The sequence below is a fragment of the Mchenga conophoros genome, linkage group LG18 (assembly GCF_057382185.1).
Source record: "Mchenga conophoros isolate Kocher_MC1m ecotype Shallow Benthic linkage group LG18, M_conophoros_male_GT1.1, whole genome shotgun sequence".
Taxonomy (NCBI): domain Eukaryota; kingdom Metazoa; phylum Chordata; class Actinopteri; order Cichliformes; family Cichlidae; genus Mchenga; species Mchenga conophoros.
In genome coordinates this window covers 21,598,363-21,709,587 of record NC_140543.1, presented here as the reverse complement: position 1 = coordinate 21,709,587, position 111,225 = coordinate 21,598,363, and the positions used below count along the sequence as shown (strand labels likewise).

Genomic DNA, 111,225 nt, shown 5'->3' with positions numbered 1-111,225 from the left:
ATGTGGCAGCGGAGTGTCATGATTTATAGATTAACCCCCATCAGATCATCAATTTACATATTCTAAGTACATTAATTAACAGTACAAAACACACCTTTCAGCTTTTAATGTATTTTGAAATTGGGGTTTTTTGGAGACCTGGAATTTTTTTTATTAGTCCTTTATTGATCCAGGTAAAAATCTCATTGAGATTAAAAATCTCATTTCCAAGAGAGACCTTGAGATGTGCACATGTGAATGTGTAAATGTGCCTCTAGTTGCAGTATTTTCCAGTCAACATTCAATTAATATGGGTGTCACTTTAGCTCAGTGGGTGAGCAGGTGGGCTGTGAGCGGTTCCAGCTTCATTGTTGTATCCCTTCATCCCTTCGTATGGTCTCACTTTCAGGTAGGTCTGTGTTGCTCACGTTGGTACATGGAGTTAAACCAAGCATTTTACTCAAACCAGATCAGACCTGCAACTATACCACAGAGTTGGCATCCTCAGTAATTTATGTTAGCTGCCACTCAGCTGGATAACTGACGTGACAACATGCTGCCAGAGCCAAAAATCTTATAATCACAGCTGATTAATGAACTGTATAGTATTATCCCGTCTGAGAATGCATGTCCCTGATGAGCTCTTTGCATATATCAGAACACAGATGTATGGGTAAGGCATGTCTTCAATTTTTCCCATAATGTTTGGGGTAAATGTAGCGAGACGGTAACAATCTCTGAGAGGATTCTTTGTGGTTTTCATTAAACCAAAGCATAATATGGAGAATATAAATCACATGAGACTTAAATAAAAAGGGCCTGATAATGAAGCATGGGTTGCTCAATCCTACTTTAAAAAGTGCGGCTGCTTTTAAACACTGTCCCCTTGTTCACCACAATGACTCATTAAAACTTCACCAGCATGATTGACTCATCCCTTGGTGAATACAGTGTCCACAGCTCTGTGGAGCAGATTTCAACAAAACCCACATGGCGCATCTCTTCTTTTGTGACATCTTCATGGATATTTGTGGGACAATAGTTGTGGTTCCGATGAAATACATAAATCACTTTGTTTCCATTCTTTTTATGGCCAGTCTGTTGTGAAAACGGATGTGCTCACGATCGCTTGATTGAGAAAATACACAACTTCTCGGGGCACATTGACTGCATGCTGCACTGACCACAAGAATCGCTTTTCATTTCAGCCTTCTGATTTCAGTGAAAACTTTACATTTTGTTTGAGAAGGGAACATAAATATCAGGACATCTTCTCTTGGAGGAGTTTTACCTCCATTGCTGGCATGAAAATGATCCACAATGAACATGTGTGAGAATTTACTTAGTGGCCACTTTCTCGGGTACGCCTGTTCAGCTGCTCATTACGTAACACAAATATCTAATCAGCCTAACATGGCAGCAAGTCACTGTGTTTTGCCATGAATGATCCGCTGAAGTTCAAGAAAGGAATAAGTAGTTCAGAAACTGCTGATCTACTGAGATTCTCCCACACAGCCATCTCTGGTGCTTACAGAGAAAGCTCCAAAAAACAAAAATATCCAGTGAGCGGCATCTCTCTGAGCAAAAAGGCCTTGTTGATGTCAGAGGGCAATGGCCATAAAGCTTGAAGATGCTGGGAAGGTAACAGTAAGTCAAAACAACACCTGTGCAGAAGAGCATCTCTGAATGAACACGCCCAACCTGGAAGTAGATGGGCTACAGCAGCAGAAGACCACACCAGATGCCACTCCTGTCAGCTAAGAGCAGGACACTGAGGCTATCACAGTGGGAATTTGCATTAATGAGCATCTGAACAGGTGCATCGTTGTTTTCTTGTAGACTTTCACTTGTTAACAATGAGTGAGAGCAAAGCGTTGATACATTAAGAAAAACTTTATTGATGTTTCTCATAAACAACTCAACCATTACATTTCAACATACTGCAGTTTACAAAAATTGAAAGATTTTTTTTAAAACGAAGAGCACAAGAAAAGTGTTGTTAAAGTATCACACATCATGCACACAATAATAGCAGTGTATATCACAATTATCTGATGTAATTGCTCACTCATTAATCTTTCGCTAAGGCACCTAGGGCAGCACTTAAGAGGTTACATCTCTTGATATCAAGGCAAGGCACAGGTGGTGCTTTTCCAACAAGACTGACTTCAGGATCTCAAATGTGGCTCTTATCTGTGTTAACATTTAACTCTGGTGAGCAAGTTGTAACCCTCAGTTTTTTGGGGTGTAATCTGCTGCACGTCCTTTTTATGTTCTCAGCATCACGCAATCCCACAACTCACCACAACAAGCAAAAGATTAAAAAAAAACCCAAAACAGTACACACACAAAAAAAACAAAATGATGGATATTCTTATCAAAAGTCAATAATACATGAAAGACATTAATGAAAATCAATAAATCAGCACAACATGACAGTTTGTGCCCTACTTAAGAGTAAATACTCAGTGAAATCACAGACGCACACACACTCAGATTCTCACTTTATCACTCCCATGCTTCAGCCTTTCCGCTTTCCTGCCCCTCAACTGAACCCGTCACTCCTCCTGACTTCTGCAAGCAGGTGAATCAGGAGGTGCTTCATTTTTCCACCTGTATTGCTCCTTAACCTGACCTCCATTTGGAGGAATGTGAAGAATGTTTATGTAAAAAAACCAACAACTTCCCCCTACATATTTTTGTTATCATACCTGACAGGTGAAGCATGACCAGAGCTGTTCTTAAAGGATATTAGGTAATGGTGCTGAGTGCCAAATTCACAAATCTCTAAAATTTGACAACTGAAATTGTCATGACGACGCTGCTTCCTTTGCAGCAATATTTGCTGTTTTTTTCAGCGTAGGAGGCAGTGGTCAACAGGAGGAGCTGACAGGCCCTTTTCAATCTCTTTTCTATACGTCACATGAAAGCAAAGAACATTTACTGATACAGTAAAAAAAGAAATCATTGTCATAAAGTTCTACATTTAACAGGATTCTGTCAAAGTGCACAATCGGGGCTCTCAAGAGAACATATTATGCAAACAAGAATACAAAGATACATTTAAATATAGGTTAAACAAAGAAAACAAAGTTAACTGTATATTCACAGCAATCTATCAACACCAATTGTATTAAAAGGTGACTTTTACTGACCAAGAGCCACACCATCCAAAATCCTCATCATTCAAGACTCTTAAACCCGCCAACTGTGTGAGGGCCAGCACTGCTGCACCCGCCACCTTAGCTGACCATTCAACACACATACGCGCATACACACCTGGAGGTATCTATGGTTACCCCGAGTTACATCTTTACATGTAAGTGTACAGGTGAGATGTGGCAGCATTGCACGACAACTCTGTGATAAACCTGCGTGGCTCCCAAAGCATCCAGACCAAGCAGTAAAAGTCACACAATAACCTTACACACACAGACACGTGCACGCACATACACACACACGCACACACACATACACACCAGACATGCACACCATTTATTCAGAGCAGTCTATGAGTTTGATCCACAAAAGGCTTCTCACATCTACAAAACCACCCCACAAGCCCAGTACACCGATGGACTAACGTCGACATAACTACTTATCATACAATAAACATCCAATTATAAAAAAATAGGCACGGGCAAATATAACTTACCAAAAAAAGGCAATAATGAGTGAAATAATAATAATTAAAAAGGAGCAAAAAATACAGCTTAGAAGGCAATAGCATGGCTGACTGTAAAAAGTGAGGTGATGACACAGCTGGAGCGCAGGAAGAGAAACACACATATGGGAAGTGGAACTTAATGGTGAGTGGTGATGAGATGGGAAAAAAAGGAAACACAAGGGAAGAGCCAACAGTGGCTAGAGTCCAATGTTTTCACAGCTTCTGCTCTTTACCTCTTCTCTTAACTCGGCTCTGGGTTGAGGAGTGAAAGAGCTTCGTATTTATGACAGATGATACTGTGGGAGAGCAGCTGGCTGACTGCTTACCACATTTCTATCAGGTCATTTTCAGTATTGGAGAAGAGGTAAAAAAAAAAAACAACAGAACACAGTTCGTTATTATGTTCTTTGCCAGAGCTTGGCATAACTTTACTGTATGAGACAAACTGCATGAGTGCAGGGGGGCGAGGTGAGTAATCTGACCTGATCACTCAGATCAGTATTTTTGGATATATTTTTGTTTCTCCAGAGACAACTGTTGGCTCTCGGCGGATATTTTCAGTGTTGTTTTTTTGCTCATCAGAACTCTCATTAATCATCAGCGACCTAAATCTTGAGGTTATACTTTGCACAGGAATGAAAGCAGAGTGCTGGGAAGTTACATTTTTTATATTGATGGTCTGTAGGTATGATAAATGAGTGCTAGCAAAAACTCAATAATGTAATTGGGAGCACCACCCTTTGTTTTCACTTAATGACTTTTTTGAGCACACCTCAAAATCAAATATTTTAACACGTGTCAATCTATTCATAGAACGCTATGTGAAAAGGTGAGTAAGTGAGCTTGTAGTTTAATCTCATCTCAAGGTCAAGAATGAATCTCGAAGCTCATATTTCAATTGAAACTCTTCGGTAAATGAAAAAGCAACCACGCTTTTGTTTCGCTTTGTTTTCAGAGATCTACAGTGTAATTTAAGACTGATTTTCACCAAAGCACATCTCTCATGCTGATCTGGTTCCACTTTATCTCTGGTTGCAGAGAAGCCATTAGTGTTATCAGCTTCTAAGGATTTCCACAGAAAGGCTATTAAGACAACAAAAGATTCACAGCACCGCAACGAGTCTTGCTACATGATGCTGTGAGGAAATAAATTAGCTCACTGATGCTGTGGTTAGAACTATTAAATGTGCCTCTTATTAAAAAAACAAAAAAAACGGGGTGTGGTTAGTTTTTGTCTTTGTACGTGTATGAGTACTTGGAGAGTTCTTTAATGTTTGCTCTCATGTTGAGAGAGTGTCTGTGTGTGCGATCCTGTTCCTGGTCATGACTTGAAGTATTTGTCATTGTAACGATGGATGGTTACGCAGCCGTGGTAGGAGATGGCTCGAGGCATAGAGGATGCTCCCGTCATGATGCCTGTTGCTGGGTCGTAACACAGGACGGTGTCTGTGGCTTCGCCATTTTCCCCCCTGCCGCCGAGGATGTAGATCTTTCCGTTACACACTGACATGCCACAGCTCTCCTACAGTTAAAGAAAGACAGAAATTAAAGGGTACATCGTCAAAGTATAGAACTCTTCATATTCTTATGGCTAAAGTCAGTTTGTGGATTCGGGCACTCAGCGTCTGTGTTTGATAGTAACCTGTTTGTTGAAGGTCTGAGCCACATGCATCCAGTAGTCCTCTCCAGGGTCGTAGCAGTAAATGGACTTCGTGAGACCGCCGCACACATAGATCAGATTGTTGAGAGATACTGCTGAGATACACCGCTTGGCAATGGGGATGCTGGCACGTAGCAACCAGGAGTCTGTCTCTGGATCATAGCACTGAACCTGTAACATACGTTTGAACATAGTGGTGTTTTACAAAGATGAAAGAAACTTTATCTTTCTTTATCTTAGAAAAATCTATACCATGCAGTGGAAAAACAGCTGTCAAAAGCAGTAACAACTAAAATATGTAAAGCCCATTCGGTGGTTACTGACTCTTCTGTGGGCTGACATTAAGTGCATCTCTGTGTGGTTTTGCATACAATCCAAACATTCTCTCACCCACTTATCTTTAAAATAGCCTCCCCCCAAAAGTTTGGTCTCTAAGGACTTCCATTGAGCACAGAGTCTCGCTGAGACAGATTAGGACCTTTGGGACCAATCTAAATGACCCTGTTAGCAGACCCAAGAGATGAGCAGATCAAAAATCTGGAGTCAGCATGGGCTCTTAGTCTTATCAGGCTGCCCCTCTGCACATGAATGTGTTTTTTCTACTCTGCATAGACATAAACAAATATGCCAGCTATTTCACGGACGTAAAAAAACTGCTTCGTTGGAACTTTGGATTCCTAAGAAAGCCAGTGTCTTCCTGTTTACTACCAACAATGTGGCCTGTCATTCAAAACATACTGAAACTATTCCAAGGTACTTGTTAAGTCCAAATTCTGAGGCGATCTGTTTTACATGGTAGCGTGACAGATGACAAATGACCTAATCCTTAAGTAAGTTATCGCTATTGTTACCTAGCATTCATTTCACAGAAAGTTTATCATGGTAAAATGGTCCGTCATCACGTGCCACTGTATTTTTCTCCTACTGTAACATTTCTGAATATGTCAGCATGTTAAGCTGTTATAGCTTTACTCCTATGAGTAAATGCTATGAAATAAAACCTGAAATACAGTACAATTAATGCATTCCATGGAGAACAAAGCCTGGATACAATTAACAAAGTGAAACAAGGTAAATCAGGACCAACCTGAATAAACAGGGTGTACCTGTTACTACTATGCAAAACCATCAGTGAGTGTTTGTACTCCAGCTTTACGAAAGCTAAAATACTTGGTAAGAAATTATTGTTATTTAAGCCTTCCCTTTAACTCAATTCAGGAAAAAGGGGAAATCTGATCTTTATACAAATCATGCAGCGACCGAGAACTATGAGGCCTTTACATATTATGTTTTATGTTGTGTGACGTAAAGGAGCTTGAAAAAAAGCAAAACAAAGCAGAATTTTAAACTTCCATTGCACACCTGTAATTATGAAAACAAGTTATCTGAGAGCAGCTTAGTCTGTTTGTTTTGTTGGTTTTTGCCCTTTATCACCGTCCCTCTTACCCGCTCTTTTTCTTTCCCTCTGTCTTTCTCCCTTTTCTTTTCCCCAGTCAAGTCTGTCCCATGTTCAGCAAATGAAAATAAAATAAACAATAAAAGCAAAGGTGAATCAAATAGACCAATACAGCAAGGCTGGGATGGTCCATTTGGTAAAGTAAATCCGTTGGGCATCTTTCTTTGCGTTTAGACAACAATTCTGATGGCAAAAGAACCAAACGGGACAGGCAAAAAAAGAAAAAGAAAAAAAAAGAGCACTATGTGCTTGAGTGTGTGGGTGCTGAAAAACCATTTATCACCTTGTCTGAACAGGTTTCATCGTCAGGCCCTCCTCCGATAACAAAGAGCTTTCCAGCACAGCTGGCCACAGCTGGAGAGCTGACCGCTTCTTTCATGGGAGCCACTTCTGTCCAGCGGTTAGAGAAGGAGTCATAACACTCCACACTGCTCAGGCGGCTCTGTCCATCATAACCACCCACAACATAAACCTGCGGACAGACACACAAATGTATGAGGGTCAGATGAGGGGCCAAAATTAAAAGTAAGAGAAATTTCAAGCATAGAGAAACAAAATTATTCACAGCAAAAAGATGTTTGCATTCAAATTCACTACTTTATGAACATGAACAACAGCCTCTATGTCAGCTTTAGAAAACCAGTTCATCAGGAGCAGATTGTTGCTGACGTACTTCTTCTGAATAGGCACAATGATCAGTTCCTTACTGCAAAGCCCAGTTCATCTGTTAACCTTTAAACATAAATCTTCATAACTACGAACGTCTGAACTTGACAGCATACTTGTTACAGCCTGAATTTCCACACTCTCATTCTGCCTGATGAAGCAAATCTGGCAATCACTATGCATAAACTATATTCCAAACTACAGCAACAGAATTGGGGATACTGTGTTGACATGAGACAGACCCTACAAATGCTACAGCAACTTTGTGAAAGACACAGATGTATTTTTCAGTTATGCTAATAACATCCTCTGTAAAGGGCTCACGTGTCAAGAAAACAGTGAGGAGCATTGCTGGTTACAAGTGCGGTGTTATGCAAGAGAAAACCTTCAGGCTGTTCCTGCCTCTCTGCAAAATAGGAAACATAAATAAGTACAGACAAGAAAAAGAGGAAAACAGGAGAGACAGGAACAAAGAAAGATGGAGGAAAAGAAGAGGAACAAAAAGACGGAAGCTGATGGGACACATGGTTATTAGCATTAAACGCCTAGCTAATGCTGAATAGCACTATTGTTTTTCCAACTGAAAAACTGACAATCCCTATTCTTGTTTATAAGTCGTGCGGTTACAGAGTAGTATTGTCTCTGCATTCGTGTATTTTCAGTGACAGAATCACATAACTGAGCTGCCACATTGTAACTCACTGAATAAGACCGTGGGCATGCACGCCAACTGCAATTTGTTTATTTTTAATAATTAATGTTGATACAGCTGATAAACTGTAAATGTGGGTTGTTTTTTCCTAAAAGTGAGAGACGCGAGAGAAGCAAAGAGCGATAAAGAAGAAAACAGGCTACTGAGAGATAAATATAATCAAGTGCAAGGAGTTGTTTACAAAGGATTTTGTTAAACTACTGGTTTTGTTGAGCTGTTTTTTTCCTCCTTTCTATTTGTATTAACAACATTTTCAATCCAGTCACATGTAAAGCTAGATACACACCTTTAAGGCGCCCACAGTAATAGCAACAACAAATGTAAAGCATCTTGTTCTTCCTTATGTAATTCTGGTGGGCTGGCGCTTTAAAGAGCCATTGAAGATATCCAGACACAAGATTGTTTAAAGAAGGTGGTGGAAAGGAGTGGGGGTGGGGCACTGGATCACTGTATTTGCACTCTTTTAATAAGACATCAGCTTTTGATACACCATGAAAGTCTGTCAATACTAGGACATAATGGCAGCGCAGACAGCCAATGAATACTGACCTAAAGTATGCAGCTGTCATAAAAATATGCTGAGCTAAACAAAATCCATAAATCTGCAGACACAATTGTAATTCACTGAACATGCATGCTAGTTTTATGACCATATTTAAGTGCTGAGCCACTGGTTAAATGATTAACAGCTTCCTTAACATGTGCTAAGGTAAGATGTAGTTAAAGCAAGAGAAACACAGAACAACTGCAGCAGGGGGACAAAAACACGAGCGTATTAATAGAAAGAGCGAAAGAGTGTGAGTGTGTCTGAGAGAGAGACTGACAGAGAGAGAGTGAAACATATAATAGATGTGAACAGCCGTCACCATGTGCCACCATAACAGGGACAGGAAAACAAGTGGTGACCTATTTTAGATTATATCTATGGAAACTAGACCAGTCCAACAGGACGTATCAGACTGCAGGACACTGAGAAGTGTACACGTGTGTGTCTGTGTGATCTTATACCGCCATCCCCGTGATAATCAGCTATCCTCTAGATGTTTACACTTCAGCAAACCTTACATTCATTTATCAACTTTAAGTGTAGTAGGATTATACCTGGTCCTGCATTATAGACGCTTGTACTTTGTTATTCTAAACTTGCAACTGCCACATCAGTGCTTTTTCACCAAAAGGGGAAATTACAAGCTGAATGAGGAAATGAGAGGGTATAAACTCAGGGGGAGGGGAACTGAATTCTGAGGAAATCAACAAACAGAAAGATACATTGTCATGGGGCAAAATGTCTCAGAGATAAAAAGCCAGATAAGAACCTGGAATGAGACCAAAACAAAAAAGGCACAAACTGGAAAAACCTTCCAGATCTACATGCCAAACGATTCTGAGGTAAAATGATAATATAAATAGTACTATAAATATACATTCAGGTAATTTGAAAAATGATAAATAGAGGTCTTATCTCTGACAGACGTTTATTTACCTTCAGTTAGGAGGACGGCTACTAAAGCGATCAAAAGGATAAAAACTTTTAAAGCTTTAAGAAGCATTTTTCTATAATTACTTGACAGACCATCGACAAGCAGAGGATAAAAGAGAATACATCACAGAGTAATTCGTGTGTCTATGGTTTTAGATACGCTTACATTTTTTTGTCCAGTTTTGAGTTGCAAAACTTGTACTTTGGTATAAAAGTTGATCTTTTTTCATTCAACAGGTTTTGCATGGGAGTGCCCAGCCAGCTACAGACTCTTACCATTAACCGTGGTTTCCTTTAATGTACCAATATCAGTCATGTTTTCACCACACATGTGTGCATGGTTCACTTTGTAGTTAATTACTGACTCTTAAAGCCACACCATGACCACCAACTAAATACCACACTGTTGTAGAACAGCAGCACGTACACCAAATGCACATATGTGGTTTGCTGTGGCAAGGCAACAAAATATTTTGAGTGTCGTGTAAAATCCAGTGTAGATCAAAGAAACGTCCCAAAAATAAGAAAAGGATGTTTGCACTACAGACCTACCAACGATAAGAAGTCCCTGAGTCACATCCCCTGTGAAAGAGTAAATACAGCGCTATTTCAAAGCTTTCCAAGAATACTTGTAGTCGTGTCCATTAACTTGATGTTTGTAATAGTGAGTAATCATTTGTCACTAAAGTGCATATGAGTGATGTATTGGCCTGAACATGAACTTATGTGCATGCATGAACCAAAACAACTGTCCTTCTTTAGACGACATCAACAACAAATGTCTACAGTTCAGAAATTTCGTCCAACTAGAGGTTCAATTCTTTTTCGATTCTCTTAGTGATCAATTCTCTGTGTGGAAAACAGTCCGCCTACACAAGTCTGAATTTGAACACAATGCACAGACCTAAGGCATGCGTGCGACTCCTGGGTCCACTGCGGTAATTCCTATTTTGGAATGTGCAGCTGTCAGGAGAACATGCCAACGCTGATAAAAGACACTGAATAAATTTGGAGACATACAAGTTTAATGGACTGGTAACGGCTCTAAAGCAGAAGCACTTATCAAGTTCCGTCTGTAATGAAGACAGACTTGACTGTACAGTATATTTGTGTGATGAAGATTATAGTATGGACCCAATGCGTCTTTACAAACTCATTTGGAGCTCTTGAATCTATGTATAGCTGTACTAAAAAGAAAATATCTGTAAAAGATCATTCAAAATATTTTTTGACAGTTGAGTTACTTTCAGCGTGGAAGGTATTAACAGGATTGTATACGAAGATTTGTGAGATGACACCAAACCTTCAGTTAACACAGATATGTGACAGCAGAAAGCAGCCTATCGCCAAAAAAACCCCAAAAACAGATGACTTAGTGTGTGTGACTTCATCAGGTTTAAAGATAGATATCTAATGCCAAACACCCTTACGACTTCTTAACTATTTCATTCAAGCCTCGATGGAAAACCATAGCCGCAAAACTAAAATGAGACATATGACTGAACCACGTCATTTTAAAGTAGTCAAAAAGCTCCATGGAACAGATTCCAGAAATTCCTAAATATGTAGGTGTTTGCTCTTTTGTACTTTATCTCAAATATATTAAAAATCCTTTGGAACAAGGAAATAAGAAACGGTAAATACACTGAGCGAGTGACACATTGTTTTTTACAGCGCTCAAATCTTTGCAATCACACGTCATCACATGCACACAAACTTTACTGAACTTCAACTTTCAAAGTACACATGCTGGATTGACACCGATGTAATGGAGCGTTATGCTGTAGCACATTGTGCAGCACTGATTGCTTGACTGTAAGCTACACTTTTCTCTATAAATATTCCTATGTGGCCAGGCTGTGCTAGCTATGAAAAACCTCTCTGAGACAAAGAAATCTTACATTTCAAGACATTTTGATTATGAATGTCTATAACATCTTCAAAATAACATGTGTAAAGTATATGAAATGACTGAATCAGCTACAGACTTTCAGTAGCTGAAGCTACTGTTTAGTCAGCTCTAAACAGTAGCTTGTGGTTCTTTTAAAAACGAAAACAAACTTTTGTCTGTTGAATAGGCTCCTGCGTATCAGGGTTTGTGAGACAAGTTGGCAACAGCTGTTTACAAACCCTCAGGCAACACATGGATGTGTGACAGCAAAAATCAGGCTATAATCAAATGGAACTGCAATAACAATTATTGTAATTTTTTCTTAGAATTATTGACTGAATCAGGTTTAAGGCCAGATGCTTAATGTCAATCATCCCTAAGTATACAATGCCTTTAGGAATTTCTAAAACTATCACTTGACCCGGAATAGTGTGGAATGAGACCTACGTTGAATATGCAAATTCGACAGCAATTGAAAACTTCCGCGGAAAAGATTCCACAGATTCTTGTAGACATGTAAATGTCAGCCCCTATCTAAGACTTGATTTTAGAAACTATGTGAGGAAGTAAGGAAGATAATGATGATGCTACGCATTCTCTTTATTCTTCTCGGATGAACCCATTACTCAAGTTTCTGTAAACACACATCGCATTTTTCCTGTGAAGCATAGTTGCTGGTTAGTTCCTATGTAGCCAAGATTCAATAGCTATGAAATGTTGGAGACAGACAGATACGACATCCTGGAAAAAAACAACAACAACAGCTGTTCTGTCACCTGTTATAGAAAAAGTTACGAAAATGTCATTAAGAGAGCGTTCACAATTTCTACAAGACATTTAAAAAACAAAAGGAAATTGATATGAAAAATTGCAAGTAGCAGACACGTCACACTCTATCATGAACTAACTTGCGGTGTTGCTGTGGTGCTGTCACTGGGTAAAACCTGATGCTGAAACTTAAGTCGAGTCAGACATCAAGAGGCATTATGTCCCTCCTTACCTTGCCCAGTAGCACACCCATCTTGTGCCTCCAGCGACCTTTGTTAAGAGAAGCCACTCTGATCCACAGGTTGAGCTGGGAGTTATACATCCACACATCCCTGCTGTTTATACGACCACCTAAAAAAACAACAAAATGAAAACAGCTCTCATGAATACAGTTAAGACAGCTCTGAGTTCAGCTTTGAGTGCTCTACATTTTATAACTCTATTCACTATTAGTCTAACAATGTGGTTGATCCTATATAAAAACTTTAAAACGCTACTCTTGATGAGCAGCACACTTTGGGTGTTAAGTAATAACTTATCGCCTAACTAGGTCAGTGTTGTAAGTCTTATCTGACTCTGACACACACGCACACATACCCATGCAATTATGTTCCAGAGATTTTTTGTTTGTATTTACCTTCAAAGCAAACACGCATGAAAGGATCTTTGTCTGCTAACAATCTACTACTACTGCAGCGTATCCTCTATCTGTCATCTGTGACATTGTGGAGAAGAAGGCGTCATTTGACCATGTAATGACATGACCCAGCCACATTTCAAGCAAGCCCAAACTTGTGCCCCTTCTTGCCTCCCCGCTGCCAAACATAGACAGCAGGAAAAAAGAAAGAATCTCCCCTAAATATTTAATAAACTACCAAAATATATATATATATATATATATATATATATGTGTCAACAGTAAAGTTGGAAGAGAAAAAGGTAATGTTATCAATTCTGGAAAAAAAGCAGGTCTAGGAAACAGGTTGCTGGCTTTTATCCAACAATCTGTTATGTATCGCGTGTCAGCAGTGCTCAGAAGGTTGTTTACTTTGTACAGCACACAGATCAGTGGTTGTGTGGAGCAACGATAAAGTGGAACAAAGGTGGAAAGGGGTCCTCTGCAGGTCTGTCTGTAATTAATGTTCAATCATTTAAGAAGAAGCCAAAGAAGCTAGTTGCAGCATGTATCAGCTCAATCAGTCTGCAGGAAGAAAAAAATCCAGACAGTGTGCTGCTCCTGAAGACCTGCTGTTGAAAGATTTGCAATGATGGAGACTTTATCCCTTCAAAGACAGACATGTACATTTGAAAAGCTAGTCATAAAAGCAGTGTTTCTTTGGAATAGGGTCTTTCCTCTTTAAAAATGCCGGTAGGTAATGTCTTCCCGGTGCAGATGGGGAGGGCCACTGCTAATCACTGTTTTTAAAGCACAAGAATCCATGACTTTGGGAGGTCCCAGACATGATTTGTGTGACATTTGCATGTCTTTGAAATACCAATAAGCATTTCTTAGAGTATGTCTTAGAATACCAGTCATGAAAAAGCAACTTGTGACAATGAGATACAATCCATGTATGCCACATGTATGTGGCATGAACATGTGTTGCTGCTCACTAGCTGATAATACAGTAGGAGGCTTATTGGAGTGTTATTGACCTAAGTAGGTCAGTACTGGCCAGAGTTCAAGTCCAAGGACGGAGAAGCCAGGGACACTTTCTATACCCATATCCTATTTAAGACCAGAAATAACTGCAGCTGTGCTACATACTGGAGGCCCTGGAAGGTATTGCGACAGTGCATGAAAAAGGGCAGGCAGAATGGTGGTATGTGCAGGAATGTGACTGAGACAAATAAAAGTTGAGGAGGAGGGATTTAATGTATCAACACACACAAAAGACAGAAAGTATGTCAATAAAGATCGCAACAGGCTATAAAGCAGTGTTGTGCATGTACTTCTGTGGGACAGGCACGGGGGAGGGAGGGCTATGTTGATGTTTTCATGCTGTTTGGAGGCTGAGTGATAGCACACACGTGAGGACTTGGCGCGGGACAGCACTGCACTCTTTGCTAAAGGGGAGAGCTTTCTTTTTTTCTCTCTCTGTGTCTTTCTTTCTATATTTCCCCCTCTTCTCTAGCAATGTTTTTATCCATTACTGCAGTGCAGCTCATATAAAGCATGTTTGAGCATGAGAAGGCCTAGCAGGCACATCAGAGCTCTTGTTAATACTTTTTCTTAGGAAGAAAAAAAACACAAAAAAGAAAAAAAACATGTTAACCTCCAGGCTCTCAAGTAAACTATACAGATATAAGTCTAGCACACAGCATAAATGTAAAATAATGTTTTGACATTGGCAAATACCTTTACTCTGACCTCACCAGTTAAAATAAATGAGAAAAACATCTTATTTAATGTAGGATGTATTTTCACCAAAGGAGACTTGCAACACACTTGGCAGCAGTTTGAAAAATGCAGCAGTCTTGCCAAGCGCCCATGAAGGCTATACCTCAGATTAACATTTACTGTAAAGCTTCTTGCAGAAAAAACTATGGAAACAGACTTTTTCATCCTTATATGAAGAAGATTCAGAGAAACCTGGAGAGTTAGTGTCAATTTGGTGACCTTGGGAAGTGGTCAGTAGGAAGAGAAAGAAGGACAGAAACAGCCAGTGAGGGTGTCTCATAGCACTGAGCCTGCAGAGTGCCTCCAGATGTTGCGCTCATATTTTCCTTCAACTCGAATGGGCTGAGGCCTTAAAAATAACACAGGGCAAACAGTCACCGTGGCCTTTCCTGCCTCTCCGCTGAGAGATTAGATGGCAAGTCAAGCACAAACCGACTGTATCTGATGTGTACCCAGCACTAAAATATTACTTACCTGAATTCTAAATGTCCACTAGCAAAAATAATACATTGAAAAGTAATAAAAAAGAGAAAACAACACATTCAACAATTAGTTCCTGAGTAGTTTAAGGTCAAGAAAGCAGTAACTTAAACTTGGATAGATGGTATTTAAAATTTGTCTGTGTTCAGGCTTCGATAAAGCCATGCAAATAAAGTGTAGCATGTGGGCTGGATCTTACCTGACACCAGGATGTCGTTGCGAAGCGCGCAGACGGCGTACTCTGACTTGGTGAACTCGGGCAGTTTTGCCAGTGATTTCCATTCTCCTGTGACTGGATCGTAGCATTCGTTGTAGGGCAGGTTGAAGCCCCCTACCCGCTCACAGCCACCCACCACCACAATCACCTCTGAGTACCCAGTGGACCTTTAAAATAAAGAGCAGAGGGAGGGGGAGAGCCATAGAAATGACAGATTAAGTACAAATGAAAGTGCAGAAATGATAAAAACAAACAAAAAAAGAAGTTTAAATAAAAAGGCCAGCAAGGAGGAATGAACATTGCAGACATGGTGTCTAATTAAAAGGGTATGAATATATATATAAACACACATGTCAACACCTGGAGGGCAGGGACATAAAAGGTTTCAACAGGATTTACCTTCATTTATCTTCAAGGCAAAGTTCAGCTTACAATGAATGCATCAATCTCGGGCACAACAAAAACACACTCGAGGCTAAGCTTAAGCTGAATTTCCATGATCACAAAGCTTTCCTCTTTGGCTGTTCAACACATGCCCTGGACATGACTACATTTCCTATGGGAGAGCTAATTAACTACAGCCTCTTTTCTTGTTCTACCATTCTACCATTCATATGTCAGATATTGGGCTGTACCGTGTTGAGAAGTAGGCGTATTTGCAGTTTCTTTCATGGCTTGTTTACACGTTGTCAGAAAAATGCACAGTTCCAGGGCTGGTTCAAGTACTAAGAGAAAGTCTGGCCCCGGAGCACTTTAGCTTTGTGTCTAAGCTGTGTGGATGTGATCAGTTTCTTTCTGGAGGCTTCCCGGGGGAGGAGAAGTCCAGATGCATCTAACAACTAACAATACACTTGAAATACACAACGCCTTATAACCGACAACTACAATTGCTCCCTCTTTTTTTTTTAGGCAGGTCTAACAACAAAGGAGACAGTACAGTCTACCATATGGCCTGCTCTTTTAGTCAGCACCTGCTTTTGTCCTTTATCAGAGACTTTAACATGCAGGTGTACAAAAGTTAACACATACGGCATACGGGCTGCTTGGTAAATAGGTACAAAGTTAACAGGTGAGGACAAAGAGAACCCAAACACACTGGTGAGGTGAGTTAGACTGGTGATACGACAACAAGACTCAACATTTCATGATTACCATGTCTTGCATCACATAATTTTTTCTTTCCTTTACATCAAGTCTGTACAGGAACATGCTCGGCCTCCCTCATTATCATTTCCATTTTAAAATAGGACTACAAAACCCAGCTGACTCAGTGACACACTTGTCTTTTCAACACACTAGCACTCCCTGTGTTTTTCACACTGAAACACACACAACAACAACACGGGCAGGAGCACTGAGTTCACGCGCATATCGTAAAATCTAGTTATGCAATGTGGGATAAAAGATTGGCTAACTGCTTAAAAAGATGTGTTTTCTATCACGGTGACATCTTTCATCGTTGTTTGAAACATAATTCAAAAAGGCTGGCAGAAAAGACAGTTCATTTATCACTCATGCAACTGTCACACACACAAGTCACCTTCCTCATACCTGGGAATCAACATTTTAGTTACCTTCGTGGACGAGTTCTGGGTGACATCATTTCATTTCCGAGCACGTGGTAACGCCTGGCCTCGTGGAGAAGGTGGTAGCACTCTGGGGCAGTTTGGATGAGCTGGTCTCCCTCCACGGTCTGAACAAAGTAGCTGGGGTGCAGAAGGGGCAGGCGGACATGGTGGAGGAGAGCCTTCAGAATGGGCTTCCTGGCCTCCACGCTGTGGTACACCCAGCGCATCACTGCCTCAAACACAAACTCTTCCTTACAGACAGAAAGTTCATCACTGTTAATGTACTCTTCCAACTCTTCTTTACGCAGGTCGAGGAACTCCTCGTGCAGAGCCACCTCTGAGAAGTTGGCCAAGGCGTAACTGTGACAGCGGCTGGCCAGCTGCTTCAGAGAATGCGCCTCTGCAAAGCGCTGGATGCCCAGACAGTTGCACGGGTCCAGCTGATCCTCTAGGAACTTAGCGCAGGCATCACGGAGTGTGGTGATCTGGAAAAGGCTGGCGGTTTCAAAGAGAAACTGGACATTTTCAGTGGTGATTTTGGCACGGCCGGTGTAAACGTAGTTGAGAAATGAGTCCATCGCCTCGGCTAGGATGCCGTTAATTTCAACAAGCATCTCACGGCTCTCGCGGTGATCATTGCAGAACATGGCTCTGAAGTAGGAAGAGCAGGCAGATAGCACAGCGCGGTGGCAGGGAAACTCACGGCCCTGCACACTGATGACCACGTCGGTGAAAAGGCGGCAGTCGCGAAACTCATTGAACACCTGCAGAATGCCCTCTGAGTGTGAGGATCCGGAGCAGAAGTCCAGAACATCCTGGTTGGCTATATTTTTAGATTCAACCTCAAACACCTTGGGAGACAAAAAGACGTGTGGTTTGATAAGATGCCACAAAAGATTTGGGAACAAATGTTAGTTATTTGTGTATCTTTTCTTTGACTGCACCTTGCGTTTGACAGCTGGCGAGTCTCTGATCCCAGAGTCCTCCCTGTTCAACCTCCTGCCCAGCATCAATACCATGGCTGCCACCTTCAATATAGGTCTGTTTTATACTTTAAAAGATATCTGAGGATGGAGAGCAAGTAATGTAAAAATATTATTATTATCATGTTATTCTTTAGGAAATCGCAGCAGGGGATACTCGAAAAAGGGTGGTGAATATATAACAAGAAGCCCAATTAGATTACTACAGTATGAACTGAGATCAGTCACCAAACAAACAAAGCCCTCACAGAGTAAAACCACAAAGCATGTGTTTGGAAGTAGGGGAGATCACGCAAGTCCCTCACAAGCACAGTTCTTAAGCCAGTGGGGCAAAAACAAAGTCTTACGTCACACTTTAAGAAAAGAATTTCCAAGGAAGTCAATGTCAGCAGAACGCAAATCAGTATGGCACCTTGTCTGCGAAGCAGTTGTGCCCTGGAGCGCGGAGTGCATGACACGGAAGATGGGAAACAAAGAGACACAGGCGGGAAAGAGGCTGAGCAACGGTTGGAACGGTCTACACGTCAGTCAGGTTTGAAGGCGTGGGGGCAGGGATGCTTTTCTTTGAACAAGTGCAAAGTCAAGGATACTAGTTTAAAAAAAAAAAAAAAGGATACTAGTTTCTTTTTTAAAAGTATTTTTGGCAGTAACCTCTTTGAGAAGAAAAGACAAAGCAACCAAGTGAGTCCCAGTAATTATGTTTTGTTACACACTGAAAGGTAGACGGCATCTTTAGGTCAAGGTATAAATAAAGTTCATAAAGTTCTTGAGAATATCTGATCAAGAAAGGATTTATTTTTATTTTAAATCTATTGCCGTGCTGTATTTTTAAAAGCCGGGAGCATGCCTGGCTTTTGCTCCGGTGAGGTAATTTATCTCTGGCTATTTTTAACAACAACTCAACCCATTCACGTGCGTTAGCTTGTTCCCCACAGGCAGCTGCGGCAGCACCTCGTCATCCAGATTAAAGGACAGGTTTAGCCAGAGGTATCTGACGCAGATATCCTTTGTGATCAATACATAATAAGATGCATAATACGATGCAGATATTAAAAAACAACAACAACAACACCACAGTTTTTACAATATGCACTCATACATCGTTTGTTAGTACTGAAATTAAGCTAAATTTACATAGAAAAATGGCTGCAACAATACTCAGTTTGTTTTTTGATATTTAAAATAGTAACAGATGCTGAATTATGTGTTTATTTTATGTTAATTTAATATTAATAAGGTTCAACTCGGTAAGAAATATATCTACTTGTATATTTAGGTGTGTGGTTAAATAGCTAAACAGGTAGAAAATACTTTATGTGCTTCGATTAGTAAGACAAAAGAAACTTGCCTCGTGCCCACCGTTACCTACTTAATTTTGTTTTTTTTTATGTTGGGCTGTTATTTTACTCTATATAGCACAACAGACTCAAGCAAAAATAAATCAAGTAATAACAATAGAAATAAGTCTAAAGTTAACAACCACAAATGTTTACTTAGTAAAATGTAGAAATTAATACCTTATGCAGAAAGTTCCAGATGAAGCTTCCTCCTCTCTCTCCAGTGGGTAAACAAATTTGTAGAACAGTAAATCTGTATCCTAAAAAAAAGTTTGACTATGTATTTCCGAGTAGTTATGGTCGAATGGTTATAAAAAATAAAGCAGGCTGATATCCAGCCGGGACATGTTGAATCGCGACGATGACAAAAACAAAGACTTTCTAACTAGCTAACTGTAAACACAGACCCTTATATATTTGCCAGGGGAAAAAATAGCCATCCCTCTGCCGCGGAGCATTATGGGTTGTGTAGTTCGGATTATTGTTTGTTATTGGGCGTTGAAGAAGGAGAAAACTACAATTACCAAATGCTTCGAGTCCTCCACGTGGCCTCCCTTTGTTTGCAAACAAACTTTTACCGAGGAAAAAAAGTTGCTGTCAAGACGTGATGGCGATCGAAAAAAACACGGAAATAACAGCAGTTTTTAAGCGCTGTTTATACGGACATGTAGAGGGCGCGCGAGTGTGTAGGACGCTAACGTCATTAAATAAATGTTTGCTATGTAAAACACACCTATATGAAAGCGGATTTACACAGTTATATAATGCACAGTGATACCCATAAAGGACATGCAGAAAAACCGTATAAACAACATGAACACGTGAAAAAACACGAAAAGCAGCATAACAGACTTTTTTTTTTAGGTGAGGAAGGAGGAGCTTGGCCGGAATTAAGAATGTCACAACTTCCTTTTGCCTGCTGCAAAATATTTCCCAGAGCTTCCAGCCGGTTTCCTTGAAGAACCAAGTGTGCTATCATTGGTGCAAATCCATATGAACCATGTGCCTACTATTTACACAAAAAGCGAGCTACTGTTCCCCTGAAGCACACTTTATCCAAACATATGCAAATACTTTACACAGATTCAAATAAAAACATCAAAAAAGATAAGGTTGTAAAGGCATACAGTGATATCGGTATTCTACACTATAGTGTAGTAGTACTATCATCAGTACCTTTCACACTTACAAGTCTCCCTCCCATGGTCAAAAGACTAGAAATAGGTGTTATTCCCCACAAATAAACAGGAGCATCTACAGGATGAAGCACTTGTTGGATGGTGTCATGTGTTTTTTATGTATAGTAACCTTATTTATATTGATACACACAGTATCCTGCAAATATAATATATATATTATTTAGAGGCTGAAAGCTTTAAAGAGACACTGGATATATTTAGTGGTGATTTTGGCACAGCTGGTGTAAATGTAGTTGAGGAAGGACGAAGTTATTGTACCGTGTTCTACATTAAAATCAGTCCAGCTCTTTTCTCTAGTACAAATATTTTTAATTGAATTGCTGAATTTGTTGTAATTTCTAACACCCTATTGCTCAGCTTTCTCGTGAGAACGAGATTCTTAAATTCAGTGAGATATTTTATCTGGTTGAGTATAAATAAAAGTGACTTTGTCCAAATCTGATTGCCGTTTCTATGTTGTGTCATGCCAATTATGTTTGACAAATTATAAGTCAACCAGTTATTTTCAACACTTTAAATAAGGCAGCAATACAATAGCTTGGGTAACCCCCTCCCCCTCCCCTCAGGGACTTTTTGTGTGAGTTCATCAGGATGAAAAGCAATGTAGTCTTATCAGACCACGTTGAATGGCAATGATTTCTGTGGAAATCAGGTCATTAGAGATTTGTACTTAGCACTGTGTAATCAGTTCCATGTAAATGGGCAAATAAGATTGAGTAGAGTGTTCTTTGGGGTAGAGGTGGTCCAGAGGCTTATGTAGAAAGGCAGTGTGAGGTTGTTTAGAGTGCAGGGATCCAGGCCATGAGGAAAGAACACATCTACTATCCTGTTGTGCTTTACAAGACGAAGGGACGAATGTGTCCCTCTGCTGTTAAGTTGCTGAACTGGTTACGGCCGCCTGCTGCCAGGATGCTCGACTCACCACTATCCATCACCCTTCTCGCCATGTCGGATCATTGTAGATATCCAGCTTTAGACAAACAAGGCTTTAAAAAAACTAATACAGTTTAGTGCTTTATTACTTTAGTCATAAAACCGAGGCCCGGGATCGTGTGTTACATAAATATGAAAGCAGGGAAGTTCAGCATCTTCTGACCGAGATCCACAGAGCAGCAACACAGTTCTCAACCCCTGACACAAACAGAGAAAGTAGAAAGAAATCCAAGTGCTTTATACAAATAAAACATTGGCGATATTGCATTATTAATGTAGCTGGAACACAGAGTCTAAGTTCTGGATTCGGTGAAATCTAACTCCTACAGACTAAACTATAAAATAAAATGCAGCGTTTCTCTATGACAGTTTGATTCTTGGCATTTTTACAGATCATGTAGATAAAACTCTGACCCTTTAGAAGTTGTTCAAAAACACAGCAGGTCTTTACGCAGCTGTGGCCTGGCTGAGTCTCCTGTGCTGGTGCAGCAGCAGCAGCATTACTGTGTCTGAGATCTCTCTGTACCTGATCCCATACAGGTAAGGAGCAAATACCCTGGGCAGCAACATAAAAACACACATATTGACTGTGGAGACCCACACGCGAACATCCTGAGGTATGTCTTTCCTGTCTATTAGAACGAGCTCTATGGTAAAAAGGAAGCCGGGGGCAAAGTAGAGCAGGAGCAGAACCCCGTGGGCCAGCAGGGTGACCCTGGCCCTGGAGAAGCGGTTATGCCAGATTCCCTGTGTCCTCGTTATCATGTAGAGGCGAATGTAGCAGTAAGAAATGAGCAGTGAACACATGAGTGCAGCTACGAAGAAGTAGATATAGATCCCAGTCATGTTCCTGGCTTGAATGAATCCAAGGGAGATGAGGACCAGACACACGGGTAGCTTTTCATGGAAGTTCCCACTCGCTACCTGCGTCTTGATCATCACTGTGAAAGGGTATATGGCTGCTAACACCCACACCCCCACCAGTATGCAGTAGGTACGGGAAGGTGGAATAACGTCACGGTAACGGAGAGGCCAGCGAACAGCAGCATAGGTGTCGACCACCATGAGAGTGACCGTGTAAATGGCACAGCAGTAGCTGGTGACAGTGAGAGTTGTGACCAGCTCACAACCCAACCATTGCATCGGCGCTCTCAAGGCGTTACAAATCAACGTGGCCAAGTTGAGGAGGACCAAAAACAGGTCGGCCACCAGGATGTTGGCCAGTAGCAGGTAACGCGTCTCCTGGCGGAGGGCACGGGATAGGAAAATGCTTACCAGGAGAACAGGGCTGGCCAGCAAGGTGGCAAGAGTGATGACTATTGTGGGGATCAAAAACAAATCCAGGTGCCATTTCTCCAGGACCTCCACCCACTCCTGCGTGATGTTTGAAATTGGTATCGGTGATGTCATTGTACCTGTGAGTCACGGAGGAAGTGCAGATGGCGACACAGGGGTGTTTTATGATCACAGTCCCTACTTTCTCCAGCCAAGTCCTGTGAAAGAAAAACACCACAAATCAATGTCCACAGCGCACTACATTTAATACAGGTGGGATACACCTCCACTCTAATCCACCCAGCGAATTTGAACTGGATGAGCAGGTAAGAAACTGTATAAATCAACTGTAACTACATGCAAATATGGTTCGAGTCTATATTTATGCATTTGCGTCAAAGCTGCAACTTGCAAATTTTCACACAAGCAGCAAAGAGCAAATGTGATCTCTACATGAATAATATCTGTGTGTGTTTGATACAGTGATAACCTTCTTGGGCTGCAGGCTGGAAAAACAAAAACAAACAAAAAAAACAGTAATGTCTAACACTTTAATGCTCCAGCTTTTTAAACATGCCATTTTTATTTTACAGTCCAGTCTAATTGTTTTAGTCTACTTAACAATTAAAATGAGCGGCCAGAAGCTTGTTGGCAGAATTCGAATATGAACGAATATTCAACAATGGACCCTGAACATCAACTTCTCTTCATGTACAATCTCACAAATCAGGTGCAACATCATGATTTCACTCAGCAAAAAATAAATAACTAAGCTGAACACCACAACCGTGATAACCACGTTCCCAACCAAAATTTGTATACACTAAACAAAAAGAGCAAAACAAAACCCAGAAATGACTACATAAACATATTTATTGACAAATTATCGATTGAACAAAAGGTGAGTGATCTTACCTGAGGCTCAAAAATGGAAAAAACTGCCTGTGGCGTGCATCCGTTAATGCTCAAATAAATAAAACGGTGCTCTGCAGCACTCATCTCACTGGACGGCTCTTTCTGAATGTACCCTTTGTTGACTCAGAGAGATAGTATAGGGGCTGCAGAGAGCTACAAACACTCAGCTGTCACATAGTAACGAGGTGGAGCTCCCCACACCGTAGCTTTTATAGCGTTTTCTGCCCAGTAAATCGGATTGGTTTTCAAGAATTTATTTGACTTTATTCGAAAACTCACTTAAAGGGATTGGCAGTCATCTCCTGTTTTCAATAGGACTCACAAGTCAAGCTTCTGAAATTCATTTAATTTATGCCATCAGTGAAGGAAAGTCAAAAATATTAGTGACACATTTTTCGTCACCCAAAGTTAGACCTGACCCACAGTCTCACACCAACGTCCTCACGTCTTACATGATGAAACCACTAACATAAACCCCAGCAAAAGGCTCTCACTGTGTTCCCATGGGTGGTTTAGATAATAATCTAGGGAACTTCCCTAAAAAGCAAAAAACAAAGACTGGTTCAACAAGCAGTCACTTCTTTCTCCTTTTCCCATATCCACTTTTTGCTTCTCTATCGTCATCATCGTCATCGTCGTCATCCTCATCGTCACTATCAGGTTCGGTCCTGCCCTGCTGCAGCTCCCCTTCCTGCCACTCCCTGGCTACCAGTCTTTTAAACACGTCGTACTCCTCCGCTGATGTCTGGGCGACGTGCGCAAGGAAGGTGTCCTGATCAACATTAAGGACGCTGTCCAGATTGGGGTTGATGATCGTCGTCTGTCCTTTCTTGTCCGGGGTTTCATAGAGGCCCCGTCGCTCCAAGAAAGTGTGTCGACAGCGGATCTCATCCAGACTGTAACGAAACAGTCGGCACTTCACCATCTCCGCCTGTTTGACACCCATTCTGAAGTAGACGTACTGTGGAGAGAGGAGGTAAAATGTGCCGGTCAACACAGTTAGTACACAGTTTGACAACAGCTTTAAGTGGACAACATATAAAAGTGTGGACACAGGAGATACTCCTATTCCGAAACTCTGAGCTGATCTTAAGGACGGTATGCTTTCATGTGGGAAAGTGCAATGCGGATGCACACTGTCCCACTCTGCACTGTACAAAGAGACCTGCAGAAGTGCTCACAGGATTATAAAATGCAGATCTGAAAAAAAATATATATATATACAAATAACATTCAGTCTATTATTACTGGAATGGAGCTACTGAGCCCACTGTGCTCATCATCTTTGATAACTTATTCAAAACATCTAGGAATTAGGGCTGAACGATATATCGCATTTGCGATAATATCGCGACATGATCAAGTGCAATTTTCTAACCGCAAAGGCTGCGATTATACTGCGATTATAAGGCTGTCCAAATTACTACCATATCCCAGAATTCATAGCGCGGCCCAGCCAAACTCCAGTTTCCAGCAATGGCGGCCGCTACTAAGTTTTAAAATTACTCATACTAATCTTTCTGGGTCACAAAATAAACTTTTAACATATTTTCAGGCGAGAAAGTAGTTGTGTAAACATCAAATATCTGCTCGGTTTATCAAGATATCCCATATTTGCAAAAGTGCTTCGACGTTTTCGGAGGCGTCTGCTACCCACCAGCTCGACAGCTAGCCGGGAGCTCGAGGGTTACTGATGCGGCCGAGAACGGCACAAGTCCCGGCACATCATTTTCAGATCACCGCGGAGTTTCGCTGCTCGGGTTAAACGTAATATATAAGTCACTTAGACAACCTAAAAATGTTATTGTTGGGCTTTTTTCAGTGTTTTGTTTGTTCGTGAGTAAATCGGTTTGGCTGAGATTAAAGTTATTAGATTAGATAAAATAAAACTTTATTAATCCCCCGGGTGGGTTCCTCCTTGGTTTTCACACAGCTGACTAAACGTCAAACAGAAAACTTATTAAACAGAAGTATGAGACAGTCGAGAATTTACACCAGTGTCTGGTTATATTTTAGATAGCAAGAAGCAGACGGCCGAGTTTATTAAACTCCACCGAGACAGCGGTGACGCTAATCAGAACTAGCCTTCTGATTAGCTAATCAGAAGGCTAGACCGTCCAATTTCACGCCTTTAAACTTTAAAGGCGTGTTTGTGTGTGTGTTTATACAATTGCTATTATGTTTGCACTTTATGTGTAATGTTACTGACTGCAGAGATCAGTAAGATGTGTGTATTTTTTATTTATTAGTTTTATTTATTTAATATTATTTTTTAATTGAATGACTGTCTAGTAGTTCACAGATGTCGAAAAACTGAGTGTGGTAAAGCCACTGATTTTTTTTATGTATATTTCTGCAATCTGCACATTGTACTGACTTTCATTTTAATGTTTACACCAGGGTTCCTTGTCAGCACTTTATGCTCAGATGTTTGTAAGCTAAAAATAAACTATTGTGTATGTTCAAATATACTGTTGTGATTGAAGAAGTTAAATAAAAATGTCAGTCATCAATTCATGCATCACCTCATGTCATCATAACAGAGGTCTGTCTTCCAGGAAAGAACAGTTTAAAATTAATGTAATATAGTATTGGCCATACTATATGATGTATTGCTTGTCTTTGTTTAATAATACAGAAGACAAAGACCTTAAAAAAATAATCGCATATCGCATCGCAATCGCAATATTGGGGCAAAAAAATCGCAATTAGATTATTTTCCATAATCGTTCAGCCCTACTAGGAATTCACATTTGCATCTTTTATGTAATAATATGGTAACCGTTGTTTGTTACACATTTGAATACACAGAACCCAGGTCTGTTTGGACAGGTCTGTTTGGACAGGTCTGTTTGACAATCCAAACCAAAACCTAACAAAAAGCAGCAAACGCAATTCACTTGCTCACCTGAAACTTGTACTCCAGCTGATCCAAGTTCTCCAGCACCACTGCTGGACAATCTCTGATGATGTCTGTGACCTGCTGGGAAGTAAACAGGCACTTCTCTTTGAGAAACATCACCACATTTTTTACTCTTTTCGAAGGCACAGTCAGGATCCTGGGGTAATGGGCCACCACCCTCTGAAGACTGCCTACGGAGAAATAGAGTAAAATGCGGGTTTCATATATTTTCAGTAATTTTATGCCTGATCTAATGTAGAAATAAACTGCGCAAAGGCAACACCTTACCTTCAACTAAGCCTATTTTCCGCAGGTTGCTTATGCGCTGCTGCAGCTGTGCCTCTTTGATGGTGTAAAGTTCAGGACATTTCTCCAGGCACTTCTTCACACTCGACGGGTTGAGACCCAAGACAAACAGAGCTGTGAGGGTTGGTAGGATGTGTTTGGCAGAATCTCCTTTTCTGACATTGGCCAGAGACTCGTATATCTGCTCTGCCTGACTCTCTGTGAAGCCCATATCAATGAAAGAGCGCAGGGACAGCTCAGTGACCGGGATCCCACTCGGAGGATTCAAGTCTTGACTGTGCTGCGTTGCCTGGTTGGTGAAGGAACAATACCATCTGGACTGGGGGTAGTATCTCCCAAACTGACGCGGACACAGTGTAGATATGGTGGCATTTCTCACAGCCAACCGTAGTACCTGTGGAAAAATACACGCCTTTAAAACCCTCACAGACAGCAGCGGTAGAGGGGGCAGAAAATATGCTAACAAACTCCACCGTTATCATTAGCTCAAGTTAGCAGACGTGAAGGTTATAAATGTCAGTCTTTTCTTTTCTTTTCTTTTCTTTCCTTTTTTTTTTTTTTTTTACTGATGGGTCCATTCAGTTAAAAGTGTTGCACCTCTAATTATTTCTACTTCGAGGAAAAAGATACTAAATCGTAATAGTTTGTATTTATACTTCACCTGATTCACAGCAACACGGGTCCCCATGCTTCTCCGTTATCGAAATATTTCCGTCTTCCAACTTAAAGAGTACAAAGGTTCCGCTACGTGTGTATGTATATCAAAGACTGTAGAAAACAGTTTTTTCTACAGTCTTTGGTATATATTCGGCTAGTCAAATATGATGGTGTGATCATGATTTAGAAATCTTATAAGACAGACATTTTCTTAATTAAATTGCCTGTGTCGTGCCAAAAAGTGATTCTCGATGGAGTTTTTTAAGCGTCTAATATCTTTGTTTCTATCTGTTTATAGACCGCAGTCATTAGGGTTTATATATAAAATAAAGAAATTACTTGTTTTATCCTTATGGCTCTGCGTGACTGTACTAATAAATTCAGTGCTTTTTGGAAACATGTTTTTAAACTCAATGACACCTTCAAACGTCACTTTACCAGGATCTAATTGCAGCTTGTGCATTGTGCCTCAAAGTTGCTTGACACAATTCGTGATTGACATATTTGACAGATTGTATTTCAACAATCATAGAGTCAACAGTCTAAATAGAGACTTTCGGGCACTTTTTGGCAGTGCTTTCCTGCCCTGAGTAACGATATAGTGCTCAATTCATGTTATCAACGTCATGAGTTAATCATTTTTAATTCCAAAACATGTTTTCAGATGAGAATCAGCATGGTGAATGCAATCAGGATACATAAAAAAGTAAAGTCTGGGCTTTTTAAATGGTTCAGTGTTATTATAAGGACTTTTCAGGAAGTCCTATCTTCACTTCACAGTGAAAATAAATCTTCAACTTTATTGGGATAGCTGACAGTCTGTAGCTAGTGTAAGGTACTCATGATGAAATATTTGCAGTACCACCCTCCTCTCTACTTTGAAATAACGTGAAAGTCTGTGAAGGAAGTGGCAGCCTGTAAATAACAGCAGCTGTTAATCTGGCAGCTTTAACACCAGCTGGGAACCTAATAAATGTGTCCCCAACAAGTACTGCAGTCATTTAGTGTTTTGGATATAAATTTAAGTAGCAGTTACCTGACTGAAGAGAACATGCTTGTGGCAATACATTTATTGATGTATAAAAATAAATAGATAAATATCAGATATTCTTACACTTTTAATTAAAATATACAAGAATAAAACTATGAATATAAATTGCCCATTATTTAAAAAAAAAAAGAAAAAAAAAAAAAAAAAAGCCGGATCAAGAGTTTTTAACTTTAATGAGTTTGTGTGATTTCTCTGAGGTAACAGCTTATAGTTGTGTGTTTTTGTAGTAAAGCTGGGTGATACTTTAAACTGTCACAAATTTTTTTTTTTGCTGCTTTAATTTTTCCTCAAACTGCAAAAAGATAAATAAAACATTACATCCTGAACACAGAAACAAGCACAGTGTGACCGACCCATGATTAAGTCAGAAGTCTGTTTGTCTCATATTTAGTCCCGACAGCAGCGTCCCATCACTGAGGCACACTTCATTTTTCTTCAACATTTATATCTTTGTTCAGTGACTCCAGATAAAAAAAAAGTTGATTTGACAGTTCGCATGAAGGCTTCACTTTGTTTAAGCAGAGTCTTTAATCCTCAACGAGGTACTTATGCAGCTCCGATTTCAGGGCTGCGATCTCCAACCTCTCGTCCTCATCTTCCTCCTCGTCATCCTCAGGCAGAGTGTCATCCCCACCGCCTGAAAATGAGCTCTGCCCGATGTACGCCTTAGGACTGGATTCTTGGTGCTGCGGTAAACCTGATAAAAAGATCAGAGGCCCCAGTACATTAAAACATAGCTAATGATTGTCAACGAGGTTCTCAAACTGTGGTGCAGGTGGAAAAGGAAAAATATGAAGTTAAACTAAGTTGAATTTGTATTACATTTCAAGGGGAAAAAAAATATCAAAGTGGCCTGATGCTTATGCACTTATTTTATTGTTGCAGAGTGATGAGTATTAAGAGGTGTACGGGATAAACTGTTTCCACCTCCTGAGGTGTGGAATATCAGAAAAAGTCTGACATCTACTAGTCCAACAGTACCATTTAAGAGTACTCACAGCAGCTCAGATTTTCAGGAACCACCTCTGCCCAGGTGTACTCTGATAGAGAAATGGGCTGACTGATCCAGGACTGCAGCAGCAGCTGGTCTAAGTCCATTCTGTGAGTTGGGTTAGGGTCAAGCAGCCCGTGTAATACATCATCCAGCTCTGAGAGAATACACAGAAAAACTTCAGAATCTGACTGGACAAAATTGTCTCTATAAACTCAAAGGATCATATTTTGTGAAATCACAACCAGCTGCTGTGTACCTGGAGAGAGATGATACGGGGGATTTAGTTTGGCATCCAGGATCTCACCCACGTCACAGAAGGGATTCTCGCTGAAAAGCAACGTATAGAGCAAAACCCCCAGAGACCACATCTCCAGCTCTGGACCCTCATAGCTACAAAAAGAAGCCCACTTATGAGAGAAGCCTACAATTATTAGCAAGTTAATTCAGTGCTGATGGCATATTCTCAAAATTGTATACTCTAGAGCTCAATTCATGAGTTCAATGGGTCATAAATGTAATCTAGGACTGTAAAAATAACTCTTAACTAGACTCTGCATTCAGATTCAATAATTTAAGTGACTTCTTTAAACAGAAGGATGCTATTTAATAAAATACATTAAAAAAAAAAAAGAGGAAAAAGAATTAACAGATAGTGTATACTCACGGATTTCCCTGTAGCACCTCTGGGGAGCAGTACTCAAGGGTGCCACAGAAATGATAAAAGAGCTTCCCAGGAGTCATTATAGCAGCAGAGCCGAAGTCTATCAGTCGAATGTGAAAACATGTGTCAATTATGATGTTCTCATCTTTTATGTCCCTGTGAAGGATGTTCTTGGTCCTCAGATAGAAGACAGCTGCCACAATCTGCGAAGAGACAGACGCTGCATTTTAACAAAGAACAAATCAATACTTCATGTCACATTTATGAGCCCACTCGCCTGACACGGTTGTATTTTTCTGGCTGTGCGTGTACCTGTCTGAATATGTAGCTGGCAAGGGGCTCATCGAGCCTCGGCTGCATGTCTATAAACTCAAAAAGGTCCAAACCATCTCCGTGTTTCTCCATCACCATCTGAAAGTAACTCCCATTCTCAAACACCTCCAGCACCTAGTGACACCAACACAGGTGTATGATGTGAAGCAACACAGTTCACGATTAAAACACATTATTTTGGAAACTTTTGCGACAGGGTCATGTGATGCAAACCGCACGGCGACCTTAACGATGTTATGGTGCGTCACTCGGGTCAGTATGGCGATCTCCTGGCTCACTCGCCCTAACATTGGGTCGTCTACCCAGCAGTCGCTCACTATTCTGGCCTTGCTGATGAACTTCACAATCACCTGTAGGTTTTTAAAGTAGGTCATAAAGTCATCTTCTGCAAAAAACAAAACAAAAAAAACTACATATACAAACAACAACCCCCCCCCCCCACCAAATATTTTTCTTACTTCTTGCCCATCGCAGCGCCTTTCTGCCTTCCAGACAAATCCAAAGGCTCCTTTACCAACAGCTTTGATCGGCTTGTACTCTTCTTCAAACTGTCCATCACAGGCTTTAGACTGCTCGAGGTCCATGGTGGAGCGCAATGCTTCCCCCTGACTGGCCTCACCAATCCTCTTCATGAAGAAACGAGTAAATGATCACCAAGTTACAAACACAACCGCCTCTAATGAAGTTTACATTAAAATATAAATAAGATAAAATCCATGCTTTATTGACCTAGACTTAAGATCATTACAGCCACTGACCTCTCCTAGACTGCCTGCTGTTTGGTCGTGCAGTGATTGATCCATTTGTGACATCGCCCCCTGCTGGCTGAGTCTGCACATCCACATGCAGAAAATGGAGCTTCCGTCTGGGAGGTTTGTCCCGCACACATCACACAGCACATCTGCACACAAGCAGAGAAAAATACTTGTTGCTTTGCATTTGATTTTTAGGAGGAATCTAAAGTACAGTAAACAGTTTAACACCAACCTATTCTTGTGCCGTCTCTGTGGTATCCACTTCCTTCAAATTGCCCCTCCACTATACATGTGGTTTCTGAGGACTGGTTGTGTCCATACACCTTCTGTTTCTTGGGAGTAGATGTGGCAGGCATATCTGCTAGTGACTGAATCCCAGTATTCACTTGTTCACAGCCCTCTTGGCCCTTTCCTTGATGAATTGCAGAGACAGCTTCCCAGTGAACCTGCTCATCCTTATGCTTTTCAAGTTTTTCAGGTGATTTGTTTCTGGCCTCCACAGCAGCAACGTCCCCAGGCTCACTGGGCTCCGCTTCCTGGTCAGACAGCACCATGCATGGGGAGGGAGTCCGCAGGAGCTCAGCTGTATCGCATGATGCCACAGAGTGTGGGGCGTCATTGTTGCCTCCTCCACCACTGAGCAGCTCTACATTACCGCCCAGGTCTAGCTCCGCTAGGGCCCGGCTAACTAGATCACCATTGCTGTTTAGGTCCAGAAAGATACTGGCTGAGTCCACTGCTTGGGCTGGATCAGAACCACCGTGTTCACAGAAGCCAGAAGAAGACCTAGGAAATTAAATTAGAAAAACCAAAACATTGTTACATGAATACATGAAAAATATATTCATAAAGGAAGGAAACGTCTAAAGCTGAAATAAGGAAAGAAATGAATAAAAGTTTGACAGTGGAATCAAATACTGTATTAAAAACACAGAGAAACACATCCAGGTGTTAGTATAGCAAATGATATGTGAAATGAATGTTTCCAGTTTTCTTTGAAGTCTAACTAAACAAAAAGGAAGCATACTCAATTGAAAAGGCTTATACAATTGAAAAAGGTGCCGACCCACTAAAGACGCCAAAAATATGAATGAGACAGCATTTCTAAGCTACAGGCTGAAACTCGTCTGTTTCTTCCTGCCATTGTGCAATATTTTAAAGTATGATATACGTAACTGCGAGCGCTGACATTCTCATTAGCATCTTTAGATTCTTTGAAGTTTCAACCAGGCACGTCAGAGGCTTTCAGGGCCTCATCTTACCCACATAACTGAAAAATATCTCTCCTCACCGGCTCTCCATTGAGATTACTTCAAAGCTAGATTCCTCAAGCACAGAGGCAGATGAACGGTGATCTTTTCCTTCATCAGGAGGTTTGTCGTTAATCTTATCAACAGCATGTTCATTCCCAGCAGGACAGTCTACAGAACAAGAAAAACATTCATTGTACATTGTATTTATAGCGGAGCTCCATTTATGTAAAGAAAACATCAGCAGAGCTACGTCACACCTGGGATATTCTCAGGGGCGGGTTCATCTTTTTTCTGAACTTCACTGCCCGGCTGCTGTTCTCTCTTTTGGTGCGATGGTTCAGTGGGAACAGAGCGGCAGGCGTCGTCATCTGGAAGTTCCACCCAGGTAAATGTCTTGAGGAGTGCCTGAGTAGTATCCACACTGTCTATCTGACTACAGCATGGTGCTACCTGAGCTGCTTCTTCCATCAGCTCTGCAGTGTTATTGGCCCTGAGGAAAGACGGGCTGTTTCAATCCAATTCTTTTCTTTCCATGCCAACACAAGAAAGCTACAGGCAAACTCCAGTGGCAAAATATTTACTGAAAACGTATCTGAAGTCTCTCCTAGGAAATCAAAAATGTATACGCAAAACTGCAATCTATGCTGTGGATGTCTTGTTTTTTGGGGTTGGTGCAAGTGTAAAACACAAAGCACTTCACCTTACAAGCACTGGTAATAGCATATACAAGAACGAATGCCTTAACTCCCAGCTAATTTGTCTCTGCAGTTACATTTTTAGTGAGTGAATAAGTCTTTGCCTGTTTATTTCCCCCACAGGCTGAAGATTTAGGACTTATGCAAGTTTCTATCTGCATGCTGTAAATTGTAAATGCTTAGCTTAAATAAAAGCTCAGTACTGAAATACATATTTTGTATAAAAGGTTGGTAAACAATAATATTCATTTGGAACAACTTAACGATGCATTACTATTTCTTCAAATTCTAAATAAGAGGCACTATATTAGAAATCTCTACTTTTTTTAAATTTATTTTTTAAATACCAGGCATGCTGTGACATTATTTGTCCAACAGATGGCAAACGAGAGGCCTTTTAACACACTTAACCCACACTGAGATATTCCAGCATCACAATCATTCATGAATCAATCATGACTGTGAAATTTGGGGAAAACATTCCAGTCACAAAAGCTTTACGAGTCCAATTCAGATACAAGTTTTAGGGGGGAAAACAATAACAGCAGAAAGGACAGAAACGATGAGCAGTCACAGCTGATCTAACTGGGGAAAATGTAATTAGTGTTTCAGTGTCTATTGAGTAGTTGGAGACACAGTGAGACCATCAGGCTTGACCAGTGAGTTGGAGTGCTTCCAGATTTACTGCAAAGCACATTAAATATACATGCAGCCTGCGGCTTTAAGGCACCTGATTGTCGCAACAGCAGCTTTTGTCTGTCCAGCATTTCAGAGTACACAAACCCACTCTGTTTAAAGTCTACAGTGAATTTGAATATCTGCTGGCATAAAACCTCCTGTCAGAATTAATCACCATCATATCCAAGGCTACTAAAAGCCTCGGATATGACTTACCAGATAAAATCATTGATACACATTAAAATCACGGAGCCTGTGAGCTGGACGATTTTAATGTGCCCGCGTACTTACGTAACCACACGTGTTGAGGTGACTGCAGGAGGGGAGAGGGCAGACAGAGCGCTGCCCTGTTTATCCAGCATCATGCTGGTGCCAGTGAAGATCCTGCCTCTCCCTGCTGAAGTCCTTTCCAGAGCTGCTCGGTGCACCATGGCCATGTCTCCTGCCACTAGTGAGGATGGGTCTAAAATTGAAATAAGAAACTATTAAGTGATGCACAGTGCAAACAAATAATACTGCATGACAGGTAAAAATAAGTACCTTACATATTCCAACACTCACCATATTTTCCTGATATCCTGGATGCTGCAGGACTTTTAGAGGCCTTTGCATGAGAATCAGAGAAGGATCTGGTCTTTCTGTCCGAGTCCGACATCCACCCATAGAAACCGGGCATCAGGAAAGTGATGTTCTATAGATAACAAAACAGCAATATCTATGAGGATTGGATGGTCCTCAGTCCAAACAGCCACGTTCAGTGGTTACATTGGCTGACCTTCCCCAGCAGCTCGTCCTTGCTGTAGCCAAACAGACTGAGGGCCAGGTGGCTGTGGATGCTGATGATAGAACCATCAGTGTGGAGCAGAAGGAGACCGCTGACAGGAGCAAACACCCAAACTGTTCCAGAGTATTCTAGGGCTGGGCTGACAGTGCTGTCCACATTGACGTCTGTGAAAGTCCAAGCGTACGTTCAAAGTGCACAATTAGTTAAAGAAAGCATAAGTGATATATAAAAGCAGATGACATGGGGTGGGGGGGTATTAGTGAATTTATTGCCTTAAAACACAAACATCAGACTTGAGGATACTAAACAACAGGTGTTCACTATAGTGGACACAGACACGGCATGAAAAAGGCCACTAACATTAAAGCTGCCTGAAAGCTGTCAATGCAAGCACCACATCTGATCTGTAAGGGCCATATTAGTACATTTCCAACTTTAAATTGTCCAGGAAAAGCCCCAAAATGTAAAACCTACACCTCTATTGGACTGCAAGAAGTTTAAATGTTAATTGGAGTGTACAGCACAACACAGTGTGTGGGTGCATAACCCACACACCCTCTGGGTGCACAACAGTGAGTGTGTTTTTAATCTATTGGTCATAGCTTTGTCCTACAATTTAAGCCAACTACCTGATGAGGATGACATTTCAAGGCTGTCATTGAGGTATATGTAGCCAGTCCCATTAAGCTGGTGTTGGGGTTTCCCACACTGCACCGCCCCTTGAAGTTTAACACACAGCGGGACTGCTGCACCTTCTCTGCTTCTACCACACACTCGCTGAACCCTCAGCATCTGAAAGCAGATAGAAAAAAAATTGTACTACAGAAATATTTAAAAAGGGATATAATTTTCTTCTTATCCATTCTGCCAAAATGTCAGAGCAGCACATTGATAAAAAGGGTCTCAGAAGCAGAGGTTAAAATTCCGAGTTTTCCTTAGCTGAGCAGAACAGTTCAAAAGTGTGCTTACTTTGGGCAGTGCATGACTGCGGAGGGGGATTTGTAAAGAGGGGATTAGCTCCTTCACAAAAACTCCTTTTAACTCCTCGGGATGATGGTATCCATGGAGATGGGCAAATGCCAAATCACAGGTTAGGATTCTGCCCTGAAAGTGACAAATGTACACGTCTATGGCTAGGCATTACTTTACATTTGTAAAAGAATGCTAAATAAGGGTGTACTTACATCTCTTGAGAAGGACAAAAAGGAAGACATCCTTTCTACATTTTCCATCACGAGAAGGAGGTGCTCTTCATTCTGTGATTGTCTGTAGGTGTACACAGACACTGGCATTTCTCCAGATAAAGTCAGGGCATCCACCTGCCAAAACACAAACAAACAAAGGAAAAAAAAAAACCCAAAACAAATGAAATGAATAAATCTATGGTGTAGATTAAAGAAATCTGACTCAATGGCTCATGCTGTTTTAAGTAATTTCATACCACTTTTCCAGACGCTGCTACAACAGTCCCATCGACTAGTGGAAAATCCTCTTCCAGTGCTTCTTCCAGGACCTGACTGGTTTTCTTTAAGAGGGAGGGCAGCTTTTTTCCAATGAGCTCTTCAGTTGCGCACTCAAACAGCTTGCAGGCTTGTTCATTTGCTGACAAAACCTGAAATTAAAATAAATAAATAATTAATCAAGTAAGCAATTCATACAGTTGAAATGCTGGTTATCCTGTGCTGCAAAGCAACCTCCCTCCACATTAAGTCAACAACACAGTACCTTTTTAGTTTTATGGTTGACAGTTAGAATGACTTTGTTTGGGTTGAAGGCAGAGGGATACCCCGGCAGGCCAAAGTCACCAGACATTAGCTGACTGAAGAGCATCTCCTCTCTCTCTGACATAGTAGACAAGTGTGGCAAGGAACCAGCTTGAGAAGATGGAAGCAAACTACACATCTGGCGGTTTTTTGTGGCCACAGAAGATCCAATGTCAAAATGATCACCTGTAGGAAAAAGTGGTGTTATAAGCTGATTTAAATACAATTTATTCCCCTTAGTTTAAGAACACAAGCCAATCAAAACCGTCAGTGATGGGGGTGGGGGCGTCATATCAAAACTGACTTGAGATGAATTTATTAGCGCAGCATTTCTGTTGGTTGTAATCAACACTGCTGAAATTTACCTGTCAGGGAAGCCGGATCATAACGACGCTGAAAGGCTAAAAGCCTCTCCTTGTACAGAGGTCTGCGAGTACACGGGTAAGACCTGTTCAGGTCAAAGTCATCTTCCAGGTGACCAGACGAGAAGTCGGGAACCACACAAATAGTTTGTCCTTTAACAACGACGCTTCCCGAAGCCGCAAAACGATTCTCAGTTGACAGCGACATTGTTGCTGTTTTGTAGCTCGCGTTGAGAATAGCTGACTCAAGTATAAATGACAGAGAATTAGTGGTTGTAGCAATTACAGCTTAATATCATAGGCTAACTTTGCAGTTTATGCAACAGGACATGATTTATTGATAATATCTATGCTGCTCAGATACTGCAGCATTCAAGACTCACCTCAGCTCGTTTCCTAGTTGTTAGGCACGGCTGTTTGAGTTAATGCCAGTTGACAAGGTAACGTTACCTGCACTGCGCACTGTGGCTAACTAGCCATTTGCTAACTTGCTACTGCAAGTTAGCAATGAAATTGTTAGCGCTGCTAACAATTTCACTGCTGCACGGTCAGTTCTGATTTGTGTTAAATTACCGACGTTTTAGGCTATACCCGGAGTCGACGTCAGCATCTAAGCAAGTCAGCCTCGGTTAAAAGTACATTTTATTAACGTGATATTATTTCGCTCAATGCAACAATGTCTTTTGTAAACCGCGGGCTTCAAGCGTCAGTGGAGTAGATGATTTCAGGACGTCTTCTGGAGCCAATCAAACGTCCAGCTACGAACCAGGAAAAGTTCATTGGATAATTAACCCGGAACAGCCCGCCTTTGTTACCATGGCAAAAATAATTACTGCTGCATTCAAGTGGAGTGTGATTAACCGAAATAAAGGGCTTCACGTAAACGGTCTCTCTCTCTCTCACACACACATACATATACACATATAGATATCTCTCTCTCTCTCTATGTATATATATATAGAAAGAAGGACTCATCCAGGCTGGAAAAACTGATCAGGAAGGCTAGCTCTGTGGTCGGCATGAAGCTGGACACTCTGGTGACAGTGGTAGAGAAAAGCACACTAAAGAAACTGCTGGACATTATGGACAATGCTGGGCATCCTCTGCACACGGCCATAAACAACCAGAAGAGTCTGTTCAGTGACAGGTTGCTTCTCCCAAAGACAAGAACCAACAGACTTAAAAACTCCTTCGTCCCACACGCCATCAGACTGTTTAACTCCTCTCTGGAGGGGAGAGGGAGGGGAGACAGGAGGACAAAGGAGGGGGGAACAACTAAGCTGTAGTGCCTCTTCACTTCACTGTGCAATTACCTTTTGTGCAATACTTTTTGTTAATAATCAACGGTGCAATAGACTCCGTACTTGAAATGTGCAATTCACTTGTATTTTTATTTTTATTTTATTCCTATTTATTCTATTTATCCCCTTTGTATAATTTATCTATATATGTCTTTGTATTTATATATATATAATATTCTGTAACTCTGTCCGTGCTGTGCTTTTTTGGAAACCGAATTTCCCAGAGGAACCCACCCGAGGGATTAATAAATAAATTATATATATATATATACACATACACATATATACACATACACATATATATATACACATACACACATGTTGTTTCCGCGTAATCGCACACAAACACACACAGAATCGAAGAATGGCTTCCCTCCTCTGGAAACAGGAAAATCGCATTAGCATGACAAATAAAATAAAAGAAATAAAATACTGTAAATGAATGAGTAAATTAAAGCTCATGCAATTTCTAGAGGGAAAATATTATCATTATTTTAATATAAAGCGAGAAAATCTAAATTTACGCTAAGGGCAAATAAATACATAAATAACTAAAACAAAACAAAACAAACAAAACAGCAGAAGCATGAGAATATTTTGTTTAAATTGCAGTTTATATTCTAAGTAAGGGAACAATATTTGATGTATTCACATTTGTTCAAAAAAACCTAAGGCATCCATAACATCAATAGAAAAATAATTATATACATTTAAAACGTATCACATCAGAATGATTAACTTTTTTTATTTTCATGTATCTGATGAACAACACCAAAGTACATGTCTGAACAAACATAACAAAGATAATCCCATTACATAAAGCTGGCATCTGGGAGAAGTTGGGCAAAAATTCAGCAAGTTCCAGGTGCAGTTACTGCAGGGGTCCATATGGTGTCATTTTTTCATTTTATTTATTTTTTCTCTTCACTAGCTACATGGCTTTTCGTTTGTTCAATTCACAAGCACCCCCTTAGAATAGACAAATGTTTTAGTCACAACAAAAACAAAGTTGAACAAATCGGACATGATCACTACTGACAGGAAGTCCAGCAGAGAACAAACTGAAAGGGGTCAAAGGGACGCAGTAGGAAAGTACCCTCTGAGGTGCTTTTGCATAAGTGAAACTGACCAAAATAAAAAATAAAAAAAAATATAAAGAGGCAGAAATCTCATTCTGACATAGCTGCTTATTAAGGATATATATTTATATATAACAGTCTGTACAGATGTTTTGAAACATGTTTTTGTTAGAATTAGCTCTCATGGTATTAGCGAAAAATGCTGTGAGCAGAATTTCAGTTCATTCAGTACTGAAACAGTTTATCATGATGACGGACCAGCTCCAGCTGCAACCACGACTGTTCATCCAGTTTGCTGACACCAGGCCCAATTTTTTTTGCACTCCAAAACACATCTAGTACATTTGACTTCTGTAATGCACACATTTAGATACATATCCTCTTTTGCTTTGCAGTTGGTGTACTTACTGAGCTTTATGCGATGCTTATGGGGTAGCATATTCCTCTAAGTTTTTGTTTCACCTACACTGAGAGTAATTTCAACAAACAGTATGTTGAAATTAAATAATGTTTTGCTTCTTCTGAATTTGTGGTTCAGCACCTCCTGCAATGTTTGTAAGAGTGGAAGAAGTTTTCACACTAGCAATTATCTCACTGGATCCTTTGTCTTTGTTTTGTTTACTCCAGTGGCTGGCTACTTTAGCTGTAGCATGCATGCTTTGTCAAGTAGCTCACTTTACGCTAATGAGTACTGGTTGAAGGAGCAAAGCATAACACATTACATAGTCACACAAACACACACACACGCACACACATACATAGTCATACGCACACGCAAGCATCTTGGGCACACCCTGTGGTGCCATGGCTGTGAAAAGTGAGCTTTGATAAGCTTTGGGAGCATAGTTCACTAAAACATGTCCATCCTAATGGTGGTAGTCTCTTTTACTATGTGGACGGTTGCCTAGTATATGATCCACCTCTGAGGCGATGCCTGCTGTCATCTTTGGAATCACCTAAAATGAACATGACATAGGAAAAGTACTTCATGATAACGCAGTGCCTCAAGACCAGCTAATGAAGAGATTACACTGACATGATGTTGTACCTGAATGGCTCCCAGGTTCTCTGTGAGCTGGCTTGGACTGGAGGACCCCAGAAGCACTGAGCTCACTCCCTCGTTCCTCAGGCACCAGGCTGAAGATCAGAGAAAGGAGAAATCTCAGACTTGCAATGAGGTATCAAAGGAGAAAGAACTTCCAAAGACATATATTTGCTTTGACAAATAGACGCTATCTGTTACCTATGGCTAGCTGTGGCAAAGTGCATCCAAGCTTCTCCGCAATATGAGCCAGCTCTTTTAGTTTGGCTTGCTGTTTTCTCCCTTCCTCACTCACGATTTTCTCTCTCAACCACTGGTATGGCTACAGGAGCAGTGAAAGCAGATGTGTTAGATTTACATGCAAAGATAGGCAGATGATTATTCAGTTCTTGTATTGCTGGATTTTTCTGTTGCCTTTGACACAGCTGATCATAGTATCCTGATGTATAACTTCACTTAACATCTCTAGATCAGGTCTGGATTTGTTCCCTTTCTGTCTCTCTCAGTTGCTTCCGCTAATTTTGTGTCCTCAATTAATGAAACTTTATTAATCCTGCAGGAATTTCGTACATTATGTGGTTGACTGCTCCCACACACAAATAAACATTAAACAAATAAAACATTCACTCTATTAAAAAAAGTTCATTAATCATAAATACAAAATATATTAATTAATAATAATTAAAAAATAACATTAAAAAATTAAAAACATCCTGATTGCTATGGAGACCATAAGGTGCTTCTGCACTTTTCTTTTCTCAACCTAACGTGCACCCCTTCCCACCTCCCCTCTGGTATCCTCCTTTGAGTGCTGTGCAGTCTTTTGCTACTTTATCTTGCGGTCTACCCAAGGTTCACTCCTGGGGCCTATCTTTTTTGCCTTGTATATACTTCCACTTGGAAACATCCTGAGTGATTCTGAAGTCTGTTATGCAGATGATAGCTACCTGTACATGCCATTTAAACACCAGAGTGTAACCAAATTATTATCCTTAAGGACCGCATTAATGCTATAAAGAACTGGATGGCAGCAAATGATCTATCTTTAGACTAGAATTAGAATAGAATAATAGAATTCAACTTTATTGTCATTGCACATGCACAGGTACAGGGCAACGAAATGCAGTTTGCGTCCATTAAATAATCCACTTTAAATAGACAAAGTGAATTTCACTTCTCATCGATGCCACCTGACAACTTTGTTCTCAGAGTAATTGAGAATCTTGGGCTCATTTCATCTTTAATTCTCCCATCTGTGAGAATTCTGGCTGTTATTTAGTTTTGATAAGCTAAACATGGCCTGTCTCAAATACACTGTCTCACTGTGAAATGGAAATGATCATATCTACTTTTAGTTTGTTTAGTTTGAACTGACATTGTCCCCAATATCAGTTCAAATATGTAGCACCACAGAGGTCAAATTTAACCTGTACCTTCATCGAGGCCCTGGAGGATTCTGGGATACCATTCTCGTACTTTCCTGTGATGATCCCGCAGGCCAAAGGTGACCAAGAGACCACACCCACACCTGCAAGATCACAGTCACAATTAAGCAACAAGCAAATTAGGCAAATTTGATATTCAGAAAATTTTCCTTAAGACCTACCTATCTTATGGTAGAGCTCTGGAAGATGAGTTTCCACTTTTTCCCTCTGGAAGAAATGATACTCTGCCTGTTCACACACTGGTGGGATGAGATTGAACTGCCTGGCCACAGAATACGCTTCCTAAATGTGGAGCGGACAGAATGATGAGGATGGCAGAAAGTGATAAGGTAATGTGTAAGACTGACTCTTTGTATTTAATGACTTTTATCGCTCCGCGGTTCTTTGTATAGCACAAGGAAACTGCACATCTTTCACAGCGCTGACAGCTTCAGCAACAACAACAAAATTTAGACACTTTAGTCACTGAACTCTGTTCACATTTGTTTATACAATGCAAAACATCACATGTGAGGCTGATCATCAGAGTCAGTGGTCAGTCAGTTTCAACACTATATATTTTTTCTTTTTAGCCAAGCACATCCTAACCAGGGTTACTGCAGTAAAACTAAACAAAAAGCTACAACTAAAGTGTGAAGTTAGCAGAAATAAATTATAAACGATAATAGCTGAAACAATGTTATGTACTCACAAAACTATCTAAAAGATTTTCTTTTTTTAAATATAAAGGATATTTTCATTGTAAATGGTACATCTCTTTATTTAGACTTCAGCTAATTTAAAAACTACCTTCAATGAGTGATTCATTTAAATTGTAATATCTATTTTGAATGGGAAATTTTTGCCCCTGATAAAACACTCTTTACATTTTTTAATGATTAAGAAAACTGAGGTTACCACAAGATAACACTACGGATTTTTAACACAATACAAATCAAACCACTCTGGAAATGAACTGAAACAAGACTAAACTGGACATTGAAATTGAAACAAGTAAATAAATTAATTAATGAAATCAAATTTAAATAAAAAAATTATTCTAAAATATATAAAACATAAAAGTGATGCAAGTAAAGTTTATAGAGAGCACTGCATGTATTCATGGTAAAAAATCATAACAAGGATTAAAAAGAACCTGATGTACTCTCACTGGCCAATTCATTAGATACACCTGTTTAACTCCAAATATCTGATCGGCCAAATCACATGGCAGCAATGTAATATATTAAGCATGTAGATCTGTTTAGCTTACCAGCTGAAGTTCAAACTGAGCATCACAATAAGGAAGAGAGGTGATTTAACTTTCTTTGAGCATGGCATGGTGGAGTTTTTCAGAAACTTCTAATCTACTGGGATTTTTCCCACACAGCCATCTGTACGTTTTACAGAGTAGGTCAAAGCATCCAGTGAGCAGCAGATCTCTGTGTGAAAAATGCCTTATTGATGCCAGAGCTCAGAGGACTGGTCAGACTACTTCAAAGAAGTCAACAGTAACTCAAATAACCACTGGATTCCACCCATGAAGGCAGGTTTGAAGACAAAAGGGGTTTTAACCCAGCAAGGTGTAACTATCGAAGTGACCAGTGAGTGCATATCAACCTATTACGCCTATTCATTTTTAAAATAAATACTCTGTCCTGGAAAGGTAAATACCTTTTCCTGTCACTCACCATGATCTCCATGGCAGACCACCGTGATGTCCCCCAGTACATGGCCATCCCCTGGTTGATCACATGTGTCATTGCTCTGACTATCTCTGCAAACATTAAAGAGCAGATATGTGCATCATCAATAACTGAACAGTGAATGGAGTCATGCTAGAAATTTGAGAGGTTGTCTCAACAGCTTAACTTGCATTATTTTCACATTATAACATAGAAAGTATATTACAGCAATACTAAATTCAGTTTTTTTCTCTCATCAGGTAATAACACAATTATGAGAAGACTTGCAGGTTCAAAGAAGATTCCAAGAGCTTTAAAACTTTGGTAAAACTGCAGGACAATGAAAAAGATAAGTGGATCCTTGAAGTGTCCAGCCTCTTCTTTTAAACCCATGTGTGAGCAGATATTTTTTGCTGGGGTCACACTACTTAATGAGGCCAAAGGCTGCAGGGTTAAAAGACTCAGCTGCCTGTGCCGTGGAGGAAACCACAGCAAAAATACTGAAGGGGCTGAAGTCAGCAGCAGCGGCCTTCAGTGGTTTGTGTATTTGTGCCTCAGGATGTGGCAGGAAAGTAGCGTTTTTTGAAAAAGTGGAAGAGTTAAATAGTTTTTAATAAAAACCCCTGCGAAGTACTTTCTCAAAGGATATCTAACGCATGAAGAGAAACAGCTATTATTCTGAATGTGTGTGCGTTAAATGCTACCCGCAAACTTTCTAATTACTAAAGAAACCAAAGGCAGTGTGATCAAGTAATTCATGAGATTATTTTCAGTCTGTAAAGGAATTAATAAACCATCTGCCACCTTAGTACAATGCTGCATGCAAAATGTGAAGCAGAAAGGCTGGATATGAGGGTGAGGAGATGAGAGCGCAGAGTGTGATTAAAAAAAGAGCGATTCCTTTTCATCAGTAGTTTTCTCTCTCTAGACCGAAATGTAGCTTTGTGAGAGACAGAGAGCAAGTGTGCATGTGGGTGAAGCAGGTGGGAGGGTAGAGGAATAACAGTACATCTGCTCCAAAGGGGATGGAGGGAGGAAGGGAGGGAGGGATTTGGAGGGATGTAAAGATAGAAGGAAAAAAAATGCTGCGAACCATGTAGCAACCTCAGAGGCACACACAGTTAATAACAGTTTGCAAATACACGTATAATCCATCTCAATGCCGGGAGGGGAAAAAAAAAGATGACACCTTGATTCATTGAAACGTTCAAGTCTTAACATAAAGTTTCTTGCCACAAGGGCTCGATGAGTCATCAGCTCCAACAGCAGATGCCACACTGATCCTGTGCTCAGGTGAGATGTGCTGCAAACACCATTGACACCCCACTCACAAAAAAAAAAAAAAAACCACACCGCAGTGTTTTCCTGGAGGGTGATGTGGGTGAAGCTGTGGGCAAAAACACGCAATGAAGAGCGCACACGTGAAAAAATGAATGTATGACATCAGTGTACAATTTAGATGCCGAGATTGCATTTGCACAAATATGCAGAAGCCAATTAGCCTAGCACGCAAAGAACAGAGGAAAAGGGATATAGAAACAGGCTCTGCGCAAAGCTAACAAAATCCAAGTAACGCATCTCAAAGCATTCTCATTAGTACAGAAACATATCAAACTTAAAAACTGCTTGGCTGCTAGCCAGAGTTAGTCAGCAACACACCCCAAGGTCTGGAACATTGGCCAGCTTCAGCCGGCAGGTATCACAGTGCAGCACAGAGGGTGTAAGAAAGCCTCCAACTCCCACTGATATCCATATTTGTCTGGGCAGGTATCTCTGAGGATGTCATTTCAGAGAGTTTCTTTATAGTGAGGCGTCTAACAGCGGGGACGTAGAACACAACTAAAAATATTGCTCATTTATGGAAATATGTCACATCACAGGAGATTGTCAGTGACAGATGAGACCCGTTCTAAGTTATACGACTGTGGAAAAAAAGCGTGGGGAAAGAAATAATAAAGATACGTTTAGTAATGCTGAGTAGGTGAGATCATTTTCCATGCTCTTCTTCTGTAATGAACAGGTGAGGAGAGAGAGGTGATGTCCTGGCACTTTGCATTGCTAGCTAAGGGGTTCATGTTCAGTGTGCTGTGGCGGTTTCATTTCATTTGCTAGAGAATAAAACTCGGCTGGAAGGACTGATATAAAATCCTTTTACTGATGCCATGTCTTCTTCGCTCCTCTGTCTGTCTGCCTCTGCATTCTGTTCTTTATTCAATTGGTCTGGGGTATTTTCATATTCAGCTTATTGAATGGCTTCACTCCTCTCTCAAATCAAATGTGATTCTGAGTGACTGGGTACCAATGTTGCGGCTGGATTTGGGCGAGTTATTCTGCGAGCTACCCTTGTACCTATTCATTCAATGAATTGACTGTGGCACACACGCCCCTCCTTCGAGAACCTTCTTGTCATATTCAGCTGGAGAAAAACTCACATAGCGTCTCATCACTTTGACAGCTGCTCTAGTAAAGAGCAGTCAGAGAAAGGGGAGACAGAGTCTTCCGTGAAGGAAGAAGTTGTATATTTGCAGCACGCACTTGGTCTGTCCCTGCTGTTGGACTGGATACGAGCCAAAAAGAAAGAAAGAAAAAGACAAAAGAACAAGCAGGGAGATGACACGGGTGCAGAAAAGCATGACTCGATGGAAGAAGAAAAGCAATGATTATAACAAAGGCAGACTCTGCAGCCATGACATCACTTTTTTGGTCCCCACGGGGACGCAAGCTGTCTCACACAAAGTCGGAAGCAGTTAAAGTCACAAAAACAAATGCAAACGCAGATGGATGCAGATTCACCTGTTCAGTGGCATATTTGAAACTAGTGCTGTTTTGCTGTTTGGTGTTTTTGCTGTTAACGCAGTTAAGGCTTTAGCAGCATGATGTTGGAGTGTCAGTCACAGAGAGATCTGCTAAACAGTCCCTTCATGCACAAGGTTCATCCTCGCTCCCTCACTCTCAAGTTTTTAAGGATGACTGATACCCTAACAATGATTTAGAAGGGTAGCCATGCTCCTTTGTATTAAATTATGAAGCAAACAAGACCAATTTCTCACGCTGACTAATGGGCCAAATGTGCTGCAGAGGTGATAAAAGCCTGCCTGCTTTACATTTGTCAGGATATATTTTTCAGCTGACGTCTCTCTCTCTGTTCACTTCCTATCATCTTGTCAGACTCTCAATCAGATCACAGTTCTTGACATGAGCTGAAGAGACTTCATCTGCAGGGGGCAAAAGACTAAAAGGTTTGATAGAGAAGGCTGCGGGGTCTGCCTGCTAGTCACCAGCCACTGGTACCAGTGACAGCAAGGACCCTGGAACGATCGCTATGACAGACAGGCCTCCCACAGTCTGTTGGCTCCCACGGGTGGAAGCGAAGGGGGAAGGAGGAGGGGGGTAAAGAGGAAAGAATGGAAAATATTTCAGTGAGATCAGTGCGCCTCCATCCTTTCACTCAAATACTACCTGTGGTTTGAGAGTTTGTGTGGAAAGACAGAAAAGGGGCTCAAGTATCTGTGATGCCCACATGGCAAGGGAGAGATAATAGAGTAAGAAACTGGAAGTGTCTAAAAGAAATAAATGGTGGTAACATAAGGTAGATGTGTGGGAAAGGAAGCACAAGAGCGTTAAAGAAAAATAGCACTCAGTAGGGCTTGTATCTAGTGAGACCAACCCAAAAATACACCAGCTTCCCCCATAGGGGCCGGATAATCCTGCTTCTGAAGAGCAGGGAGGGCTGGGAGCGGGTGCAGTTTGGAGACCCTGTGGAAGCTAGCGATCCCGCTGAGACAGAAGAGAAATAGAGGGAGACTGGTGGACTAAAATAGAGGGAAGAGAGACGAGGAAAGATTGTCATATTACTTGTAATATGTTCGGGGATATGTCAGAGGAAAAACACATAAACCTGACCGCAAAAACAAACCCCCCTTTTGGTCAAAGCCAAAGGCCGCCGGTCCAGTACGGGCAGCGGCTTCATCAGAATTTCTCACCCTCTCATGTTACAGAACAACATGTATTGTCGCTGGCTCAACTCCCCCCCAACAGCCCCATGAAGTCTGGGTTGGCAATCACTTACCCTCCATGGGGGTATTGGTGTCTGTCCGGTTGGCAAAGACCACATCCACATACTCGAGTTGCATCCTCTGGAGGGAGCCCTTTAAACCTAGAGTGAGAAGACATAAGCCAGGTTTAGAGAGAGAGGTTTGGGTTCTAATAAAAGAAGACAGTTAATAGGAACCATGAGTCCTGGGTGTCCTTCTTATAATGGTGAAATAAATGGGCATGTGCAAGGATACATAGAGTGTGACCTACATCTGCAGAAAAGAGAGATCATTTTTTATTTTCACTTTTTAGCCAACACCGCGACAGCGACATGCTTAGCTGGTAGGGGTGCCAGTTTCAAAAGAACAAGGGATATTCAAATGCATTCAAAAGTCACAGTTATGTCAGGTAAAAGGCAAAAACAATAATAATAAGGTGAAGTGGCTCCTGGGGGGTTTGAGCTCAACATGTTCGTAAACATGACAAAGTGACAGTTGGCCACATGTGACTCAGAGCCTTCCAGCTGCATCTGGCCTGCTGCAGCTTTGATCCAGCTCGAGGAGGCTTTGTGGCCATTTAAAGACAAAGGACACGGCTCAGTTTTCGTTTTTAGTTTTGTTAATTTGCTTTCGTCATGGCCGTCATCCTGACTTGCTGCAGCAGAAGTCAGCTCCAGTTGCAGTAATATAATAATTAGCTATGGTAGTACTCTGTATGTTCCAGTAAATATTGACAGTGTGAGCATGAGTGCTAAACAGATGATTGGAATAAGCCATAATTTATATCAATAATCTTAGTGGCACATTGTAGTGTCAAGATTCACATAGTTAAACCTTTGGATGTTTTTGTTGCCCTTTTGTTTTAATAAAATAAGAAAAGATGATGTTTGAAAGAAAATTTTTATAAATGAAAATGCTGATTCGTTATACTTCAGGGCTTAACAGGCTGGTAATTAAGAGATGTGGGTCCAAATGCAGGACACAGGTAGTCAGAAATAAGTCTAAGCAGAATCCAGAACCCAAAGAATGACAAAGTCCAACCAGAACCCAAAACAAGAAAAGATTAAAGATCCAAACAAAAGACATGAACACACAAACATGGAACTAACGCAGACTAGCTGACAGGCATTAAAAGGGGGACCTAACTCAAAAGATGAATTAGTATGGTGTCTACATGTAACACATGAATTATTTTAAACTATATCTTCTGGCACTTTGGTTCTAGCAGCCTACTGCAAAAATACATATTATGAATACACATTCCAATTCCTTTAGTTTAATCTAGAAAAAAATGCCAAAGATAACAGTTTCACAGACATAAAACTGTATTATGTATTAAACTGTACAGCAGATGAACAGTATCTGAAAGTCATGTCCGGTCAGAAATAGACTCAGTGGAAGAGTGGCTGCCAAGATGGGAAATGGGGAGAAAAGGCTATGATATATCTGAAAATCAGTAGCAACAGGTCTTATGGAGTAAATCCAGAGTGTATCCAAACTTTCTGTTCAAACCATCATCACTTTGTACGGAGGACATCAGGATAGAGGTGTAACAGTGAGTGTTTACAGGCATCTGTAAAACACGCTGGAAGCTCAGTCATGGTTTGGGAATTCATTTCACTTCATTTTGTAAAACTTACCAAAACTGACAGCACTGTGATTTTTATCCACAGTGCAATATCATCTGGCATCTGATTGGCAGTGGCTATATTTTCAGCGTGACAGTGAATGAAGATGCCAATGCTGTTCACTCACAAAGTTTGATAGCTTTACTTAGCACTTTACTCTGATTTCTAAAAATCAAACATGCATATAAAAGATGTATAGAACACATTGCTCACTTCACAGGAATAGCTGTAATCAATACATATTTTCTAATTTAATTACTGTCACAACTACTCAGCTGTAAGTTTTATGCACCTGCCACCATTTTCACTGCACAAACAGGAATCAGTTTTGATTCAAAATTGTAATTTATAAGGTTCAGAACTATTTTCAGAGTTAATCACTGTCAAACCAAGCTCGCAGGCACCTTCTCTTAGATAAAAAAAAAAAAAACACCTGTGCAATCCTTTCTTATTGTTACATAAATAAATGCTGCTGGCAGCTGGTGGAGGAACCAAACAATTCAAAGCCTAGAGCCTGATCAGAAAGACGAGGGATCAGAGGAAAGGTCGCACTCAGTATTTGTTAGAGGAGTAACACTGTATGCTGAGGAGAGGATAAGTGACGGCAACAAAGTATTGCGAGCAGATCGGCCTCCACTCACGCACACACACAGAAGACCAGATGAAAGAAGAAAAGCGCACACAAGAGACTGTCGCACAAGACGACAGGAGAGTAACAGGGAGTCGAGGCAAAAGACACTCTCGCGCTTTTGAGTAAGCGCGTGTGTGCGTGGCAGATTAGTACCACAGGCTTCATCATCACCCACTAATCCCAGCTGAGAGTTATACTCTCCCTCCTACCATCACAGTCACTTATTCCTTCTTCTGTCGTTTGCACTCCCACAATCCCAGAAACACCCATTACACGGATCCTAATCTGAGCCTGCACCGTCATCACGAGAGGTTTCTGCTGTCTCGTGGATTAGCAGGAGTTCACTGGCTGTGAAAGGAGTCTATTTTTGGATCGGGAAAAAAGATGTGGAACAACAAAGCTACTGTATTGGCATCTGGGATAGAAGAATGCCTTCAATTGTGTTTTCTGTGAAAGAGCCTTATAAAATGCTGAAGCTGTCTTTTTCCTGTGAGGATGACTCTAAAGAGACCTTGATTTTTCTTGCATCGTCACATTGATGCAAGAAAATGTTCTGCGGCTCTCTCTTTCGCTGATCATTAGGTTTTTACACCCTATCATATACACCCCTGAACATCACTTCAGTCCAGTCAAATGGCAGGCCTGCTGTGGCAGCCTGTAGTGAGGAAGATGATGGCAGCAGATGTTTCGCTCAGTCAGTTTATTAGACTTTGATGAAATGTTCCTCTCCACTTATGGCAGGGATGCTGCACCTTTCTCTTACAATTACATGGACAGCCAAATGGATTCATCTTTGCTAATACCGCTTATGCTTCCCCTCTCTGATGTTGGCTTTCACCCCATTTTCTCTTTTGTACTCTCTGTCCTTCTCTTCCAACCCTTTCTTAGCGCATTCCCCGTTTCTCGTTTGGGGGAGAGTTTCTGCAGCTGCAGTGAATGTTAATAATGTGGCAGAGAGCTGAGTCACTGCAGGAGGTGCATTGCGCTGTGAATCGGATGGCAAATTGTTTGGGAAGCGGGGTGGATCGAGCCAAGGGTATGAGAGCTAAAGTTTATTGTTATGAGTCTCATCAAGGCCCTAGCTCTTTTTAAAGGGGCTGACAGGGGAGACAGTCTGGACAGCACTATTAAATGATGCAACAGTTTCCTAGACAGACACCTGTGGAGGTATTACAAGAAGACGATACATCTGCGAGTGCCTAATGCACCACTGGTTAGTACGGCTTTCAAATTCAGCTGTGTTCATATCAAAAAGGCGAGAAGCGACGGAGGCTGGAACAAAGAGGGATGAAGAAAAGAGATAAAAGAGGGAGATTAGAGGAGTGCAGCGGGGCTCCGACTGGTGGGGTGATGTGAAGGACAAAGCAGAGGGAAGGAAATTGACTTGTTACCTTCAATGATGTGTTTTCTGTTGAGGCCTCTCTCTGTCTCCGCTCTGCAACAGGAGGGAAAGAAGTACATGTCAGGGGTGTCAGCGCATACTCTTCATTACTTCACAGCTCTCGCGAATTGAAGCAGCTCCAGAACAAACTTTGCAGTTTGTTTGCAGTGTCTGTCCTGATCACCTCTGATTTTTCTCATGGCTTCTCACTGAGCACAGAAGCAAATGCCTGATTTTTCTGTGCCTATTTAGGACTTGTTTAGACCAATAAGGCCAGCAGGTAAATTGCAATCAGCGCACAAAGTAATTTAGAGATAGCATGCAGAGTTTTTCCCTCGTTTGTCTGATTTCAGTCTATGATTTTCTTTGACTGCAGCACTACTCAGTATTATATTTATATAGCAGTACTTGTAGTTTATGCAACACTTATTCCATTTTCAACTTTAGACTGCATCATAACACTGTGTGATACAGTGTTATGACACTGCAGCCACCTATTGCTCTGCAAGTTTTGCAGTGAGTCGGGATAACATAAAGCTCCTTTCACGTGGATGTATCAGTATTTTAGAATTAGTACAATTCTGAAAGGAGACAATCTGCACTTTTGATGCATATGTACATGTTCCCTTAAGACAACTGTAGCATTTTTACATTTGCTTAAACTCAACTTTATATTCTTACTGTGTATTTTTACTTATTGTTTGGAATTTTTAAGGATCCATCCATCTTCTTCCACATATCTTATTCAGAGTAGCCGTTGGGCTTTTGCCTATCCCAGCTGTCATAGTTTGGTCGGCGAATTACTCCTTGGACAGGTCGCTAAGCTATTGCAGGGCTAACCCATAGAGACTGCCAGTTTAGAGTCACCAATGAAGCTAACATGCTTGTCTTTGGACTGTGAGAGGAAGCCAGAGTGCCTGGAGAGATCCCACGCACACATGGAGAGAAGATGCACACACTATACACAGAAGACCGTCTTGCTGTGAGTGCAGTGGCACTAACTACCACACCACCGTGCTGCCCCAGTTTAGGAATATAGATATTAAATGGGTCACTATGTTCAGCTGGTTGATAAATTGTCAGACATGCATTGCTAAGTGTGTAGTGTAGCCCACACATCATTTCTGGGAGTTGTTTTGCTAAAAACAGCTGCTGGTTCATTTGGAAATGACACTGGTAACAGTGGCGCTAACTGCTTTCCAATGACTTGTCTGTAGGCTCACTTGTGTTTACTCAGGCACTTAAAGATTTTCCCCACCCCTGCATTTTCCTTTTCCACTTTGTTCCTCTCGTCTGTTTCTGCTCCAGCGTGTTTGTTTTTGTTCAGATGCCCGCGACTTGCCTTACTTCTCGCCTTGCTTCATTTCACACTTTCGTTTTCTTCCTCCCTGTTTCCTATGGTTTTTCCAGAGTGCTTATGGGATATAAACGCACTTCAAACACAATGCATGCCATCCTTCCTCCATGTTATTGTTACTTTTTGTGCAAAAGACTGAAGAAACGCCATAGAGAGGAAATATGAATCTTGCAAATATCCAGGCATCCTGGGGTGAACTGATGTTTGACAAGCGAGCTGTGAGACAGTCTCGTAGCTCACTCAGCTGGGGGTTAAGCAGTTGTTCTTTAAATCCATCTGTGTTGGAGAGATTTGAAATACCTTGACAGAATTCAGAGAGGATGAGTTTTAATTAAATTTACACAATTGAGGCTTGGCTCTAGTGTTCTTAGCCGTGTAAGAATAGTCAAACAGTACGTGGATGTACCCATGGCCAGAAGACTTTTAGATACAGATGGCTACTAATGCAGACTGAGAATATTTTAGCGTGACAGCAGAAGCAGCTATGACTTTGGGCAGTTTGGCAAGAAAGCTGAGGGTGGCTAGAAGAGTAAGGAAAAGGGGTTGAGACATGCTGTCATTTTGTCCTCCACATCTGTGTCCTTGCGCTCTGTGTCATCTGTGTCACGCTCGCTGCAGCTGGAGGCAACGTTTTAAAGAATAGGCTCGTGTATGTGAGATGGCCTGACTGTCTGAGAAAGAAAACCCACCTGCTGGACACATGGATAAATATGTATGAACACATACTTACTTTCCTCCCCAGTACAGCTTTGTGGTGATCACCAGACTGGATCTCCTGCAGGAAGACCGTCAGACGCATCAAAAGACCATTAAAAAAAGGTGTTCTCAAAAAGATGATATGTATATGACCATACCTGCATGTGAGCATGATGAAATCTGCCTATGTGTACAAATCAGTGCAATCAACTATATTTATGTCAGCTGCCTTCCATCCTACACTGCACTTCAAACATCGAGTAAGTCATAGAGTATAATGACCACAGGGTGACTCTTTTTTTCTTTGAATTCTAGCAAGACAGCTCCCTCACTATAACCCACCCGCCATGCTTGAATGATCAATAATTTAAACAGGTCCACAGCTGAGGTGAGGTCGGGCAGAGAGCTGGCGTGAGCAGTTAAAAGGGGTGACGCGCATAACTGGGTTTTCTCTCGGCAGTGCATGCAGCAGAGCGGAATATATGTTTTCTGTGGTGGAGCTACAGTTCACGCTCACCAGCATCTGTTTTGATTTGACATGAGCAAATTTGTCAAGTTTACACTTTCATTTAATGAATTGATTTATATAATATATCAAGTGAATTAATGTTGCTTGAAAATTTTCCACTTAACGTGGGAGGCATGGATGCATGTTCTCAACATTGAACTAACTAATGTCACCAATACACAAAGCTTGAAAACAGATAAACACAAACATTTTGTGCATTTTGTACACCAGAATTATTAGGCTGCTTCATGTGGTTCGCTAACCATGCCTACCTCCACTAAAAGCATGTTTGAAATCATTTACAACAAGGGTCCCAGGATAGAACTGAGGGGCTGCAATTCAACTGAAGGAATAAGGAAGAAAATAATAACAATTACTTTCTACCTAATCTTTTTGCACTATTTTGGTTTGCAACTATAGGTTCCTACAAAGTTAACAACACTTGCTCATCGGTATATTTTAGCAGATTTAGGTATTAAATGCTAAACCTCAAAACATGCTTATACTGGGATAATATCAGGACATTTACAGTAGCAGTAAGGATGCTTATGTTTTCATGTTTATCTATGAAAACATCTCGCTAATTACTAGCCAAGTGGTAGAACAAATCCTCCAGAAATGGAGAAGGTTTGCCTTCTTAGTAAAAATTGTTGCCCAGAGCTGCAGCCAACATGTGTCAAAAGATGAAACTTTTCCTGTTTGTGTCACTCTTTTATGCTGAGAGACTAGCTAGACAGTATTTGGCCGTCACTTCCATCCAAACTGTAGATGACTGCAGCTGTTAGTGACCAAGGCAATTACAGGGAGGTGGGACACAAGGGAAAAATTGGGGCCATTGACTGGTCCCTAGACCTGTGTGACTGGGGCTTTAGCAGTCATTTTCCCACCAGCTGCCATCAGCTTCCTTTTGCAACCAATTGGGGAATTCAAATTTTTCCCACATGACAGGTGGTTGCCAGATGGTTACTCACCAGTCTCAAGGCTTCTAGGCCTATGTGACTGGGGCCTTAGTCATTTAATCCTGCACTCTCAGCATAAAAGTCCAAAATGGCCAACAAGCTGTGTCTGCAAAACCTCAGTAGAAAGTCTACGGGAAAATGGAGCTCTGCCAGGACCTCTGTAACGCTGCCGCTGACTTTATGGTCTCGGTTGCATCAAGTTTATTCTCTAAATTTTGGCACTCATTAGCTACCAGCTTGTGACTGACAAATCGGTAGCCGATGAGCGTGGAATTTCGCAGTAAAATCTGGATTCAAAATGACAAGTGATGGTGAAATGACTCATCTTGAAGCTATAGTCCATGAGGATGCATGGGGACTGCTTTAGGTGCCAACAGTTTTGTTTAATTCTTTTATATTTCAAAAAGTAAGTGCTCCATATGCAAGGACAGTTTCCCACGTGGAGGGACCTTTGTGATAAACTGAAGTGCCAGCTGTGAATCAGGTGTTATCACCCATGTCAGTGCCTGTTAACTCTGATGCTCTTGAATGGTTGAAAATCCCTGGAACGAAGCTCCGAAATCTTGTGGAAAACCCTTTCACAAGAGCGAATGCTCATATAGCAGCAATTTAAAGCCTGTGAATTTTAAATGGCATGTGCTTAATATACACACACCTGTTTGTGAGATGTTTGCGTTTTGGCATGCTGTATGTTCAGCGATACAGTGCATATGCAATCAAAAACACATTCTTGGATTCTTTTCGCTTTGTTGAGACACAACACTTTACCTCCAGCACTTTTTCTTGATGATGTTTCCCAGGATTATCTCTGCTCTGTAAAGAAAAACACAAGAGATAATATAATTAGATCCCAGACTTCCAGTTCTCTTGCAGCATTGTAAGTGTGTTATCTGCCACAAATCTGCACCATGAATGCCTGATTAAAAATCAGAAGGAGCCCAAGATAATGGATAAATGCCTCCTGTACTGTGCGCCTGAATTTCACCAGCGACCTTTAAAATGAATATTCATCCCCGTAAAACTCCACTGTGCTCCGCATTATTCACACAGACGATGCCCAGGCGAGGTAAATTGAGCTGTGAACATAATGCGGAGCCTCCAGTGTTGAATAAGATTATGTAAATCACTTTAGAGTCACAGCTACCTTTCATTTTTGGCTTCCTCAGGTGCATTATTCCTGGTCAGGGCCTAAACCTTGTTAACATCTTTTGTCCTGTGGAAGAAAAAAGCTAACAGGACCAAAAGTAGTAGTGTGATTACAAATGGGAGACATCACTCACTTCCCCCCGGAGTAGACCTCGGCTGTGTCGAAGAGGTTGACCCCGCTCTCGTAGGCGATAGTCATCAGCTGCTCTGCCACCTGACACAGGCAAGAAAAGTTTCCTCATGAAGCTCAGTGTGGCATAAGGCACTTCTATAAATAATAACCAAATTACACTTTAAAAAGGCGGGAAATTCCCTGAAGAAAGGAGTGTCTGTCTGTTTACTGTTGAAATGCACATCCTCCAGGAAACTGTACAGTCTGCTTGTTGATTAAAGCTGTTTACTGCGCAGTGTATTTCCCACACTTTTTGACCTACTTCTTGCTCTTTATTCAGAGGACGACGTTTGAAAGGCCAGTTTAGTCGTGAGGACCTCCTCTGCCTGTACCAAGCTCTTATTTTGTTTTGTTTGTGCCTCTCTTAGCCCTTGTGTTTTATAAGCAATGATAAGATGTCCCCACTTCAGTATTTTCTCCCATCTAAGGCCAGAGCAGGACACTGGGAGAGGTCTTTTGCTTATCCTGTGAGAGAAATAGGATCTGATTACTTGGCTTTGGTAGAGCCACGAGGGACTTACTGTAGCAGCTTGCCGTGATATTGGGAAATTGATACCAGAATGATAACTGTGGTCTCACACCCACACCATTTTATATCCAGTTACACTAAATTACTCCCATTGGGGCCACAAATTGTTTTTTGGTCTTACTTGTTGTATTTGGGTCTAGCTGAGTCTAAAATAGAGCATGAATAATACTGCATATTTAAGGAGTAAATAAACAATGTAGCCGAAGCTACTCTGATGCTACTGATTTAACTACTCTAAATACCCCAAATATCTTTTTCTGTATTCTTTAAAAAGGAAAATGCTGCAGATTGGGAACGGATATAATGTTTAATAGAAAAATGATCAAGTTATATGTCTAATCTGAGAAAAGGAGGTGTGTCAGCTGATTGATGGATCTGACATGAAGTCTTACCTCGTCAGAGATCTGACCTCCAAATGTTACCCATGTTCCTGTGGGGGGAAAGTCATCGTAAAATATTTGTAACAAACAACAACATAGACGACCTTTTGCATGTAAAAGTCACTCATAGTGTCTTCTAATTAATAATTTGACATTTTTGGCATGGAGACATGACAAAATGCTTTCTGCCCTAAGGCCGTCACAGACAAATGTCACTACAGATTAAAAGAGAAATGACTCCATTATGCCATGTGTACAGATTTGCAGTTTAAAAACAGTTTAAAGGAGAGCAACAAGCATTGTCGTGTAATGCACTGTGTTTTTAGGTGGGATCCTTGAGGTGTTGTAGGGTTTGGGGGGAGTTCCTGTGTGTGTTTGCATTAAACGGCAGACCTATCTATCCATCCATCCACTGCAAACCTGCATATCTCCTGAAGCAAAGAGTAAAAACTTTCACAGGAAAAGTCAACTTGGACTCATGTGTGATTATTTGTCTGGATATTTCTTTTTCTGATTAGTTTCTGCAAAAGGTTGGTGCACACAGGGCATGTTAAAAGCACACCACGCAAGCACACAAAAACACGCACACTTTAATAGATGATTTACACTGTAAAAAAACAAAAGTATTTTGTACTGAACTACCTGTGTGCTCAGTATGATATTGCGCGCACATAGTTGCTTTCAAACTTGTAAATGAAATGAGTCATACCACAGCCTGATCTAAGCATGATTTTTTCCACTTAACATAAGCAAGGTAACCGATGTAATGCAACAAGTTAATAAGTAGAAGCCACGTATTCAAGTATTTGTATCTTTAGATTGACCAAAGCCTGCCCTTTCTGTCTTACAGTGCCATGAAAAAGTATTTGCACGTTTCTTGTTTTCACACTGTAATTTTCACACTGAAATGTTTCAGATCATTAAACAAATATAATGATAAATACAAAATGCAATTAATGTAATGTAATGTGTATGTGTTAGTCCCCATAGGGAAATAGTTCCTCTGCATTTAACCCATTCACCCAGTGAAGCAGTGGGCAGCCACCAATGCAACGCCCGGGGAGCAGTGTGTAGGGACAGTACCTTGCTCAGGGGTACCTCAGGGTAGCCGTTCAGTGGAGTTGAACCCCCGACCTTCCGATCATGGGGCCACCACTCTACCTACTGAGCTATTAAGTTATGATTTCATTTATTTAAGGGCAAAGTGTAAAAAATAAATGTCCCCACCTTTGTTAAAGCATGAAATAACTTTGATTAACCACATGTTTTTCAAAAGCTGAGTTCATTTTCACTTGCCGTATCACAGAGCTGATTACTGTGGCACCTGTTGGATCAAGAAATCGCTTAAATAGAACCTGACTGACAAAGTGAAGTCAGCAAAAAGTCTCAAAAAACAACACGTCAAAAAACAGTCGATAAACACTTCACTGACATCTATTGGTCTGGAAAGGGTTACTATGACATTTCCAAGGCTTTGGGACTCAGTGAACCACAGCGAGAGCCATTATCCTCAAATGTAGAAAATCTGGAACAGTGGTGAACCTTCCCAGCAGAGGCCAGACCGACTCATCCAGGAGGTCAAAAAGGAACAAAAAGAACTGCAGGCCTCACTTGTCTCAATCAAGAGAGGGACTGTGCAGAAATGTCCTCCTTTTTTGATCAGCAGTAAGAGAAAACTGCTGCTAATCAAAAAAGACACAAAGGCTCATCTCACATTTGTGAAAACAACTTGATGACACCTAAGACTTTTAGGAAAATAATCTGTGGACTGATGAGATAAAAACTGAATATTTTTGAAAGGTTAAATCCCCATTACATATGCATAAAATTTATACATCATTTCATACAAAACAAATCCTGCCAACAGTCAAATATGTTGGTCATAGTTTGACAGTCTGGGGCTTCTTTGCTTCTTCAGGAGCTGGACAACTTGCATTAAATGATGGAAACAGAAACAGAATAAATTCTGTCCTTCTCTACCAGAAAATCCTGAAGGAGAATGTCCGGCCATCACTTTGTGTCTGGAAGCTCAAGCTTGCTTGGGTTGAGCAGTAATCACACACGCAAGTCCACCTCTGAATGTCTAAGAAATAAGATTATGAAGGTTTTGAAGTGTCCCATTTCCAGACAGAGGACGTCAGAGGATGGAGTGAGATGCTTTGGCATGACCTTGAACAATCTGTTCATGCTTGAAAACCCTCCAGTGAGGCTGAATTAAAACAATTCTGCAAAGAGTTCCTCCACAGAAATGAGAAAGACTCATTGTCAGTAATCACAAATGCTTGACTGCAGTTCTTGCTGCCAAGAGTGGCACAACCAGTTATTAGGTTTGGGTGGTAATCAGTTTTTCCCACTGGGCCAGGTGGATTTGGATAGCTATTTTTCCCTTAATAAATGAAACCATCAATCTTTGGAATAAATGATGATTTTGATTATCTGAAACATTTAAGTGTGACAAATCAAAATGGGGGCAAATACTTTTTTTTACAGCATTTAACATAAACATTTATTAATATATAGCAGATGTTGTATTAAGGCTGATGAACTGAGAACAATTCCCCAAACTTTATTTAAGCATAAAATTCTTGGTTTTGCTGACCTGAAGCAGATTTCCTGAAGTGGGAACAAAGGCTTCTTTTATACCAATGAAAACTGAATAATCCACACCCTGCTTGTGAAATCCAGTATGCAATCTATTAAACATCTGTGGACTGCACTGATGTGCAGCAATCTTGTCTATACTGTAGACAGACACCCTTAGAGTCTCTGTCCTTCTTTAGTATAGGATGAAGACAGCTATTGTTAGAATTTATCTGTTGTCTCAGTTTTCTCTTGCCTGCTCCTGTCACATAAAGCTTGTCACTATCGCCCACTAATAAGAAATAATTGAAAAGCTGGTGTAAAATCTGTAGCCAAATGCGTCAGAAGTATAACACCAGGCTGGTGTTGGCTCAGCCTGATTTTTTTTAAAACTGGCACGGACCAAAAAGAAGAAAAAAATCAATTAAATTGTTACGTGCAGGTTAGTTTTAAAAACACAGCTGCAAAACTAAGTTATTCAGACACTCTGTATTGAGACAAATAATAAATTACCAGTGCTCCTTTCTATAGAGGAAAGGTGATAAAATAAATGAATGTAATGTAAGAAATAATGCAGCTGAATCTGTAACCAGTGGTCTTTACTCAAGAAAGTAATGTATTACGCATGATTTGTTGTTTCTTTTTCCTTTTTTAACGCATTACATACTTAATTACTACCAGAAAAAGTAATTTATTACAGTATTTCGTACTTCATGTAGCCTTACCAGGTAACAGTGTTAACTTTGGACTAGAATCCGACAAACTTTTTTATTTTATTTATATATCTTTCTTGTAGTATTTAACACAAAATATAAAATATAAAACATAGACATAGCTTCTGGTTGAATTAAGGCCGGTTTAGAAATACCTTAAACCTGCATTCTATCTGAAGGCCACCAGATGGCAATAGATCTTGTTGCAAAATTACTTCTGGTTCTTCAGACGCTGATGCGAAACAGCTTTCTGTCTTGACCTTTGTAAACATTTTCCGTACAGTTTTTGGACTCAGCAGTGACATCACGGTAGCTACGTCTATCTTTTATACTACGCATGGTTCTTCGCTAGCTTTGCATTAGCATGCTGTCTGTGTAGATTAGCGCGTTGCTCTGTCAGCTAGCCACAGAGAGGAGTGAAGTTCTAACATTGAAAGAGGTGAAGTGAAGTGATTTTTTTTTTAATCTTTAATGGTTTTTTTTTGCAGTTCTTCGATTCCTGGTGAGCTCTGCTATCATTCCCTTCCCTATTCCACCCCAGTTGTTAACCATTCATCCCTCTTTGTAGGCAAATACCTCTGCAAAAAGACACAACCGCAGTACCATTAGCATTAGCTGACTTCATTAAGCATTAGCAATAATAATGGAGTTGTTTCTATCCTGAATGCAGTTTGCATTTTAATCATCATCCTCTTGTCCTTTTCTGAAATAAAAAATAATAATGTTCATATCATCACTTCTCAGAAGTTCCCCTTTGTCCTCCTCCCTGTACACGAAAAAAGTCAGCTGATTGTAGTGCTGGAAGAAAAATTATTTTTCTTTCTATTCACCATTTGTGCAGATAATTGAAGAGCCATTGTAAACTAACAACATAATTATAACTGCAGTGTGACTACTATATTTAGCACGGTAATGCATTACATTGCTGCATAAAAATGTGATTAGCCCAGTCTGACCGTCTGTATCCAACACATTAAGGAAAAACATTTTGTTGCCAAGAGTTTGAGGAGAGGGTTATTATCACCCGTGTCTTTACAGTATAGTGAAGGTGTCACCAGCTATTGGTCAATGTAGCTTTGCACAAACACTGGAAAGAACATCTAAAAGGGGACTGTGCCCAGACCTGAAATGCTCTGTATACTTTAAATATTCTCCTTGTTTCCTGTTGTACTCACAGAGCCTATATAAAAGATGGATGTACTCTGGTACAGGACAGCGACGTCAATACTTAGACCTACAGTTAATCTAACAGCCAAACAGCAGCCAAAACCCCTAGTTGCTGAAAAAGTGTGTCCAATTGTATAGAAGTCTATGAGAAAATGGCATTACCTCCCAACTGATCTATGACATCAGCCATAACTTTCCTAGCGAGTTTAAAACAAACAAATAAGCAAAAAACCCCAAAACATCTCAGTTGTATGTCTTTGAATACAACACAAGCTGGCTAAGCTCAGCTCTTATATGAAGCCAGTGGTTGTGCTAAACTAAGATAACAGGCCCCTTAGATTCAGCGTCTAACCCTCCAGAGAGTGAATAACTATATTTCCAAAACTTCCACTGATCCTAATAAAAAAGCTAAAATGACGTGTTTTCATCCTCACAGTGAAATTATATTATTTTGGTTCCTTTCCTCTGCAGAAAACTGGTGCAGGGAGGAATCAATGTTTTGCTCAAGGGCACTGCTGTGTAGCTCAGGCTTGCCGATATAAAGAAGGGAAACGAATTCCCTTTAGCTGATGAATGTTCATTCTCTTCACTACTCCTCCCTCCTGCTCGCTGTGGTGTGGCTTAATCTACAAGTAAAAAATCACTATGATTAACGTAATCATTTACAGTTTGTCTGCTGGGCCTGGGCAGCACCGCTCCTTCGCTTTGTCCCCCTTTCAAGGAACTTTTCCCACACACAATAGGCATTAACGCACGAACACAGTCCTATCAAGATGAGTCATAATGAGAGTATTTACCCTGTGGTGTGTGTTGGATATATGTGATAATTGAGCAACTTGTTTGCTGAAACCAGTGCTATTGATTAAATATTAACAGGAAAAATGCTCTGCAAACAGCTTTCTGTTGTCTCTCGTGACTTTCCGTACATATAAAAGATGCATGAGGTTTAGAAATGGGTGAAACTATATGAATGAATTAAATAAAAAGAAAGAAAAAATACCTGTCCCCTTCAGCTTAGCTCTTATGTTCTCTCTCTACACGCCGAGGCACACGGAGGCGGCGACTTGACACTTTGATTCGTATGATTTTTATTATTTACTAATGCTAATTAGTTGTACTCACCGAGCCCCAGACAGGAGACACGCAGCCCAGATTTCCCCAGGTTCCTATGAAGAAATAACACGATTAAGAAAACTATTTATTTAGACTTAAAATGTCATCAGTCGACTGTGCCCCTGTAGTTCATGAACCAAAAATTTCTGCATAAACAAGGACAGAATCAGTGTGGCTTCCAAATCATGGCGAGAGGCTGAAATGAAATAACATGCAGCAATTAGGGCACTTAGAGTATAGAGCAGGAATTTGAGAATGCAGGGTGTGGTGTGTTATGCTGGATCAAGAGGAGATTCGCCTAAACTGATAATCACCTTTATCTCAGGTGATCATGAATCATAATTGAGAGATTACAGTCGGAGGACAGTTGATTTATTTACTCAATACAGAGCTTCAGTTCTCTGAAGGAACAGGGAGGCCCTCAAGGACCGTGAAATGTATTTCACTGATAAATAAAAAAAATATTGTTTTCACTGTGACACTTTTTGACAAGTGTTGCCCTTTGCATCTCCCCTCTAATTTGAAACACAGTGTCTTCTTTTGCAAGATTTCAGGGGGCACCTTAGTCCTCTAAGACCTCCGGCCTTTTACTTTTCTTTTATTTTCTAGAAGTGGAGGCGTCTTTGTTCGCTTTAAAACAGTGAGGCTGACATATCTGCATTCCCTAATGCGGCCTAATGTGACCCTTCTTTTGTCTTAAGTAATCTAGCACCTATGAACCTTGTACAGTAACAGTGAACCTTGTACAGTGAACCTTGATCCAGTAATACGCTCACCAGCCACTTCCTTAAGTTCACCTTCTCATCTGATAATTATTGATATTATCTTATCAGCCAGTCATGGCGGCGCATTTAGGCATAGTCAATACAACCTGCTGAAGTTCAAACTGAGCAGAAATCTGATTTAAGGCACTTGTTCGTGACTTAGTTCTGATCTGTTGAGATTTTCGCACACAACCATCTCTAGAGTTTACAGAGAATGGTCTGAAAGAGAGAAAATACCCAATAAGCAGAAGTTCTCCAGCTGAAAATGCATCAATGATCAGGTCTTAGGACAATGGCCAAACGCATTTGAACTGATATGTATGCAAGGGTAGGTACCTCTGAATGCATGACACATTGAACAGATGAGCTACAGCAGCAGAGGTTCTTAGCTGACTCACTTCTGTCAGCTCTGAACAGGAAACGGAGGTGAGAGTTTTCATGGGCTCATCAAAACTAGACAACAGAAGATTAGAAAAACAGTGCCCGGTCTGATGAGTCTCAATTTCCGATGTGTCATTCAGATGGTATTTGCTGTAAACAACATGAAAGCATGGATCCATCCTGCTTTCTATCAGCTGTTCAGGCTGCTGGTGTGTACCACCTGGTGTGTTGGGGACATTTTCTTGGCACACTTTGGACCCCTTAGTATAAACAGCCTCCCTGAGCATTGTTGCTAACCATATCCATCTCTTTATGACCACAGTGTACCCATCTTTTGATGGTTGGTTCATTATCTCAGACACCACATTATCTCAGACTGCTTTTTAAAAACTTGACAAGGAGTTTACTGTGCTCAGATGGCCTTAATCCAAAAAGGCACCTTTAAGTTTTAGTAGAACTGGGGATTCACGTCATGGATGTCCAGCTGACAAATCTGCAGAAACTGTGTGACGCTATCATGTCAACATGGACCAAAATGTCCGAGGATTGTTTCCAGCACCTTGTTCCATCTACAGTATACCACAAAGAATTAAGACAATTCTGAAGGCAAAAGCCGGTTCAACACAAAACTACCAAGGTGTATCTAATAAAGTTTCTCCTCGATAACAGTTCTATTACATCCAGCTGATTTCTAGCACTGTAATAAGGCACTTTCAACTCTCATTATCAGCATGGAAGATAAACTAAGACATCAGGCTTCTTACCACACTTCACTCAGAGTCTCAACTCAGCACTTCACATTTAGTTTTATAATCTGCACCATTTCAAGTCCAACTGTGAGGGGAACTCATGTGGTGCGAGCATTTAATTGCTTAACGCAGACGACGACTGCAAGAGCAGAATGTTCTCCGCCCCAGACGCCACAGGTGTCTCTGCACACTGTGATGGATGTACACTGCTGGTGAAAGAAAACTGTGACAAGGGGATTGAAAACCCTGCAAAGGGAAATTACATGAAGGTCGTGAAATTGAGTCATTGTCTTTTGACAGAATTATCAAGGGCACATACACAAAACCACTTTATTCTGAGATGGGGGAAAAAGTGAAAATAGGAACAGAAAGTACCTCCAATTATGGTCTGGGGATTGTGCCTTCTGTTCTTGTTTTGCAGGCATTTACTCATTACAACAAATGAGGCTGTAAAAAATGCCAGCAGTCGTTTTCTTGTGCCTGACAACTAATGGCCTGTGCCTGTCTAGATGAAGGCGGGCTAATTCGAGCCTGCGCTGTCTAACTGCGCCCTTAGCCAATTCAATTAGGTGTCCAGCATGGCGAAGCATCAGTCATCGAGTCAGTAGTTCGACCCGGCTGCCAAGATCAAAGGGTAAAACATATAAATGAAAGTGTTTACATGTATACAAGACGATATGTGAATTCAGTGATGTATTGAGTAATTTATGTGCCATAACTGCTTGACAGGAGACAGATCTCACTGCTGTCACAAATCGTGGGATGCATTCTTATTTCTCACATGGTGGAGGAGTTTGCATATTGGATCCTCCATCTCTCTGATGTATTATGGAGTGGGATCTATGATCCACGAAAGTGTGGGGGAAGGGCTGGACTGTAGCTTAGAAGTGTGTTACTAACTCACTCTGTGTGTGTTTGGTCGGCCTGGGGAAGGGGGGGGGGCAATCGAGGACAAACCTCACTTAATGTTAAGGAATGTGCATTGGTGCGTTTATTGCCATTAATTCTGGCTAAAGTGTCAACCTAATGCTTGGACCTGCTTCAAATTGTGGCTGCATCTGCCTTGGATCTTCGTTTATGATGTTTTCATGTTTGCAGTGAATCATTCGTGCATACTCTCCCCACTATAAACAAGCTGGCAGGCACATTCCATTCCCAAATAAAGCTGGCTGTCCTTGAACAAAACGCTAACTTCATATCTGGAGTTCCTCCAGCAGCTCAATGTGAAACATTTGCGTGCTACTTCGAATTCACACAGTCCGCCTTAATCAGAAGGTAAAAACCCCCCACAAACAAACAAACAAACAAAAGAAAATAAAAACTGATGTTCAGCAGCTGGAGAAGCTGCCTTGCTACTGCTTTCTAGTTAGCAGTGTTGTGGTCAAGACGTCAGGAAGCAGCAGCAGCAGCAGCAGCGCGCTGGAAAACACGGTTTATTAACCACACAACCTGCTACAGAGCAGAAATAGAACTGTCCATGCCTCAGATGTAGATGCCAGCACCTTCCAAAGAGCCTAATGACTCAGGAGATTTACAGCATGGCCTTTGCAAACTAAAAATAGACAATATACAGCTTTGTATTTTACATATAATCTAGTAGATGGTAACATAAACATGTAAAAGAGAGAGCAGCTTGTCTGAACACAAGTTGCACATAAACAAATTTGCGAGGCAGCGAGAGTGGCCCCTCATGCTTGATTGGTCCCCAAAAGAAGCCTTGAAGTAAAATGACAAATGAGTCATATGATGACGCCCCCTCAACACAAACCTGTCACCACTTATGAGCATCCGGTGAGCTCCTACTGTATGTAGCCCTTTCTATTCTTAGTAGATCTCTAGCCAAAGAAAAAATATATCAACAAATGTGTGATATATTATGCTTTTTATTGAGCTGAAGCATTTTGAGGAATGGCCTCCTACTGTAGAAGAGTGAAACACTCATTTGGTTCTCAAGTCACATACATTTTTTCTTAACAACATTGGATTGTTCAAATCAATAACTGTCAACAAACACTGTCAAGGTTTTGGGTAAATGGATAAACTTCCTCACTGGCAGGGGATTAATGCAGAATAAGCAAGCCCACGCGAGCCAACCTTGATGGGGATTAGACAACACCCATTTCCACGGCTTCCACTGCTTTCTGTGCCATCTGTAAAATTCTGCACAGGGGAGAAAGTCGGGTCATATGCTGGATATATCAAAACCACACTCTGTGTGAACGGGACAACAAGGGAAATAAAATCATGCACTTTTTGCTTGGGGCGAAAAGTGAATAGATTAAGTATGGAGGGAAAAAAATGCAGCAGAGTTGCATGGAAGAAAAAAAAAACGCTGATGAAGGTGATGAATGAAGATAAGGAGACGGGGAGCTACGAGGAGACAAAAAGAGACACGAGCAACAGACTCGAGCTTGCAGTTGCAAGTCCAAGCCCCGAGTCTAAGCAGATCAAACGCCCTCTACAGATAACGCATTCTATATGACACAGAATGGGAAATGGGAAATGACAGCCAGCTCCCTACAGGGGCTTGTGTGGTGTGTGTGCTCGTGTGTGAGTTTGCGATTGTGTGCGTAATAAAGAGGCCAGAGTCTGGACACGACTTCCTGCTTCGTTTTTTCCACAGGGCCGACAGTGTCGACATTGCGTTGGTTCTTTCCGTTTTCCGTGCCTTGCAATCAGACTCACACAAACGGGATTTTAGAAGCCTGCATTGTTACATTTGATTGTTATTCGTTAATTTAAACGCCTCTCAAGTGACTGATGGGTAGAGGATCTCACACAAAGTAGCTATTTTAGGAAGGGGCACATGACTGAAGCTGTTGACCCTGTATTGAAAAACATGTGGGCAGATCTGAAGTGGTTGATTCAGTATGGTGTGGATTTTAGAGAGTTAGGCAACATGGGAATTATATGATAACTAGCATGATAACTAGAAAAACCTGGCTGGCTGTGGTTTCAATACAGCACATGCTGCATGCAAGCTTTCTTTTCTTTGCTTAAATTTGAACGTAGACGTGTAAATATTTTGATCTCAAAGCATTTTGTGAGATTAATAGGTGGGTTTTTTTGGGCGAGAGTGAAGATGTGCTCGGCTCTGCCAGCGAGCATTGCTGCAGTGTGCACGTGCTGCATTTAGACACATGCAGCAGTGCTTTCTTTCTGTTTTTGCTTCCCCTTTGTGATTACAGAGGCTATTAAGGAGAAAAGGATAATATTGTTTTCATTGCAAGGCAACACTTTAATAAAATCACTGTGCTTACAGAAAGCCATCTCGGCTGTGACCTTTAATTAAAATGCAGCGAGTCCCTGCAAACTCCCTAGCTTTTTTAACTGAGAGATTGTGTGGTACTTATCCTCGGGGGCTTGTTTGGTCTTTGGGCAGAGTGGAGCTCCATGCTACAGGGCTCTTGTTGTGCAACACCCTGGCTCACATTATTAAATCTACACATCATTGCAAAACGGTTGAGACAAGCACTGGAGTAAGTGGTGTTGCAACATGAAGTGTTTGTTTTCGCTGAAGGTCGATGAAGACTTTTGATTTGTAGCGAAAAAGAACAAGTCGGAGAGTGAAAACAAACTGCCAAGTGCAAAAGCAGCACGATCGGCTGCGTGAGTGCAGACGTGTGTGAAGGCATGCAAGGCGCAAATGCACCTGCGCACATCACACACAGATCATCAAGGTTCACGGTCGTATGCACACAGGAGGAGGTAACAAAGCAAGCAAGGGTATTTTGTGGATCCGTAATGACAGAAAACTGCACTTTATGCTCCAACAACTTGTGGTAAAAATGCAGGAAATGTTGCATAGAGATATTATTTGTGAATACATTGTTGTTGTTAAGTTTTGTAAAAATTTCAGTCATTTTGTTGTGGATATGTGTTTTCTTTCAAGTGTTGATGTGGTTAGGAACAAGGTAAAGATTTAGTTCGCAATGGGCTCCAGCAGTGAGTGTCAAAACTCGAGAAAGAAAGAATCCTGTGCATATCTGGCTACTTTTTCCACTGTAGTTTTCGAATATATCAATCAGAAAATAACGATCATTATCTCTGTATAGGAAATAACAATCATAGCATCACTATAAGGGCTCAGAAATGTTAGCAAATTTCTAGATGGATGTGAAGGAACGTACAAAGAAGTGGAAAAATTTGAGGGAAAAATATATTTGTCTTTGACAAAAACTGATCATAACAAAGAGCAGGAGGGAAAAAAGTTTATTGGGCTCTGTTGGCTAGCACAGCATGCAACACATCAGGGCACGACCACAGGGTAATTAACCTTTAAAGCCTGAACTGTGAATTAAATTGTGAAAAAAGTCTGTTTTGTTTTTTTAAACGAATGTTTGTTGAACCTTCTGACAAATTAAAAAAGAAAGAAATTAAGTATTGATATGCCAATATGAGTTTTAATTTTTGATATTTGCTATATCCCATATACCTGCACAAATGCCGGCGACAACGTCAGGCACTTATGTCGATTACGTAGACTCTACGGAGCGTCACACAGAAGTCTAAATCAGGCATACATGCAGTCAGCCCCAGATTCACACACGTGACCTCAATAGCTCTCATGATAGTGGGGTGAGGCTATGTATCGGCCCCCATGCTGTTAATGACAAACGCCTTTTTTCACACTTTGGGTCACGTGATGACTCACGTGATTAATAGGAGGACCACCTCCAAAGGGATGGTTCTACTAGGGGCAGAAACCTTGCGCTCTACTTCAGTTGTTTGAGAACTGAAGAAGCCTCTTGGATGAGTCCAGTTCCCTCCTTCCAAGCACTCGAGATCTTGTACTCACATTAATATACTGCTTTTCTAGTTTTACCGACCATTCAAACCTCTTTACTACAAATTACATATTAACAGTGCATTCACAGCACTTTATTCTATAAACTTAAAACACTCAATTTACCTATTATCTGTGGCCAGTTGAGAACTGCCAGTTAACCTAACCTGCATGTCTATGGACTGTGGGAGTCCATAGTCCATAGTCCTTGACTGAGCAGATTGAAATATGGCAACAAGACAGCCCCTGCTGGCTCTGTGACTACAAAATAAAATATGAGCCATCACAGATTTTTAAGCTTCACCCTGATACGACCTGAACAAACGACGTCCATACTCCTTAGATGTTAATGATTAAGGTGCCCCTGGAGAAATGGTCCTTTTTAACAAACCTAATTTAACCCTATTTGTTTTTTCTGTAAGGTCTGATCGCCTGTCGGCTTATTGAATCGAGGGCCTCAAAAGGCTCGAGGCACACTAGACGGAAAGAATCAGAATCACTCAGTTTGCTGCACTTGGACAAATGGGAGGAAACTCTCTTACAGTTTTCTTCCAAATTTTTCATCCCCTCATGTGAGAGTGCAACAAAACAAAGCGAGAGTACCTTAAAATGACCAGTATGAACCACACTTTCTGGCTATTCTGTGTGCACAAGAAAAAAAACAACAAAAAAACCTTCTTTTGTACGGCTGCCTCGTGCATTACTCACGCCGTCAACACGCAGATGTATGCACAGCACAGGAGGCCTCTCTCTCTGCTGCCCGCTGATAAACTTGCATCCAAAGAAACCAACAGAAGGGTTTTTTTTTTTTTGCATGCCCATCTGCAGCGCAGCTCCGAACCAACCAAGCGGAACCTTCCCCAAACCTCCTGAACTGTCAAAAGGCCTCGCTGCCTAATGACCGTTATGTACTACAATCCCAGCAACCAGGGGCTCCCTACCAGCGACCAGATATAATGTGCACAACTTGTGAAGCTGACGTCACATTTTGTTACATCCCCAAATTTTGGGCCAGTTTTATACGCTTTTTGTGGCTTTGCGTATTATTTTAAGAGGAGGAAGAGATTAGGCAGCACTGAAAGGTTGCAACCAGGGACCCTACAATTAGAACTCCACTAAATTTGGATTACCATAACAACTAAAATGCTGGGGGTGGTGGTATTATTAGTTTATGCCTGCTTGCTCTGTGCACTACTTCTCCTGCTTTCACTTGCTATACGCCTTCAGATGTTCCCAGTGTGGAGCCTCAATGGCATCAAATGCCCATACACTCAAGGATATATAATGCAATGCGTGAACGCATACACCCACAATCGCACAAAGTCTCAGTGTGATTTGTTATCACACAGAGAAAAACTTCAAAGAATTTGTTGTACACAGATTTAGTACTTGGACTTGGCTTCACTTCAAGAGAAAGAGATTCCCTGTCAGATGGCGTCCAAAGCAATACGAGTTTCTAACTGAACAGCTTTGGGTCGAATGTTTGGAAGGAGAAAGGCAGCCTGAAAGATGGAGGAGCAGAAAATATCAGACAAACAGGGAGCAAAGAGGGGACGTGACTGATAAGAGTTTTCATCCAATATTTGTTTCTCTGTGGTGAAAACAGGGGATTTGCTGAGGGCTTGGAGCAAGCTTCACTATGAAAGCACTCCAGCTGTTTTCACAAAAAGCTACAGTGATAATCAGATTTTGAGAACTTTGAAAAGTGCGGCACAATTTCAAAATCAATTTACCTGCATAATAGGGGGGGATTAAATAAATAAATAAAAATGATGTAAACGGGGAACCCAGTTCTCACAATGAAGACTTGTTTAGCACCGAGAGCAGATTGAAAATGGCCATTACGATGTTGTTATGGAAACGAGATGAGATTGTATGACAAGCAGACACTTATCACAGTTAGCTGCTCAGCAGCCAATCTGCCCAGAATCTGCTAATTCCCTCTTTTTGTCTGAACTGACCTGCGTGCCCTAATTTGCTTTTTCATTCAGCCTCCTAATTCTTCTTCATTCTGCGTCTTTTTGTTTTTCCATTCTTTCTTGTCTTTCACCATCCTCTCCGTCTCTCTTGATCTCGACACTGCGAACGGTGATGTCACCCTCTCCAGCGAGTTAACGGTGTGAGGTGAAAGCTACGATTTTGCTCCCGTGGTCTGGGTTAAGAGCCCACTCGCTGAGATAAGAGCGCATTGTTTACTTGGCCCAGCCTTGTTACAACTCCCACACAGACGCACATGGAGAGCTCTACCGCCCGTCACTGCTCAGCTACTGTCACACTTTCCAGAATGTACTGTAAGGTTGCGGCCACTTATTGAGAGCTCCGCGTGGCATTGACAAAGTATTAAAGCCAGACTTTAATTACAAAAACTGGATGTGATTTAGATGCACTGAATAGTCTGTTTATCTGACTATACTGAGTGCACTTTACCATAATGCCAGACACCTATTTTAGAATATTTTCATGCACATTAGTTTGGCTTTTGCTTCTCCCACCACTATCAATACTGCTTCTTTGTCTTCTTTTTATACTAGAGGCCTCACACTCCAATTTATCGTGACGTATCCTGTTGTGTTTCTTTTTTTTCAGCATAAATTCTTGTGCACAAGTGCCTGCAACTTCATAACAGTTCTACTATTAGGATTTCTCTGCGCCGAGATCACCGGTGTGATGATTTGCATGCTGGTTATGTTTTTACAAATCATCTAATTTTCATTATATTCGTATGGTGATGTCTTTGTGTCAGCAGGGTTTTCTGTGCATAGTTTTTGGTCGTATCATATATGATAAGTAATAATTCTTCAGAATGTGTCCCCTATATGGGCACCAGTAATGAACGTCAGCATTTGAACTGTGCCAGAAAGAGGTCAAATCTGGTCAGCGTTTAAAATCAACGTTATAAATATGCTTTTAATATAACGTTCAAGTCTGACTAAAGGTCCTAATCTTAAAGCGTTTTTATCAGTGACTGCTACATTAAACCGTCTTCTCTCTTCCTCTCTCACTCTTTTCAAATTACACTTGCAGCCACTTAAATTCACATGTTCACGTCTGGAGCTCAAAGCAAAGCCAACAGCATAAACTGTCCCAGATCGTAGATTGCTGCGCTAATAACTGTGGAATTAAGGATGCCAATAAATTTGCATACTTGGAAAAAAAAAACATGTCTGTACTTTTCTGTCTTTCTTTCTTGACACACACACACAACATCCCACTCATCACCTGTCACCGCTCACATATCTTCATTTTTTCCCTTCTTCTCTTTTTTCCACCTTATTATCTTGTGTTTTCTTTCAAATTCGTTTCTTTTTCCTCACAGTGAAAATTATGAGAGCTTTTCACACCACACACTGGGAAACTGGGAAAAGAGGGGAGAGGAGTAAACTAACTATAAGCAGAGCTCCTCTTTCTTCCTCACTCTCTTCTCTCCACACAGCCTTCATCTCCTCAAGTTTACGTACCGGTACTTCATGCCGGTGAGCTTTGCCGTCGACTCCTTGAGGCTGTGGTGGTAGCGGTGGGTGAAGGACCCCAGGCTGCGAGCTATTAGGGCCACTGTGCGGAACCGGGCACGTGCCTGGCTGGCTGTGTTGGGGCTCGTTGCGTTCTGCTTGCTGTGCTCGCCATTTCGAGGGGCCTTGAGCCCGTGATCTGTACATGCAAAGGACACCTGCATGGCTCGAGGCAAAGGCCGCTAGAGCTGCTCTGTTTTAGTCCTTAAAGTGCTTAAGAGTCTTTTTTATTTCTAGTCTGCAGAACTAAGCTTATGTGAAGTTGAAAATCAAAGGTCCGTGCCAATTCCGGCCGCTGATTCTCATATGGAGATGGCAGTAGGAAGTGATGCACGGCTTTATTCCATCTCTTTTCAGAGAATTTTCTCAAAGTTATGCTACGTGAAGCTCAGGCATATCAGCGGCGGTCCCGGTCAGTGTGTGTGTGTGTGTGTGAGGCGCTGAGATCCTGAGCTGGTCTGGCTCCACCTGAAAAGATGGGAGAGGATGGAGATGGAGGGAGAAGGACATGAATGAGTTGCTTGTAGAGCTGTCTGTTTAAGATGAGCACTTGACTAAAGGAGAAAAAAAATATACTGCTAAAACCAGAAAAAAGACTGATCTGACAAAAAAACCTGTGAGACCTCTTTGTAATTTCTCCTTGTGCTGCTTTCTTCAGTTTCAGTTCTTCAGTAACGCCTCCTCCTCACATGTCTGAGCTGCTTTGTCATGGCGAGGCAAAGAATGAGCACAAGTTTTTTTCTTACATTTCTGTCACATTTATCTCTTTCTCTCTGCGCTGTTCCCTCATCTCTCTGTCTATATCTTCCATTCCACCTCAACTTTTGGCTCTTCTTTTCTGGTTACTCAGCCTTTAACCCTTCATTTTTTTAATTCTTTAATTTATGTTTTTGTTAGTGTGCTCAAGGTTTTGTCAGGCGACCAGGACTTGTGGGTGTCTCTGGAGTCCACCTTGCTCTCCAATCACAGCTAAGCCTTCTAGTCAAACACCTGGTGTGAGGAGAGTAACACTGCACCACCACATCGGGTGCTCAGCAACACACACACACACACACGCATGCTCACCCGCACGCACACACACACACACACACACACGCTCACAGACAGTGTCTCACTCCTGTCACACATCTTAAAAATAAGGTCATGCTTTCACAGAAACGCAAATGCTCGCGAATAAATGCTGCACATGCACAAGCATTTCTGGCATTTGCTTCCACACGTGAACCAAATCTTCATTTACACAAGTGCTCTTACACGCAGCGAGTTGCCGGCGCTCTGTGAGAAACAAGGACGGAGCTGGATGAGAGTCTTGATTGATGCTCCTTCTCCTGGAACTTTGAGAGCGATCAAGCGCTGTTACGTGCTGAGCGGGGGTCCCAGAAAGATCTGCATCCCAGCTGAAGCGGCATTTCCCACAGATGTCCTCAGACCTGGCAAACAGCCTTGTCCCGTCTCCAAAGTCCTCGAGCAAGTAGCAGAGCTTTTATGGTCCCCGGCTTTGCAGCAAGTGGACTCTGTGTGATAAAGGGACCCTGGAACAGCAATGGACGAGCAGAGAGGAGGAGGAGGAGGAGGAGAAAGGAGGATGCATGGTTTCTCACTTCAGGGAGAAGAGGACAGATGCAGTGAGGAGGCGAGGAGCAGCGCGTGATTAGAGTAGAGAGAGTGAGCCAGTAACTGAATGAGGAAGAGAGACTGTGTGTATAGGCTCCTGGCTCTCACTGACTGGCTCAGAACTGCAGTGTTTTTCACTATGGCGCCACACAATCGGAGAGAGAGAGGGAGAGAGAGAGAGAGAGAGAGGTAGATTCTGAATGGGAATCAAGAAGACTGAGTTGCTGCGACTTTAATTAGTTGAAGAAAATCCACTTTAGGGTGAATGATAGATACAACAGGCATGCTTTGCTTAACTGTGCATGTCTAGTAAAACATTTCACTTGCTTCCCTCGCTGTCTTATGTTTGCCGTTGCAGTGATTGCCCCGCTTGCATACATACGCACTCACTTCCACTCTACGACCTACAAGCATATCACAAATTTCGAGCTATGCTTGAGAGTCTTGTAAGAGTCAAATGAAGCATACACCATGTGTTCAAGCGGTGCAGCATCTTACTTTCTTCCCTCGCTGAGCACTAATGTAACAATGCAGGACTTCACGGTTCATTGAACATCCCTAAACCCTGAGGCCAGAACTGCCTTATTTAGTTCTTTGTGATTAGAGTTGTTAAGAACAGACACGTGTAAAAATCTGTGGGATCTCGTGTTTATTGTCCAGAGCAGTTAATGGGTCAGTGGGAGCATTTGGGAGGTGGATTTTCTGAGTGTGGGATGTGAGATTTTTATGCAATCTGAGAAAAGTATATTTTGTTCTGTATTATTCAGTGTGCAGAAATGTGTTTGATGTGCGGTTCACGGGAACGCTGAAGACTGCAGTTGTAAGATTTTTACTCTGTCTTTTTAAGTTAATAGAATTATAAGAAAACAAATACCAGCAGGGCCGGAGTTTCAAACTCCTACAATGTTAAAAAGCCTCTACACCAAAACACGAGCAATACACTGATGTGGGTTAAGAATTAAAACAAAAATGTAGGACTTGGAATTTCTGCAATGGCCAGTCTCCCTGCTTACACACAGGACCTGCTGAGACCTTATTCTAGCACTCAGCCTCTCTGATCATCTAATCAGGGTCTTTGAACTCTTTTCACGCGGTGACCACACTTCTGAGGCTGTAACTCCTAAACTGTGGAACCTTCCTAAGCCCATCATGTGGGTTGAATCAGTAGTTTATTTCACACAGTTGCTGAAAACTTTCTATGGGCAATCTTTTCCTTAATCGCTTTAATTACTGTATATATTTTTACTGTAGTTCCTACCAAATGTGTGCAAAGAATTATGTATGCATAGATGAATGTAATACTGAATCATATGGATACGTACACTTCTTTAATGTATAGAAAAGTTATTATTATAGGTGCAACTCTGACATGCATTTCTCAAATTCCTGCCTCGAGTTATTCTCAGAGTCCAAGGGGATAACTCTAAAGACATCATCGAGTCTATTTCTTACAGGCTGTGGAGCCTCAGAAAGCATTACACAAATCTTGCTTCCCTATGACAAGTGAACTGATAATGAAGTGTTAAACTGACAGAGAGCGCCTTTAAACCAGGCAACCCTTGAGAAACGGCGGCATCAGCTCTGGTGTGCTGCTACTTCTGCATCTTCCACGGCCTCTTTGCCTGCCAGCGAACTTGACGTTGGCTTGATCGTGTTTTTCCTCGGTGCTCTGGAGAGGTTACTAAGTCACAAGCATCCCTCTAATGTCACCGGCACCTCCGGGCTCCAGTTTCCTCCCCGTTGAGCCCATTTAAAAAGTGTGTCAGTCAAAAGCGTCAACTAGAACTGTTACAGTCTCGGCTGGAATCCCCAGCGGTCGATAACGCCGTTACCCTGAGGCAAACTGCTCGTCTCTAATTGCTCTGGTAAGAACCTATAATAAGAGCTCTAAAACGTTGTTGCTAAGATGCAAACCCCTATAAAATGAGTTCTCGTGTTGAGGCGAGCAACCGTAACGCTGCACTGAGGAGGCTGAATCCCTTTACAGTAACATAACCCTGGATTTCCAGCAGCGTGGAACATCTGTCCGCCCGTCTCTCTGCAACGTCGTGCATTTAAAAGTCATTTTCTCCCTTGCTATAGCTGCCATACAGAGAAAAATCCTCGAGCGCATTAGATTCTCATTATTAATTATAGCCCTGTAAACACTCTGATAGAGGAAATGAGGCAGAACGAGGGGAAAACCTTTCCAAGGAGTCAGTGATGTCATCGCTGCAGCAGTACCACCTCTCTCTGCTCAATTACATCTTTCCCTAGGTAGTATTTTTTCACTCATTCCTCTTTTTGCTTACATATTTTCCCTCTCTTTTTCTCCTCCTCTCCCCTCATCTCTTCCCTCCAAATAGCCCCTTTAAACAGTGCTCTTCCTCAGTCCAAGTCCAGAGTCCCTTTCCCTGTGCTGCAGGCTACAGAGTGCAAGTCATTATGATGCATTGTGCGCACAACACCTCAGAGGGAGCATTGGTTGTTTAATCTGCCCTAATAGGGTGGTACTACTCTGTGTAGAGATAATGGTCACAGCTATTAAGCCCCATAAATTCCACTGCAGGCCAGCAAGCATGCATGAAATACTGATGAGGAAGCTTCAGTCTGAATCGGACACGAGTGGCTGCAAAAGGCAAGGTCATGCTTATGACTACAACCATCCGCCGCCTGCAGAATCAAACCCCCGTCGCTCATATGATCGCCTCATCGTCATTACTGCCATTACAGTCATTGCTATACAATCAGCATTATTTAACTCTTAGCATTGTGACATCTTTAATTAATATCGTCATTACCACTGGTTGGCCAGCTTCTGCCACAGCTTCATCTCCATTTGGATCCACTCTTTATATGGTGACGTGGATGAATGCTGACAACTTTATTATGTCAGCCCCCACAGATGCCTCATGACCTTATTTGCATACCAAGCGAGCATACGTCCGCATTGTCGAATACTGAATAATAACAGGGAGGAAATGCAGGTGCATTTGTTTTAATGCTGGAGCACTCAAGGGTTCATAGTAGATTCAATATAGATGAAAGGTTTGCGTACCTGCAGAATGTAAGCAGACACGGGAGTTTTTATGAAACAACATTTTTCCAGGGTAACAGCTTATCCTAAATGAGCTGGCAAGTGGATGACTAATGACTATTTTTAGTCTGGAAAAGCCCTGGGAGAAAATAAAGGGATCTGCTGGAAGTGAAAACATAAGAGTGGCTCTGGAAACTTTCATGACATTTCCTGACAATCAGCATTTTTTAATTCTGATGTTAAAAATGAATGCAAGCTTGTTTTAGCCACTGAAAAAGCAGGATTTTTTGCAATCCACAAGTCAAAATGTCGGTTGTTATCTTAAAATTGGTACAACAACATTTGCTTTACTGGAAGATCCATAAATCTAGAAATAGGCTTCTAGTGTCCTTTCTTTCTTCTTATTTCTCACATTAGAAATAGTAAGTAATAGTAAGTAGTACATGTTGTTCCAGGATCAACATTGCAAGTGACCAATCAGAATGTTTTGACGTCATACTTTTGCGACTTCGGGAAAAACACAAAACTGTATTTAAGCTGCGAGAAACCGCCTCTGTCCGCCAATCAACGGACCCTGACCCTGACTCTAACCCTTTAATAAACGCTAAGCAGAACTGATATTGTCCTTGAAACACTGGAATTTCATAAATGCATGAATGGCTTCGCGCGCCGAAGAATAACTTTAAGTGGCTTCTCAAGGCTCTCTGAAGTTAAAAATTCAGTGACCTGCTGAACAGTTGATCTTTTCTGAGAATTTGCCATTTCTCACATGTAGCATGTCTTGCTCTGGTGCCTGCCAAAATCCAAGCCTGCACCTGCATTTCAAAGACCAAAGGCTTTTGTAAACAAGGATCTGGCTTTGGGCTATAGTGTCACCATTTGTGTGCATGTGTGTTGGTGTTTGAGAGATGGAGGTCATTAGTTTATCAGACAGCCATACCCATCAACCCCTATAGGTTTCTCTTGTTTCACATTAAAAATGTTCTGGAAAATAGTTCTCCTGTGATGAATTCTTTACCTTTTGAATATGGATGGCCTCATAGGAACAGTGGTTTTATGAAAAACACCATGTGCAACCTCAGTGACTAATGACTAAAAAAGAGGAAGCTACCTGTAGGCTATTCACCCTCATACACTGTTTAGTGGATTTGTGCTTAGCTCTGCCAGTATTTGAGGCACTGCAAAGGAAATGCTAAAACCCCACTAAGGATATTAACAGATTTAAATTGTTTGTTTGCAGTAAAATATTAAAAATACACCATTTTAATTGAGTTATGGACTTTTGTGCAATGTAGAACCAACTTTCATTTGCCTGTGTGTTATTAGAAATGAGGTCAGGACAAGAAAGGTTTGGAGCTAAATGAAGAGTTTCGTGGCAAGTTTTAGATTAGAAGACCAAGCTCAAGTATGCACATTGATGCTGGAGTTAGAGCCTGAGACCAGAGCGGAAATAAAGGAAACACCTAGCTTGGGTCTGTCTGTGAAAAAAGTCCACCTACTAAAACCTCAAAAGCTTACTAATTAGCGTGGTATTTGCCCACAAGCAGAAGGATCTACCTTCACTGGCCACTTCATTAGGTACCCTTGTTCGACTGCTCTTTAGAGAGAATATCTAAGCAGACAATCATGGGGCAGCAACTCAGTGCATTTAAGCCTGTAGACATGGTCAAGATGAAACGATGGAGTTCAAACTGAGCATCAGAATGGGGGAGAAAGGTGATTTAAGAGACTATGAATGTAGCGTGGTTGCTGATGGTCTCACAAACTGGTGATTTACTGGGATTCGTCTCTAGGGTTTACAGAGAATGGTCTGAAAAAAGAAAACATTCAGTGAGGGAAAAATGCCCTGTTGATGCCAGAAGTAAGAGGCAAAGACCAGACTGCTTTGAGCTGATAGAAAGCCAGTAATAATTCAAACAACCACTCATTACAACCAAGGTCTGCAAAATCTCTGAAAGCACAACCAATCCAAACTTAAAGCAGATGGGCTACAGCAGTAGAAGATCACACCAGGTGACTAATAACAGGAAACTCAGGCTACAAATCACACAGACTCACCGAAATTGGACAATAGTATGTATACTGGTAAATCATCGCCTGGTCCGATGAGATTCGATCTCTGCCGAAACATTCAGATGGTAGGGTTAGAATTTGGCATAAACAGCATTAAAAGCTGCTTTGTTATTTAGGCTACTGGTAATGCAATGGTGAGGTTTCCTGAAAATCTCATTGAATTCACTGCAGTCAAGTGGCCATCACAGTCACCAGATCTCAATTAATTAGAGCACCTTTGGGATCTCGGGCTCTTGTTCACGAGTGATGGGAAAAGGGAGTGTGAGATCGGATTGGTGCTACGGCTGCAGTGACGAGAACGATGTACGGGGTCCATTGTGGTGAAGAGAGAGCTGAGAGTAAAAGCGAAGCTCTCGATTTACTGGTCGATCTACGTCCTTACCCTCACCCATGGTCACAAGCTGTGGGTAGTGACCAAAAGATCGCGTATACAAGCGGCGGAAATTAGCTTCCTCTTAAGGGTGAGAATTTTGGCCATCCGGGAGGGACTCAGAGTAGAGCTGCTGCTCCTCCACATTAAAAGGAGCCAGCTGAGGTGGTTCAGGCATCTGATATGGATGCCTCCTGGGTGAGGTGTACCTGGCATGTTCCACCGGGAGGAGGCCCCGGAGAGAGATTACACGACACATGCTGGAGAGATTATATCTCTTGGGTGCACTGGGAAAGCCTTGGTGTTCCCCCGGACAAGCTAGAGGAGGTGGCTGGGGAGAGGGAGGTCTGGGCTTTTCTGCTTAGCCTGCTGCCCCGACGATCCAGCCCCAGATAAGCAGAAGAAGACGGATGGATGGACCTTTGGGATGTGGTACAACAGGAGATTTACATCATGGATGTGCAGCTGACAAATCTGCAGCAACTGTGTTTTGCTATCATATCAATATAGCTCGACATCTCTGAAGAATATTTCCAACACTTTGCTGAATCAATAGTTCGAAGAATTAAGGCAGCTCTGAAGGCAAAAAAGGGTCCAACCCAGTACTAGCAAGGTATACCTAATCAAATGCTCAACACTGCACAGTTTGACAGCTACATATCGAATTTCTTTGCTTTGGCTGAGAAAATAAAAAACCTCTAGAGCACATGTGTCAAAGTCAAGGCCCGCGGGCCACATCCGGCTCGGCGTACATTTATATCCGGGCCGCGAGATCATTTTATATAGATTTATTATTATTGTTATGCATGGCCCGGCGATATGAGGTGCTAATAATATACAAACAACAGATCCCATAATGCAGCGTTGCAGCCTCCTTGCTGAACGCTAGGCTAACTGGGAACATTCCCGTGTCAATCAAGTCGAACTTCTGTTATGGCGAAGCTAGCCGCTCACAATGGTGGAGAGAAAAGTTGATTCTGAAAGCAGAGCCTTTCAGCGCCAGTGGGTGACTGAATATATGTTTACAGATATTGGTAAATAAGACACACGGGGTGTCTTATTAGTGGAGCTAATGCGGCTGTAATTAAGGAATTTAATTTAAGACGGCACTACAGACAAAACATCAGGATAAGCTGAAAAACCTAAACGCAGAGCAGAAACTACAGAAAGTAGAAGAGCTAAAGAAGAATCTGACATTTCAGCAGATGTTTTTCACCAGAGCAAAATCACAAAGTGAAGCTGTTGTGAAAGCAAGTTTTATTGTAGCAGAGGAGAGAGCCAAATCAGCCCGTTACCACTCTGAAGAGCTGCATGATGAAGGTGTGCGACGTCTTGTGTCCAGACAAAATGCAGAGTTTGGCAAATATGAGCCTGAGGAGAAATACGATTGCTGATCGGGTTTGTGAGATGGCCACTGATTTAAGAACACAGTTGTGTGAAAGAAGCAAGAACTTTATTGCACACTCTCTTGCTGTGGATGAAAGTGTAGATATGATGGACATTGCACAGCTGGGCATCTTCATCCGTGGTTAAAGTTAAAGTTGATTATTTTTAAGTTTATTTAATCTGGAATAATATTCCTGTCTATTTTTATTCATATTTATGTTTAAAAAACATTGTTTTAGTGTGTTCAATAAATGTTTATCTTGTTTGGCCCACGACCTAAAGTGTGCCTTGAGTTTTGGCCCCCTGTGCAATTGAGTTTGACACCCCCGCTCTAGAGTCTCTAATCTGAAAATACAAGCTACAACCAGCAGAAGAGAAGAGGGAAGAGGCCACCACGTTTCTGCATAAATAAAATGTACAGAATTTATTTTTAATTTTACAGATTTCCAGAGTCTCATGCGTTCATTCACCTAAATCTTTCCAGAGGAGGCAAATATTTTCCTGTTACCGTGGTACATGAATACACTTTTAAATCTAAATCTCACAGAGTAATGTCCTCTCTGTGCACAAAAAGATCTGCTCCCTCTCACAGCCTCTTCCTTTTTATACTAATCAAATTTGTATTTTGGCTTTGTATTTGGCGAGCTTACAAAAAACCATTAAAACCCCCCCAAAACATTTCAGAAACAAGACATAAATTCTAAAAAAAATGTTGCTCCATTTAATGATATAACTTTAATTCATTTCTTATTCGCATTATTTTTCAATCTTTTCATGCTACTGCAACTTGCGGATTCACTGAGGGCACAGCGGTTTTTCTGATTGTAGCCTCATGTAACTAAAATATTAGGTCTACTTAAGGAGCAGGAATTAGAGCTAAAAGTCGCTGGGCTATGTGAGAGTCTTATTACCACAAAGTGATGAGAAGTATTTAGCAGGCAGAGACCCCGCTGAGAAGAATTAAACTTTAATCCTCACTTCCAGTGTTTTAGCGATCATACACATTGAAGTGAAGCGAAAAACAGGCCGCTGGTTGGTGACAGTCAAGTCACGCTTACTTAAGCTGCACCTTAATGCAGAATGAACATAATCCAAATTTGATGCATGAAACTTGCTTAAAATTTCTCACATGCAGCACGAACAGTACAGAGGGGGATTTTTTTTCATGCACCTTCTAAAGAACAGAATCCTACCTGTAGACCATGCTGGCACAAGGTTGGGGAGATGCCTGGAAAAAATGATTTTGTACATGAAGAAGATCCTCTAAGGTGCGCTGCTCTTGAGGTCTGTGGTCTTCAAGAGCTCCTGCAGGACAGCTGTTGAGGCTCGAGAAGTGCACCCGGGTTCCTGCCCCCTGCCTCTGCTGGATGGAACTGGAGCAGCGATCCAGCCTCGGCCCCCCTCTTTGCCTGGGCACAGGGATCTCACTGCAGGCTGCCTTCAGATACATGTTTAGATCAGACTTGTGTCACACAGGCCGATTGGATGCTTTCTTTTGCTCGCAAATCTCTTTCAATATATTTAGGCGTATGGTGTACTTACATCTCCATGTAAGTACATTGCAATGGCGCTCATGCGGGACAACAGAAGATATCCGTATTTGTTTGCTGAAGAGTTTTTGGCATGCCAAAGGCTAACGTTGCGATAGAGACTAATACCCTGACACAATTTCCATAGATGTTGCCTATCAAACAAGAACATGTGTGCTTGGAAGATCAGACAAGCACACAAACAGTATCAAGAGGAGACAAGAGGGGAGAGGGGGTCAGAAACATAACTCTGAGCCATGCCTGTGATGTCAACTTTATTCTTAGACTGACCGACAAATTAAAGGACAAAGACAGCTTTTGTTTGAGCTCTTGGCCGCGGTGAGAGAAACCCGCTAGTCTGTGAGGCGAGCCGAACAAAGCCACGGGGATATTTCTGTCTGCCCGTCAGAAATATCTTCCTGATACATCTGTTACATGTACAGCCAATTCAAGCTGCAGCCGCGAACAAGACCTGGCCCACCTAGTCTACTCCGGTACTTAAAGTCCTTCAAAGCAAAGGATGACAGACAGGTATGAGTTTGATCATGGTGAACACACATATTACACTGTCTTATCAAGAGGCAACTTCACATGAAGGTAAGAGTAATGGACCCTGCTATTGTTACTAGTGCAATGTTGGTAAGGTGATAATGAGTTAGCTCTAGAAGTGTCCAAAGGTACATTCAGGGGATGCCAAACCCAAAAAAGCATGGCTATCATGTTTCGAGAACTATCTGCACCACTAAAGGCACTCAGTATTTTTTACAGATACAAATGTAATGTTTTTTATGACCCACGCTTATGGTTTCTAATGATATCAGCTAATATTCAAGAATTATTGAAGCTTGGAAAGACACCAAGCTTACTGCCATTATTTGTGCCGCACTGCATTTGAACACGCCATGATTTTCTAATATAATAGAGTAACATAGGAAGGAAGCACACGAGGCCAATAAAATGTAATTTCCCAGTTGTGGCCACAGAGATATCTGCAGTGTTGGGAAGGTTACTTTTAAAATGTATTCCACTACAGATTACAGAATACATGCCCCAAAATGTATTTTGTAACATATTCCGTTACGTTACTCAATGAGAGTAACGTATTCTGAATACTTTGGATTACTTAATATATTATCATGCTTTTTTACAACTACATGAATGTACTATTGCTGTGTGATTTATTACTATTACTGAAGGTTACTCGCCATAATACCAACTAGATTTTTAAATCTTAATATAAAATGAGTAACAGTAGGTGGACATTAGGTAAGGCTGCACTTTTTGCAGTCATCTCGTATAGAAAAGTATTCGGCGCGTATATAAAACAGGTCCGCGGCTCCGAACCGTAGTAAAGTGACCTCTGGCTAATGCGTCGGTTCTGTGTCGGGCTCGTAGCCGAAAACTAGCTTTACTTTGTTGTCTGGGTCAACTTTGCTAGTGAGAGACAGAGAGAGGCGTTGAAAGGCTGCTCCAGCGAAACTTATTGTTTCGGGGGAAAACACGAACACAGCGTACAGTCGAGTCTTAATAGATTACTTAAAACTGGGCTCGTCAGGCACTCTTCTTGGCTGCAGTGGTTATTATTACATTTACATGCTTCCAGCTCCCGTTTCTGCTCGTTGACAGCTCGTACTTTTCCACTTTTTCTCCCTCCCTCGCTCACAGACACATAACGGTTATGGCAGTCCATTCTCCCTACAGCACGGACTACACTGCCCATGAGGCTACATTCTTTAGGGCTATGCCTGTAACACTCTGCCTATAGCCTTCATATTAAATCATTTTTAAAAAATAAATTCTTCACGTCATTATGAGAGGCGAGATTGAGACACAGGCATTTGAGCCTCTTAATGTGTGTTTTGTTTGGGTTTCCACCAGCGTGGAATTACCAAAAATAGAGATGACATAGCCTAACATATGAAACAGGAGAAGACCGCCATGTAATCCCTTTACTTCAGCAAAGTAACTGTATTCTGAATACCACCTTTTAACGGAATACAGTTACTCATATTTTGTATTTTAATCACGTAACGGCGGTACATGTATTCCGTCACTCCCAACACTGGATATCTGTTAAGCAAAACCATACAAAACCGTATTTATTATTCAGGACTCTATCATTAGATTACTTGCTAGACTCCTCTCTTTTTTTATATGACTTGAAAAACCTTGAATTCATGTATTTTATTATTATTAGAGATGTTTTCATGTAACCTGATTTTTTGTTTTTAAAATTCACTTTTTTTTCTCCTGAAAACTCTTTTTTTAGATTAGACACCCCTCATTTAATAAACCTCGTTAGGCCCCTGTAGGAGGGCTGAGGAACAACATGAAACACATCCATCTTCCCCAAATCCCCAAGCAGCCAAAAGAGCAAATTGATAAAGTGAATAGGTCTTGTATTTATTATTCATCAGTTTCACAAATACAGGAGTATAAATTAATGTGGTGGAGAGCCAAGGCCGGAAAAAATCTGTCTTTTTTTTTTTGGTTGTTCTCATTAGGGTTTGCCACAGCAGATCATTTGCCTCCGTAGCGCTCGAGCATCCTCTTCTGTCATACCAACCCTCGACATGTCCTCCTTCAGTGGTCTTCCTCTTTTCCTCCTGCCTGGCAGCTCCATATTCTGCATCTTATGTCCCGCCTCTGCACATGTCCAAGCTGCTCTAACTTCCTGTCTAAATGGCTCAGCCTGAAGTGTCCTTCTGACACATTTATTTCTAATTCTGACCATCCTGCTCGAAAAACAAAAACCTTAACATCTTCCACTCTGCTCTCTCCAGCGCCATCTCTCTCCAGCTCTTGTGTTTTGTCAGGGCCATCGTCTCCAAACCATGCATCGCAGCGAGTCTCGCTACCATTTTTAAACCTTCTCTTTCACTCTTGCTGCTATCTTATGTTAACCCGACACTTCGTCTCCACCCTGCCTGCACTCCCTTCGCTGCTTTTGATGGTTGACCCTCTACTCTTTGCATTGCTATTGTTAGAATGAGAGAAGTAGAGGCTCTCCCTCATTCACTCACAAGTATTCTCTCTCGCTTCTATTGACTTTCATTCCTCTTCTCTCCAGAGCATACCTCCACCTCTCCAGGCTCTCTTCACATCACAATGTCATCTGCAAATGACGTCTAAAGAGACTCCTGCCTGACCTCCTCTGTTAAACTGTTAAACAGTCCATCACCACTCCAAACAAGAAAGGGATCAGAGCTGATTCCTCAACTTACTCCAACTTGAACCCACCTGTCTTTCCTACTGCACACCTCACCACTCTCTTGATGCCCTGCTCCCCCCGCAGGCACTTCTGTGCCAGTCCTGACTTCCTCATGCAGTACCCCATTTCCTCCTTTATCACTATCAGGTGTTTTACTTAGATCCACAGTGCAACTTTTTATGACTTTCTTTATACTTCTCCAGAAATCCAAACCGAGATTACTTAATCAAAATAAACAGACCAAAATACAACAACTTGCCTCTTTAGTCAGGATAAACAAGAGAAAACTATTCAAAAGAAATGGCAGCTCACTCATTTAAACACAAAGCCTGCAGGAGATGCTACAAATAAACACGGGTCTGGCTTATAGAGGATGGAGAAGCAGACAATCTTCAGTTTAGGTGATAGTCGTCTTGTTTTCTTACATGGTGAGGACTTGAGCCAAGACTTCACCATGTAAGGAACCACATTCTGAGCTGTACCTGAGCCACATCAGTCACAGCCAGGCACCCACACATCCTAATTACCATATTCAGCCTGACACTATGCAGACCTCCCTGCCCTCTCATCATAGCTTTAAAATGTGGCTAGGGACAGTGAAATGTGCTAAATTTATGTACAATGATAATTCTGGTCTCATGCAGTTCAGAAGTTGTGATTGGCTTGTCAGATTAAATAGGGGGTCTCACACATTACAGTGCTGCAAAAAGACTGGGCGTTCAAAGCTGCTTCTGCTTGCAGGCAAGCCATAAAGGAGGGTCATTCTTCTTCTGAGCTGTATAACATACAACATGTGCTATTTTTGTCCTGTATCTGGGAAATTTCTGAAAAACATCAACATCTATTTGTTGGACTGAGACTGTTTAAGGTCATGAATCCTACTGACTTTGGAGAATGACTAACTTTACTCTGATTTTTGTTTCAGGGCCACCACGAGGTTGACATTTTTGGCTTCAGGTTAAAACATTTTGACCAGTCATATTCCACAGCATTTGGGTCTCATAGCCATGGTGTCCTAAGTATAAGGAAGGATGGAATTTATGGATCCCAAACGGTAGACAGAGTGTTTAGAGTGCTGCTAGATGTGTTTTATAGTCGTAACAGTCACAAGAACAAGTATCTACACTGCAATACAATATATGCGAGGCTTCTCTATCACTGCCTTCTCTTTTGCAGTTAACTGTATGTGACTGCCCTCTTGTGGAACTGCAAGGTCCATGTAAAAAAAAAAAAAAAACACCGACAAACACCGACAAAAAACAAAACAAAAATCCCGTTAATGTCTGCTTATCAAAGCTGAAGAGGTTGAAGTAATGAAAAATACTCATCATCATACTCTCATCAAGAAAACAAGAAAAACAACATAAAACATATCACACACACACACACACTAACCAATAGACACGTGCATCAGTCATCCGGAAGCTGCCACATATGAGGATGCCTTCAGGGGCTGAAAATGGAGATAAGGTGTGCTGGATGAATGTGGGGGAGCTGAGAGCACCTCTGCGTCTGCTATGTCCTCCCACTCAGTGTGCAGTGCGAGAGGCAGACACAGAGCATTTAGTCTATTTCAGTCCCCAGAAATGTGAGGCCTTTTCTTCACTGTTCCCTCCAAGACCAGAGTGACTCATCCACGCTTGTACACAATCAGACTTCCGCAGGCGGCGAGGCAACGATTCCAGAGCAAGCAGACCCACTAAATGGATTACGATTATCAGTCACATGCAAATGACTTAACCTGCTGTCAAAGAATGCAAAGGTGCTTTGTTTTAACTTTACACATACTTTATTTACAGAGAGCAATATAGTGTATGTGCAAAGGGAAACATAAAACACACAAAAGCATCAGCAACAACAGCACTCAGAGAGCACAACTCCTCCCACAGGGCAAGGGTGATATAACTTTTAATGTTTTATTACAACATGCTGATATCAGCCTATTTTCATAACAACACCTGACCTTTGACCTATGACCTTAAAAAATACACAGTTTTAGTATGTAATGCTTTATCTTTACCCCTATGATTGGCTATAATCCTTGGCTTCTATAATCTGGAAAAACCTGAAATTTTACGATGTTTTCATGGAGTTTGTGATTTTGCTAAACTTTATGGCATCATTGTGACGTCATACTGCGTCATATTGAAAAAATAAAGTGTGTTTTACAGCTCTCTTTATGTCCTTTCATTTGAGATATTATATTTGATATGGTTTGTTGTTTTTCAAGATTAACTTTGACTTTTGGGGGCTAACAATGAAGATCAATGTCAAATGCTTAGCCAACCTAGGTACTCATGCCCCCCCCCCAAGGTCTAGTATATTTTGGTGAAGTTTGAAGATGATCCATAAAAAACTGTGGGTACATTTGGTGTGACCTGGACCCACATTTCACTAAAAGTAAATGAGGTCAGGCTGTTATTGGTGTCTACCATCACACAAAATTTGAACATGATATGCTGAAAACTGTGGACGTTAGACTGCAGGACAGACAAACTAACAGAACTGACTAAATTGTTCCTCCCTTCTGGGGGAGAATGAATTAAAAGGAAGAAACAGGTAAGGAAACTTGCTTCTGCACATGCCGTTGCACACGCTAAAGCAAAACAGGTCTGCAAGAATACAATCAGGGTCCAGAGGCTTGCTTTATTAGCTGCCATGACTGCTGTCCTTTTAAAATATTTAGACTGGTATAATGCTAATCTGAGTCACCCGGTAGACACAACAGAAGAGAATAAACTGCCCTATTTGAAAGGATCTGCTTAAGATGTATCTGTATTCATGGAGTGTTTCATTTTTTATGCAGTCCCTAATTTTATTTACTACGTTATGTTATTTATTCATAAAGCATCGCTGTATATCTGGATAGTTTGAAAAGGCTTATAAATTCAAATAATATCCTCTAATATAATATTTTTTGAAGGATCCTGAGCCAAGATAAGTGTGTATGAAGTTATCAAAGTAAAAAAATGCACAGAGAATGGCTTTTGCTTTGACTGTTTGCCTGTGGCAAGTTTCCAGCAACAATGAGATAGCTTTGCTGTAAACTTATCAGACAAGATGTCACAGATCTAAAGTTACTAATGTAAATAGTAGTGGACCAAGTAAAGAGCCCTGAAGGACCCCTGTAGAATAATGCTATTACATTATTATTAATATTTTTATTCAGTATAACAATCTGTCAAAACTAATAAACAAAGCATATTGAATTTATAGACTGAAATGCAGAATAGCTTTTTGAGCTTCTCTGGATTCAAAACATCCCCATTAGGCCAGCTGTCCTCTCATTGGCTGCCTCTTGCAAACAGAAACTTTGAATAACAGGTTGGTGTAATGTCTGCACTCACAGACCTCATTAATTGACTTTAGCCTTGTTTAAAATAGGCACTGAACATCATAGATTTAAAATTTAGAGTTAAATATTACTTCTGAATCACAGCAATGACAAAAAATAGTCAAATATATCATTTTGAGGTATTTCAGTACTAAAAAACTAAAATTAACTTCTGGCTTTGTTTTTGTTTTAAATTCTGCTCAAAGGAGGATCGCCATTACTCATAGAGTGGTGATCACGATATCTCAATAGATGCTAGAGAAGGAGATGTCCCACAGGATGCCATGCAAAGTGTACTCATGGTGGGATCTCAGCTTAAGTACAGAGTCTGTTTCTCTCAATACAAGACATTAAACTGAGGAAGTCTTTTTTTTCTTTTGAAAAATAACATGGAGTCCTTAAGAGATAAGCAATAACTCTTTATTGTCATTACAGTCATACCAAGTACAATAGTACAACGAAATTGGAAACTGTCCTGTGTCTGCACTATGCACAACACAACACAACACAACACAGTTACTTAACTTAATAAAAAAATAAAAAGAATGAGTGCATGTTTTTATTGCACATTGTTATTATTATTGTTGTTGTTGTAATTGTTATTAAAAAGTCCAGGGAGGTAGCCAATCGGGTCAGCATTGATTAGGTCTATTGTCCTGTTGTAAAAGCTGTCCTTGAGTCTGTTTGTCCGCGACCTGAGCAGCCTGAATCTCCTGCCAGATGGCAGCAGCTTAAACGCCCGGTGTCCTGTGTGTGTACAGTCCTGTAGGATGCTGTGTGGCCTCTTGAGACAGCAACTGCTGTACAGGTCCTTCAGGGAGGGAAGAGGATGTCCAGTGACCTTCTGGGCTATATTGATAACCCTCTGAAGTCTCTTTATGTGTGCCGTGGTGCAGCTGGAGAACCACGCACAGATGCAGTATGTCAGCACACTTTCAATGGAGTAAAGGTAGAAGACAATCAGCAGCTCCTTCTTCAGGTCCATTTTTCTGAGGAGTCTCAGAAAATGGAGACACTGTTGGGCCTTCTTGAAAACCGCCGAGGTGCTCCATTGGAGGTCTGTGTCTATGTGTACATCCAGGAACTTGAAGCTGGACACCCTTTCCACACACTCCCCGTTGATTCTGGCAGGCTGCAGCTCAGACTTTCTCCTTTTGAAGTCGACTACCAGCTCTTTTGTCTTGGTGATATTAAGGTCCAGGTTGTTGTCTGCGCACCGATCCGACAGCCTCTGAACCTCAGCTCTCTTTGCCGTCTCGTTTTGTTTTCCCGCAGAAATGAGCCCCAACAACAGACACTTTTGAACAACAGATTTGTCAGTGCACGCCATTTAACTTTCAAACCTTTTCAAATGATTCTGTGATAAACTGAAGTCTCCATCTTACTTTCATCCCTTGCTGAGCTGTAATCACTCCTTTGTAACTTCTGCAGTGTTAAGCATAAGAATACCTACATGAAACGTTTTATTTGAACTGACTTTTCTAGGGTTTCTCAGCTCTTTCTCGGCTATACAGGGCTGCCCTCTTGTGGACATACTGGACACAGCTTCAGTATTCACCTTCACATCCTCGTTTCAAACTGTAAGAGTCTAAAGCCTCATTTGACGCATCTGTAAATATTTATTGATATAGATTTAAAAGAAATAAATATTCAGCACTGAAGTCACCGTGATTAGCTGAAACATTCATGCATCACTGGCAATATGAAATGGACCGAAAATGGAGATAAGACGTGCTGGATGAATGTGGGGGAGCTGAGAGCACCTCTGTGTCTGCTATGTCCTCCCACTCAGTACTCAGTGTGAGAGACACAGAGCATTTAGTCTATTTCAGTCCCCAGAAATGTGAGGCCTTTTCTTCACTGTTCCCTCCAAGACCAGAGTGACTCATCCACACTTGTACGCAATCAGACTTCTGCAAGCAGTCAGGCAAAAAGGAAAATAAAAATTAACTACTCAGTGGGACATGAGGCAGTTAATCAATAATCTGATCTGCACAGGTCATGTTTTACTATTTGTTGATGCCGTCATGAAAACATTTCGGTATCACTGTTTTATCTCGCTGTCCTTTCACATCTTTCATTTGGCAGACCAATCACGTGGAAACTGTTTGATACTTTACGAAAAAGACCCTCAGTGTATTATATTCTTCAACATTACTCATGACTTGTTCACGTTTGCCTGCTGTTCATATTCTGAAGTACGTCCTTATTAGTCATGACACAAAACACAGCACAGGTTGGCTGTGGTTCAGTAGGGAGAGAAGTTCATCCATTTCATGTAATAAGATTTCCAATGTCTTTAAAAAGGAGCTGAGCCCCTGTTCGCCTCAGATGCACTCATTAATGTGTGTGATACTGTAAATAAACAGTAATACATACAGTATTAACAGATATAGACCACCTGTCATTACAATAAGAAAGCAACTATTTTATAACTCCCATACAAACCTAAAAATGATTGAATGCATGTTTTTCTACCCATATTTAAGCCCACTGGACGTCTCAGAGTCAGAATTCAATCAAGCAAAAAGCAAAAATAATAATTTTCTTCACTGAAAACAGTGAAGAAAATTATTATTTTTCATTAGGATGCTGAATTTGCTGCTTTTTTTTGTAAAATAATAAAATTGGAAATTCATGCATGGCAAACAAGAATATATTTTAATACTAAAAAAAGTCATTTTGATTAAAGAGCTTGTGCACACTGGTGGATTAATCTTTACAGAAACATAAAAACAATTTCTGTAATAACCAAAACTGTTAATAGAGCAGCTGTGGCATAAAGTTTTAACACTGTACATAAAAGGCCAGTTTCCAAACATTACAATGTGTTAATACTATGTGGTGGTGTCTATATGGCTGTAAATGTAAGTGACACCAACATCTGTTATAATGATTTAAGAAAAACAATTAAATGTTGTCTAGCTTGTCAGTAAGCTTAGTGATTTGCTGATATGCACATCCTGATTGCGAACTTGTGTAAGGAAATCCTGTTGTTTACTTGTAAAAGCCTAATAAAAAATAACCTTTGATACAACACAATAAAAGATATGACAAAGATGATGATGTGTTTTTTTGTTTTCAGAAAATAAACAAGGTTACTTCCTTTTAGTGTATGCTATATAATGCCTTGTAGGGAGAGGCACTGACAGCATATCCCGAGAAACAGAACGAGTGAAATGATGAAGACCTTACTGACTGTGTTAACCGTCTCCCTGTTCTACCTGTGTGTGGCTGAGGTAAGTCAGCTGGACGGCCAAGCAGGAGAAGCCAATCCAACTGAGAGTCCTGTCATCAATGCAGCTTGTTCAGCAGGGAATGAGAAAAACTACATCCAACTTGCTTTAATGTTAAAAGAACTGGAGGCCAAGCTGAAGGACACTGAGAAGCAGTTTGAGAAAAAGTTGGCGAATCTGAGGTCAGAGATCCAAGGTAAGATCATACTGCACAGCTATTTCATTAATTCCATGTTTTCCATTTTAATAATGTCTTATTTTCACGCTACACCACAAGGCAGTCGAGTGGCATTTGGTGCATCCATCAGTAATGTTGGAAATATTGGACCATTCAATACAGAGATCACACTGCTCTACAGGAATGTCTACTTTAACTCAGGCTCTTTCAACCCTGCAACGGGTAAACTTACCATAATTATATGTATTTGTACACATGGGTTTATTTGTTAGTTTTGCAGTATTTGTACTGCATTTCACTACCACTGCTCTTCTTAATGCCTTATAAGTTGTAACTGTGTCCATCATCTCCAGGTATTTTCACTGCTCCGGTCAGAGGAGTTTATTACTTCAGCTTCTCTGGTCATAATATATCATCTAGACCGATGGGGCTGCGTCTGATGAAGAATGGAGAGCAGATGGTGACAGTGTACAACCATGCTGCTGGAAATCGCTATGAGACAGCCACCAATGGCATGACTCTGCAGCTGGCTGCAGGAGACCAGGTGTACATGAGGCTCCGTGCAAACACCTGGATTTATGATAATAACAACAACCACAGCACCTTCATTGGCCATTTGTTATTCCCTCTGTGACTAAGATGAAGTTCAGACAAGCATAGTTGAAAAGTCATATATGAGTGAGGAGAAAAACCTTAAAACATTTTGTTTTTTATTAGTGAAGGTGTGGAGAGAAGTCTATTTCAATACAGCTAAAAATAACACATTTTTAAAAATGAATAGTTTTGTATCTTCAGCTTTAAAATGTATTACTAGCTATTGTGAGACAACCCCCCCCCCCCCAAACAACAACTGAGGTATAAATATGAATTAGTGTATAGTAGGTGTAAAATATTGTATTTCACTGGTGAAATTAACATTTTTTTCTCAATAAAATCATTTTGACTAAAGTGTGTTTTTTTTAAATTAAATGATCAATGGTACTCCGAGGGAGCTTGCCTCTTATCAGTCTCTGGCCCACACTAAAGCAAACAAGACAACAAGACCACCACCAGGGTCCCAAGGCCTGTTTTATTATCCACCGTGACTGGCATCCTTTTGAAATATTTATACTGGTATGATGGTGCTCTGAGTTGCTCGCCAGACACAACAGGAGAGAGTCAACCCAACCAAACAAAACATAGCCCCCACTCATTTAAAATAATCTGCTGAAAATGTATCTGTATTCATGGAGTGTTTTATTTTTCATAAGAAAAATAATGTTATTTACACCTGTTATTTGTTATTTATTAATTTTTTTCCCAAATTACCCTGAAGATATTTTAAAAACACTGCTGCACAACTGGATCATTTGAAAAGCCTTATAAAAGCAAGATTATTAATAAATAATATCGTGGAGTCTAATATTTTTTGAAGGATTGTGTATGGGGTGCCTTTTGTAAAGTGAAACATGTTGAAATTAACAGCAACATTTTTCCACATTTAGCTCAAAACCTTACAACAACATGTTTTTTCAAATCTCCAAAAGTTGATTCTGTTCATCTGGATGTAACGTTTTCAGTGGGAGAAACGTTTCATCATTCATCCAAGTGACTTCTTCAGTCTCAGCTGACTGCAGGTTTCCCCAATCTTATAAACAGTACATTTGCATAATGACTGAAACCAGCCCACTGAAGGAACAATGGGCTGGGAGGTCAGTTCCTTCAAAATATTTGTGCAAATTCTCATGAACATTGATCAACAACCACTGATCAAAGACCATTGATCAATGGCCATGAGTACCATTCACAGAGAGTTGGGGAATGGCTGCAATCACAGCATTGTAAGATGGCGAAAGATGTACCCTTAGGTCCACTCCTCGATTCAGAGATGGACTTTCCCCTTTCACGTAAATGGCTTCCTTGACTCCGTGTTCAAACCAGCGTTCCTCCCTGTCCCGGATGTGTACATCCTCATCATTCTAGCTATGTAGACTATTTCCAAGAGAAAACAAAAAAACGACCCAATGAGGTCTTTTAAGATAACTGACAGACAGGGAAGTCCTGGTCTTGTTAGGAAAGATAACACCTATGCTATACATTGAATGGTGCAGCTCTCATTTTAGAAATTTGGCTCATTTATTAACCTCCCACAATGTGACTATTCAAAGTTGGGACCAGGAAGCAGAGGTGCAGTCTCACGTGCCTCTCTGCAGCTTCCCTCCTCCTGTCATCTCCCTAAAACCCAAAAGACTGACAAAAAACAAAGTATTGTGGCGAGCTCAGAAAAGGAGTCGTTTGGTCTTGCTTCCGTGAGCTAGCCAGGGAGCACAGCCGTTTATTAACAATTCTAGAAAAACACTGCCGCTAGCTAATGCTCAGCGCGGCCACACACAGCGAAAAACAACAACAACAACACACAAGGCGCCCTCTGACCCCGGAAGGACACACCGTCGCAGCGAGAGGGCGTCACCTGTCACTTTGGCAACATAAACAAAATATAACTGTACAAACAGAACCCCGAACAGCCCTGACCCGCTACAGTATAGTAATGAAATTGTAAAAAGAAAATGATAATAATAATTAAAGGGAAGAGTTACAAATATCATCCTGAAATACACCAAACAGTAGATCAGTTAAATATAGATTATTAAACATTAGGTCACTTTCTTCTAAGTTCCTGATATCATATGATTTAATAACTGATCAACATACTGATTTATCTTGCCTTACGGAAACCTGGTTACACATTATCTAGGTTTATACTTTAGTTAAAATCAATCAGCACACAGGAGTCCTACTAAGGCTACATCCACACGTACCCGGGTATTTTTGAAAACGCAGATTTTTCTATGCGTTTGCACCTTTCGCCCACACGTAAACGCTGTTTTCGGTCACTGAAAACTGAGATTTTTAAAAACTCTGGCCAGGGTGGATATTTTTGAAAACTCAGTTTTTGCATTTACGTGTGGACGAGAAAAACTGAGAAAACTGAGAAAACGCAGCGTCAAAGGTGTGCGCCTTTTTTGACGTCACACTGTGCGCCACGTTATTGTTTTGGTGAAATGAATTTCTACAATACTATTACTGTTAATTGTACTCTCTGCAGTGTTTAAATGCTTACATATATACACACACAGTTACTGTCCCTCCACACATACGACTCAGTTCTGCTTCTATGCCCCATCCTTGTTTACTATTTCCCACGAGGCTTCTAGACTTCTGATTGGCCAACACGGTTAGGAATATATTGCCACCTGTTGCTTTGGCATGTTCCTAGCAGCATTTTCCTTCATTTCTGCGTTTACGTGTGGACGGGATTATTTTTTAAAACGAAAACGGAAAATCTCCGTTATCAAAAATACCCGTGTATAGTGGGGCAAAAAAGTATTTAGTCAGCCACCGATTGTGCAAGTTCCCCCACCTAAAATGATGACAGAGGTCAGTAATTTGCACCAGAGGTACACTTCAACTGTGAGAGACAGAATGTGAAAAAAAAAATCCATGAATCCACATGGTAGGATTTGTAAAGAATTTATTCGTAAATCAGGGTGGAAAATAAGTATTTGGTCAATAACAAAAATACAACTCAATACTTTGTAACATAACCTTTGTTGGCAATAACAGAGGTCAAACGTTTACTATAGGTCTTTACCAGGTTTGCACACACAGTAGCTGGTATTTTGGCCCATTCCTCCATGCAGATCTTCTCGAGAGCAGCGATGTTTTGGGGCTGTCGCCGAGCAACACGGACTTTCAACTCCCGCCACAGATTTTCTATGGGGTTGAGGTCTGGAGACTGGCTAGGCCACTCCAGGACTTTCAAATGCTTCTTACGGAGCCACTCCTTTGTTGCCCGGGCGGTGTGTTTTGGATCATTGTCATGTTGGAAGACCCAGCCTCGTGTCATCTTCAAAGTTCTCACTGATGGAAGGAGGTTTTGGCTCAAAATCTCACGATACATGGCCCCATTCATTCTGTCCTTAACACGGATCAGTCGTCCTGTCCCCTTGGCAGAAAAACAGCCCCATAGCATGATGTTTCCACCCCCATGCTTCACAGTAGGTATGGTGTTCTTGGGATGCAACTCAGTATTCTTCTTCCTCCAAACACGACGAGTTGAGTTTATACCAAAAAGTTCTACTTTGGTTTCATCTGACCACATGACATTCTCCCAATCCTCTGCTGTATCATCCATGTGCTCTCTGGCAAACTTCAGACGGGCCTGGACATGCACTGGCTTCAGCAGCGGAACACGTCTGGCACTGCGGGATTTGATTCCCTGCCGTTGTAGTGTGTTACTGATGGTGACCTTTGTTACTTTGGTCCCAGCTCTCTGCAGGTCATTCACCAGGTCCCCCCGTGTGGTTCTGGGATCTTTGCTCACCGTTCTCATGATCATTTTGACCCCACGGGATGAGATCTTGCGTGGAGCCCCAGATCGAGGGAGATTATCAGTGGTCTTGTATGTCTTCCATTTTCTGATGATTGCTCCCACAGTTGATTTTTTCACACCAAGCTGCTTGCCTATTGTAGATTCACTCTTCCCAGTCTGGTGCAGGTCTACAATACTTTTCCTGGTGTCCTTCGAAAGCTCTTTGGTCTTGGCCATGGCGGAATTTGGAGTCTGACTGTTTGAGGCTGTGGACAGGTGTCTTTTATACAGATGATGAGTTCAAACAGGTGCCATTCATACAGGTAACGAGTGGGGGACAGAAAAGCTTCTTACAGAAGACGTTACAGGTCTGTGAGAGCCAGAGATTTTCCTTGTTTGAGGTGACCAAATACTTATTTTCCACCCTAATTTACGAATAAATTCTTTACAAATCCTACCATGTGGATTCATGGATTTTTTTTTCACATTCTGTCTCTCACAGTTGAAGTGTACCTCTGGTGCAAATTACTGACCTCTGTCATCATTTTAGGTGGGGGAACTTGCACAATCGGTGGCTGACTAAATACTTTTTTGCCCCACTGTACGTGTGGATGTAGCCTAAGTCTCAGAAGCCTCAAACTACAGGGCGAGGAGGAGGAGAGGCAACAGCTTCCACTCTGGTTTCTTAATTTACCAAAGACTCAGAGAGTTTTAATTCATTCAAAATCCTGACTCTTAGTTTTGTGCATCCTATCCTTAGGTTCATGATAAGTAATTCCTGTGATGTTATCTTCTTCAACGATAAACACAATGTAGACGTCCTACCTAAACTCTTCCTCCACAACACTTTATACTGGGGCTCCTTTCACAAAAAAGCAACAAATCAGAAATGCTCGACTCCGATTGTACTGATTACAAAGTTTGTGATTTGTTTGATATTATCTCACTGGGAAAATTAAACTAGGTCTCATTTCCTCATGTTGGTTTCCCTATTTTCAAAGTCAAAAAGACTTTTTTCTATCCCCATGGGGCATTTAAGATACGAACCGAAACCATAGAAAATGCACAACATGAAGAAAGACGAGGAGAAAAAAAGAACTCCACCCAGACTGAGCTCCAACAGGGAGATGAACTTGAGAACACTTTTCTTTGATAACAACAGACTATTGTATTGTATGCTTTCACAATTACAACAATAGGGCTTGAAACTGCATTTTCATGAAGTGTAATTCAAGATAAACATTGTCTCTGAGTTGTCTTTGTCTTGATTATTAGAACTGAAAAAAATAGGAATACCGTGTTACGGTCGCTGACCTCTAGTGCCTCTCCCTCTTTTTTTTCTCCCCTTCCTGTGTTCCAGGTCTGCCTCATGAGCCACAGCTGAGGTGTGTTGCAGCTCGTCAGCCACGGCATATATGTCGTGTCCAAATTCATGGGCTACATCCTCCTGAGGCCGCATTTGTAGACCAATTACGTCACAGCAACACGCCGAAGGCTGTCCAAATTCATAGACTCCTCCGAATGCGGCCGACAGATGCGTCCTCCTTTTCCCCGAATTTGAAGGATGGGTCGGGTGTGTCCTTCATGGCCCACCATATCCCAGAATTCATAGCGCGCCCCAGCCAAACTCCAGTTTCCAACAATGGCGGCCGCTACTAAGTTTTAAAATTACTCATACTAATCTTTCTGGGTCACAAAATAAACTTTTAACATATTTTCAGGCGAGAAATTAGCTGTGTAAACATCAAATATCTGCTCGTTTCATCAAGATATCACATATTTGCCAAAGTGCTTCGACGTTTTCGGAGGCGTCTGCTACCCACCAGCTCGATAGCAAGCCGGGAGCTCGAGGGTTACTGATGCGGCCGAGAACGGCACAACTCCCGGCACATCATTTTCAGATCACCGCGGACTTTCGCTACTCGGGTTAAACGTAATATTTAATTCACTTAGACAACCTAAAAATGTTATTGTTGGGCTTTTTTCAGTGTTTTGTTTGTTCGTGAGTAAATCGGTTTGGCTGAGATTAGTTATTAGATTAGATAAAATAAAACTTTATTAATCCCCCGGGTGGGTTCCTCCTTGGTTTTTACACAGCTGACTAAACGTCAAACAGAAAACTGATTAAACATAAGTATGAGACAGTCGAGAATTTAAGCCAATGTCCTATTATATTTTAGATAGCAAGGAGCAGACGGCCAAGTTTATTAAACTCCACCGAGACAGCGGTGACGCTAATCTGAAGGCTAGGCCGTTTACTTCCGGCCTACCCGACCTTCTGAGGACCCGGCCCACGTAGACCGTGAAGGCCGGGTCCTCAGGAGGATGCAGCCCATGAATTTGGACACGACCACAATCTGCCATCCCAAACAGCCACGCCCCTTCCACTTCCCCATTTTGCCACAGCTGTGAGTGACAGTGGTTTGGGCAGCGTGTGTGTGTGTGTGTGTGTGTGTGTGTGTTGCTTGAGAGCCTCCCTGTGTTCATTTTTACTCTAGCTGGCAGCTGGCAGATCTGAAATCATCAATCCAAGGTAAGAACATAACACAGCTGGAGGTTTTTATTCTTACATGTATAGATCTTTATCAGTGTACTGATACAGGTTCATGTTTTGTTGTTGTCAAACCAAAGAAATAATCCCATATTTTCATGCAACTCCAGGCAGCCGTGTGGCATTTGGAGCATCTATCGGCAATGTTGGAAATACTGGACCAATAAGTGCAGAGATCACACTGCTCTACAGGAATGTCTACTTTAACTCAGGTTCTTACAGCCCTGCAACAGGTAAACTTAACATAATTATACGTATTCTTACATTTATGAGTTTATTTGTTAGATAAGTGCTGCATTTCACTACCACTAAACTTCTTAGCACCATATAAGCACACTATTCACTATGAACTCATCGGGTTGTATGTAGAGACCAAATGGTACAATCAGCTGTCAGAGCAGGTATTCACAAAATCCGCTCAGCACAGTTTTATGCATTAAAATGGTCTTTTTTCCCAAGCACATCCAAACAGTTAACATGTTTCTACACATGCATCACACCACAAACATTACTTGTCACCAAAGCACAAAAGGGACTCCCAGTATCCATCAGCATACCAGCAAGAAAAAACGACCACTTTCTACTTAACAAACTGAGTGAAAGTATGTAGTTGGTTTTTAACATAAAACTCATTGCTGCAACCAGGGGCAGCGTAAATGTAAACTCCTATTTTTTAGCTTCCTTGTTAAACACCCAGTTCTGTCACTAGTTAACTTAAATTAATTAATTGGGTTTATTAGTAGTAAACAACCAACCAAGCTAGTGACATCACATTCTGTACTGGCACAAGATGGTCCTACACATGCCCTAAAAAAAACTTGTGTTTTTTTTTCTTGAATCCAGCTTCACAGACACTGTTAAAGCTACGCCAGACTCCTTGGAGCAGTGCTCCGTGGTGTAAATTAGCCTTAATACATGTATTGTTTCACACTGCCTTCTATAAGCATGCAGAGAAATAACCTCAAACAAGAAGGAGCATGAGTGATAAAGAAGAGCAGGACAGCTGGATGCCTTAATTCTAACAGTAGGTTTGCTTGTTAGACTATTGTATTGCATTTGCATGCTTTCACAACTTTTACTTTGTATTCTCCAGTATAAAAATTCTCAGTTTAAATGTTGCGTTCAAGTTCACCTTAGAATGTAGCTGAAATTGCTATTTATAATGTTGACTACTACTGCTGCTGATTTCCAGCGAGAAGTCCAACATTACTCACTGTGTACTGACAGACAGTTGCTTTTTCTGCTGTTATTTCAATGAACCACTCATGTTACACCGCTTATAAAGAGAAGGATCATTCATGGGGCTTAAAACAGGTTTTTCGTGAAGTGTTATCTTGTCTCAATCACATAATTATTGTCTCCCAGTTTTCTTTGTGCTTGTTTATCGGAAAGGAAAAAAATAGGGACACTTCCGTCTTTGTGATACAGTATATATCTAGAGCCTTGTGGGGGGAACTAACACAGATGAACAGAAATTCTGAAAAGATGAAGACTGCAGTCTTAACCTTATGCCTCTTCTTTCTGTGTGCAGCTGCCTTCCCTCAGGTGGATGGCCAAGCATCTGAAAGTGAGACACCTCAACTCTGTGCTGGGACAAATAAACAACTTTTCCTAATATTACGACAACTAGAATCCAAGCTGAATAATGCTGAGAAACAGCTGGCAGATCTGAAATCATCAATCCAAGGTAAGAACATAACACAGCTGGAGGTTTTATTCTGACATGTATAGATCTTTATCAGTGTACTGATACAGGTTCATGTTTTGTTGTTGTCAAACCAAACAAATAATCCCATATTTCCATGCAACTCCAGGCAACCGTGTGGCATTTGGAGCATCTATCGGCAATGTTGGAAATACTGGACCAATGAGTGCAGAGATCACACTGACTTACAAAAATGTCTACTTTAACTCAGGTTCTTACAACCCTGTAACAGGTAAACTTACAATAATTATATGTATTCTTACATTTATGAGTTTATTTGTTAGATAAGTGCTTTCACTACCACTAAGCCATATAAGTTGTAACTGTGTCCATCATCTCCAGGTATTTTCACTGCTCCGGTCAGAGGAGTTTATTACTTCAGCTTCTCTGGTCATAATTTATCAACTAGACCGATGGGGCTGCGTCTGATGAAGAATGGAGAGCAGATGGTGACAGTGTACAACCATGCAGCTGGAAATCGCCATGAGACAGCCACCAATGGCATGACTCTGCAGCTGGCTGCAAGAGACCAGGTGTACATGAGGCTCCGTCCGGACACCTGGATTTTTGATAATGACAACAACCACAGCACCTTCATTGGCCATTTGTTATTCCCTCTGTAAGCTCAGACAAGCATAGTTTGAATAGCAAATGAGTAAACAGAACAACATTGACATGTAGAGTTTGGTTGATTACTCTCCCCTGGCCAAGACCCTCATGGGTTACAGTAACAATCTACAGCTTTAGAACATGGTGGCGGTGTCAGAATTAAAACCAATATTTTATAGGAGTTTGTGTCTCAAATGAACAATAAAGTCTGAATACGTGCAGCAATTTCACTTCTCTTCTTTTTTAGTCAGGTAGGCTCCTCTGACTCATTTTAAGGTTAACATAAATATACATTTGTGTGTGCTGTTTTGAGGTGATTTCTTGGTCAAAATCAATAATAGAAGTATTCTGATTTAAGTGTGTATTTCTTTTTTTAAATTATGTGCAAATCCATCCAGACTTGAGTTAAGGTCACTAAAGTTCAAGCTACATCTGGACACGTTTGTTCAAATTATTCTGTTATAACAGCAAAGAAAAAACACATAAAACGCCACAACAATTATTATTTGTTATTATAGGGAGTGCAGAATTATTAGGCAAGTTGTATTTTTGAGGAATAATTTTATTATTGAACAATGTTTTAATGAACCCAAAAAAGTCATTAATATCAAAGCTGAATGTTTTTGGAAGTAGTTTTTAGTTTGTTTTTAGTTTTAGCTATTTTAGGGGGATATCTGTGTGTGCAGGTGACTATTACTGTGCATAATTATTAGGCAACTTAACAAAAAACAAATACATACCCATTTCAATTATTTATTTTTACCAGTGACACCAATATAACATCTCCACATCCACAAATATACATTTCTGACATTCAAAAACAAAACAAAAACAAATCAGTGACCAATATAGCCACCTTTCTTTGCAAGGACACTCAAAAGCCTGCCATCCAAGGATTCTGTCGGTGTTTTGATCTGTTCACCATCAACATTGCGTGCAGCAGCAACCACAGCCTCCCAGACACTGTTCAGAGAGGTGTACTGTTTTCCCTCCTTGTAAATCTCACATTTGATGATGGACCACAGGTTCTCAATGGGGTTCAGATCAGGTGAACAAGGTGGCCATGTCATTAGTTTTTCTTCTTTTATACCCTTTCTTGCCAGCCACGCTGTGGAGTACTTGGACGCGTGTGATGGAGCATTGTCCTGCATGAAAATCATGTTTTTCTTGAAGGATGCAGATTTCTTCCTGTACCACTGCTTGAAGAAGGTGTCTTCCAGAAACTGGCAGTAGGACTGGGAGTTGAGCTTGACTCCATCCTCAACCCGAAAAGGCCCCACAAGCTCATCTTTGATGATACCAGCCCAAACCAGTACTCCACCTCCACCTTGCTGGCGTCTGAGTCGGACTGGAGCTCTCTGCCCTTTACCAATCCAGCCACGGGCCCATCCATCTGGCCCATCAAGACTCACTCTCATTTCATCAGTCCATAAAACCTTAGAAAAACCAGTCTTGAGATATTTCTTGGCCCAGTCTTGACGTTTCAGCTTGTGTGTCTTGTTCAGTGGTGGTCGTCTTTCAGCCTTTCTTACCTTGGCCATGTCTCTGAGTATTGCACACCTTGTGCTTTTGGGCACTCCAGTGATGTTGCAGCTCTGAAATATGGCCAAACTGGTGGCAAGTGGCATCTTGGCAGCTGCACGCTTGACTTTTCTCAGTTCATGGGCAGTTATTTTGCGCCTTGGTTTTTCCACACGCTTCTTGCGACCCTGTTGACTATTTTGAATGAAACGCTTGATTGTTCGATGATCACGCTTCAGAAGCTTTGCAATTTTGAGACTGCTGCATCCCTCTGCAAGATATCTCACTATTTTTGACTTTTCTGAGCCTGTCAAGTCCTTCTTTTGGCCCATTTTGCCAAAGGAAAGGAAGTTGCCTAATAATTATGCACACCTGATATAGGGTGTTGATGTCATTAGACCACACCCCTTCTCATTACAAAGATGCACATCACCTAATATGCTTAATTGGTACACGGAAAAAAGTCTAACATGCAGTCATTCATTCAATCTAATAAGTGCCATTAAAAACAGAATAAAATCATTGATTTGATTGTGAAACCCTTTCTTTTTGCATTTTAAAATACCACTTTTGATTTGGATGAAACTAAATATCTGTACAAAGGACACAACGCAAAGTTTTTGATTTCTCTCAAAACATATAATTCTTTTCATGTTGAACAGATAATATCTTTAATTTGAGTCAAAGTGATTTGCACTTGAACACGCCCACCAGAAATAGACCGGGACCCATTTTTATTCTGCATGGCTGCTGGAAACATCGTGTCACATCTTTGATTAATTTCATCTGAAAATAAACGTAAGTAAAGCCAAGTGTGTTACAAAAGCTTTTATAATTTGTATTGCCAAAATTGCAGAAAATAACCCCATTTAAGCTGGGTCGACAGCAGAGATGGGCAGTAACGTGTTACTTGTAACGCTTTACTGTAATCCGATTACTTTTTTCAAGTAACGAGTAAAGTAAGGGATTACTATTGCAAAAACGGTAATTAGATTACCGTTACTTTGCCGTAGGAACGCTGCGTTACTGCGTTACTAAAACAGTGATTTTTTTTGCAAGAATGTCTCATGACAGTGACGTAAGCAAGTGCGACGTTCGTGACAACAGCTGTGTGCAGAGCAACAATGGATCATATATCGAGTGCGGGAGAGAGTATGAGCGTGCAGCGTTTAAAGTGTGGAAGTACTGACCTTATTTTGAGTTTGATTCCATAAAAAGTGGCAAAAACATTAGCGTCCATTAGCATTGTGCATGGGAAGAAAACTTATTTTTACTGCGAAAAGCCCCCCCCTAAACTTCCAAGCAAGCACCGAGTGCGCTACCACGTAATGGGAAACTCAGAGAAACTCGCGGATTCTTCAACTGACTGCTGCGGCACACCTGCACCAGGATAAACCTCCGCCTACCCCGCTCCTGCTTTACAGGTGAAAATAGAGCAAAATGTATGGAGTGCCAGGACTGCCATAATGAATTAATTAAATACACCATTAAATAATTAATTAAATGTGGCAATAATTAATTAAAATTGGAATTAATTAATTAAATAAATAGTTATGACACATGTGATTAATTAATTATCGACACATTTAATTAATTATTTATGTATTTCACATTTTTATTAATTATTGACACATTTAATTAATTAATTATTGACACATTTAATTAATTAATTATTGACACATTTAATTAATTATTTATGTATTTCACATTTTTATTAATTATTGACACATTTAATTAATTAATTATTGACACATTTAATTAATTAATTATTGACACATTTAATTAATTAATTATTGACACATTTAATTAATTATTTATGTATTTCACATTTTAATTAATTATTGACACATTTACCGTAATTGTCGGGCTATAAGCCGCTACTTTTTGCACAAGCTTTGAACCCTGCGGCTTTTAGTCAGGTGCGGCTTTTCTATGGATTGTCCATGATTTTTGTCATATCGTAAGACGATTTGTTTTGTTTGTTCCGCTGTTGTACGGCACTACGTTGCCTGGCGGAAGGATCGGGGTTCAAGAGTGGTATGTTAGTCACATGTCCGTCCGCCAGGCAACGTAGTGCCGTACGAAGTAGCGCGAAAAACAAACTTCAAAGTAGCGCTACGCGTTCAGCGGGAGGCGTGGATGACGAGCGGCGATAAACTTGCGAAAACCAAGTTATGCCCAACTCCACCGGTGGATTCTGACAGCGTGGAAAAATGCGAAAACATCCACGATCACCAACGGATTTTGAAGGGCTGGACTGCTGCATGATGGAGAGGAGGACACCGCCACGGCCCTTCTGAGGGTGTTCGACTCTGCCACTGACAACGAGGATTTCTTTGGTTTTGAAAGTGACAACGAAGGAGAGAAGCGGAGAGTGGATGACGAAGCCATCCTGAGCCTGTTCGTTTCCGACATTGGAGAAGAGGACTTTGGTGGTTTTAGTGCGCAGGAAGAAGAGAAAGATGGTGAATGACTGACTTTTCTTCTTGTTAAAGCCGTGTCACTGCACCTGAGCCTAAAAGGTAGTCCGAATCTATTTTTCTGGTGTGCTGTAGGTTACTGTTATGTACTACATGTGCAAATATGTACCCATAACTTGTTTTTCAAAATATTAATAAAAGGGGTGTGTCTCCAAACAGCCATCTCTTTCCTGACAATTCCCTTTGTGCATATTCTCTTACATATGATAAGTCAACATTAAAACACCTGCGGCTTTTAGTCAGGTGCGGCTAATGTATGTACAAAACAGGATTTTCCCCTGATTTTAGCTTGTGCGGCTAATATTCAGGTGCGCTTTGTAGTCCGGGAAATACGGTAATTAATTATTGACACATTTAATTAATTATTTAATGATATATTTAATTAATTATTTATGTATTTCACATTTTAATTAATTATTGACACATTTAATTAATCATTGACACATTTAATTAATTATTTAATGATATATTTATTTATTTCATTTTGGCAGTCTTGGCGCCTGGCTCTCATCATGAAATAATTTTATCTGTCAGCCTCACCCATCAAACTCAGGGGGCGGGGTTAACGCTGATCGAGTCAAAACCATTGCTTTGGCCTGGTGGCCATTGTTTCTAGCACACAACAACCTGCATGTGGAAGCTAACAGAACTGAACTTTGAAAAACCCTGTTTGTGTGTCACCAAATACCGTTTTAATATCTTTTTAGCCGAGAATGTAGTGGTTTAATCTTCATGTGTCTGGTCGGTTTGTCAAGATACAGCCTCTTTGCAAAAGTGCTTCGATGATTTCGGAGATGTCTGCCCAGTCTCACGGCAAAGCGTGGGATAGACCCGCTCGCCTCGCAAGCAATCCCACCAACAAAGCGCAGGCCCCGGTACACAGCTGTAGTAACCCCCGCTGACTTCTTTTACTGAGGTTATATTTATCGGTGTTTTATTTCCTGATGTTCTTATGTGTCCTACGTGTTTCAGTCGCCAATTCTGAATTATAACTAACATTAAAAACATGTTTAAGGAGGCGAGAGAGCAAATAAATCTGTTTAACATCTGATCTTTGGGTTTTTGTTCAGTAATCAGCGTGACCTGTGTATAAAACGCATAAAAGAGATAACGTTGGTGTTTCTGTCATGTAGTAACTGCTGGCTTTAACTGTACAAAGGTTGTTCGACACTATGAAACACATACAGACTTCATGATGTTCGGCTAATATTTTTATTGTGAATATTAATCATGCTGACCTCGCTCTGTACACCACGCAGCGAGGTCAGCATATCCACGATATCCTCAGCTCCATGAGTTAACACAAAGTTTCCCAGCTGACTATCTAACTTCCAACTATTCCAGAGACGTGAAAATATACAGCATAAAGAAAAGTGTAAGAGACTCAGCAGCAGATTAGAATAACAGTTATAGATTTAATAAATCACCAAATGAATCCAAGAAACGAGCAAACCTGTTCCGACAATTTGAGTTTGTGTTCCCTCAGCTGCAGACTCGCTGCTGTTTAAATGTTTGAAAAGGAAGATTAGATATAAAGCAAACGTCAAACATAGACTCAGTCTGCCTTCACATTTGATATGAGGCCAGCACGTATAGTGGCTGTGTCCTGTTTTAAGATCATACATGTAAAATTGTTGTCTGACCTCCGTCGATCCAGCCGCTCAGAGTCCGTGGTTACCATGGTTACTGCATAAGCAGCTATAATGTTAACAGCTGGCACTGAGAAAACCTACCGGCAGCATGGGTGTTTATGTTTTTCATTGCAAAAGAACTGTCTGAATGGTTAACTGAAGTTAACTTGGATAAATTATAGTTAAGGAGTATCACAGATAACGCCTATGTGAGCTGTGCGACTGTTCACCACTACACTGAAATCAGAAATACACGTGCTATATCATAAACTATGATATAAATAGGGAGGTCCTATTAACATGTTTAGTTTTAAAGGACACCTTCCTGCCTTTAGTCTCCTTCATGAGCAGTATTAGTTTTCTTCTAACATCCAGAAGTCTGCACGATGTGTTTCATAGTTTGTAACAAGCCTTTGACAGGTAAACATAACATGACCGAAAAAGCAAAAAAAAAAAAAAAAAAAAAGAGAGAGAGAGAGAGAGTGTTGACATAAGAAGAGAAAATTCTCTCAATTATGGAGACAGGCAAATGGTTCATTTATGTTTGATGTGTGTTTATTCCTCCCTAAATATCGTCGGTGAAGTTTGCCATGCACGTCAGATTTTCCTGCGCATTTTTATACCTCTGCCAACAGAGAGAGAAAAAAAATCACATTCTAACAGACAGCTGGTGCTTAGAATACAGTTGAATAACTATTAAAAAACAGATGATATTTAGATGATAGTTCAGTCCAACACATGTGCCAGTGAACCATTAAACGTCTGTGAAACTATGCAGTTATTAAACGTAACTTTAACCTCAGCCAAACCGATTTGCTCAGTTGTAAATAAAACAGCGAAGTAAACGTGACCCGACAGACAGAACCTGAGTGAATGAAGTCCAGCGTTTAACCACTGAGAGCTAAAACTCAGCTGAGGTTTCAAAGCTGTGTGCCGGTGATTGGACATCAGCCGCTGATGAAGCTGGTTCGCCTATAAAGTGCTCTGTAAGGAAACAAGCTCCAGCAGCTCTGCGCTCGGGGAAAACACTATATTTACTTATCTTGTGCAGAAAAATGCGCTGACATTGCTTTATATCGAGTACCGGCTGCCCAGTTAAACTGTGACTATCACCAGGTAACTAGGCGTGTTTCTTGAATTAGCAGCAGGTGTTAAACAGCTGACAGATGAGGAGGAGGATGCATGCAGGTAAACTGAGGGTCTGTTGAGCTGATCGCTGGTTTCGTGAGAAAAATGTCAGCTCGTTCTTTATGTTACAGAAGCACAGAGACACAAGACCAGGCGGAAAGAGACGATCGTTCGGTGAAAATGAGAATCGCGAATGCAACATGTGGAACACGGAGAGTGGAATATCTAAACAAACCGGTTAACGTAACCCCCTCGGTGCACTCTGCATGCTAATTGTTAGCAGAGCTAGTGAAATCTCTGAAAACATCTGAGCACTTTTGCAAACATGTTCTATGTTGACAACCTGACCAGACATACGTCGCGACATTCGCGGCTAAAACACTGTTAAAAGTGTAGCTGGTGACAGAAAAACGAGGTATTTTAAAACTACACCACCACCATTGCTGCCTGTGATTTGATCTGCATTCTGGGATACCTGGCTGCCCCAAGTCTACACAAGCAATCGATTATCTAGGATCGACCTGTTTTGACTTACTTTGCACGGCAACCAATCAAATGTTAGAGAAGCTGCATGGGCAGCGTTAACCCCGCCCCCTGAGTTTGATGGGTGAGGCTGACAGATAAAATTATTTCATGATGAGAGCCAGGCGCCAGGACTGCCAAAATGAAATAAATAAATATATCATTAAATAATTAATTAAATGTGTCAATAATTAATTAAAATGTGAAATACATAACTAATTAATTAAATGTGTCAATAATTAATTAATTAAACGTGTCAATAATTAATTAAAATGTGAAATACATAACTAATTAATTAAATGTGTCAATAATTAATTAATTAAACGTGTCAATAATTAATTAATTACATGTGTCATAACTATTTATTTAATTAATTATATCCAATTTTAATTAATTATTGCCACATTTAATTAATTATTTAATGGTGTATTTAATTAATTCATTATGGCAGTCCTGGCACTCCATACAAAATGAACGCTAGTCTTTGACTTCATTTATTTTCTGCTGTGTTTTACTTGCATCTATTTGAAAGAGTGAGTGTAAACACACACAAAAAATTATTTAATGTGCTGGAATGTGCAGAAAATAGGTTTAAATATTAAATAAATTTCTTCCAGTCAGAGAATGTTGCATATAATTAAATTTTTGCTTGATGCATAAAGTTAAAAGATTAAAACTAATAAAACAAGTTTTAAAAAGGGACTTTTCCATTACATTTTGTATGATGGATTATGCAGAAAAAGTAGAATTGGGCTGAAAGATCTATCGCTTTATTACCTATTCAGGTTGTAAATCGTGTTTTTAAAAAGTAACTAAGTAACTAAGTAATTAATTACTTTTGAAAATAAGTAATCAGTAAAGTAACTGGATTACTTTTTGGGGGAAGTAATCAGTAATTAGTTACTGATTACTTTTTTCAAGCAACTTGATCAACACTGGTCGACAGCCACCCCCAATTTTTGCATGATTGTAGCTGCTAGCTACAAGCTAGCTAGTTATCCGGCGCGACGTTAGAACTGGTTACCAGCAACCGACTATCACAGTCGGGAATGCAAGTTAGGCAAAAAGCCGTTTTTTACCAGTATACTAACTAGCTAGCGTTACCACGATGCATCGGTGGTGGATACAGCTAGCTAGCATAAGTTCATAGTTCATAACATTCATAGTATAACTCCGTGCTCCGCTTCGTTTGAATTTTTCTGGTGAGCTCGCAGTTTCTAGACACAAGCTTGTGTTTGTGCGCGCACGTTTGATGGCCCGGGCCCTGTTTCAGGAAGCCGGTTTGGAAAACTCAGAGTGAAAAACGACACTCACGGTTGAGTAACCCCGAACTGTCCAACTCGGAATATTCGGTTTCAGAAAGGCTGATAACAATTAGTTCAGTCAACGCGGAGTTGCTTTAACCCCAAGTCAAGCGCGCGGACGAGGATACATAAAGCCCTGATAAGCGGAGCACAGATTAAGCGAGTCACCATGGAGACGGAGGGAAAGAAGGCGCGGTCAATGTATTTCACAGCGCTTGAGGCTGAAATTCTGATGGCAGCATATGCCGATAACACGCAAATTCCGCGGAAAAAAGTAACACAGCCACAGCTGCAAAAGCATGCATGGCAAAACATAGCCGACAGAGTCAATGCGTGAGTGTTAATTTAAACATTGATCGAGGGATTTCCACCCATTTAACACGTTATTTTATCACATGTTATTTTATTTGTTATTTTATACATTTTATTTTGTGATGTGATGTGAGCGCAGGTGCAACCCAACAGGCCCCAAACGTGCCTGGCAGCAAGTAAAAATGAAATATAAAAATATAGTCCAAACAGGTAAGGTGTAATTGTATTATGAGCCATAGTGCTTGGTCTGTTTGTCCGATGTAAATCAATTGCAGTTAGAGGCTACATTAATTTTCTTTCTGTAAGCACTTATTGAAATTATCTGAGCACATTACAAGTACATATTTGCTTACTCTGTATGCTCAAATGTGGCCCGTTATAGCCAACAGAAAAAAAGCGGAGGCCCGAAAAACAGGTGGGGGTCCTCCACCACCACCACTCACAGAGGCTGAGCAGTTGGCCCTCAGCCAAAACAGTGGGCGCCCTGTGGCCGAAGGCATCTCTGCGGGGACATCCTCTGAGGCAATAACCCCGCAAGACACAAGTGCCTACATAGGGGGTAACTTCAAAATAATACATGATGTGCATACATCCTTTCTTCACAGTCACCTTTGCAGTGCGACACATTCATTTGATAAACTCTTTACCATAATGAATTATTTTGTAGTG

General features: G+C 41.0%; 7 protein-coding genes across 9 annotated transcripts; 2 read left to right on the top strand and 5 right to left on the bottom strand.

Moving 5' to 3' along the window:
* Positions 1-1,857: 1,857 nt before the first annotated feature.
* klhl24a (kelch-like family member 24a) lies at positions 1,858-19,835 on the bottom strand. The gene is made up of 8 exons (XM_085254061.1): positions 19,446-19,835; positions 17,890-18,009; positions 16,952-17,796; positions 15,360-15,544; positions 12,512-12,630; positions 7,046-7,234; positions 5,289-5,477; positions 1,858-5,168 (listed from the first exon to the last, which is right to left on the bottom strand). The coding sequence occupies exons 2-8, from the start codon at positions 17,962-17,964 to the stop codon at positions 4,968-4,970; spliced, it is 1,803 nt and encodes a 600-aa protein (XP_085110187.1). The 5' UTR covers positions 17,965-18,009; positions 19,446-19,835; the 3' UTR covers positions 1,858-4,967.
* Positions 19,836-21,614: 1,779 nt separating this feature from the next.
* Positions 21,615-23,769, bottom strand: LOC146553700 (putative G protein-coupled receptor 148). Its single transcript, XM_085255180.1, has 2 exons — positions 23,588-23,769; positions 21,615-22,890 (listed from the first exon to the last, which is right to left on the bottom strand). Exon 2 carries the CDS (start codon positions 22,805-22,807, stop codon positions 21,845-21,847), a length of 963 nt encoding a protein of 320 aa, XP_085111306.1. The 5' UTR covers positions 22,808-22,890; positions 23,588-23,769; the 3' UTR covers positions 21,615-21,844.
* Positions 23,770-23,912: 143 nt separating this feature from the next.
* mterf4 (mitochondrial transcription termination factor 4) lies at positions 23,913-27,569 on the bottom strand. Its single transcript, XM_085255179.1, has 4 exons — positions 27,457-27,569; positions 26,778-27,189; positions 26,496-26,680; positions 23,913-24,548 (listed from the first exon to the last, which is right to left on the bottom strand). The coding sequence occupies exons 1-4, from the start codon at positions 27,481-27,483 to the stop codon at positions 24,162-24,164; spliced, it is 1,011 nt and encodes a 336-aa protein (XP_085111305.1). The 5' UTR covers positions 27,484-27,569; the 3' UTR covers positions 23,913-24,161.
* A 690-nt stretch (positions 27,570-28,259) lies between these two features.
* Positions 28,260-37,568, bottom strand: pask (PAS domain containing serine/threonine kinase). 2 transcript variants are annotated; one of them, XM_085255203.1, is made up of 21 exons: positions 37,165-37,568; positions 36,785-37,021; positions 36,382-36,605; positions 36,098-36,268; positions 35,841-35,975; positions 35,626-35,760; positions 35,286-35,448; positions 34,648-34,820; positions 34,434-34,563; positions 34,164-34,335; positions 32,757-32,989; positions 32,538-32,667; positions 31,479-32,032; positions 31,250-31,392; positions 30,950-31,117; positions 30,716-30,841; positions 30,471-30,605; positions 30,162-30,361; positions 29,754-29,887; positions 29,502-29,651; positions 28,260-29,200 (listed from the first exon to the last, which is right to left on the bottom strand). In XM_085255203.1, the coding sequence occupies exons 2-21, from the start codon at positions 36,987-36,989 to the stop codon at positions 29,031-29,033; spliced, it is 3,651 nt and encodes a 1,216-aa protein (XP_085111329.1). In that variant the 5' UTR covers positions 36,990-37,021; positions 37,165-37,568; the 3' UTR covers positions 28,260-29,030. The 2 variants fall into 2 exon arrangements, with proteins under 2 accessions (XP_085111329.1, XP_085111330.1); XM_085255204.1 differs by lacking the exon at positions 36,785-37,021 and having other exon boundaries at positions 28,261-29,200.
* A 1,239-nt stretch (positions 37,569-38,807) lies between these two features.
* On the bottom strand, positions 38,808-82,655 carry kcnab1b (potassium voltage-gated channel subfamily A regulatory beta subunit 1b). 2 transcript variants are annotated; one of them, XM_085253797.1, is made up of 15 exons: positions 82,497-82,655; positions 82,148-82,392; positions 62,316-62,359; positions 56,746-56,783; positions 55,787-55,866; positions 55,275-55,319; positions 53,074-53,118; positions 50,997-51,040; positions 47,382-47,468; positions 43,319-43,404; positions 41,810-41,930; positions 41,637-41,731; positions 40,405-40,525; positions 40,210-40,298; positions 38,808-40,117 (listed from the first exon to the last, which is right to left on the bottom strand). In XM_085253797.1, exons 1-15 carry the CDS (start codon positions 82,653-82,655, stop codon positions 40,028-40,030), a joined length of 1,389 nt encoding a protein of 462 aa, XP_085109923.1. In that variant the 3' UTR covers positions 38,808-40,027. The 2 variants fall into 2 exon arrangements, with proteins under 2 accessions (XP_085109923.1, XP_085109924.1); XM_085253798.1 differs by lacking the exons at positions 82,148-82,392; positions 82,497-82,655 and adding exons at positions 72,445-72,963; positions 73,750-74,207.
* Positions 82,656-92,210: 9,555 nt separating this feature from the next.
* Positions 92,211-93,076, top strand: LOC146553696 (complement C1q-like protein 2). Its single transcript, XM_085255926.1, has 3 exons — positions 92,211-92,460; positions 92,542-92,664; positions 92,796-93,076. The coding sequence occupies exons 1-3, from the start codon at positions 92,211-92,213 to the stop codon at positions 93,074-93,076; spliced, it is 654 nt and encodes a 217-aa protein (XP_085112052.1).
* Positions 93,077-100,819: 7,743 nt separating this feature from the next.
* On the top strand, positions 100,820-101,879 carry LOC146553695 (complement C1q-like protein 2). The gene is made up of 3 exons (XM_085254885.1): positions 100,820-101,031; positions 101,159-101,281; positions 101,392-101,879. Exons 1-3 carry the CDS (start codon positions 100,830-100,832, stop codon positions 101,670-101,672), a joined length of 606 nt encoding a protein of 201 aa, XP_085111011.1. The 5' UTR covers positions 100,820-100,829; the 3' UTR covers positions 101,673-101,879.
* The last annotated feature ends 9,346 nt before the right edge of the window (positions 101,880-111,225 follow it).

Bases quoted from the DNA above. Each gene is read 5' to 3' on its own strand.
- klhl24a (XM_085254061.1), bottom strand. From the start codon at position 17,964: ATGGTATTGATGCTGGGCAGGAGGTTGAACAGGGAGGACTCTGGGATC. The intron at 17,797-17,889 runs GTGCAGTCAAAG...TTGTCTCCCAAG, and splicing joins CGCCAGCTGTCAAACGCAAG to GTGTTTGAGGTTGAATCTAA. The intron at 15,545-16,951 runs GTAACTAAAATG...TTTATTTTAAAG, and splicing joins CCCAGAACTCGTCCACGAAG to GTCCACTGGGTACTCAGAGG.
- LOC146553700 (XM_085255180.1), bottom strand. From the start codon at position 22,807: ATGACATCACCGATACCAATTTCAAACATCACGCAGGAGTGGGTGGAG.
- mterf4 (XM_085255179.1), bottom strand. From the start codon at position 27,483: ATGGGGACCCGTGTTGCTGTGAATCAG. The intron at 27,190-27,456 runs GTGAAGTATAAA...ATTTTTCCACAG, and splicing joins CCCGTGTTGCTGTGAATCAG to GTACTACGGTTGGCTGTGAG. The intron at 24,549-26,495 runs GTGAGCAAGTGA...CTCTCTCCACAG, and splicing joins AGCTGGAGTACAAGTTTCAG to TACGTCTACTTCAGAATGGG.
- pask (XM_085255203.1), bottom strand. From the start codon at position 36,989: ATGTCGCTGTCAACTGAGAATCGTTTTGCGGCTTCGGGAAGCGTCGTT. The intron at 34,336-34,433 runs GTGAGTGTTGGA...TTTCAATTTTAG, and splicing joins CAGGATATCAGGAAAATATG to ACCCATCCTCACTAGTGGCA. The intron at 29,652-29,753 runs GTACACAGCAGC...GTATTCTCTCAG, and splicing joins CCCGTATCATCTCTCTCCAG to AGCTGGATGATGTATTACAC.
- kcnab1b (XM_085253797.1), bottom strand. From the start codon at position 82,655: ATGTTCTTGTTTGATAGGCAACATCTATGGAAATTGTGTCAGGGTATT. The intron at 41,732-41,809 runs GTAGGTCTTAAG...GTGATCTTGCAG, and splicing joins AGAGCTCTACCATAAGATAG to GTGTGGGTGTGGTCTCTTGG. The intron at 40,299-40,404 runs GTAACAGATAGC...TCTGATCTTCAG, and splicing joins TTTGCCACAGCTAGCCATAG to CCTGGTGCCTGAGGAACGAG.
- LOC146553696 (XM_085255926.1), top strand. From the start codon at position 92,211: ATGAAGACCTTACTGACTGTGTTAACCGTCTCCCTGTTCTACCTGTGT. The intron at 92,461-92,541 runs GTAAGATCATAC...CTACACCACAAG, and splicing joins TCTGAGGTCAGAGATCCAAG to GCAGTCGAGTGGCATTTGGT. The intron at 92,665-92,795 runs GTAAACTTACCA...CATCATCTCCAG, and splicing joins CTCTTTCAACCCTGCAACGG to GTATTTTCACTGCTCCGGTC.
- LOC146553695 (XM_085254885.1), top strand. From the start codon at position 100,830: ATGAAGACTGCAGTCTTAACCTTATGCCTCTTCTTTCTGTGTGCAGCT. The intron at 101,032-101,158 runs GTAAGAACATAA...ATGCAACTCCAG, and splicing joins TCTGAAATCATCAATCCAAG to GCAACCGTGTGGCATTTGGA. The intron at 101,282-101,391 runs GTAAACTTACAA...CATCATCTCCAG, and splicing joins TTCTTACAACCCTGTAACAG to GTATTTTCACTGCTCCGGTC.